This window comes from Thunnus maccoyii, chromosome 17 (assembly GCF_910596095.1).
Source record: "Thunnus maccoyii chromosome 17, fThuMac1.1, whole genome shotgun sequence".
NCBI classification, from domain to species: domain Eukaryota; kingdom Metazoa; phylum Chordata; class Actinopteri; order Scombriformes; family Scombridae; genus Thunnus; species Thunnus maccoyii.
In genome coordinates this window covers 19,448,547-19,592,725 of record NC_056549.1, presented here as the reverse complement: position 1 = coordinate 19,592,725, position 144,179 = coordinate 19,448,547, and the positions used below count along the sequence as shown (strand labels likewise).

At 40.1% G+C, this 144,179-nt stretch overlaps 3 protein-coding genes and 1 long non-coding RNA gene across 10 annotated transcripts in view; 2 read left to right on the top strand and 2 right to left on the bottom strand.

Moving 5' to 3' along the window:
• The first annotated feature begins 34,523 nt into the window (after positions 1 to 34,523).
• On the top strand, positions 34,524 to 38,766 carry LOC121882652 (mucin-5AC-like). 3 transcript variants are annotated; one of them, XM_042391049.1, is made up of 12 exons: positions 34,524 to 34,870; positions 35,192 to 35,262; positions 35,390 to 35,511; positions 35,777 to 35,808; positions 35,958 to 35,991; positions 36,117 to 36,173; positions 36,433 to 36,471; positions 36,585 to 36,614; positions 36,755 to 36,926; positions 37,379 to 37,488; positions 37,644 to 37,818; positions 38,233 to 38,766. In XM_042391049.1, the coding sequence occupies exons 4-12, from the start codon at positions 35,797 to 35,799 to the stop codon at positions 38,330 to 38,332; spliced, it is 729 nt and encodes a 242-aa protein (XP_042246983.1). In that variant the 5' UTR covers positions 34,524 to 34,870; positions 35,192 to 35,262; positions 35,390 to 35,511; positions 35,777 to 35,796; the 3' UTR covers positions 38,333 to 38,766. The 3 variants fall into 3 exon arrangements, with proteins under 3 accessions (XP_042246983.1, XP_042246984.1, XP_042246982.1); XM_042391050.1 differs by lacking the exon at positions 35,192 to 35,262; XM_042391048.1 differs by having other exon boundaries at positions 35,192 to 35,511.
• A 3,513-nt stretch (positions 38,767 to 42,279) lies between these two features.
• On the bottom strand, positions 42,280 to 44,068 carry LOC121882108. Its single transcript, XR_006092015.1, has 3 exons — positions 43,920 to 44,068; positions 43,232 to 43,283; positions 42,280 to 42,771 (listed from the first exon to the last, which is right to left on the bottom strand). It is a non-coding gene; the product is annotated as an uncharacterized LOC121882108 (long non-coding RNA).
• A 313-nt stretch (positions 44,069 to 44,381) lies between these two features.
• On the top strand, positions 44,382 to 119,589 carry LOC121882106 (glutamate receptor ionotropic, kainate 2-like). Of its 5 annotated transcripts, XM_042390116.1 has the most exons (19): positions 44,537 to 44,540; positions 44,701 to 44,815; positions 46,128 to 46,167; positions 49,635 to 49,711; positions 70,434 to 70,601; positions 72,116 to 72,379; positions 75,168 to 75,349; positions 76,646 to 76,699; positions 78,754 to 78,927; positions 99,318 to 99,461; positions 100,322 to 100,429; positions 100,578 to 100,691; positions 100,871 to 101,077; positions 102,162 to 102,385; positions 106,258 to 106,376; positions 107,280 to 107,497; positions 108,236 to 108,461; positions 112,345 to 112,595; positions 115,741 to 119,589. In XM_042390116.1, exons 4-19 carry the CDS (start codon positions 49,690 to 49,692, stop codon positions 115,903 to 115,905), a joined length of 2,640 nt encoding a protein of 879 aa, XP_042246050.1. In that variant the 5' UTR covers positions 44,537 to 44,540; positions 44,701 to 44,815; positions 46,128 to 46,167; positions 49,635 to 49,689; the 3' UTR covers positions 115,906 to 119,589. The 5 variants fall into 5 exon arrangements, with proteins under 5 accessions (XP_042246048.1, XP_042246050.1, XP_042246047.1 ...); XM_042390114.1 differs by lacking the exons at positions 44,701 to 44,815; positions 46,128 to 46,167 and having other exon boundaries at positions 44,382 to 44,540; positions 49,634 to 49,711; positions 115,741 to 119,587; XM_042390113.1 differs by lacking the exons at positions 44,537 to 44,540; positions 46,128 to 46,167 and having other exon boundaries at positions 44,765 to 44,815; positions 115,741 to 119,587.
• Positions 119,590 to 125,700: 6,111 nt separating this feature from the next.
• The window catches only part of lin28b (lin-28 homolog B (C. elegans)), a 21,360-nt gene continuing 2,881 nt past the window's right edge, over positions 125,701 to 144,179 (bottom strand). Inside the window, exons 3-4 of the mRNA XM_042389627.1 lie at positions 134,368 to 134,555; positions 125,701 to 131,417 (exon numbers count right to left, since the gene is read on the bottom strand). Of these exons, the coding sequence (XP_042245561.1) occupies positions 131,105 to 131,417; positions 134,368 to 134,555 (501 nt within the window). The 3' untranslated portion in view covers positions 125,701 to 131,104. The remainder of the gene's footprint in view (positions 131,418 to 134,367; positions 134,556 to 144,179) is intronic.

The following is a 144,179-nucleotide window of genomic DNA, read 5'->3' as shown; positions in this document are numbered from 1 at the left end:
GTCACATGATCCTTTGTTAATAGACCATTATTTATTATAGCTGCATGCGATAACCAAACCCAGAAGTGTACATCATTCAGCACAGAGTAAATTATAAGTTGTTGAAATGAACTGTTTGCAGCATGTCACAGGTCCAGCAACCAGAAGAGGCAGAGCAGAGTGGCGTGTGCCTCCCCCAACAGTGCTGCCCTGGTGTATTATTCAGCCTGGCATTCACCCTGACTGTGCGGAGCCACAGATGTCAGACATGGCTAACCAGCTATTGTAGAGAGCAGGCACGGACATCAGACCTGCCAAGACTGGTCAGATTTGATAGTGAACTACATATTCTAATATTGACATTAAGAACGAACGAAAGAGATACCAAGAGAATGAAAGCCAATGATTGACAGCCAGGTAAAATAGCACTTGTAAATATTTCTTAAAAGTTTGTATTGCGTTTGGTAAAATTTACAATATGCTGGTCATTGTATATTCTGTGGCGGTAAACCCCACTCATGGTTCTCATGGCTAGTAAAACAAAAAGACTCATTCTGCAGCCAGAAGACACTGTAATTAAAATCCAGTAAACAAGATGGAATGTGAGAATTTACCGGCAAATTACAAGACTAAGGATTTATGTGTTCTTTTAGCCTATCCTCAATGTGCTTATAAAACATCCCCCATGCAACAATTAGGGTGGCATAGATCACATTCTTGCCTTCGCAAAGGCCAGATAACACCATAAGGCTTTGGGACATCTCATTCGCATTGGGAACGGTCTGGTAGATGCTTTACTAGATGGATTTATATGTGGCCTGTGCTGCTTTCCAGTGATTGAATGTCTGTGTGCATGTGTTGAGCTGACTCTGTGTGGATCTGTCAGGGGACTCATAAGGCAGGTTTGAAGTAGGCATGAGATAGGAGGAGGATGTGTGTGCGTTTCCTTGTGTGCTTGTGTGACTCAGAGTGCTTTATGGTGAAAGAGCGTGTAAATAGTGACCGGAGACAGATGTGGTCTCATCCCTGAAAGACTAAGGATAAAAAATTATTGGGACAAGACCTCAGAACAAGGCAGACATTTCTCAAGATAACATACTTACAGCATGTTATAAGTGAAAAGTCAAAACATGTGAATGTGGCATATAATCAAATACACATAGCTTTCTTTCTCTTTTTGATGACATCACTGACTGATAATATCCAGTTGCACAAAGTGAAATCAAATCTGTGAAAAGTTCACACAATCTTTTTCATCTGTGCATTTCACAGCTTCACCTAAGAGGTTAGCTGTAGCTCTTAACACCACACAGACTATAAAACATGAGCTGGAGAGTTGTGAGAAACATAAAAGCAGTTCCTTTTAATGTAATATTGATTTACAAACCGCATGTTAAAACACCTCCTGGTCACGGGTCATTACTTTCAGCCCCTAACGAATTACGCTGGGTGCTGAATTGGAGCCAGTGCACATGAGGCAGTGAAAGTTTTTAGATCCACATGCACAGGTTTTGGGTATCCTTATGTCTAGACAGTAGCACGCCGAGAGCATGAGCTTGAACTAAAGAAAGACTTTACACAGCAGTGAAGTAAAGCAAGAATATATTGATAAGTGTACTCAAACTACCTATAATACCTGTAGGTACAAATATAATCATGCAGTCGTGTATTTAAAATTATATTTCATTTTGTTTTGACATGACATTTTTAGATAGATAACAGGCTGTGGGAAGATTATTGGATTAGCTGTCAAGATCTTGTTGATCTGCACTTTCACTGATGCCATCCGAGCATTTTTACATGCCCATATAGATTAGTACAATTACACCAATTAGGTAAAATTGCTTTCTATGGTTTGACCTCACAACATAATGTTGTGACAACAGGGACAACAGGGGAAAATTACACTAATTAATTTGTTTCATTCAGTTAATGTTTTGGTGGTGTTAGTGGCAAAAGAAAAGCAAAATGTTGTGAGAAATGGCATAATTGTTTTATTAGGACAATGTACTCTTTGGTCCTCTAAAGATGTAATTCAACTGCAGCAGTTCAAACAATGTTTAGGTGAATCCTGCAATGTGATAGTTTCTTAGAGATGAAAGTACTGCGTTTGTAGTAGAACCAGTATCTTAGTTCCAGTCCGAGTTTCAGATTCGGATATGACAAATATGTTTTCTTATATTTACATACATTTTTAATCAAGTATTTTAAATGCAGAAATTTTGAAAAATTGTTTTAAGTAGTCTTATTTAATCAAAACCTTTTTTCTTCATTATTATTATTATTATTATTATTATTATTATTATTATTATTATTATTATTATTATTATTATCATCATTATTATTATTATTATTATTATTTATATAAGTAGCAGTTGTAAAAGTCAGTATTGAGGACACTGAGGTCATGACCTTGCTCCTTTTTCTGGGAATTTGGGATTTACATTGTACATCTAAAAGGCCACATTCAGCAGGTATATAATTGGATGATTCCAGTGGTTTTAGACTACATAAATCTCTAAAATAAATAAAGGTTTCTGTATTTTTCCACTAGCATTGTATTACTCCCAGTTTGGAATGCTTTGAAATAGCATGTCAGCTTTCTTGTTAGGAAATAAAATGTGTACAAAATGTAACAGTTAACATGAAATAAGTCAAAATAATTTACTCAATTTACTTTACGTCAATGGATTATTATTATTATTATTATTATTATTATTATTATTATTATTATTATTATTATTATTATTATTATTACCTTGAATCATTTGAAAAATGAATACCCTGAAAATATGAGACCCTTCACAGTATTTCATAACGCTCACCAGACTCACTAAACATGCAGCGTGTATTCAAGCATGCAAGATGCTACAGCAAATGGCTTCCATTTACATTTTAATTCACCTACTGGTAAATGTTTCCACATGAGCCTTTACTCTTGGCGGGAAGTTATGCTCCTCATCGTCAACAATTGATCTATTTAGGGGCTTATACAGTACAGACAAATGTAAATACATTGTTTTTCAGACTTTATTTATAGGCAGTAACCAACTAACAACAACAAAACACTGTTTCCATAGCTCATGCAAATCTGTGGAGCAGAACACCCCCTTTGCACTTTGTTTTTCTATGGTAACATGGCATTTACATTTCATGAGCTCGCTAACCCTTTTTCGTCCCTTAGCACTGACTTGTCACTGGGCTGATTTAGTGGACCAGTCATTTCCATGCAGGCCAGCGGCTGCAACGCTCTCCCTGCTGCAGATGAATATTTACATGGCAGTTAACAGGTGGTGAGTAGTTTAATGGTGGTAATTGCTCCATGGCACGTGTAGCAGGAGAGGAGGTGTGTTGCTTGGGGCTGTCCCACCCCTGTGATGGTGCATCCCAGGGGATATACGTGCATATGTGGATGTGTGTGTGCACCATATTTTAAGTTGTAAAAAACAGCATTGTGCACTGTGACATAATGCGTTTCAGTGTCAACAGTCACTGATGATGATGGTTAACTTCACCACCACTCTACATTTACATTACATTTTGAATGCAATTTAGTGTTCATGCTGATAAATACTGTTTTCATTTATTGTTTTGGAAAGAAAAAAGATCCCTGCAAACCACTTTTGAAACATGATCATTTAGGTGCTTTAGACAGTTTGGAAAAAGCATGTACAACCTTTAGAAATATCCTTATATTTTTATACTGTAATGGCCTTCTAATCTCCTGGCTCATGGACAAGTAACTACATTTCTACAAATTCAAGGTTATTAAAGTGTGCAAATTTGCAAAAGTAACCTATTATAAGCAGGAGATCAAGACATATATTCTGTTTCCCTGATTTAATAGGATAGAGATACGGTATACATTTTAGGGATTTGTTATTTAGCACCAGCTTCATTTTTTTTTCTATTCAGTGGATAGAGATTAGGTTTTATTGTCCGTCTGACAGCCATGCAAATGTTAAAGCACTGGAATGTTCCAAAAACTGCAGCAGATGGACACGACAAGCCCCTCCCTTTCACTCTCAAGGAACATGACATCACCACATATGGTCGCAGTGATTGATCTGTCGTTAGAGAGTGATGGCTGGCTGAGTGGAGAGAATGGGGAAGGGATATGTGCAGAGCAGAGGCAAAGTACGGGTAATGTTTTCCATGGCAAAACTCATACAGTCAAAGGGATGAATGTGTCAATGGCCAGACCATTTTTAAATTGATTGCCTCTGTGTGTGTGTGTGTGTGTGTGTGTGTGTGTGTGTGTTTGTGTGTTTTTTCGTGTGGAGAAAGAAAGAGATCTACACTGTATGGATGTCCCACTTCTTTTTTGCATATTTCAGTTTAGCCTTCATACTTGTTTATATTCTACTCACTAGAAAGGCTTTAAAGAATTTACATGCATTTGTGTTTGTATTTTTAAGTTCTTTGAGAAAAAATGTCATCCCAACCCTAATGTCCTTCTGCATAACTTTATTTTTAAAAGCAAAAATAAATCAAATTTTGTGGAGTTCTTGACCACTATTAGCGCTATGGAGCAATTTTTTTTATGATTAGGTGCCTTTGTTTGTTTGTATTATTATGCACACAAGGTTCAATGCGACAATCAGTGTATAATGTAAAACACAGAATAGATGCTGTCAGTCTTCCTGTGTGATTACATTTACAGATTTACTATTAATTTACTGTAATTTACTAAAAATGATATATAAGTAGTACCTTTAGACCCAATGGATCAACTTGTTTAAGGTGATTTATCTCTGTTCATAAAGTGAAACATTGCAACTTTGTAGCCTGGAGCTAAAACAGATGCAAATGCTGAATCAAGGAGAGCGAGTAAGCAAGAGAGAGTGAGAGAGATGATGTTGGAGAGAAAAGCAGTAGGATGGATATGCAGTTCCAGACACAGAACAGAAGCTGGGAGCTTGTCTTGTCCTGCTGTGTGTCTGGCAGATTGCTATGGAGCCTGTCATTGCGACCGGCAGGGTGTCCAGCCACTACATGGCATTCAGCAGGGGAGCTGAATAAATCACTGGAACACACACAGTCCAGTTTACAATTCGCCTGACAAAGCCAAGAGTGTCCTCTGTTCACACCTTTACTTTGTACAGCTATAGAAACTGCATTATTCTGACAGCTAAAGTAACACTGTTTATGTAATTGATTTTACACAGAGGGGAGAAACAGAAAGTTTTGACAACCAGAAACAACTACCATATAAAACGTAAAGGCTAATCAATTTAGGTAATAGAACTAGTGTAGATTGCCACAGTTTTCCCATGAAAAAATAAACAAAAGAATATTCAAACACATGTGCATTCAGCAAGAGATTTATACAACAAATAGTGTTGCATGTTCAGGTTTCACCCAGGCATGATGAACAGCATAGAGGGCATAGTGATTTGGAGGCCAAGGGGAAGTGCCATGTGAGGGCCCCTGAATCCCAACTCCGACCCTTTTCAATTAACCTTTCCTTTAAATAACCTTCAAGACACAGCAAAGAAAAAAAACACACAAAGACAGGCTGACAACAACATTTTAAGCCGGGCTCAGACTACGAGAGTTTTGGGCCAATATATCCCCGCTTCACCCTCCCGACAATCGGAGGAGAAATCTGGTCTTGGAACTTGGTCAGTACTGATGTTCAGCCTAGATTATCTGGTAATGTGAGGGGTTAATAGATCCGATCTTAAACCTCCAGAACTGCTCGCAGACTCATCAGGGCCACCTTGATAATTTTAAAAATGTTTGATATTAAGGATTTAAAATCTGGATGATTACGTCACTATTTTCTCAGTGGGACCACAATAGCCAATGAGAGTGAGTCTACAAGGAGACGGAAGTGAATGAGAGGACTTTTGAAAGGGTGACTGAAGAAACAACAACAAGCTGTTGTTCGGGTGTGTTAGACAGCGGAGATGGAGGAAAGGTTTGTTGCTATGTAGCAAGAACATAACTGTCTTCCAAGACATATAATAGACATCCCCATTTTGTTTACATCTGCTTCCCCATGAGATCATGTGAGGTCATGTGAGGTGGTGCATTACATGTTAATAATATACTGTAGTGTGTGATGTGTCATTATTTTCAAATCTCATAGTGCGTGCATGTTTGAGATTAGAGAGAAGAACATCTGTGACGTTTCTCCTTATATGCATGATGCAACCCAATTTCATGATGGGTTAGGATTTTAAAACTCCTGTAGTCTGAGGCTTGCTTTAGCTGATCCTTACTGAATGAGAAGATGTATCAGTGGACATACCTGTATACACCTACTTGCCACCGTTGTACTGCACATCCTAATAAATGCTCACTCCAAACATTAAATAGTGATAAGCAGTGACAATAATAATATGCAAACAGAGTTGTGATGAACAAAAAAAGACTTTAGGCAAACCACTTTTCAATTTTAGAGAAAATGAATCACTTAATTTACACTCTAATCAAGTATTTTAGCATTTATAATTCATACATTACACGCATTGCAAGACAAATTATTGCTCTCGAGCTTTTCTTTATGTTCAGTAGGTTTATAGTCTGTATTAACAACCATATCGCAATGGGTCATTAACTATAAAACTAAGCTATACAAACTCAACATCCAATTTAGATAATAGATACATGTACAAAATAGTTTTTTGAAGGAAACCAGAGATGTGTGGTCTCAAATTCACATGCCCTATTCATTAGACATACTTAAAGGGCATTAGGATGTCAGTGTCACCTCTTTTTATCCTGGTATGCATCAAGGAAATGCATGGAAACCCTGCAATTGGGCTGGAAAATAATAGGCTCTGTTCCTGGTAAGAGTGGCTCATTGGTTTGGGTTGAGAAATGGCTGTGATGAGGAAGAAGACAAGCTTATATTTACACGAGACACCCACACAGGCCTCCATAATCAATCTTCCAATCTCTCAGGGTGCAGACTGAGCCAAGAATCAGTGTGTGGGATGTCGTGGTAAACAGCATGAATCTTTGCCATGAGTCTGTTTAAAACCTTTATTTATCCACGGACAGATTTAACTGAGAATCCTTTCCTGCAATGTCAGACTCAACACGACAGTCATGCATATGTCGGCATTTTGGGAGATATGTTTACCATATTTCCCACAGTCAGATAACAAGATGTCCATGTCATCTCTGTGTCCACAAAAATGTGCTTCGCCCATAGCTAAGTCAGAAGCAGAAAGAAACAGACAAAAGTTTTAAAAAACTGACAACTGATTTACATGTATCTTTAGTTAGCATTATGGTCACCAATACATCCAAAAGGGTTTCCGCCCAGGACATGTGAGGAAGACTTCAACTGTTGTTGGTGAGGGAATAGCTGCAGTGCAAAGACGAATTGCTCTTAAAACCACATTTTCCATTTTTACACGTTTAATGTGAAAATAAGGCAAGTTTGGAGTTGTTGGAAGGCACTGTGGATGGAGCAAGGCTTAAGGGTGGAAATGAACTGGTTTGCAAGACATGTTATCCAAGCCATAGACTTTCTATAAAGATGGACGTAGCGATGTGTGACCCACCAATTGGTTTGCACTGGAGACGGTTTGAAGCCTAGAGACCTTCTGAATAAGGAGGGTGGGGTGTTGCTTTTCACGGTCCGGAAACACATCCTACTACCTCGGACTGAAGCTAACGTTAGCTTACTGGGAACACCAAGCGGTGCACACTTGGGATAATGTTAGCTACTTCAGCTAAACTGTGCTAACAGGGCATGTATCACAATCAAGTAACATTAAACTTACCGAAATATTCCGACAATAGTCAAAATAGTCCAACTGAGTGTGCGTCCCAGAGCCAGGGAGAGCAGCAGGTGATTGAACTGTCAATCATAGCTGTCAATCAATGCCCACATGGCAGACATTGAAGCTACTATAAGTCTTCAAATCTATGAGAGGGCCTGAATTTAGCAATTGAGACCACAAAGACTTGTTGAAAAAAATGAATGACTTAGTATTTCTAGAGAGAAGTTGACACTTTTTGAATGGGAGTCAATTGGAGCCAGGGACTTTTTGGAGCCAGCATCTAGTGGCCATCAGTGGCATTGCACTTTAAGGTACTTCCACATTTGCTTCAGCCTCAAGCCATGGTAGTTGCCACTTGATTTGACCACATCTGCTGTAAAGGCAAATTATACCTGTTCCAAATGTTCAGACTTGATGGCAAAAAGCAAAAAGCTTGCTGTGGCAAAACTCATACAAACTCATACAGGAATAATGGCATTTAGGTTTTGTGACTCACGTAAAAGAGACAAAGGTTGAATACCTACAGCAAGATATAAAGCTTTTCTTCCTGTTACAAACTTGAACAAGACAAATGACATATTCTATCATTTCATTAAACCCTTTTAAATTGTCTGTGTAAAAATATTAGCTTGCTGCTGAGGATGTGCCTACAGATTCACATCTTGAAATAACCCGAGTGTATATTGAGAGATATAACTGGGGTAAAAAAAAAAAACAACAGCCTCCCTCATCACTCATCTCCATTTCTCTGAAAGGCTAATGTAGACATCTCTATAAATATCACAACCATTTGAAAAATAACTGGAATTCACATGTCGCTGTGATGACACACTGTCAGATACCAGCTAACTAGAATGCAATTTTCAATATTTTCCAAGATAGACCTTCCAATACCACAGCGCATATTTTACTCTGAACATGGGCATCTGTCTGAGACAGTGAAGTTAAGAGAGGTGGAAAATGGCAACAACACAATAACAAACTGATCACCAAGTGAAGACCTGAGAGAGAGAAAGACAGATTAAAGGATGGAGGGAATGTATGAGAAGCGGTCATTTAAAATGAACAGTCATGAACACTTTAGGGTGAATGGGTTCTCTGGTGCAGTTACCAAGTAGATCTCAGTGTGACTCACTGGAGCTTAGCTTTGCCTAAGCAATAATTGGCAACATGAGGGAACCATGAGTGTTCATGTGTAAAAAGTGAGCGTTTTCCATTTGCATAAGACATAGATGGCTGAGAAAGTGGAACAGTGTCACTCTGTGGTCTTTATGTTCTCTAATTTTCTTTTAAGCTTCATTTTCTGTGTCTCTGTTGTCACCCCTCCTTCTTGATGTCTTTTTTTTTACTCTCTCTCCATGCTAGCTTCCTCCTCTCTCTAACTTTAGCGATTGGCAGCTCAGCAGAGCAGAGTGAGTGCAGAGACTGTGCATGTTTTTAAATTATCTCAAAGCCTAAGCAAAAGATCTCCCGCTTGATACGAGTAGCTGCATGCCAAACAGTTCCACCTAGATTTATGACTTGGCGCTATGAGCAGAGCTGGCAATCTAATACCTGTTGCCCAATGCATCCAGCGTCCCAATCCTTCCTTTCACAGTACTACATCAGGCCAAACAGCATTTGCAAACACATTTACAGTTTGTTTTGGCCTGTAGGTGGCGGATAATCAACATACTGTGAGCTCCAATGAATTTAAATAATCTATATGGAAGTATGTAGAAGAAGATTTGGATTGTACTGATTTGGTAACTCACACTCCATTCCAAATTGAACTACTAATCAGTGTGGTGGCAAAGTAAACTTAGATCAGAGGATCCAGACGCTCTGAGGGTCATGGCAGCAACAAAATAAATCTTGAGTTTGCAGTTCGGATTCAGGAGTTTGAGTCAATGCAAGAGAGAAGAATTGGTCAAACTGTTGAGAATAATTTTCTGCTAATACTGGACATTTGGAAGTTTGCAGGGCAGACCAGATATTAAGCACTTATCATTATACATATAATATATTTGAGAACAGTGATGCTGGAATTAAGGCTGGATATAGAAGCTGAGTACCTTTTTGGTACCAAACAAAATGTGAATGCCTTGAAAATGTCAAGTAACAAAATATTTGTTACTTGACATTTTGCAATGCTTGTTCAGATTTTTAGTCTTACTTACTTTATGGCTAATTAGATATTTTGTGAATTTAATTATAATTTAGCTTATTTTGGACTGTTTTCATTTACAAAATGTAACACTGGTGCATTTGTTTTACGTATTTTGTTGAATACAAAAAAAGGGTTTGTTTTTATATTTCTCAAAGTAAAGTATCTAACACACACTTGTACTCACATTGAGTTTGAGTTTTTATATTGATGCATCTGTCTGTGAGACTTTCTGGTGCATAAGAACTTTGTAGTGATTGTTACTTAAAGTAAAGTATTGAAAAAGTGTTGTTTGATATTGCCACTGAAACTCAGTATTAGCACTGGTATCAAAAAATATAAAATTATAGCCATCCCTCCAGGAATAACAGTTTGGATCCACTCGTGTAAATTAGAACACTTTGTAAACCCAAACATTCATGCTCTGGGTGATGAATGCAAAGTCATATCGAAAGATCAAACAACTGACAACTTAAATCTACATTTTCTTGACTTCCTGCAACCATTTTTATGTTGTAAATAAATAAAAGGTTCTTTTTTGTGTGAGCTTGAGAAGTCATCTTGTATTTTCTCTCTGTGCTTTGGCAGTTTTACACAAGGAAGTGATTATTGCTCAATAGCTGAAACAGGGAAGGCAAGCTCATGAATATAAATACACTAAAATTCAACCCACTGGCTCAACTTTTCCAACCATTATAAACTTATTTTCATTATGTTTTCTGAAAAAAGTTTTTTTCTCTGTTTATGAGTCATTGTAGCATTGTGAGATGAGTGAGCATTTGGCTTTTCTCAAAGACTCTAATGTTCTATGTTTATGGAGAATTAACCCCATCCCCTTTTCTAAATGCTCATACATTTTTGATGTTGCTGGATTTTGCTTCCCTTCTAGTCACGAAAGGAAAAGCTAAACTATTGAACCCAGTTTTTGAAGTTTGTTTCCTGTCTTATTTATAAAATTTCAGTGCCTCCTCACATAAAAAAATCACAATATTTTCTCAATTTGTCAAAGACTCATTTGCGTATGTCTACTTCATTTTTATCACCACAAACATCAACCCCCCTATTCTAGTTCCAGATGGAGTGCTGCCAGCCAAGAAAGGTGTTCGCTACAAACCCAGCTGTGTAAATTGTTAATTTTGAATCAGTAAACAAAAACCTGAGTCGTCCGCTGAGGCAAATATGATAATTGTTTGCGGATTATGGAGATCTGGCTGGCAACTCGGCAGAGGCTGTGAGTAAACGGGAAGAAAGCTCAGCTCAAACAAATGCAGTTACTCAGCCAATGGAGCAGTAAGACTGATGGCACACACACTGGCGTGATCCTCGGGGGAATATCCAGCCTGGGGGCCCAGGAGGGTCTTTGCAGAACAGGTTGGTCCAATCATTAAGACACACATGAACATCTATAAAAATGGATTCTGCACAGACCGTTAAAAGGCAGAATCAATCCATGTCAGGCGGTTTTACCTCAGATACTGACAGGATTAATCAAAGGAGGACTAAAATTGCTGTTGGAGTCGGTATGGTAAAAAAAAATGTAGCTTTTTTGTAAAAAATTTCAGTTGCCTTCATGTAGGAAAAAAATAGTAAACAACATATGGTACAAATTTTGTGGAAATTGAAACCTCACCTCAAGTGCCATACTGCAATTAAGTTTAACACACACAGTATAGAGGAGGAACATTTATGTTTATATTCAGTGTTAATCAAAGAAACTCCTTTAGGTTTAATAAATGTCTTGCTTTCCTGGATCATAAAATATTTGCAAAGTTGATTTAAAAATATTCTAAATCCAGCATTTTTAGATTAATGTTAATTAGCCTAGCTATCAGGTACTTGCATGATAAAAACAAAACGGGGACCCACCCCTAAATACAATGCTCCATAGCACCACTAGTGGTCAAAATCTCCAATTTAATATAAATGAAGTAATTTTTAATATTTCTGGCAATCTGCCTGTATTTGGTAGTATGACAGTATAGAGAGACAACAAAAACAAGGGCGGGGGGGTTTACAATGTATGCATTTTTAACCACCAAACCACCTTTACTTTTCCTATTTTAGTCACAAAATGCAGAGAAAGCTATGGAGGAATTGTTTTCTGTGATCAATTACAATAAATTAACTGTTTGTACATCCTGAAGCCTCCATTGGAAAGATGAATTGGAAGATAATGTTTCTTAAATAAAATGTCAATTTTGTTTCAACCACTTTGCTATTGTAAAAGTTCAGGCAGTGCTGTTTGTAGCCTAATTCATTATGATCAGATCACAGCTGGCTAGTCAGCAGAGACCAGAGCAGGGATGGCAGTTTCCCTATGACATCATCCTGTAAAAAAAAACATGCAACAGGGAAATTTGAATCACCACAGAAAGCAAAAGTCTGTGATGGTTTGCAAAATGCAAACTTAGTCGTTTTAAGGAGGACTGACATCTTCCAATACAGCATCCATTGACCTTTAAAGTGGATGCTGTGAGCTGTTGCTCTTTAAAGAAGAATTGCTTCTCTGATGCTTTTCTTCTTCAAGAATGGTGATAATTCTGGTCAGTGGTGAGATAATCTAATCTCTCCACAACTGAGACCACATATCCCAGCAAACCTTGAGATCAAAGCCTGTCAGGGACTCCTCAACATGGTGTCTCATAAATACCTTTTCTACTACAAAAACAAAATGCCCACAAAGAGTGTGTGAACTGCCCACTCTGGGAAAATGGAAAAGAGATTTTAATGTCTGGAACGACGTAAGTAGAATTGCACGACACTCTTGTCATTAATACACAGCCACTGTTGCTGTCTCCCTTCTCTGTGTGAGGCAATGGTCTTCAAGGATGGGTGGTCCGTCTGGGGCTGAAATCGGACGTGTGTGTAGGGGTGTGTGAGCTTCCTTTGTGTCAGGGGAGAGGGGCCTTTGTTCTCTTAACCAGGGAGGTGGGACCAACAGATTAAGCCTTTAGAAGTGCAACCGACCACCATGAGGGCATGCCGCAAGGGAGAATGTGTTTGCATGTTTGTATGTGTGTGTGATTATATGTCTTTCTGTGTATGTATGTCTCTGTGCGTATGCAGAGTATTTGATGCGCAAGATGAGTCAAAGCAGAGTAAAAAAAGAAGAAAAAGAGAAAGAAACCACCACAGAGAAAAGGGAGAAAAAGTCAGAGTGGGCATTTGTACCTATTTGCATGCGAATTAGCATGAGTTAGTGAGAATCTGATGCAGGTCAGCAGGTCAATAGTTCTTATCCATCTGTCCTTCTGATGGCATGCCTCCCAGGTCAGTTTGATTTCTCTGTGAGGGAGCTAATCTCACCCCAGTGCTCAGTGAGCCTCTACAGCGTCCTCTGATCTGCTCCTTCAAACCCCTCTGCTCCCCACACACACACAACAAAATAGGCCTGAGCTGAGGGGATGGGAGGGGGGGGGAATCACACACACACACACACACACACACACACACACGCACAAATGTGTATAGATGCAAAGACACACAGACAAACCAAAGGATAGTTGCTTTAAGATATTAGTTTTTATCCACTTTATATTCACTTTAGAGAATGAAATATGTTAACTAAAGGGGGCCTCTTAAACCCTTTTCAATTTGGTGCAGGCAATTTGTAGACTATTAAAAAAAATGTTTCTTTTCAAGACTTCTTTGAGCATCATGGAGATGAAAGTACTGAGATAAGAATCCTTACAATAGTGTTATAAAGTTATAAGTGACAGTGAAGCATCCCTACACTTCCCTGCAAAATTTCCACTCGCTCTTGTTGTCCTGTGTGGTGCATTCTGTCTTTTTAAGACACTGAGCAGGTTACAACATATGCTAAGAATTATTTTTAAATAATGTTTGACCCACGTCTGCAGAGAGCAAAGCTTCTGGGAATAGGACAAGCACACCATCTGTGATGTAGTCCTTCATCAGTCCTCTATCTCATGATTCAGCCCCACCTCCTCCTCCTCCTCCTCCTCCTTCTCCTCTCCAACTCTTGTTCCCTCTCACTTGTTCCACAGTTTTCCCAATGTTCCTCCGTCTGTCATGGCGGCTGTCTGAACAAACAAACACACGAGGGTCCATGGCGAGCCAGACGGCGTGATGTTGGATTGTTTGCTTTGGTTGCTCCCGTGCGGGAGAAAGTTTTCTTAAGAGGCACACAGAGGTCTGGAGCTCAACAGAGAGACCACAAAACAAATATTTACACTCCTGCCTCCAGCGCCTGGGCCCTTTCCTCTCTTCTGTGGATGTGGAACAAGAGGATGGACCCACTTTTGGTTCTGAAGAGAAGGAGTGATGTGGTCCAGAGATGAAGAGAGGCTTGACTTTCAACTTATGGGTGTAATGATGGCTGTAATTGTCATGTCATCTAGGTTATAAATTGACACAGTCAGTGCTGAACTCAACATGTAATAATCCCATAGCCAGTCTTGTTATTCCACATGAATCTGAGGTCCAACTTCAGGTCCTGAAAGACAGAACAACAAAGCTGCATTACCTTTTATCACTGTCTGTAACCCCTCTCACCCAGTGACTCAACAACCTTTCCAGTCCTGCCATGCTCTTATTCCCCTACTTATAATCTCTTGTCTCTCTATGCCTTCCTGATGCGATCAAACACAAATCAACAGATATCACTGTCCCTCCAATGCAGCCATTAAGCTCAGCCTCTATCTGAATTTAAAGTGTCTCTCCCATCGCTCCCCTGCCTGTAAATATGCACATGTTTGACTGTGGGGTCAGCGAGGAAGACAGGAACTGGGCAGAAATGCCTACTTCCTGGAGGAGACAGCACAGCAGGGGGGTGGGGTGGGGGGGTGGTGTGTGTGTGTGTGGGGGGGGGGGGGGGGGGGGGGGGGGGGCGCTCTACCAATCATGCGTCAGCACAGAGACATTCTCTGATGCACACTGTCACACATCAGAGATGAACAATAAAGCAGAAAGGTGAGAGAGGGGGCGCTCACAGGAAGTGGATGATTTCACTTGCTGAGGTGTGAGGCCTGTGATGGATAGATATGCAGGTGTTAATATCCTGCAGAAAGGAAATAGTTGCACGCTTTACTGACCTCCACTGAGCACGGGGCTGTCCTCAGGTTGGCCACAGAATTCTTAATGCCTGGTTCTACTTTACTCACACTACATAGTAAGACCGAACAAAATGCTGGAGCAGAGATAACACATTTTTTTGTGGAACTAAAATAGTATATTTAAAGCTGGCTACATTTAAAGAATGCCAACAGAAAAGCTGGCGAAACAGTCCTTTGTTTTTGTTCAACAACATGGAGCACATGAGCTGCAGAAATATAACAAGATCACCAGTAGACCTATATCGCCCTCTTGTGTTACATATGAATCTGTGTTTTCAGCAACAATTTGTGAGCAGCCTGAGCACACTGTAGGAGACAGACAGATTAAATTTTACTTTTTTTTTTTAGGTTTTTCTTTGGGTTTCATCATTCTTTCATGATTCTCATTAACAAGTCTTTCACTTTATCTCACATTAATCAGCAGACACTTCTTTGTAGACTCTGCAGCTCTTGGTGTCTGTGTTTTTGTTGTTGTTACACAATCAAGTGTCAATCAAATTCTGAATCTGAATCTGAATACAAGAAACTATGATGGTAATTTACATGTCATAGTCCACCTGCTACCACTGAGTATATTCATCTGTTTGTCCATCTTCTACATGCTTTTCCTCCTTTTTTGAGGTTCAAAGGTGGCTAAAGTCTATCCCAGCATGCTGTGCACCACAGACAGACCAATCTTACATCTAAACCTAGGGGCAATAAACTGTTTCCAGTTCACCTAACCTGCATGTCTTTGGACTGTGACAGAAAACATGGGGAGTATATGCAACTCCACACAGAAAAGATCATAGGCATGGTTGCCCTTGTGGTAGTTTGAGGCATAACTTGTAATCGCAAATTTATGGTTTGGATTTCGGATGGGGACCTTTGTTGCCAGTCATTCCCCTCACTCTGTCCCCACATTTCCTATAATCCTTAAAAACCAGGCAGACTTGACGCATGACTTTTTCCTTGCAACTTATTCTTGAGTAATACAAATAGATCCATGGACATACCTCCTTATTCTAAGGTTTGTAAAACTGGGTGCTGTGTTACATTATATCAGCTATGTAATGAAGAAGAAGACCTGCCATAGAAACAATTGTATAATAATGTGACAAAAAAAAAAACTCTATGTCAAGCATTGATACATGTTACAGAGCAAACAATAACTACCCTACATCGAATGACCTGAAAGAAACCGTGCTGGATGCCACCAGGGGGGTGTTGTGTGTAGTGGGTTTGTCCTTCAACCACAGAATCGGGGTTCAAATCTTTGCGTCATCAAGCACCTGTCCTGCTGATGTGTCCTTCAACAACATGCTGAATCCCTTTCACTGCAGGGAGGCTGTTCTGTAATTATTTCTGACCTCTGATCACTCAGGAGGGTGGCAAACAATAGGAGAACCTTCCCACTGGGATCAATAGAAGTGACTAAATACTGCACAGTAGCTGGTCACTATTTCCACCACTAGGTGTCAGCTCAGTGTTACTGTAAAACTACAGAGATACTAGAACGAGTACAGAAGACATACTGTAGCTCTACTTGAGTGCTGATAAACTAATCATTTCTTTCTCTTTGTGTGTCTCATATTACATGTTGAATCATCTGTAAAGTATTAGTATGACATACCTAAGTAAGTTTATTTCTTGAGAATTTGCACAGAGCTTCTAAATGTTAGATTACTGACACTGATGTGACATTAAATCAGCCTAATAAGGCAAAAATCATGTACACTATGATTTTCTCCGAAAGACAGGGACATTTGTATGAATAAACATGTTTATATTTACATATCAAACTCAGTCAGTAACTTAAAGTATTGCAGGTAACAATCAGAAGCTGGACAACTTGTTTCTTGTAATCAGTTACCATTTTCATTTAGTTGACAGATAATCGCTACAGATAGCAGACATCTGATGAACACAATCTACCAACCAGCAGTTTCACAATCATCACTCTCACATGAATAACAGGGTCAACATTGTTGTAAAAATATTGCACAATCGATATTATTAGGTTTGATGGCAGCAAGACGGAGAGAGACATAGATTATTATAAACAGGATGATATTCATCAAGGTGGGACTTTGTGTCTAATAAATTAACAGGTGGTGTAATAATTTTTTATCACTCATATGTTCCTGTCATCATAAAGACTCTAAGCATGACCGCGATAATGTAATGTAAGATGACATATGATTTAGATTATGTAGGATGACAGTGCACAAAGTAAGTGAGAATTGAACTTCTAACTCTAATACTTTATTCTTTTGAGTACAACATGGAGTTTTTTTAAACTGCCACAATCGCATTTTCATTCATAATCAAAGAAAAATAAAAAAATGACCTAATTCACTCCATGTTTCCTGTTGTCGGGTACAAGGCGTCTTTGTGTTCTGTCGTAGACTTCCCTCATCTCCCGGGGAGTCAGTGCCCGTCAGACTGTTTTTAGGCAAAGAGGCCGCTAAGGAAGGGCTGTCAGCGGATATGGATGCTTCCAGAGCTCATTAAAGGGCTGTCTGCGGCATGCCAGGCTCTGGGAGACAGAGCCGGAGATAGAAAGCTACATCATAAAGGAATTCCATCCATCATGTTCCTCCGTGACATTAATATCTGTCACACACCTCTGACAATGCTATACTGCACCCCTGGAGTGAGACATCTCCCTATCATAGAGTTGCAACGCAAGCCAAGAGGGATACTCAAGTGTGTGTGCATGTGTGTGTGTGTGTGTGTGTTCATGTTCATGTGTCCCTGTGTACTTACACATTTTGTTTGAAGGAGAGAGGGAGGGTTTACGGATGTGTTTTTTCTTCTGCCTTGTTCCTATTACAAAACACTGACTGTGATATTGCTGCAAGTGTATGTGCTTTTTCCAAACCAGAACAGCTTCAGTAGTACACTGCACAAAAGCAACGCTTTCAACACACAAACCACTTCAGGCTGTTGAACCAAAATCTGGAATTTGGACCACTACTGCAGGATGTTTACAATGAAGTGATTCATAATGCGCAATATGAGGGTGGAACAGCAATATTAAGGTGAACGCGCTGTACTCAGCACATCATGGAGTTAACTGTGAGTCCTTGCTGTAGGACGTTCCATCTCCCTGTCCGGTCTCTTCACTGAGCTCTATGTGATGAAGCAGAAACGTCCCCAAAAATTATTTTGTGATTTTTTTTTCTCACTGACACTCTCTTGATTCCCAGAGGAGACATTTACTTCTGCATGACTTTGCAACTCTGCCTCTGCATCGCAGGCTTTCTATGTCTTGCTCAAGGACACATCAGCAACGGAGCCTTGATGAAAGACAGTTCTGCGGTTTTGTTGGTTGAGGTGGAGCTGATATTAACTACTTTATATAATGTAGTGGTAGTTTAAGCTATATAACATATCCTCATACTGTAGAAGCTTTGAAAAATCTTAATCTGCAAAATAAATGTCAAATAAATCTCATGAGGTAAAATGTATTTTCCCTTTAGACTGTAATGTAGTTTAAGTATAAAGTAGAACGTGAAGTAAGTTAAGTATAATACTTGAGTAAATGCACTTTGCTACATTCCATCATTGCATTTTAGTGTGTAATCATCTGACATATCAATCAACTTCTTATCAAACAAACAATTACTGATTAATGAAATAAAACAGTGATGGTGGGTGAAGAAATTGCCTGTGAAAGATATATTTCTTCTTGGCATCTACTGTATCTGACCCCTGTTTCTTTTCTTCTTCTGGGAATATTTGCCAGATTGAAACCAACTCTAATCGCTCTCTCACTCTCACTCTGTCTCTCTCTGGATCATAACCAGACTCAGCAGTTTTGACCTGAATAATCAGCCAATAAAGCTGTAAATCAAGCAAGTGTGGATGGCTTTTCAATTACACACTGGTGGGTAACCCCCAAGCGGATCCATTTACATTACAGATAGCTTACACTGAGGCCAAAGTGTAAAACACCACGAGTTGTCATCATCACTGAGCATACTGTATCTTTGCATCTTGGTGTAGTGCCGCATGTCGATTGTGGAGGAATTTTTAAATCAGTATATGTATTACAGACTTTTTTGCAAATCCGTGTGAGACATAAAATTATGTAGTGCCTTTTTAAGAACTTTTTGTCTGTCTTTATCTTCTCTTTCTGGGTTTTACTGTCCTCCCATCCATATCTCCTCAGATTGCATCAGCGAAGCACTGACTGCCTCTGACAGGACTCTCCTTGGACCTCTCCTGCGGGCCATTTGTCAGCAGGCAAGCCCGCACAACGGAGTACAGATTGGCAGTTGGCTGTAACGTCGTTCAACGTGGACGAGCATAGGCACCGCAGGGGCTGTGAATGAGAAATAATACAGAGCTGAGATGAGTAAACATGATCCTCCAGCGTAATGAATCAGTTCACTTCCTTGACAACAGAAGCCTGTCGGGTATAAATGAAAACACATGCATAAATATTCTCCCTGGTTAATATTTCATCAGTTACACCCGCCTTGCATCCACATGAAACACCAAAATGTGACGAACCAGCATCCATCCGAACGGTGACCATATGTTATCCCACATTTGTTGTTCACTGTTTGTGAGTTCAGTGCAAGGCATGGCTTATTTTCTCTCTTCTTCTGAGGTGATTAATCATAATTTCAGACATAAATCTGAAGTAAAAAACACCTTAATCCTCCCGAGTGTTGTTTTGTTTGCTGTTCAGCACCAGTGAAACTCCTGCAGCAATGGGGTTTCATCAAACACCCATTCTGCAGCGGGATACTTAAATCACAGCTGGTGTAAAAGCATATAGGTGACTAGTGTTTTTATGGAGGAGTATGGAGATATGTAGTTCTAATTAGACCACTGGCTATCTCTGAAGACCTCCTGTCACTCCCTTTTCCCAAACTGTCTCTTTAATTACTCACTGAGAAAAGAGGATGTCAAGTGAAAATAGCAAGTAGGCTCCATGTAAGACATGCTGGATGATTTCTGCTGTGGGGCAGCAGAGAATCAGCCTACAGCACTGTGAAGGATTCTCTAGACATGCAATCCATCACAGAAAGCTGATAGCAACTTTGAAAGAATAATTATGGTAATGCCATAAAAAGATTCTCAGTAACACATTTACAATAAGGTACACAAAATTTTGAGTAGATACCAGGGAACAAATGAGGAGCTAATGAGGAACTAACTGCTAGCAAAACATTAGTTAACAGGCAGTTCTTGAGTAACTCCTAATCAAATTTTTTAGAATAGCTAATGATTAGTTAATGATTAGTTTATTGAGAAAGGTCTGTTAGATAATTCGTTAATGAAATAATATGTAAATGATTGCTCATGGGTATAACCCTAACCCTAATTAATGCATAGTTCTTGATTACTTCTGAATAACTTAACCAATTACAAATAATCACTTCATTATTACCTAGCAATTAGTTTCTATTTTTGTGTCTCCTCAAGTGAAATGGTGTACCACATGGTGTTGTTATTGCACACTGAATGATTACCTGTTCATACTTACCAAGTTTGTGTCCACGAGTGTGGTGCATCATACTGAGTTGTTACTGAGTACTGAATCATGACTTCATGATAACATGTACATTAGTTACCGGTTTCGTGACTGCCATTAAGTAAAGCGGTCCACGCTGAGTTGTTATTGAGTACTGAATCACTACTTTATGAATACCTGTCCATTAGTTACCAAGCTTGTGTTTGTGCCCATAAGAGGTGCATCACCCTTACTGACAAATACCTATTATAATTAATTATTAATTCATGATTGATCTTTCCAGTAGTTACCATTTCACCCTTATGGAAACTGTTATTACTGGTAATCCATCATTACCTCATGATTAGCTTACCAAAACATCTAATTTGAGTCCACCCCTTAAGTTAATTGGTGCATAACCTTATAAAATAAAAAGGAACTTCCCTGTCCTTGTTAACAATACAATTAGATTCTGTTAAATGTGAGCTGGCTATATTTGGGACTAACTGGTTACTAAGTAATTACTATACAACAGTAATTGTGATGTGTAACTGTGAACACACAAAGACACAAGTAATCCAACATATAGGTATCATTTGAGACACGTCACATCAATATGACTGAAAAGAAAAACAAGACTCTAAAAGAAGATAATAAATAAAGAAATAATAGAGGGTTCCTTCAGAACACAAGGAGGGTCTGCTTGGATGTTTGCTGCATGATATATGCCACCAGTATAAAGTATAGAAATAACACAACAATCTGTAAATACATAGAATTATTAACATTTAATTTGCTAAGTTTTTATAATACATTTTTTTTCAGGGGGGTGGGAGGCCCCCCAAAGCTACTAGTTTTGTCGCGGGATATGCAGGTACAGGTACGTGGTGTTGACAGTGTCATCATAGACATGTGCAGTAAGGCAGTGGTCCAAATCACTGTATTTCTATACGCTGAGCTGAAATTAAATGAATGCACATAAACTGTAACACATAAATAAACGTAGGCCTCATTGAATGATATATGGACCAATGAGTCAAATTGATCATTGGTCCAAATCTTGATTCTCACACCGTCTATGTGGTCTAGGGATGTGCAGTATTTGTATTTGTATCTGTATTTGTTGAGGCAGCAAAATTATTTGTATTTGAATAAAAGTGGAAAGAGGTTGTTTTTATTACACTTTTAATTTAAGAAAATTAAAGTTTTACAATAAGTGTTCATGAATAAACTACCTTACGAAGGAAGTCCTCACACCAGGTCTCGGACTGGTCTCCCAGATCATAGATGACTGCGCTGACCACTGAGTTAAAACTTTACTCAGCACCTCATTGCAGACAGACCTCTACCTATTTATACACCTATAAAACAGAGATAGCACACCGTGTAACGTGTAGGGAAGAACTTCAAAGCCGATTATTGCTTTGCACCTTTCATTTATTGTTTATCTTTTACAACCTAACTTTGTGGAAAGGAGAAGGGGAACAGGTTATGAAGAGTCCCTTGAGAGCACTTCACGTGTGTCAGTAGCTCAGCTTTATCTCTGGCGAACACCTCCAACTCCGGGAGTGATGTCCAAATTAGGAAATGTGCATCATGTAGCAGGTGGATGTGACTCCCTTCATTGAGACCTGCTGATAGACGTAACAGCAGAGCAGAGGAGAGAGACTGAGATAGCGATGTAACTGACCTGTCCGCTGGTATTTGACATGGGTTTTTTTCTTCCCGAAAACAAATAATTTTTAAAATATTCATATGAAACAAACATTTGTAAAAAACCCACTATTTGTGCTTCGCCGAATAACGTATTTGTATTCAGGCACACCCCTGGTCCTGAATATAGATCAGTGTTTGTAATATAAAAAAATAACAAAACTGACTCATGGGGAATTAATTTGCTCAAACTTAAAGCCAAATCAACATATTCTCCCTGGTTAATATTTCATCAGTTACACCCGCCTTGCATCCACATGAAACACCAAAATGTGACGAACCAGCATCCATCCGAACGGTGACCATATGTTATCCCACATTTGTTGTTCACAGTTGTTCACATTTATTGACAACAGTTTGACTTACAGATGAATCAGTCAGATGAATGATGAATCAACATTTTGTTTCCTAATAACTGAAACTGTTTGTCAATCTTAGTGCTGTGTTTACAACAGTTACTGAGGTCAAAAATCTTTTAACAGCTTAAGAAAACTTGTTAATAGAGTTGTTGTGTAGTGTTAGTGCCTGTATTCAAAGATCTGTAAATCCTTCTATAGCAGGTTTTAATCTTGTGCTTTGACTTTTGTTTGTTAGGACGTGCCTTTAAAAATATGTACAGATCAGTTATTCATCTAGATACAGCTGTAAGTCAGACCTTACCAGTTTTTTCTGCCTCCTGTTTTGAATGTGTGCATGTCTCTCCATCACCTGACGCCTGGGCTGCCTCTATGTATTTCTCTTTCCTGTTTCTTTAAATCTTGAATCAGTTGCATCTTCTTCTTTTTGAATCAGTTCTTTACTTTCTCCTTGCTTTTCTGTCAACACCATTACATCCTGCGGTTATTCCTCACTTCTGTCTACTCTCTCCTGATTCCTTCATTCACTCTGGAAATGTAAAAAGCCTTCCTTTTAAAGTTATTTGAAGTTACTGTTGCTTTGCTGCGTGCATAAACGCGCACAGCGTCTTTCTCTGTTTGGAGACGCACTTATCGTTTCAGCTGCTGTGTGATGCTGCAGCCAGCTGTGACACACAGCCAGCTGCGGGCAACAAACAGAACATCAGTACTGATGTTTCTCAGTCGTAGTGGCTTCAGACTCAGTACGGAAACCAAGACATCCTTCACCTCAGCAATGCTCGCCAGCTCAGGCCAAAAGAAATATGTAGTCCCTCCAGCAGGTCTGGGTCTGCCCCAGGGTCTCCTACCAGTTGGACATGTCTGGAACACGTCTAGAAAGAGGCATCCTAACCAGGTGCCCAAACCACCTCAGCTGGCTGGATCTACTCCGAGCCCCACCTTGATGTCTGAGCGCTTCACCCTATTTGTAAGGCTGAGTCCAGACACCCTCTGGAGGAAAGTCATTTTGGCTACTTGTATCTGAGATCTAATTCTCTAAGTCACTACCCAAAGCTCGTGACCATAGGTGAGGGTGGGACGTAGACGACCGGTAAATTGAGAGCTTTGCCCTCTGGCTCAGCTCTTTCTTCATCACAACAGTCTGGTACAACGCCTGGATTACAGTATCCCTGTAAGGGTGAAGAGCTGGTCCACTGTTCCAAGGCCAGGACAGAATCCACATTGTTCCTCCTGCATCCGAGGTTCAACAATCGGCCCGAGCCTCCTCTCCAGCACCCTGGCATAAGCTTTCCATGGGAGGCTGAGTAGTGTGATCTCCCGAGAGTTGGAGCACACACTCCAGTCCCCTTTTTTTTAAAATGGGAACCACCACCCCAGTCTGCTAGTCCAAGCACTGTCCCCAGTCTCTGTATGACACTGAAGAGGCGTGCCAGCCATGACAGCCCAACAATGTCCAGAGCCCTCAGAATCTCAGGGTGAATCTCATCCACACCTGGCACCTAGCTTTTTGAGTGAGTGAGACTTCCCCCAAGTTGTCCAACTCTGCCTCCTCCACAGAAGGCATGTCGGTTAGGTTTAGGAGATCCTCAAAGTGTTCTTTCCACCACCCAACAATGTCCCCAATCAATGTCAGCAGTTCCTCACCCCTGCGGAAAACAGCCTGGGCTAAGCCCTGCTTCCCCTTCCTGAGATGCCTGACGGTTTGCCAGAACTTCTTTGAGGCCAACCGAAAGTCCTTCTCCATGGCTTGCCCCAACTCCTCCCACACCTGGGTTTTTGCTTCAGCAACCACTTGAGCTGCCGCCCTTTTGGCCCTTTGGTACACATCTGCTGCTTCAGGAGATCCCTGGGCCAGCCAGACCTGAAAGGCCTCCTTCTTCAGCTTGACAGCCTCTTTTTTTTTTTTTCTTCTTGGGTTGCTGCCCTGACAGGCACTGATGGCCTTCTGGCTACAACTCTCAGCAGCCGCCTCCACAACTGAGGTTCTGAACATGGCCCACTAGAATTCCATGTCCCCAACTTCCCCTGCGATGCAAGAGAAATTCCTCCAGAGGTGGGAGTTGAAGAACTCACAGACAGGGGCTTCCACCAGATATTCCCAGTCCACCCTCACTACTTGTTTGGGTCTCCCAGGTCTGGGGCAGCCTCCCCACCACCTGATCCAACCCACCACCAAGTGGTGATCAGTTGACAGCTTTGCTCCTCTCTTTACCTGAGTGTCCAAGACATGCAGCCACAGATCTGGTGACAGAACTACAAAAATGATCATTGATCTTTGGCCTAAGGTGTTCTGGAACCAGGTAGACTTATGAACAGAACAACCTTATGCTTGAACGTGGTGTTCGTTATGGCCGATCCATGGCTAGCACAGAAGTCCAATAACAATGCACCACTCAGGTTCAGATCAGGCAAGTCGTTCCTCCCAATCACCCCCCTCCAGGTTTCTCCATCATTGCCTATGTGAGCTTTGAAATCTCCCAGCAGAACTATGGACTAGCCGGGCGGCGCCCCCTCCAGGCCACCACCCAGAGACTCCAAGAAGGCTGGATACTTTGAACTGCTGTTCAGCACGTACACACAAACACACACAGTCAGAGTCTTCCCCCCACCAACACTTAGCTGCAAAGAGGTGACCCTCTCATTCCGTAGGGAGTATCCCCATGCCTGCCCGGTGCCTTTCACCCTGGGCAACTCTGGAAAAGAAGAAAGTCCAGCCCCTCTCCAGGAATTCGGTTCCAGAGCTGGTGCTGTTCATAGTGGTGAGCACAACCAGCTGTTGGCCCACAGGATGGTGACTCCATGTTATTTCTTCAGGCTGTGCCCAACCAGGCCCCACGGGTCAAGGCCCAGCCACAAGATGCTCCCCTCCCAGGCCTGGCTCCAGGAGGGTGCCCCGGTCTCCCTCTTCCAGACGAGGTTCCCACACACCAGAAATGCTGCCTCATTGAGGTCTATGAATCATTCTTAGTCTGGGACTAATTTGCCTTGAGAGACCCTACCAAGGGCTATTGCTCCCGACAACACAGCTCCCAGGGTCACAGGGACACTCAAACCCCTCCACCACAATAAGGTCTCGGAAGAGACAGTAAGATTCAGACATTAATCTAACACGTTTTAGACCTGCCTGAGCCACATTAATAGCTGTATTTTGACATTCGACATTTCAGTAGATTATGTTATAGATGTGAAATACTAGAGAAGTAAAAGAAGCAAAATACATGAAAAGTTGGTTGTGACTGTAGAGAGCTCTGTGTGTGCGCAGCTCTGCAAATTAAAGACATACAATTTGAGGCTTTTGTGCTGTCTGCAGTTTCATCATGGACCAATCTGTGTGCTGAAATGTGGAGAAAAGCCTAAAACACTGAAAACCGCTCCACTCACTCAATCAGATGCAAAACAAGGGGAAATTACTCTCAGTTACAGAACTTTATGGGCATGTTTGTGCTGTCATATCATTTGCGCAATATCTTTTATGAATTGGACCTTGAGACGGGGGAAATAGTGCTTGCAAATGATGCACGATCCATGGTGCTATCAGTGTGGGGCAGCTGTGGCTCAGGAGGTAGAGTGGGTCATCTACTAATTGGGAGATTGGCGGTTCGATTCCCGGCTCCTTCAGTCCTTGGGCAAGATACTTAACCCCAAATTGCTCGTGATGGCTGTGCCATCAATGTGTGAATGATTTGATTTCCTGTGATGGGCAGGTTGGGACCTTGCAGCCCCCTTGGTAGCCCCTGTACCCACTCAGTGTGTGAATGTGATTTGTAGTGTAAAAAGCGCTTTGAGTGGTCAGAAGACTAGAAAGGCGCTATGCAAGTACACATTTATCAGTGGCCATCTTTCAATCCATTCTTTGTGAACTTGCTCCAGCATGATGAACCACTCTAGTGGACACAAACTTGCTAACTAATGAAAAGGTAATGATTCAGTGCACAATAACAACACCAGGTAACATTTTACAACGAGGTACACAAAACTTTTATTAATTACAGACTTTAGGCAAGTAATTTTATTTTAACATTTTTTTAACCCTTTCATGCATGAATTATGATAACCTCAGTCAGGATTTTTTTTTCTAAGTGTTTTTATTCCCCTTTAGGCATGAAAAAAAATATTTGAACTTCATTTGTTTTAAACTTATATTTTTCAAGGAGTTTTTCACATGTCCACTCAGGTGGACAGCAGGCGTTTGAGTTTTCAACTTTAGGAATATGTATTTAACAAACCAATTAATAAAATTGTATATTATTTGAAAACTATAAAATAATATATATTTTCAAAGCTGTTAAACTAATGTTTTAACATATTTTAACATATTCTAATACTGTCCAATGCAATGCAAAAACACTGAACCTTGTTCGTGACTCCCCAGCCTCTTCCCTCTGTCTTACTGCATTTATTAGCACATGAGCTACAGATGACTTAAAATGCAGAAGATCTATCTTTTCTAATCCAGACATTCTTTTGAGGTGCCAGGCATTTCCTCAGCATCCTCAGCCCCCTCAGCATCCTCAGCATCATCAGCATCCTCAGGATCCTCAACCCCCTCAGCTCCCTCAGTATCTTTAGCCCCCTAAAACTGCAAGTTACATTCTAATAAGATAAAATCAATGATTTATAGCCAAAAAAGTTACTGCAGATTAAGTATTTTCAAGAACAACAAAGTTGCAGTAATAGTATAATTGTAGTTGAAATATAGCCAGCGATGCATGATGTCCAACTTAGTGGACAGATGATTAATCGTCATTTTCTACCAACATAAAATCAATACTTGGAAATTTTAACAATTGTATTACTCCTTAGTTGTTACTTGATGTTACAAAATTTTATTTACCTGCAAAGGTCTACTATCATAGAAGGATTGGCGAGATATTCCTGAGCTGCTGAGTGTTTCCGGCCGGCCGGCGGCCATCTTTGTTTTGAGAAATTTGTGTTGCACTTACAAAGGCTGGCCAATGGATGGCAGTGTATGGGATGACACACTAGAGCCCACTGTGGTGGGTAATGTGCAACTATACCATCAAAACCCATGTATATCTAAGAAAATGGCTTTTGAATAGCTGTCCACTGTAGTGACCACTATGCATGAAAGGGTTAACTTAGCATCTAACAACAAATATTGTTTCAGACTTAATGCACTCTTATTAGAGCATTTTACTCATTAACAATTATATTACCGTATGTATTTTTTCTAAATCATTTAAACTCTAATCATCACATCCAGTGCAGACTTTTATCTGGTACAAGGCTGCACATGGTTCTGCAGCCTGTATTGGAAAACTAGAGTAGAGATTTTCCAGGCTGACAATTGATGGGTAAAACCTTGTACTCTGACACACCTGTGGCACATCGTTACCCACAAGCCCCCAGTATTGTAAGTGAGAGCAAAAGGGAAAAATACACTCCTCCACATGAGGAAAACCAGAGAGAAAGAAACAGGGAGAGACATAAACTAACACGAAGTTGATGTTTTCCCAGGGAAAAAAACAAGGCAAAATTGCATTCCCAGGCTTGTTGATGGGTCGTACACCTCCACAGTTACCATGGTAACAGCCATCCCTGTGGAGAAGGGTTCCGGCTCAATCCTGGAGGCCAGTGTTTGATTGAATGCTTGTCAGGATGCAAGACGAATGATGACGTATAAGAGCTCTACTGACAGACACACTTCACACAGAGGCACAGTTAAGACCAATAAAAGGTTGGCGTGTGTACACACAAGTGCAGGCGTGTGTGTATACAGCATGTATTAAAGAGTGGGTCAACGGGGGGTCTAGAAGGATTTTGCTGGCCTGATAAAAATATCAATGAGTCCTCACACTCTCACTCACTCCTCGAAAATACACACATGCATATTTTATGGCATGAATTCTCCAGGAATTAATGCATGCATCAATAAAATAACCCACCACTGCATTTACATGTATTAGATTTTTCCTGTAGTCCCAATTTGCATGTGCAGCAGACATAATAATACCCTTTAACAATAATGTGCAAAGGTTCACAAACAACATTTTCCAAATTGGAAAAGGATTGCTGTCATTTCTGAAGCCTGAATCATTCTCCTATTTCTTGCCAACTTCTTGCTTGCAGACACTAATACGTAACACCAATAAATAAGCAACAACATATCAGTAGATGAACATTTTGTGCACCCTAAAGATGTGCCAGACACAGGGAGACGCATTTAAACAGTAGATTATAAGAATCTGTGCCTCATAAGTGCTCTATGTCTTCCTTGCCTTCATGCAATGTGAAGTTCATTTCCAGTGATAATTAAACCCTTACCACATTTTCATTTTCTTACCTCTACTTTACATAATTATCCTCAGGCCACTTTCTATTGCAAAGGAATTTTAACAGTTGGATACTGAGGACAAAGCTACTCTCAGAGGATATGATGAATATACAAAGAAAATCGACTTTTTGGTGCATGTCTATCATCACTAGCATATGACATTCATTATGGCACTGACCGCTTCAGATGTAACAGTATTTTAACCTTCAAGCCAACATAATGTTGTAAATATTCTTTTTTTTTTTTAAAAAAAAACAGCAGTCAGCTGTTATTAGGTCACAATGACACTGGCTAACATCTGGGAACATTGTGTCAGAAAATAAGATAAGATAAAATAAGATAACCCTTCATTAATACCACAGCAGGGAAATTTGCAGTGTTACAGCAGCAAAGGGGACAGCGCAATAGCAAGAAGCATCAGTAACAGATAAATAAGTAAACAGGCTCAACAGCTGAATTCACAGTATTGCACATAGGAAATATTGATATCGAAAAAATTTTGTATATATTGATATTGCGTAAGAGTGAATTTGTCAGTTTTGGTGTGTGTGGTCTACTGGGAGCAGTGTTGTCTGTCTTGTCTGACGGCAGCAAGAAGGAAGGACCCGCAGTGTCTCTCCTGCACATACCGCGGGTGAAGCAGCCTGTCACTGTAGGAGCTGTCCAGTGCTGTCAGAGTGTCCTGTACGGGGTGGGACATGTTCTCCATCAGGGATGATAGCATAGCCATCATTCTCCTTTCTCCCACCATCTCCACTGGGTCAAGGGGGCATCCAAGGAAAGAGTTGGCCTTCTTAAGCAGTCTGTTAAGTTTCTTCCTGTCAGTAGTTGAGATGCTGCTGCCCCAGCAGACCTCTCCATAGAAGATGGCTGACGCCAACACAGAGTCAAAAAAGGTCCTCAGGAGGGCCCCCTGCCCTTCTTATAAAGTGCATTTGTATTGTCAGCCCAGTCCATTTTATTATTCGGGTGAACACCCAGGTACTTGTCAGTGTCCATTCCCTGGATGTTCACTGGTACAGGAGGAGAGTGTTTGCACCTGTGGAAGTCCACCACCAGCTCTTTGGTTTTACCTGCATTGATGTGGAGGTGGTTCCGCTGGCACCAGTCCACAAAGCCCTGGGTCAGTTCTCTGTATTCTGTGTTGTCCCCATCTGTGATGGGGAAGACAGCGGTGGAGCCTTCAGAGAACTTTTGCAGGTGGAAGTTAGCTAAGTCATGCATGAAGTCTGCAGCATAGAGGGTGAAGAGGAAGGGAGCCAGAACTGTTCCTTGGGGGCCCCCGTGCTGGAGACAACCATGTCTGACTAACAGTCCTGTATCCTTGCATACTGTCATCGGTTGATGAGGTAGTCCAGGATCCATGCTGTGAGGTGGCAGTCCACCCCTGTGCGCTCCAACTTGTCCCTCAGAAGTGTGGGCTTCATGGTACTGAAGGCACTGGAGAAATCAAAAAACATGATTCTCACAGTGCTCCCAGCCTTTTCCAGGTGAGAGAGGGATCTATGTAGGAGGCAGATGATGCTGTCATCCACCCAAATGCAAGGTTCATAGGCAAACTATAGCGGGTCCTTTGATGGGCTCACCAAGGGGCGGAGATGGACAAGCACCAGCCTCTCCAGTAGGGGTGAAACGATCACAAAACTCATGGTTCGGATCATATAACGGATTTGAGTCATGGATTGGATCATTTTCAGATCAGCAAAAAAAGAAAAAAGGAGAGACAAATAAAACTTTGCTTTCCATATATTCTGTAAAATACTTAGAGCAAGGAACTCCTGCCCATGGTCTTAAATGAAAACAACATTCAAGATGTCCAATGTTTAAATAAAATCTTAAAATATATAAAATATTCAGTGATCAATTGTTAAATTAAATTGCAATATGAGGTATGATACCTTCCTCCTTTAAACATGGTAGTGAATGAACCAATAGCCTGTGTCCACATCATCAAATCTTGATTATAACTCACAAACATGAACAAAAATCTTGTCCTGCAGCTTAGCTTGCTGAACGAGCCACCAAACAAACATTCAATGGGGAAAAGTGCAACACTAACATCAGTTAGCAGCTAGATAACTAATTAGCTACTCAGCTGCAGCACATTAAACAGCATGTGAACATACCTGCAGATGTCACTTCGGGCCATTAGATGCTGGTTTGGTCGTTGCTCTTCAAAATCCCTGTTAGTGACACGGTGTCTGTCCATGATCTCTACTTACAGCAGTTTGGTTACTTTGTCTTAAATGAGACACTGAATTTTGCAGTTAATCTGTCGTTCACATGCGTGCTGAACCATGGGGGCAATCCGTACAGATCATGGATTAACTACGTTCTGTTACATGACTACTCTCCAGGGTCTTCATGAGGTGGGATGTCAGTGCCATCGGCCTATAGCTGTTGAGGTCCTTGGGGTGTAGGGTCTTTGGCAGTGGTACCACGCAGGATGTTTTCCACAGCTGTGGCGCTCTCTCCAGTTTCAGACTCAGGATGAAAATATGCTCAACTATCCCACACAGCTGGTCTGCAGGACTTGACAAGCCCTGAGCTGTTGTCATCCTGACCCACAGCTTTTCTCACCTTGATCCTTTTGAGTTCTTTCCTCACCTGGTTTGTTGTGAGGGCAAGCAAAACTATTCATGGGTAAACAAAAAAGAAAATGACAAGCAAAATTATTCATGGGTAAACAAAAGAGACCAAATCAACAGATATTACTGCCTCAGATAAAACATTTGTAATATCAGTAAGTGACTAAGAGAGCCAGTTGCAGAAGTGGCTCACTAATGTAACTGTTACAGTACTGTTTATGACTCCCTGCTTCATTAGAGGTGGGTGGAGAGCATTGGAAGGTCACAGATTTGTGTCATAGACATACAGCCATCTTTGTGTATCGAGTGTGTGAGCAACATTTCAGCTGCAAGCCATTACAAATGGCCTTGTGCCTTCCTGCTGCTTTTAGCACTGACAGAGCTGAGATATTCAGTAACAGATATATAAATACAAAGGTATGATTTGTGTGTTTGTGTGTGCTTTCAGGTTTATTCAAATGGGAGCCTGAGTTTTAGTGAAGAAATGTGTCAGTGTAGTTAAGAACTGCACTTTTCTAGGGTTAGGAATTGTGTTAAAGATTAAGATAAGAATAAAGATTTGGTAGATAAAATGAACAAAGAAGAATACTTCACTTTACATTGCACACTGCATTCTCCAAGATCACAAAGAAACATGTTTTCTCATATGCCCCCATCTGGTCATGCAGATAGTTTTTGTCCAGTTTTATTTGTCCAAGTTTAGAGATATCTGTCGCAGAGATTTCTGCCTCTACCCAAATATAAAACAAGTGAATGGTATTTGGTTTATAATGGTTTATCTGTGGTGCACACATCATTGAGAAATTACATTAAAACATTCAACAGTAACTTGTCATCCCAGAAAAGATGTCCTGTTACTCCAAAGTTTTCATTGGAAATACTTTCTACCACAGAAATAGCTCATATGAAAACTGTTGAGTGTGTGTTCTGTGGATTATACATAGTGTAATTTGCGCAAACCATCCCATAAATATCTACTTGTTTTTCTTTTTTATCAAAACATGCCTTGTGTGCTGCCTGAAAATACTCCCTGACTGCAGCTGTGACAATAATATTTGTGAAGTGAGATCATTTTCTGGAGACTTTTGTTTTTTTCATGAGGGTGTCAGATGACCAGTGAGTACAGTGTAACATAACACATATACTCATGCAGGGACACATTTGCCACAAAGAAATAACAAAACAAAGTAAGATTATTAGATTTTTTTCCTTCTGTCACATGATTCGAGTAATCAAGATTGTCAGAACACTTGTGCAAATTAGTGTTGACTGCTGCAGTGTGCTCTCATCCATCATCCAACCTCCGCATGCTAACTGATCACTGCATTACATGACCATCACACTACTTGCTGCTTTAATTGGCATCGAGAGTTGCTGATGGACATAAACTGCTAATGTAGGTTAGTTTCATGTGAACATAATTTGAGGGGAGCTGTATAGTGATAGTGGTGGGCATTATTTATATGCCTCTTTGATGTTATGAGATTAATGTAGTCAATGGGTCAGTGGAGGGCTTTCAAAAAGATAGATGAACCTGAAAGTGTGTGTGCATGTGTGTTAGATACCACCTATAAATTGTGTTTTCTCAGAACTCCATCTGTGTAAATGGTGCCGATGGTCAACAGAAAGTCTGCAGTCAGCTCCTTCACCACAGGAGGATGGAGACACCAATGATTTCCATGGAGACAGGGAAAGAGAGAGAGAGAGAGAGACTGGTAGTGTGTAGGGGTACAGAGATAGAGGGAGGTGTGTGTATGTTGGAGGGGGGTAGGGGGTGCGGGTGATAAATGAGTCTACACCATGCTGTCATTTGTACTTTGGCATCCAGTCCAAAGCACAATTTAGTGTAAAATATTACGCTGGCCCCTTCAGATGACAAAGTTTAATGCTGATGTATGAATAGACAGAGACTATCCCCAGCTTCTATTGAACAGAGGGAGGTAGCTATTCTTCTCAAAGGGCAATTAATTAGTGTACACACAACCGCTGCACAGAGTGGACACTGAAAAAGGGCAGCCATAGTCTGATCTTGTATGTGTGACAAAATGCTGGCAAGTCAATGTAGTAATCAGCGATGCTGGATGATTAGAAAAACTAAGAGAGGAGGCGGGAACCCAGAGAGTTTGTCAAAACACTTGCAGATAAAAAATAGCATTTTGACATGATGCATCATATACCGTATCTCTGACATTAACATAATAAGAGGATGTAGATAAAGAAGAAATCCCTGGACCTGTGCTGCACACATTTCCTGAGAAAATGTTACTTCTCATTTCCAAGAGAGATTACCTATGCAAGTTGTTTTCAGTTATTTTACTTGTAAAGGGATTGGCTGTATAATTAATTTAAAAAGCACTGCCCATAAACTTTTTCAGTTAATACAATGTATAGCAAGAGATGCATTTTTTCAATTTTTCTCATTATTATTTCACAGTTTTTTTTAAATTCTTTTCTAATGTTTTAAAAATGCACATAAAGGAAAAGTTGTGTGCTTTTGCATTAATTGCTACAGTAAGTAATGGTTCATCAAATTACTAATGTGAAAGAGGTTGCTTGTAGTAATGAACCCACAAGAAATTATCACCTGACTGCAGTTCTTCTCAGTTCTACATGGAGCTTTTTAGCATCTTTTAACTCAGTTTTGGTTCACTCTCACTGTTCTCATCAGCATTGCTTCAAGCTACAGCAGGCAGCTGGTTTCAGTGAAAAAGCTCTAAAAACCCAGTGTATGCTTTACACTATATGGCAGACAGACTTTTCAATGTTAGCGACTAGCTAGTTAACATACTGTAGTGGAGATGCAGATATCTCCCGGGAGGTGGTGGAGACCAAAACAAAGCTATAAGGAAAGTGATTATCTGACTTACATTCATCAAATGACCAGAAACACAACAACAAATGAATGCTTATCTTGCTCAAAGTCAGCAAAGCCACTGTTTGCTAACGTACATGTCAGTGTAACGTAGGTGATAATATATCAGTTTTGTGTTTACAGCTTATTACACTGCCTCCCAAGTGTCCAAAAAATCTATTAATGCAGGTTTAAATGATATAATGATTTAAATTTGAAAGATTTTTTTTTTCATATTGCCTCACAATTACAACTTGTCTAGTCTCCTTGTTCTAAATGCTGGACAGTCATGTTGGAAATTCCCCTGGGACAGTGGAGTGAACATAGAGGTCATTGTCACCCTTTGTAAGTAGAAAGATCTTACCAAACCAGTTTACTTTGACCTCTCAAACTGAATGAGACTTCATGTGCACAGGTGTGAGGATGTTCTGTTAGTGTGAGACATATTTTCCACTTTATATAACCAAAACATTTAAACAGTTTCTAAAATTACTACATTGCTGCTACTAACTCAGGTGCTGTGCACCAATTCCTATCAGCCACTTGCACTTGAATCATCTTTTTAAAAGTGCAGAGAAAGCATGACAGCTGTCTTTAACTGCAAGAGGCAGCCAAATTCCTGTCTGGATTGGCATTCGCTGCAGCTGTGCAACTTCAGCTGTCACCCACCAAGAAGGTAAGCACTCCAGTTGTAAATGTTCATTATCGTCATAGTTTCAGATAAGCAGTCTAATGATGTGTTCTGTTCTCTCTCTCTCTCTCTCTCTCTCTCTCTCTCTCTCTCTCTATCTATCTATCTATCTATCTATCTATCTATCTATCTATCTATCTATCTAGTAACCAGTATATAATAGGGTATATGACCTGGTCGACAACCCAATACATTTTCTGTGTTCTATTGAACCTCTCAGCTCTTTTTATGGTAAAGGAGCTGAAATGCCGCAGTCAGGGAATTTTGAAACAGGATATGAAACCTATTGTGTACCTACATTTTAAGGTTCTGCAGAAGAATGGTGAGGCTGTAAACCTTATCTCCAGCTATTATTTTCTCATTCAACCTGTAGGAATGTAAGTACAATTGTTTTCTAACATATCTTGTTCTAGGATTGCAAGTTTTTTGAATGGGGAATTGTTTTCTCTGGGTGTGTTCAGAAACACATAATCCCAGTTAGTGTAACTGTTTATTTGGTGTCAGGTAATGGATATCTTCCAGATTGTGATAAAGCAGTATATTTAGGTGGAGAGAGACCGAAGAGAGGTTCATTAAGCCAGCCAGAAGTTCAGAGTAACATTCAAATCTACTGAGAGGTCCTGTGGGTGAGGTGACTCTATTTTGTTTTTGTATAGAAATTTCATGTAATCTCTGATTCAGCCAGAATGCTTCTTGCTTCACTTATATTTACCATGACACACTTAAAAACTGTTTATAAGTGAGGTCTAACAATATTGTCTATAATTTATATTTTACTTCAGGTAAAATGGTTTAACTTAATATTCAGATTGTGTATGTACATCTCAATGAATGTTGCAAACATATTTCTTGTTTATTAAGATTCATTAATGCAAATTACTCTCCCAACAGGTGTCTCACTATTTGCAGCCATGATCAAATTGGTAATGTGTAACCTTTTGTATTATAAGTCCAAATTTTTCAATGTAAATCTGTGTTTTTGACATTTTCTATATACATTTACAAGTTCTATATACACAGTATGTTCTATTCTGTGATCCTGACCTTTTCCATTTTCTAATCTCTCTAATAGTTAAGTGTTGCCATTGTTGCAGGATTGCTTATTGGTAGGTCCATCTCAATAACAACAATAATCATCAATAAACAACGATCATATGTTCAATTCTTACTACTCTACAATATCTATCAGAAATATATACAATATACAACATCCTATGATTATCTTTATCAGAAAGCCACCAGCAGGCTGTTGATGGGTCAAACTCAGTGACATCAACGGATGAAAAACGTAAGACCCTTCACTGTAGTTTGGTAAAATTCCTACCTTTCCATCCATCTAATCATGAAGCTTTTAAGACAAGCAGAGCAAACCTCTTTTTGTTACATGAGAAAACTTTAATTAAGAGAATTTTAATTTAATATTAAATCAGGCATTTTTAACACCTGCACCACTGTGTTTTTGATGTTTTTGTTTCTGTTTTTCCATCAGGTTCTTGTAACGTAGTTGTAAAGTAAAACTGTTAAAAATATCTTCTTTTTTCATACAGGAGCAGGTCTTTCACACCTCCTCCCTCCTGTTAAGCTAGGTTAGAGATTCCTTCAAGTAGTTATCTTGACATTCAAAGCACAGACTAAACCATTCTGTGGATCATTTTGTATGGAAAGGTCTAATACCCATTGTTTTTTAAACTCCATTCAGGGTGGCCCTGCTACTATCCCACCCACATTCGTAAGTTGATTACACCTTTTGTTTTTACAATTACGTTGCATCTGTCTTTGTATTTGACGCTCATCTAGACCAAACCACAATATGTGCAATTAGAACGATTTCAAATGTCTATTGCTGACAATTTGAATACCTTTGTCCAGAATGCTGGACAGACTGGTTTGACAGAGATAATCCCAGTGGAACTGGAGACTGGGAGACCCTCTACAATCTTCGTAAGGAGAACCCAGGAAAGATCTGCCCTAAACCAGTGGATATCGAGGCCCAAACTCTTTCTGGTCTCAGTGTGACTACAGCAGGTGATCTCAACACTCAGTAAGTACGGTACCAGGATGAATAATTTGAATGTGTTTCATGCAGTGATTCATATTTTTCGTATTGATCTACTGAATGTGTTGCATTAATGTTGTTTGTTTGTACTTTTCATATTCTATTCTACTGTATTTTATTTTGTACTTGGTAACCACTGAGCATCAGGATAACACAGCGTACACAGCAACACATTTTATGCAACTGAACAATTATTAAAAGGATGCAATATACACATTTATGTTAATTGTTAATTGGGTCTAATTTTCTCCTATTTAGAGAGTGTCCTCTCATTTGTCAGTCACAATATTGCATGTGTAATATCCAAAATGTCTTAAAACAATCAGAAAAATGTTTAAGTATTCATTGTGTTTTATTCCACATGCATCTGGCAGTCCATGCAAATAAAATGCAAGCAGTTTATTTCAGTAAGTATCACTCTGTGTTTCCTCTTTCAGATCAGACCCATCTGTAGGATTCATCTGCAAAAACAAGGACCAACCCACAAAGATGTGTAATGATTATCGTGTTCGTTTCAGCTGTCATCCCCCTTTCTGCGGTGGAGGAGGTACTGTATGAGCACGTTCTTTATGTTGCTAATGCAAAGTGGATTTCTCCTTCTCTTTCATTGTTTGTGTGCGTAAGCATTCATTTACGTTGGCACTTCGGCTCGGCAGTTTCCCACTAGTCACCCTCTTTCTCTTGATTTATTGCTCCTTGCAGTATGCTGGACCAAGTGGTATGACCGTGACGATCCCAGTGGAACTGGGGACTGGGAGACTTTGAGTGCTCTGAAGAAACAGTACCCAGGACAAATTTGTGACTTCCCTCTGTACATAGAGGCTGTTACCACCGATACACTGACCCCAGCCATCTCTACAGGGGAGATCTTCCATCTGTAAGTTGCCTTATAGGGAAAGAATGTAAAAGTTTACATGAAGTATTTTTTAAAAATTCACAACTTCTCAACATTGACAATTCTTTACCAAATCTTTGTCAATGGAACTATTCCTTAAACAGTAAATGGAAACTTTGTTGATGAATATTTACATTACATTTGTTGAAACTTTAATGAGCCCATAGTATCTGAAACTTTTAAAGCTAGCTGAAATGTTACTTCATTCTTGTTCTAACAGCTTTAAATGACAATATTTTTACAAAATAGATCATGTTGTTGTCATATTCAATATTTATGGTTTTAGCAAAGTACCTCGTTAAAAAGAAATTCTTGTTTGAAATTTTTCGAACAAATAAAAAACATTTTGCTTTGAATAGCATACTGACTCACTAATCTCTTTGAATCATTTTTCAGTTACAACCCAACTCAGGGATTTGTTTGCCGCAAAAAGGACCAGAAATCTGGCACGTGCCGCGACTACAAAGTTCGGTTTGGGTGCCCATGCAAATATTAAGCCCTGCCTGATAACGATGGGGAGAGAAGACATTCAGATTCTTATTACTTTAATTTTCATCAGATGTTTTTTTTCTTTTCTAATGTTGTTTTTTACTTGTTTTTAATGGGCCTTTTTCACAGTGGACATTTTGACTTATAGCAAAAGCACAGGTGTTACAAATAACATTAATGATGGCTCCGTTGTATTCGAGCTTCCCGTTATGATGTCATGATGATGTGACAGTGCGCCAGCATGCACAATACCAGGACCCTGAATCCAAAGCAGTCAAATGGAATTCAGCAATAATTCATTTTTTTGTTTGCATCTGTGCTTTTCCTACCTGGACACTTCACAATGTCTTCCATGCTTTATCAGTCTATCTTTTCTTTTTAGTGATTATGGAATCATTATCTTATATGATTACTGTAAGGATCAAATCAGCAGCAATAAAATTACTAATAAACAGCAAATCTCTTTTGTCATTATGTTCCACCCATAACAACTCTACCCAGCTGAAGGTTTTACTAACAAACTCATAGGCTTACATGAAGTTATGGTTTTCTATGAGACTTATATGTTTTTAACAGATGGTGAGAATTAATATGGTATATTGACGGTAGGAGGTGCTTAACAGTAGTGCAGTGCAACAGCAGTATGGGAATGTGGGAAAGCATAAGTCACTGGATCTGAGTTCTATATCTGAGTTGACATGCAAGCATAATTATAAAAGGTGCATTTGGTTTTAGTCTTTTCTTCTTCAACCTATAGCTTCCTTTCTATTACGGTAATAGCACTTTGTCTTTCTAGTGTTTTCTGGTTTAGTGTCCTTACAAGTTCACTCTCTGCCCTAAATCACACCTCTGCCATGTTTCCGTCAACATCAAATGCTCCCAATGTGAGCCTGCACCCACACAAGCTTCTGCAAACCCTTACAGTCTACTGTATGTACACACATATGCACAGAGACACATAAATACACACACACACACCCACTGAGGAGAGCAAGGAGATACAAGATGATTCCTGCTACCTTGACACCGTCAACATTTCCACAGAAGATGAGCACTTGAGACAGGTGCTGCTGAAAAGAAACTCTGCAGTGCACCATACAGAATGTAAAATGAGAGGAGAAAAACTTTTTCAACTGCCTGCTGTGGGGAAAAGCTTGCAGTCTTTCTGTATTTTGCTAATACTTGCATGCTTGCACTGCATCCATATTTCTGCCCTTCGTTGCCATTTAGCTTGTGAGTATGCATGTGTGTCCTTCTGTACTGTAACACGGTGTTAAAGGAGAAAAAATATGAAAGGGACAGAGAAGAGGAGAGGAAGGATGGCATAAACTGGATGTAATCTGATAAACTTCCCCACTCCACTTTTTTGTGATAAAACTGAAGAGGAGAAGTTCTGCCATTGGTGGTGAAGTGAAATGAAATCTGCGCTATTGAAGTGCAACAGAAGTGTTGAAGCTTTAGAGCATTATGGCGTTCCATTCTCTTCCATTAATCTCCCAATATTCCATTGCTGTGAAGGCCTATTTATAGACCAGGGGATGATTAAGTGGTGAAGCACTGTGCCACAAAGGGAACCAAGCTCATTTTCTTTTTCCTGTCCTCCCTCTTCCTTACATATTCTCTGCCTTCTTCTCTCTTTCTCTTTCCCTCCCTCTGTGTCTTTGTCTTTATATTATTTCTCAAGTCATATACAAGCCTATACAGTATACTGTACACCCAACCTTTTCTCACATAGTTTAGTTGTCAGTGAAATTATTACTCAAGGGGTAAGGATAAGTCCTTCAATTACATTTTTTTCTCTATTAATCATTTGACAAAAGGGTTTATGGAAATGTTAATTGTTATCAGAAGAGTGACAGCAAAGAGGCAGCCATAACAAGAGAGGATGAAGCCCCATCTAGCATGTTTTCAAGCTGGAGGGTGTCCATTAGTTGGAAACGGAGGAGGAAAATATGCGCATGCAGGGAGATCCTACTTATACGTTCTATTGCAAGGTGTCCTTGAGTGGAAGTAGAACACTGCACAGGAAAAAGAGTTAAGCTCATTTTCATGTGTACAGACGTGATTAATGGGGGAGAGGAGAGGAGAGGAGAGGAGAGGAGAGGAGACGAGAGGAGAGGAGAGGAGAGGAGAGGAGAGGAGAGGAGAGGAGAGGAGAGGAGAGGAGAGGAGAGGAGAGGAGAGGACTGACCTCACCAGGCTCAAGACCGGCCTCATTTCGTCACCTCCAGAACAGCGAGGGCATAAATGAGATCAAACCCCTTCTTTATGTTTCCACACTGATGCTCTCTATCTGCTGGTCCACATCCAGATTTTCCCCGGGTTTTAACAGAGGCTTAGGTGGCAACATTTTCCTGCAGGGTGGATTTTACACAGGGCTTTACTGTAGATGCTGAGGACCTTTGTAACAAGTATTTGTCTATTAAAACCACTCTGGGGATTTGTGCAAGGGAGAGAAACCTCTGAAAGTAACTCAGAAGACTAGAGACTTGAATATGTTAAAATGACCATTTTGTCAGACTGAAAAAGCAGAACACACTCACATGTGCTTGTGAAGGGAATTCTATATTGAGAATTAATGCAGCAATTAATCTTTTATGCAATGAAGTTTATTGTTTGCATGAGCAAAAGAGATGTAATAGTTTGGAATTGAAAGTAGCTAAATTTATTGCAATTGAACACATCTCATATGTCCATAAATCTGTTGCAGTTTTTTTGCAACCACCCTGTGCATGTATTTTAAGACAAATCTGTCACACTATTTACCATTTCTGTTTATCTGTCCAATATATTTTGGTAGTGCTGCAGTCTTGGCAACCCATGAAAACACTTGAGCTGTAGAAGGCATAGTCCATGTACCTTGAGTTATTTTTAATAAATCCCTAACCAGGCAATTTAATAATTCTCAAATCCAATACGTCAAATGCCATTTAATCTAAAGACACAAATTTATCACATTTACGATGGCATAAATTTGATTCATGCTGAATTATGTGTAAATGAAAAGCTCAGCCTCCATCACTACCCTTTCTGGGTAGCAAAACACCAACTTTAAATCCCTCTTACCAAGGCAATATGAGCCTGAAAAGCTATTAGAGCATGACTCCTGAGAGATGAACAAGACAAAGGCGTCATGCCTGTACCTTTCCGGAAGGTGAGAACAATACCAGGCTATTTTCACTCTGACAAGCCATATTAGTCGTGCCAGCTTTTGCCTGACGGCAACTCCTGCATGATAGCTGTCTGGGACATTTTGTTTCCAGTCACAGTAGCTGATCCCTTGATTGAAAACATTAAATGCTGAGAGTGTTATCCCTGTTTGGAGTTTCTGTCTGATGTCTGAGGCAAGTGCTGGGTCCTCTCATCCTCAGTTGCAACAGCTGATCCTGGGATCTTTGTGAAAAAATAGTGGATTTTATTACTGAGGTGGAAGCTCAAAAGGTCAGAGACGTGAGCCTGCTATAACCTTTCCCTTAGAAGAAGACTTACAAATGTATGTGATGCAGGATTCTAATGAAAAACACGAGGCACACTTTCAATGCCCTCCTTATCTTTGGACCTGTGAACCCAACAGTCTGTTGAGTGCTCTGACATGCCTGAGAGGATGCCCTGTTTATTTCTGCATCACTTCCTGTGTGGCGGCACAGGTCTGGCTTTATGTTGCATGTTGAAGTGTGATTATAATGATGGTATTCACATTTACAGGTTGTTTCCATGTCTCTTGTCAATGGTCTGTAAAATGGTGAGAATTAGATCAGACACTAATGAGTTGCTAATAGGCACCAAGAGAGCTCATCAGCAAAACCCCAGATGTACACAAATCGCCCATGTGTGTCTGCTCTTTATTCATGCTTCCATGTCTGACTTTAAAAGCCCCCCCTGTTACTTTCATTGATGGACACCAAAGATGGAGATGTCTTTGCAGAAAGAAAAGTTTATTGGAGGCTTTCCTGTAACAGAATGTAAAGCCTTGTGAGTTCCTCTCTTATTCTCCGGTCTCTTTCTCTGCAGGCGAGCCTTTGGCACCGAATAGTCCAATGGGGAAAGTCACTTTTTGCAAGCATTGCCAGGATTTCTGTTTGTGGGCCAAAATATGTAGGCAGACAGATGCATCTGTCCACAGTCTGTCTATTCCTCTCTTTCAAACTTTCTCTCTGGCTCTGGCTCAGTCTCTCTCTATCACTCTCTCGCTCTCACACACACTTACGAACACACACACAGGGGGCTGTTTCCTCATCGTTCATACTGAGAAATGCCCTGTAAGGACATCCTTATCCTGCAAACCAGACTCTGCTGGATGCTCTGTAATAACAACTCCAGCCATCCACCATCCAATCAGCCTGGCTCTCTGATGTGTGTGTGTGTGTGTGTGTGTGTGTGTGTGTGTGTGTGTGTGTGTGTGTGTGTGTTTGTGCCTGTGAATATGCATGATTTCTTTCCTAAGATCTGAAACACAAAGCACAAAAAGCATTTATTTTCCTGACAAGAACAAAGATATAAATTCATACAAAATAAACAAAGAAAAATATTTATTTATTTAGACTTATTTATGTTTGATTATGTTTAGGGGTTATTTCTTTTAGAAAATCTCCTTATATATAACTTATACATTTAAATGTGTACATTATTATGCTGAGAACCATAACTAAAATGAAAATTTATTTTAAATTATATTTATAATAAATGAATGCTTCAGGCATATTGAGCATACAGACATATTATGCTGCAGGGCAAGTTTGAGAAGTTTCTATGGACATTTTTTCTACAAAAGTGGGTCAACTTTGCCATCCACAGAAACTGTTATGAATCCAAGCCGACTACAACAATTGTCCTTTGTGAAGGTGCAAGGGAAAGACTTCTCAGACCCACCTTTCAAACCTACAAACAGGGAGTATTTGATACTCACATAGAGTAGGTTGAAAAAAGGATTTTGGTGGCATCTTCCTTTAAAATGGAATCTAAAACAAGGGCCAGACATGCCATAATAATGACACAAAGGGTCAACATTTGAAAATGTGGATATACAGACTGATTGCTTTCATTTTGAGCTTTTGTGCAAAACGATTTGGGCTATCAAGGAATATATTGGGAGCCTCAGAGTAAATTTTCTTTCTGTCTATTCTGAAATAATGTTTTTATTTCAAAGGACAGATTATTTAAAATTATGGACCCAGAAAACAAAAACAGATATAAAGTTAAAGTTAAGTTAAATCTTAAGTTAAAACAGTTTTAACGTCGTATCATTACAAATCCAGGCTACAAGTGCACTGCCCTGTCAAAACACACAGTATAGAATTTATAAATTATATGTGGCACTATACAGTTGTAGGGCTACCAATTGATACATATAGGGGGCAAATTAATGATGGACCTTTGTATAACAGCTGTCTAAAGATGCCTATCTGTAGTTGTAATTGAATTATTTGTATACGCCCATCGCCGGTCTACGAGGAACCTGATTGGACAAGCACTCCTCAATAACCTATCCCTGAACAGTATCTGTCTTCCTACTCAAACTGTTCAAAACACAGACTGGACTGCAATTCCATGATGATCTTGGGAAGCAATTGTGATATACTACTTTTACTACTTACCGTTGCTACCATGACGACTGGTTCATTCATACTTTGATAGGAACGTTTGTCATAAAACATTGACACTGTGATTTATCACATCATAACATGTAGTATGACGTGTTAACGGATTTGGAACAAGCGGTGAAGCCAATGAAGCCGATGCGGAAGTGCCCTAAACCTGCATTTTTTCTAATGGCCATCAGGGGGCGACTCCACTGGTTGCAAAAAGAAGTCCGTTTACAAGTCTATGAGAGAATGACCCCACTTCTCACTTGATTTATTACCTCAGTAAACACTGTCCTAATTAGTTCATGGTCTCAATCGCTAGTTTCAAGTCTTCTTTAATACAGCATGATGTTCATCTTGTAAATGATGGTCCCATTTAAAGTAAAATAGATGATAAAGCAGCGTATGCTTTAGGGCGTGGCTACCTTGTGATTGACAAGTCGTCTCCACGTTGACGTTGATTACGTAAAATACCCATGATTACGTGTCATACCCAGAGTACAGGTTTAGCTGCCGGTATGTTAGTGTGTTTTCAGTTCACGAAAGTTAATTGTAACAGTTTGGTCGCCAAAAAAAGTCTTGTTTAGCGTTGTTTGTACTGATCCTCTAAAGAGTCGGCTGTTCCGTTTTTCCGTAAGTACGTTTAGTTTTAATGTTTTAGGCCTGTTTTTCGCTTGCGAAAATTAGCATTAGCAATATCACAGTTAACCATTGACTGTAAACGCACCTTGACAACCACGCTAGCAGCTGACGCTATGGTCGTATTTACGCTATACAAAGTGTTTATATACAGTCAATAGGTCAGCTCCACCCTCTCGTCCAAATATGGTCACTTCTGGCTCCAAAAATCAAAGATGGCGACGGTCCAATCGCTAAACTCGAGGTTTCAAAACAGCAGTCAACAAACGGTAACTACGTCAATATTTTTCTTACAGTCTATGATTTGGGACGGTGTCTAAAAAAACGTTATCTCAAATGTAGCTAGTAGCTAGTTGCCTACCATGTTTTAGCATAAATACCAACATATAATTATAAATATATAACTTCATGGCTATCAAATACAAGTACATTTGTTAGTCAGTGTCAGCTAAGCTAGCTACATTTACTAAACAAAGGAACTTTATTTATTCAAGTTTTTTTTAATGTTTATGTATGTTTTGATGCTTTTATAACTGCAGAAAGTAAGTTGATTGGAGCCATTTGAACTCCCTACAACTTAATCATGTTAGTATTTAGGTGTATAAATTTCATGTTAAATCGAATAGTAGTACAAGTTATATTAGTCATTCTAAAAATGTTACTGCATGGTAATACAGTGCCCTAGTCCTTCATAATGCTACAATAGTGGGACTTTTTAACAATTGTACTGTAGCATGACAATTCGGTCATTAGCCTACAGAAATGACAAAATACTGCACCATAACAGAAGTACAGTGCCAATGATAATTTGTTCAGTCATGGTGGTACATGATCATAAAACCAGTAGAATTAACCATCAAACTTAATCATCATGGTACTGACCAAATTACCATACTATTTTTTGATAGGCTAGTATTACCATGGTAGATAGAAGTTACAGATGCCTGTCACATTATAAAGTCAGAATATAGCTCCAGAAGAAAGTGTGCCTGACTGCATTGCTGGAGGGGGGGGATTTGCGGGCATCCGTCAACACTAACTGGAAGTGACAGTGTGCAGAGAGGTCCTAATTACTGTCTCACTTGACTAATTGTCGTTTCTGAAGAATGTATTCCCACTGAGGTCCCAGGGATCTCATTAACAGCACCGCTCAAGACATATAGGCCAGTGCTGACTTCGGCATGCTGCTATTTTCAATGCTGAAGCAAAGCCACAAGTTGGAACTGTAATTATATTATACTCAAAACTGCCATGATTACAAGTGAGGCAGATATGGTATGGTACATTTACAGGGATGGACAATGTGATACTGTTGCTGAGAAAAATAACAAGTTTATATTTTTTGTGTGTATGCAAAGAGAGAAAGTGTGCGTGTTTATGTAAGGGCCCTTCTTCAACTTGCCAAAATGTTAAGCCATCCTTAGCTACAGTCATCCTGACATAATGAGTTGATGAAGTGAGATCATTGTTAGCTTTCTAGAGCCAACCGTGTTAAAATAAACTTGTAGCATTCAGAATAATGCAGTTGAGATGAGCCTTTAGTACAGGGCGACTGAACTGAATGAATGTCTTCTCTTTCAGGGTCTTACCATTCAAAGTGCATCAGCTTCTCGTTTCCATGGTATCCCTCCCTGTGCCAATACTATCTTTCCACCAGTCTGCCTGTGCGAGAGAGTGCGAGAGAGTGCGAGAGAGAGAGAGAGAGAGAGAGACAGAGAGAGAGAGAGAGACAAAATGACAGAAGGCTTTTAGCAGTGGTTATCTCTCCTTTGCATAAAGTCCCCTTTGCATTACCCAGTGCATGGTGTCTGAATAAACACACCAGCCAGCTCATATGGAAGCCTCCCTGGGTTACAAGCGAGTGGGTGTGTATAAACTCATCTAATTTGTGGTCTCCTTCAAAAATGACACGGTTTGATCATGGATGAAAAAAAAGGAGTACATCTCCCAAATGGCACTGGGATATTTTCCTATTAGTCACAAAGAGATGAAGGAGCAGGAATCATTTTAACATCATAATGAGGCAATTCGCCATTCCTGTCACCTCCTCTTTTGTAACTGGTTTACACACACAGTTTTCTCATCTGGTTGGCTTACTTGGAAGTGTAAAGTTTGGTAAATGATGTCTTCTAATCAGTAATCAAGATATCAACATGCAAAAAATGATCCAGGCCTACTTTTAGAGAAGCACAACTGATTGTTTTGACCTTAAATGCTCATGTATGTGCTCATGCGCAGACATATAGTACTATTTAGATATAAGAAAATTAAGTCAGAATCATTTGTGGCACCTCTTAATTATATTCTGTAAATTACATTTTAGGTGCAATTAGTGTAGGGGCACCTGAGTGCTTATCAGACTTAGTGCAATTCCTCCGTTTTGGGCCAGAGGGCGCTGTGACTTTAAGAGGAAACCAGCTTATCCTGTCAATTGATGTCTCCTCCCTGAGCTCAATGAGCATTCCTTTCATGCTGTGTGAAGCTCTGCTGACTTATACGGAACCTCTGAATTTCTCCATAATTATGCTAATGGTCCAGATGGTAGCATGATGAGTGCCATTCTCTTTGATATTCTCACACTGCAGAGTGCTGGTGTGCAGACCCACGCAAACTGACACACGTTCAAAGTCAACGTTCACACCACCTACTTGATCCCATGTAATTACTTCGTGTTTCCTTAGCTGATACAAGCGCCCTCTTCTCCATTAAATGCATTTGCTTTTTATTAGAGGATTTGACAGATCCGGTAATAGAGTAGCACTTCAGCAAAAAGCGAGGGTAGGTGTCAGTATGCTTTGCTTATCTACACTTTTACTTATCATTTTACTTGTATGCAGTCTAATAAACAGATACAGCACATAGGCAATAAACAGCAATGTCACACTTCAAGAATATCTTAATGATATCAGAGGAGATTAAAAAAATACCAAGGTCACCCAAGAGATCTATTATAAATGCACTAAAATCCCACACAGGAATATTGTAGTGACTTGATTTTGGAGTAGGTCTACTCAACACACACTCATACACACACAGGCAAGCCATTCACACTTGAGTCACACAATGACGGTGTTCATCTAGGCTTTGGACGCTGGTGGCGCCGGTCAAAGAGCTCCTTTCACATCTCTGTTGGGGTAAAATGGCCCTCCTCCCTTTTGGGGCGGGGGCCCACCGCTATACCTATAGCTCCAGCTGATCCACCGGCCCATGAAGAGCTCACTGGGGGCGGACGCTGATAAGGCGCATGTAGTGTTAAATCAATAGCATGTAGGCCCATTCAAAGAGCTGCAGATATCCATCTTCTCGGTGCAACGCTTCCTATAGGATACTGCCTCGTTTGAACTCGCTAATCAGATCAGAAATGCGATAGGTGTACTTACAATCTTGGGAGATATTGCATGTCTTTCCCCGTGAAATTTAACCTACCATTGGAGCCTTTATGTGTGTATGCCACACACACACACCTTCACATCGGTGGATGGCTCACACTCGAGAATAGTCTGTTGCTGGAAGGCTTTCAAGTCTAAAGTGGAGTTATTTGCATAGGTTAAATATTCGTGCCTTTCAGCAGCTTCTGTCGATATTACGGATTTGCTGTTCTGCCAATTTTAATTCCTTTCATCCCACTCCTCCCACATTTCTGGAATGATGGGGGGAATTGTTGAAAGGTTGTTGCTTGAAATCCCGTAAAAGAAGTTTAGAAAAGGAAGTTGTGAATGACAACAAACAAATGAACAAACACAAAATGGTTCTACATATCCTACTCAGGTGTACGGAGGAAAAATCGGGTCAGTTATATCCTGCAAGCACGAAATTATATCGCTTGTGTGCAGAGGTTTGCCAGTTATTGTGTGCAGAGTTATGTCTTTATGTGCCAAGTACAGAAAAATGTCTGTAGAATTAGCCAATAATCCTAAACATCCCCCAGTGCGAACCCTGTGGAAGATTAAACTCGACTCTCGTTGCTTTTAGCGGTTAATATGCAGGTTTGCTGTGTCTCTGTCCATGGTGCTGAATCAAGATCCTGCGCTAAGTGAAACGCGTGAATAAATGAAACGTAAAATAGAGGCTACAGATGCGTTTTAACTTATGTCGCTTCAGTATAGGATAATCACGTTTGATTAGAAATAGAAAAAACTTTATTTTGATCATATGGAATAACTAATTCCTCGGCGTGATTGTATCCATATTGTATGGACAAGTGCTTTGCTTTATGAATGGAAGCGAATCTGATGGCAATGTGGACGGATTTTAATTAAAGGTTCACCTTGTAGTTACTGTTGTGTGTGAGCACTGAAAAGATTGCATAGACTATTTACCGACACATCTTCAAACGCATGCGATCCTGGCGCCAAGTTGTGGGAGAAACACAAAATATACAGCCTAAGAAAGGTCTAATGAAATAAATGTTCACTCCTTCCCCACATTATTTCTCTCTCTCACACACACTCTCCCCTGCCATCCACACATGCCTCTTTACCTCCCCTTTTTCCATTTCTCCCTTTTTCTATCTTTTTCTCTATCTCCGCTCTCTCCCTCTCCCTCACTCTCTCTCTGTCTCTCTGTGGTGCGCGTTCACAACACTAACCTTGGCTCGACGTCAGAGCCTGTGCAGCAGTGCAGTATAATGGGAGCGCAAGCAACCCAGAGCGCCTCATAGGGGGCTGCATATCGCTGCTGTATCCTCTGCTTGGCGCTCTCTAACCCCTCTCCAACCATCTCCAGTACTTCACCTATAGCCCATGCTTGGGCTCCCCCCTCCCCACTGGATCCGTACCCTTCGACATGGATGTCCCACCGTCCCTCGACCCGGAGGATTGTTGTTTCTTGGCGCAGTGAAGGAGGAGAAGGAGAAGGGGAAGGGGAAGGAATCATGCCGGGACTGCTAATGGATTTAGGGAAAGCGCAAGTGACCATGCCGTGATCTTGCGCATCCAGGGCCGCCGTCACCCTGCCTTGCCCAACGACCGTACAAGAATTACGGGGGAATCGAACCCGCGCACCGGGGGGATTAAACCACTGTGCATTTTTTAAAAACAACATGAAGATTACCTCCCATCATCTGATGATAACCAGTCTCGTTTTCAGGTCCAACCTCAGGCTGATCCCGCTTCTGCTGCTGTTTCTTGGTTACTCTCGCGGGATGCCACACGTTTTAAGATTTGGTAAGATTCTCCTTGTTTATGATACGATATAATCTGTAACGATGTTCACTCACACAAACTGCCTGTACTGCCCACAGTGAAATGGCATTCACGGGATGCCAAAACAGATGTATTTAGACGTGTTTTGTCCCACTCCTGCCTTGTTTTGTAATTAAGATTGTAGACTGCACTCTAAAGAGTGATTTTTGATCAATAGTTTACAGCAGTATTTTATTAATTTCAGAATATTTAGTAGCACTATTTCGGGAGGGATTTTATCGTGAGTATCGCACCATCAAGGGGGGATGGTGTTTTCCACGAACCTTTAAACCAGTATTACAGTAACTTTGAAAGAAAATCAACTGTAGTTAGCCCGCAAAGGAGCACTCCTATATGCAACACGTCACGGCTATGAACAGCTGATGAAACTCAAGAAAAGCATCACCAGACTCATTCTCACTCCTCCTCGCTAATATCCGCACGGAGACTTGTTTCTCCACGGCCTTTTAAACTGCTGACACCCCAACATGTCCTCTGCAGTAAATGTTTACATGTACTAAACATTGGCCCCGGAGTGCGGATCAATCATTCTGATCTGTCACGAGGGTCAATCAATGCGCCCGGCAGCACTTTTTATCCTTAATCCCACTGAACTTCAATCCAGCGGGAATTTCCGTGGTTTTGCGGATTTACACCCACCGTCATTGACATTTATAAAACTGATAGTTCCGGTTTTCAGTGCTGATCGGCTGAGTCACGTTGGAAGCCGTTGTCTAAATACCACAGAAGCACACAAATGTAACTGCACGATTGTTAAATAGACCAGCCGAAAATCATCTCATACTGGCAACTGTGTCGCCCAGACGCCTGGAAGTTGATTAGCCACATCCCCATGCAAGAATTATGTACTTCATGTTGATTATAAAAGTAATTCCTCAACAGTTGCTACTACAGTGCATTGTTGCTGATTCATAACTTTAAAATGGTGCTATTAACGGTTCTACTTATGTTCTAAAATTATTAAATCACGGCCTCTTGTGTTTTTTGGTGCTGAATTAGATCCGTCTCAGGGTGGCTGCGTTTTGCCGCTTTCTGTTGCATGTACAAGGAACATCTTAAAGTGACAGGGGGGCTGCAGATGTCATCAAGTGTTGACAACAAATCCTTACAATCCCCAATTCTCCCGAGGGTCCTGTTTAAAAGTCAGGCCGCGTCCGCAAGAGCCGGCGCTATGGCAACGGGATGTGCTTGTCTTCCTGCTGCATCCTCAGCTCGATGAGCGATTTCCCGTCTCACACGTTGTCTGTCAGACGCCGGGCGTCTGTTCAGTAATCCCTGCGGGACGGCAAAGTCCCTGTGTAACAGCATTTGACACCAAAGTTTCCAAGCCAGCAAATAACGACTCAATTCCCGGGAGACAAAGTGGAGTAATAATTGATAACATATTTGTGAAGTATTCTTTAGAGTATCCTCATATAGGGAACTCTGGCCATGGATGCCACATTGTTGTATGTATATTTTTCTGTGAATATAATGACAATAGATTGTGTCTCACTTTTGTTGCCTGTGCATCGCCATACCAATATGTCGTCTATGCTAACACGCTGGATCTGCAAGGCATCTGGCATCAGTGGCACGACAGACATGCATACTGTGCGATCTAAGAGGTGATTCATTCAGAGATCTTTTGCTTTGAGCTAAACTTCACTCTTGATTTTGTCCGTCTTGTGGTGGCAGTGATGCGGCCGGGTCTCTGTCCGTGGTCCTGAACAAGCCGCTGAACCTCCTCTCCAGCACCGCGGATAGCGACTCGGCTTTTTGACAGTGCAGCCTGCGCCTGTTGCTGAACAAAAAGCATCGTACATACGTTTTGTAATAGACTGAGATACTGTGTTTGATAGCTTTAGTCTCTTGGTTTTGCAGTATTATCTCTGTCAGCCAAGTAGCATCCCCCTCAAGTCTTTCTGTTGTAAGATGGCTCCATTTCGTGTAGTGTAATTCATTCTCTTTGGTGAAAGATGATATATGCTTATCTGTCTGTGTTTGCATGTAAAGGAGCCGAGTTTCCAAAAGAAAAAGCTAGATGGTGATGGTTATGCGATTTTATCAGAAAAAAGAAAATATATGTCAATATGCATAAGTGCATGTGCTGTGAGATGTGCTGTGAGAGAGACAGAAGAAATACAAAATTGCCTTGAGAGACATTGGAACCCACTGGTCCTTTCCCAGTGCATTTCCTGTCCTGCAGGATGTGCTTGCTCAGCAGATAATCCCAGCTGCTCCTGCAGGAGGCTGGCTAAATGAGGAGGTCAGCTCCCCTGGGTCTGTCTGTTCCCTTCCTGCCCCAAGTTCCCTTTCTGCCCAGACAGGCAGCTCACATTGTACAACTACTGTTCTCCTGTCAGGCTGAGACCTTTACACACACACATACACACACACACTGTAACACCAAGTATAGTCAGCCCTTTGTATTCATATCTACAGTCTCACCATGTGGAGCGACAAGTGTCAGAGAAAAATGAAATAAGAAGTGTTCTGGTTACCAGCTGCAGGAAAATATGATGAGCTAATTTCTACACAGGATTGAATTATTGTGTTCAGTGTTCCTCGTTTATAATTCTTACAGGTAATTCATTTACTTAGATACTGAAATGGACCCAAAGCAGCCCCTACAAGGTATAATAAAATATCCCCGGGAGATGGTTATCTTTTTAGTTCACACTTGTCTTTTGAGAGCACTCAATGAGTGCTCTCAGTTTCAGTTGCTACTTTTATTTAAAATTCCTTCCTACAGTGTAGGTTAAGAAAGGAGCATCAAAATGCTCACTTTAAACGTGAAATTTAATAAAATCCAACTGTAAAAACAAAACATGCTATTGGATTTGCAAGCTAAACTAGGGTTTGTCCAATCAAATAATTTTCCTACCACTTTAAAATGTTCATATTCTGATATTGATGTCTGTCAGAAGACACTTTACAAACATCTGCTGACCTTTTTTACTGAAATAATTCAATGCAGTTGTATTTTTAGATCCTGCTATTGCAAAAGTTCAGTTTGCTCAGCTGTCATTTTTGTCTTCTTAGAATTCAGTGAGGTGGAAATCCAGGGCAACACTAAGACTGTAGCATCATGTGACAGCTAACTGGTGGGCTAAAATTAAAGGAGCTCATTTGACTTCGTTCCATGGAAAGAGCTCTATATGTACACAATAGTATTTAGCTGTCCCCATAACAAATGTTCATTCACACAAGTAGTGAGTCATCACATCTGCCATTCCATCAGTTGATTGAGTTTTACATACAGACATGCTTCTTATTCATTAAATGCCTTACGAAGAAATTAAACAGAAGAGAAATCAACACAGATTGAGATGGTTTTTTAATTCTGAAGACCGTAGTTGGTCTGCAGCTGTGAGGATGAGTGATAACATTATCACGGCCATCTTCAAACAGCGTTTGCAGAAGCAGTATGTCCCTGGGCTGTCAAATGCTGCTGAAAGCATTGTTGACTCAGAGATGCTCATTTTGTTAGTTTATTTCCTGCTTATTTTTATATTTTCCCTGTACAGCTGTGTCTGGGAATATTTATTGCTAAAACGCAACATTGTTTTTCATTTTGGAAAGGAAATCAAGTCATTTTTTTCTGTCCTTTGGCAACAGACACAATCCCCTCTCGTGAAAGCTCAGTTTATCTAACGACTTCCATTATGCTGCGCCAGGATCAAGGTCCTTTTCTTGCGTTTCTAATACTTAACACTCTTTTCATCCCCTCAGCTGTGTTATGGTGGTGAAATTACAAGGTTGTCGAGAACAAGCAAGGGTAGGAGGAACAAATTCAAGGGGAGTTTGTAGTTAATTGACTTTATTTGCTTTTGCTTTCCGCCAGCCTGAATTATCATCATGCCGGAGTTTAGTTTGGGATTGCAGGAATTACGGATAACACCATGCGCCCTGGCCCACTGCCAGCGCATTCGCAGCAAACATTTAAATAGGCACAAAGCTGCTTAAAATATTCATGTGTCACTTGGCCCTGCCATAGCTTATAGAAATATGAAACTATCTCCTCTCTGCTGGCAAATGATTTCCATGGTTTAAAAATACCCACCGTGGGTTTCAAGAACAAAGAGGAGATCTGTCTTACATTAGCATGCAGCACCACACATGGGCTTGAAGCGGGGAACTATCTAGATGGATTTCTAAAACATGTTTACAGTCCTGAGTCTTTGAAGGTCTTGCTGTCATGCCTCAGTTACAAAAGGCTCAATGGTGATTAATTCAGGCTACAGATTTCTTGCCATTTTAAAATGGAAAATATCTGTTAGGTAAATTAGATCCCTTGTTTCATCATTTAGTCGATTTACTAGCTACATTCAAAAAGATTACTTGCATTGAAGGTGAAGTAACCGGTTTTAGCATAAGTGCCTCTTTTGACATATTGTCTGTTTTTGCAAATCCAACCGAATACATCGAGTCCAGCATACTTCTACTGCCTCGTGGAAGGCTTGACATCTGTATTGGCTTTCATTATTCACAGCCTATCAATCTCTGTCATTGTCACTCAGGGATTTCCCTGGGTATCCGCAGGGTTAGGGGTTATATGTGCAATTGTTCTGTGAAACTGTCCCTTGAGTAGAGCCCTGCAGCATGTCTTGCTGCCTGGTTGTCTGGCTCAGGGCTGACTGAAGGTCAGAGCTGAAAACGTTCACAAGGAATGATTTTTTTGCTTTGTTTTTGCATCTTTTAAGACATGCGGAGCTGTCCTGCTCACAGTCTTACCAAGCGAGATGGAGGAAAATTTGAAGCCACTGAGAGGTGTACGAAAGAGTGTTTGTTAAAGAGAGAGAGAGAAGGAGAGAGAGAGAGAGTCTGTATAAAGTGTGAGAAGAAAAACATTGAGTGTTGAGGCCAGCAGATACAGAGTAAAGATAGATTAGTTTGCCTCAGAGCAGTCCACTCTCAGCCCACTCTCAGTTGTGGTCTTTTATTACTGTTTTGTGATGGCTTCTGTGAAGAGAGACAGAAAGGAAAGTGGAGTATGCTGTGGAAATATAGTGGGAGGCCAGGAGTCGTGCACTGCAGCGCTGAATAAATGTCAGCTGTATCGTATTAGCAAGCTGAAAATTTGCCCGGGACTACAGATATGCAAGAAATAGCTTTTAGAGGAAATAAAAAATGTAAAAACAAATATACTTGTGGATCCCAATTTGAACCAATTTTTAAATCTAAACCCAAGTTTGTATTTTTATTAGCATCTCTTGTAATAATGCAACTACACTGACTCATTACATATTTGGCTGTCTCCACTTACACTAGACTGTAAGATGGTAGGAATCAATAAAAATCGATATGTTTGTATTGCTAAGAGGAATAACAGAAAAAAGAAAGAAATTGGCAGCATAGCAAGTAACCAGTGCCAAGTCCCGGATGGCCCCTTCCTGTGTGTATCAATCGCAGGTTACCATCTGTGAGAATGCAAACACAAAAAACAAACAAACAAACAAATGAAAAAAAAAAGTATTATAAGGAGGATGTGTGTGAGATTGGATGAATAATGCATGCCGCTGTGAATTAATAACGACTTTAAACAGACACAAGCTGCAGGGACTTCAGTGGGCCTATATGGTTTTGATCTAGACATCAGTTCTTTCCTCGCAATTCTACTATAGATCTGTCTCGTTCAATTACACCTAATGTGATGTGATAGCTGTATATATCCTGAACTGTCTGTGCTTTAAGTGAAAAAAAGTTAAAAAAAAAAAAAAAAAAAAAATCTTGCACTTGCTGCAATATCGCACCATTCTTTACATCATATGTAGGAGAGAACATGCAAGACCTTTTAACTTCATAGGAGCTCAACTGTGGTAATAACCTGTCGGAGGTGATTGCTTAAGAGAGGGAAACAAACAAGAGTTTATTGTGGAAGTTGATGTTAGTGCTAATTGGGAGCCAGACTAAATGTTTGCAGTATATTTGCTCTGTGATTAATACATGTAGGAGGGACATTGATTGCCTTTTGTTGGATGTGTTTGTTTCAATAGGGCTTGGTGGTGAATATGCATGTATAATTCCATCCATGTAGTCAAACATCATTTAAAACTGTGTCTTAACTTGCCTTGTCAGCAGAAGCAATGGCATGTGAATTTCAAGCACACGGAACCAAGTAAACATATTTGAAGGCACATATAACATAAATGAAAGCAATGATGTCCATACTACATGGGATTCAGAAGTCAATCGATTACAGAAAGCCCTCCGGCTATGCTGGCTATGATGTGAGGCACCGGTCAGGTTAGGATGTGGTGATTCACCTTCATCTCCAGCCAGCTGAATAAAGGAGTAAGAGGAGGAGGGGAGTGGCTGACTGAAAGAGAGAAAGCAAAATTCGGGCTCCCATTGACAGTACAGCCGGTTGGATGCGTGAACATTTCTCTGTGTGAACCAAGGACACAGGGGGAAAATGGTCTCTGTGGGAGAACGTATTAAGGCAAGCTTACTTAAAGTCATGTTCTTTGAATCAGCATGACACTCTATTGTCCACGATCCACCGGGGCTATGCAAAACGTCTCCTCCTGCAATGTTGAATTTCATTTTTCTGTCTGTCCTCTTTTTTTTTTTTTTTTTTTTTCCTTTTCGCTCAGAGGATTTTTTTTTAAGTGTTTCTGTGGCTTTCTTCAAACCAGCCGTTCAATCTTTTCATTTTGAAGGTATTTGTGAAAGGAAAGGAAGAGAAATATGCACAGAAAAGAAGCTGTGCATTTGTGTCGGTCGCTGCCCAGAGATAAACACGAAAGTCAGCTAGTCAGTGTCTTTAGTTGAAGACATCAAAATTATCTAGTCTTAACGAAGGTTTAATGAAAATTAAATTAAAAACCTACATCTTCTGGCTGCAGTATCCCTCCTCAGGGTTCGGTCGTTAGTCAGTCACAGTCAAAACAACACACTTTCCCTATTTGTTTAATATGACCCACCAATCCCACCCTTATACCCACACACAAAGCATCATGGCGGGCTGGAACAGACTTGGATTGATTTCCCATCTTGCACAATCTGTTTGAGGATTTTGAGGCGACATAATGAAGCCAATCGTCTCTGTTTCCTCCGCACAGCTACCGATGAGATATACCCACATTGCTTTTTAAACATGACAAAAGACACTGAATTTCCTACACAGCGGGGTGTGAATAAATGTAAGAAATGCTGGAATAAACAGTAGACTGCAGATCAGGAGAAGTATTAAAACAGGGCTCTTGATTTTCCACCAATTTCACCTCAATTGTCTTTTTACATTTATCCTCAATAGATCTTTTCTTATTTATTGAGAAAAAATGAGCACGCATATTAGAGGGACTTTATTATGCAGTATTTTTTTTTTTGTATCAGCAAGCCTCTGGCTCTTTCCCTCTCTAAAGTCAATGTGCAGGTCTCTTTCATTCCTTTCTCTCTCTACCACTGAAAATCTTTGCAATTGCCTGTGTGTGTGTTTGTGGAACAAGCAAGAAAAATAGACACAGCTTTGCAGTAAAGTGTAGCATATTGACTTGTACCTGTGGCTCTGATTATCAGGTAGCTTGTGTACGGCAGTGGCTGATGAACCCAAAGCAAGAGCTGACATTTTCCTGCCCTGTGGCTGAGGGAGCGGGGGGAGGATGCAGGTGTCCGTTCAGGTCTAATGGGCCATCCATTCAGTCGTTTAATTGAGTGTCTTTTATCTGCCTCCAGTGACCTCTTTTATTCTCCATTTCTCCCTCTTCATTTCTCCTCTCTCATCTATTTTTTTTCATGCCCCACCCCTCTTCCTCCTCCCTCCGCTCGGTCTCCAAAACTCTCCTCATTTTGGTTGTCTGACAGCACACCCATCTGCCATCTGCGTATTTTCCTACAGCTTACTCCGACTTTAGACACCATGGCCATCACCTGTTGTTTTCTAAACACATCTGACAGGCTGTGAGGAGACGGTGTGACAGCGAGGTGCACTTCAACATCAACTCAATATCCAGAATCCAGACAATAGAGTTTGCTGTCCATTTCCTGCCCCCCCCCCCCCTTTTTTTTGGTCCCATTTCTCCTTTGTCCTTCGCTGTCCTCTCCGCACCGTCTTTGTACCCCTTTGGCTCTCAGCTTGTCTCCTGGCCCTTCCCCTCTACTTTGTTCTCTCTCACTGTCATCACGCCTTATTTCCCCTCTTCCCCTGGTCTCAGTGTCCTTGCACACAAAGGCATGGATCCTTATTTGACATACACATTCCAAACCTCCATCTCTTATTGTACTTTTGAATTTCAAAGCAAAGAATACCTTCTCAGTCTCAGATTCCATTGAACTTCGCCAATCCTGCAGAGCACTGTGGCTTTTATCATCGTGACTTACTCTACAATGTGTTAAACATACTCTATATGAGACACGGGGCAGACGCTTGTGGAAAATACTCATTTGTCTAAAGGCTTAAAATGTCTTTATTTCATCTCCTTTACTCCATGTTCTTTTATGACAAAAATTTCTTTGATGAGACAATATAGATCAGTGATATAGAATTCTAGTTTGAATGCATTGCAAACCACTAGCAGCGACTCTCCTAGTGATTTATAATTGTTTAATTGTTTTCCATAAAGTCTCTATTAATTGCCCAATCTATATATTTATAATCTTCAGTATTTTATTTAGCTTCAGTATCATCATCAAAAATGATCACCTTATGTGCAAGAATCTCTAAATTTATAAAGATTTCAGATTACTGAAATCCTGTAAATTATCCTGCGTAATAATCCTGCCCCCACCCCCTACAGAAACCCAGCTGTGAGAATTAAAAAGAGCTGCCTCCTGAATTAATTCTTGACCTTTGTCTCTGACGGGAGATAGCATCTGCCCTTCTACAAGAAAGAAAGTCTAATTTTACAGCCATTTGGTTAAAATTACAATGGAAAGAGTGTAATACAGGACTGTTTTTGATGAGCGGAAGAACAGCAAGAATTAGAATGAGAGCGAAGGGAGCAAAGAGGATGATAGTCTCATATAATTTGCTGTGACCTAATTGCAACATAAATGGAACTTCTTTTCAGCTCTGCACCGAGGTCGGATGCGTATATGTTAAATGCACGTTAGAGATATTGTAATGTAAGTTTATTCTGCTATCGCCTTCTTTTCAGATAAGAGTGGTGGTTTCACGACTAAAATGTAAGTGCTCAAAAATGACGTGAGAGCCTTTTTAGAAGATGGTATTCACTTATCTTCCCACTTTCTGGCATGTATGCTGAGAGACAGTTGGAAATCCCACTGCTTAACTTATTTTGGTGAGTGATACTGCTTGAGGAATGGAGTATCCAGGGACGCTGGAGACACCCAGTCCATTATGCTTCATACTTGTCAGCGGCAGCACCATAAATGGATAATAATGCCCTAATGGTTTTTATCACAATGGGGGAAGTGATTATAAACCAGAGACACACATGCTCATGTAAAGTCACAATGTTCCCGAGACTGAACTCCTGCTTCTCTTGGCCTGCAGTGGATAATTAGCATCTCTCACACGTGCTTAGGCTTGATTAAAACTCAGTTTACAGTGAGCAGTGCTGTGAGGTCGCCATCTGTCACCTGCCGAGGCCACCGTGAGATGTACTCTAGTCAGAGGGAGTGAGAAAGGTGGTGTGTTTATGTGTGTGTGTGGTCGTTTGATAAAGGAGAGAAAAAAGATGGGGCATAGAAAGAGAAATGGCAAAGACGGGTGAGGCATGAAGCATTAGGAAGCGTTCTTTTAATAAACGGTTCCTCTTGCTCCTTATGACCCAAATCACATATTTTCTGTATTGGCAGAAAAACCTCCTGACTGCAGTTTTGGGATTTGTATTATTTACTCGAACTTTATAACCTTGTGACGGCAGTATTGGGAATACTCATTTTTTATACTTCAGTCAGATAGGAAGAGTGAGGCTCATAAAACCTACAGTAGGTGAAATGCAAAATGCATCAATCAAATACTAATATTTTCTTTACTGAAAAGACGATGCCTTTATGCCACAGCTTCAATATACAGTACACATCAAGTGCATGGTTTGTCTTTGTTATAAATGACACTGCATTGTTACTTCTCCTGAAAACACAATATTTATTGAATGCATTTGAATGTCATGCACCATTATAATCCAGACAAACTACGACTGTGGCAAGTAGTTATATGCTAAAAGGCACGTTTGCCCCCAATTAACAGAATTTGTTATTTGTGTGACTCTTGTTTCCTTGGTAATATCTTGAATATTGCACAATACATCCTGGGATATTTGGGCAGGTTGGGAAGATGCATTTAAATATAAGAATGGTATTCTCAGCTTTGGTATCTGTCAGATACAGTACAGGGGAAAGTAATTTCCAAAGTGGCCCACAGAGAAGCAACATAAAGACAACTGCAAAGTCTTTGCTTGCAAAGAGTGAAAATATTTGTTGAAGCTTGACTGCTCTTCCTCAGGCAGCACCGAATGATGCCGGGGGAAGAGCACTGAGCTCAAAGCGTGTTGCCACCTTTCTGCATGTTATATTACCACCACTATAATGTCTGTCTGCTGCTCTGTGTGTCGCTGTTGATTTGTGTGCATCAGAAGCTTCATAAATAGTTTTACTCTTTGCGAGCAGGAAGCCTAAAAATGTCCTCATGTTGTTCCTCTGAGCTTGGAAAATGGTTGTCAGCAACAAGTACATGCTATTTGTGTGGAATGGCAACCCAGTCTCACATCAAAATGTGTAATAGTTACGTTGGATCACAGCACAAAACGTATTAGTTTCACAATAAAATGTGTTTTTGTGTTGAGAAATGTTAGATATCATTAAAAGAAAACCTTAACACGGTGACAGTGAGGAAAATAAATCCAGGCGGGTCCTCCAGTCAGCCAATCACAAAGCTTCAAATTCTGGATTTCAAATTCAACTCATCCCTGAGGCGCTCTAAAATCTACATTTTTTATTGAAAGAACATCATCAAGCAGTTACATAAAATAACACCTATAACATAACAGTTCAGATAACTACACAATGCAAAGACAATGATTCAAACAACATGCAACTATATGGTTTCAGTGATAGCAGTGTCCATAGCAACCACCATAGCAACGATAGAAAGCCTGAAAAAAATCTTCATAATAACTGACAAACTAAACATCAATAACGCTCACTGAATGAAGATTAAGATTATAAATAAAATGCACATTTCTCACTAGAAATGTTATCACAAAGCATTTTAATGGAAAAACTATCTTAAAATATTGCATTTTCCACTGAAAGTAAAAGGAATGTCAACTTTTCTTTTTTCAGAAACTTGACAGTCATATGACATGGACACTAGGCCAAAAAAAACCCAAAAAACAACGTAGGCATCTTACAATTTTAGAGCCATTATTGTGAAACTAATACATTTTACCCTGTGGACCAATGTAGCTTTTACACATTTTGATGTGAGACTGGGTTGTGAATTGGCTCTAGCATGCATGTTTCACTTGCACTCTTTATAGTTTAATGACAATTCAATACATTTTCTATTTTTCCTCTAATTTACACAAACTAAAAATATCTCCACTTGCATGGAAGATAAGTAATTGATAAATTGCATTTTTGAAAAAGTAATTAACCTATATGCCATGCATCAGTACGTTCTGAAACATTACCACATGATGTTCTGGTAATAAAATGCTATACATGTCAAATTTGAGGAAATAAAAAAAAAAAAGTGTGTGAATGTGTGCACGTTCTGACACTATGAAACATGCACTCACCTCTCACTGCGTTTCTATGTTTGTCTAAGCAGGGTAGTCGAAACTCAGACACAGGATTGTATCCCTCTAGTTTATACACATGTTGACGTGTTTATGTGTGAGCGGTTACTGCAGGATGGGAAGATGGTAATAATGTGAAATACAACACAACACAATAATAAACTCTAGTTGTGCACTAATGTTTCTGTAAGTAGCTTTTTTTTTTATCACAGGAACAGGCTATTCTGTATCAGGTGTCAAGATATGTGTTTAATGATACACAACAACCATAGCATTCGAGCTCGTCTAATCCGAAGAGCAGGCGTACATTTCTGTGAAACACGTGTGTATGCATCTGTGTACATATCTGTGTGTGCAGACAAGCATGCACACTTATACATCTTATTTTCACAGTAGTTGGTATTTCTTTCCAGTGGCATTCTCAACACGAGAGCAGTGGAGAGGTTGGAAACTGCGAGCAGTCAGAAGTCATTTGGGACTTCAGCAATTCAAGGCCTGTGGAAGTGTACTCACAGTTTGGCACAATTAGTACCAAAAGGGGTCCCTGCTTGACAAATTAGCACACAAAATGTCAGCCGGTAGTTTAGCACATCCACAATGAGCCCTTGCAAATTAGCACATATTTTGAGGAGGGAGTTGGCACATTATTATGAATAGAGAGAGCCTGGTAAATTAGCACATCTGTTGCCAGTGCTCAGAATTAATACATGTTATATGATCACTGGTTTCCCACTTGGAGCTGGGTCAGAGACGAGGTTTGTGGCACACGTTTCTAATTGAAGACCGTGTGTGTATGTGTGCTCATTATAGGAGATTGATGAGATTGATCTTCGGTAGAGCTAATTATTACCCCGAGTTTAACTAAACTTAGGTATGTTTGAAAGCCGCAGGCGTGGGCTTTAAATTCTCACATCAGTCACCTTTTTCCCCCGGACTCAGTTGTTTCTTACCTGACAGGTTTGTTTAGGCTCAATCCTTGGGAGTGCGTGATTGTGTGTGTTTGCACGTGTATGTTCAAGTGTGTGAGTCAGCTCGAGGCTTAGTGTCCAGCAGTGGCAGGTGACAGTCCAGTCCAGTGTCAAGAGGCTTTAGAGTGACAGGAGTGATTGTATTCTGGAGAAAAACAACAACAAACTTGGTCGGATAACAACGGCTAAACCATTGTTCACATAAGCTGCTTTCCAATGGTTTCATGTTCAGTTTCCATAATCAAACAGAGTGATTGATTAAGTGATTGATTAATTGCCGACTCGCTGGATTGAGGGACTTTTTAATGTGCTTATTTGATCTTGTTTTTTGAGTGATTTTCTCAAGTTTTTAATCCTTTTTTAAGTTTTTATTGCTTGGTCTTTCATGCTATAGAACATCTCAGGGTTCAGGGTTTTTTATTCTATTCTATGATAATTCAGGATTTATAAATGGAACCCTTGTTAAAATTTGCCTGACAAATACTAGTAGCCTATACAATTTATTTGACTCTTATCTCTCTTACTCTTATCTTTCTAATTTGATATAAGCCAATATTAGTAAATGAGTTTATTAGACTCAACATAGATCTCCTTCAAGTATCTTTTTAGAAAATGCACCTCTATTAACCATGTTTATTGCTTTCCTTATCTTGCTCTTACAAAAGCAAGACTCTGAGAGATATTATCTCTGAGCCAAGGCCAGAGAAGATGCAGCTGGTCAAACAATGCACTGGTAGTAATACTGCATATTCCTCCCATATATGTAAAGTAGAAAAGAATAAAAAAAGAAATGTAACCCCTCAGCAAACAAAAATGTTTGAAAGAAATAAGTACGACAGATTAACACATACCTTCAGGCATTTGGACAGGACCTGATTTCCTTTAAAAAAAAAAAACTTGAATTGAAAAAAACTGGATGTTATAATGGTTTATTTGTGTAATATCATAATACTGGCGATGTCCTGCACAGTTGATATATGCCATGCCCTGGTCAAATTTCTGGGGATCTTCAGGGAGAGAGAGAATTGGCCCTTGTGCAGCGTAGGAAGGTCAATCTACCGCAAGGGGAGCTTCAGATTAATGACCAGGGGCGGCGACTCTCTGCAGGCCTTCATGCATCATGTCCCATTCACCGCCAAACATGTCAGGGAGCGCTCCCATCGGGAATTTCAGGGATATAGAGCATTTCTATCACTTTTGCCTCTCGCCGATTGGCTCCGAGCACTGATCCTCACTGGCTGAAAGAAAGATGGAGGGAGACATAAACAGGCCAGGGGGTTGGGGTGCAGTGGGTGGTTTGAGGCCTTATAGCCAAATTGAGTGACTGCATGTGCATACCTGGGCCACTTGCCCTAACAACAGGGTTGCTCACCGGTTGCCATGGCACCCACCCCACAGCCCACCGCCATCCTGCAGCTGCGCTGCTGGTCATTAGTCACAGAGACAGGCCGTCCGCACTATCACAACGCCCTTCCTCCACCAATCAGCTGCTCAGATTCCAAAACTGCCCGGACCTCTCAGCCATAGCATAGATGCATGAGTCGCCATGGCAACATATCTGATTCCCATCTCCCATTGTACAAGAGCATCCTTGAGTAGAGAGAGCTAATTGTATCTTCATTCATAGTTTAGTAAGTAACCCTTGTCTTTTAGAAGCACATACGTTCTCCCTGCTAGTTGTTACAGTATACTGAAGTCACAGAAATATCATGTTTAGTTTTAATCTTTGTTTGGAGCTGCGTCTGAGCAGTAGAATATATTTTACCAAAAGTGATAAACATTTTGATTACATCTACATGAATTTCACGGCTCATTCATTTCTATTGTTTGTGATGTGTGTCCTTTAGAGGTGAATGATTTCTATTTACAGGAATTAATTTTAAATTATCTTTATTTCTGTCAGAAATTAGCCAATGACCAAGTTACCTTCTAATGTTCAATCCCAAAATGCACTTCATTAACTGTGACATTAAAAGGGAGTAGAATTTACATAAAGGAGACGCCCTCCAATACTGCACTTTCATTTCCACTTTCTGTTCAGTCTCTCTCTCTCTCAAACACACACACACACACACACACACACACACACACATGCACACACAGATTCAGACACTCAGATCAGCAGACCTGTTTTCTCGTCAGGGTGATTATCCAGCTCATAACTCACTCAGAGCTTTCATTTGCACCATAATTCACACCAGTCCCAATCATGGTGGCTCTATAATTCACACACACACACTGATTATCTCAGCTGTAACTCACACACCTGCAGTCAGAAGGACCACAGCAGCAAGAAGTGCGAGGAGGACAGAAAAGAAGGATGATACAGGACAGATCATTGACTTTAAGTGACCTAAATTTACATTACACCCCAAACAAGACACAGTTTTCCCAAAATCCAGTTTTGAAAAAATGTCATGTCGGATTCGTCACTCAGCATAAACAATAAGAAATATGTAAACTAAGGAATCACATAACATGTTACCTCCCAAACCATTAAAGCAAAAGATAACAGTTTCGGTTTCTGTGTGCTACTGTATCATATTCCAATGTAATTTAATGTTTGACATCTCCCTTGAAATATTTAATTCAGTGTTTCTGCCCCTCCGTGATCTCAAAAGTATATGATTTCTTTTCAGCCAGCATGTCCAAGCCATGCAGAGTGCCAAAGAAATCTGATGAGCATAACTTAATACACTTCTGCTCATTTTCAGATTCGTTGAACAGGCCAGCAGAGCTCAGTCTGCTCCCTCAGGGCAATAGTGTAATAATTATCTATTAGGTCGGACTGACATGATTCTTATCATCTTTAATGGTGATTCTCGGGTATTCGTTCTTTTGAAGATTAATGTGCCATTTCAGTGAAATGAAATGCCATGAATAGCAACATGTTCACATCACAGTGCTGTATAGCAGGCGGACCAACGCATGAAAACCTCATTTCTATAGCTCACTCAATGACATAGTGAACACTGTGACATTCTTCTCTCTTTTCTGCTCAAATTCACCTACTTCAGGTCTCTACCGGTGAAAGAAAACACCATAAAATAAAGCAAGATTAAAAGTAAAGTAAGCACAACATATGGCTGTACAACGGTGACAGTGATAAAGCTTACTTCCCTAAGTTAATGACATCTTCTTTGCCCTCCTGCCTTTTCTATCACTCCCTGCCACGGCCAGTCACTATTTATAGCTGCTATGTCTATTATTGTACAGCTCTCTCTCTCTCTTTCACCACTCTTTTAAAAAAAAATCCCTCACTCTCTTTCCCTCTTTTTCCTCTTTCAGTCTCACTTTCCCTCGCTCTCTGTAATTGAATCGATAAACAGGCTTTAAACTTTTTTCAGTTTGGATTTCGTCAAACCGGCTCGGTTCTCTTGAGAGGACGGGAGCCGTGGATGGACTCCTGAACTCTACTCTCGTCTCCGAGAGTGGTTCTCAGAGCTGCTCTCAGCTACGACTTTCATCTTTTCCCCCCTCATCCATTCTCTTTTAAGTTTGATTTCTGTAAAGCTTTCTCAGGATTTAGTCCATCCTCAAAGGTGTTCTATAGCTTTTGGAACGTGCGTTTGCTTTTTTTTTTTGTAATATGTTTATATTTTGAAAGTTGAAAGCAGTTGCTCAACTCTATAGTTGTTTTAGCTGTTTGACATACAAATATTCTTTGTGAAACTTTAATGTGGAGCAGACTCCGGCATATTGCACCACTCACGACATGGCTTTACCTCATCCTAATGATGTGTGAAAATACTATCATCATTCTCACTGACCCCATTTACACCTGAATTTTAAAATGTCCTGGGTGATGGGCTTGTAGGTTATACATTTTGTAAATGTTCCCAAATCAGATTAAAAAAAAACAGCAGACACACTGTACTTATTTTCACTGTAATATTTCTCTAGCATCCATGCAAGTTGGAGTCAGATTTACTGACATGCATTTTTTGGTGATTGTCATGAATAATGTTAACCTCTCTCTTATCATAATCCTGAAATTAATCACATTGTAGTGTGCCGGTTCAAACATTGCCTTTCTTTGTTTGGGATTCTGAACTGCATTTATGGACCTTCTGGAGCTTTAATCATTTTTTGTGCAGCTCAAAATAATTGACAAGTCTGAAGGGAGCTTTTTTAAGTTAACAACACCTTACTTTGCAGCGGTTATTATTCTGTTTGGCTCATGCGGCGTGGTGAAACAGCGCGCATTGTTTGTTTTTGTGTCAAGGCTTTTGCTTTGTCGATAAATGAGTATCGCGTGGTGTGATTGTCATATAACCAAAAGGTAACAAGATTTTTTTAGGCAGGCACAGCATGGTACTCTCATCAGGATGCTCCCCCATTAAACATCAACAAAAGAAACTGCTGTTTGTCATGATTGTAATGAATAATTTATTAATTTACTAACAAATAATTTACTAATTTTGGATTGATACTCAAATTTAATCCCATAAATTTTAAATTCTGTTTTGACTGACCTTCTGTCTTTTTCACCCTCTTTCTATACTTTTTATGTATGTTTTTTGATTTCTCCCTCATTTCTGTTAACCTACGCTCTTGTTTTTCTTTGCTGTCCTCTCATTCGAGAATCATTCAAATCAATGGAACAAAATGGAAGCGTTAACCTTTCCGAATGAGGGAGTTAAAGAAGGGCACCCACCCCTGAACTCACCTCCCTACGGCAGCACAGTGGCTCATTGGTTCGCACTGTTGCCTCACAGCAAGAAGGTCCTGGTAGGGATCATGCACCACTTTTGTGAGGCATTTTTAGCTATCAGAAATAATTAATAATCATCAGAAATAATAATTATATTAAGTAATTTAATTGACAGAAAATCCACCTTGGGGCACCATCCTTAAAAAGGGAAACGATGGCCAATTCATTGATTCAGTCTAATTAAATATACTAAACTATCAATTTTGAACTCTGATTAATAAAAATTTCATAACTGCAACCAAAATTACCATATCAATAGCTAGTAAAGGTTGAAGGATTTTGGAGTTCTACAGCGAAGAGGCTGGCAATATTCACTCTTGTGCAACATTAAACAGACCAGCAGGTATATCCAAAAGCATTTATTTAAAAGGATAAAAGAGAGAAAAAAAGACACAATATGTAATCTAACTAAATGTACCTATATACAGGTGTGTGCGTGTGTGTGTGTGCTTGTGTGTGTGTGTGTGTGTGTGTGTGTGTGTGTGTGTGTGTGTGTGGAAAACAGACAAAACAAAAAATGGATGACTCAAAATGGCGACTGGGACCGCATGGTGGTAAACAAAGGAAAACTATGATGTCTGTGAAGATTCTCAGTCATCCAGGTCATGATTATCTAAGGAGGGTTGAATTGAGGGCAAATGGACTTGGTTGTAGACATTAGAAGACATTTTGACTTTCATCCAAGGGTCTTCTTCAATTCTAACTGACCGGTTGGGAATCCCAGGTATTTAACCTCTTTGGGGTCGTCATCAAGGTCATTGATGCCACTTGGTTCTAGGGTTGCAATGGTATGAGATTTTCATGGTATGATAACCGTCTCAGAAAATATCACAGTATACGGTATTTCATAATTATTATTATCAGTTACAATGACCCTTAAATGAATGAAAACAGATGCCTGTTTTTTTTGTTTTTTTTGGTTGAACAAACACTTTATTATAATTGAAACTTGAAAGATTTTTTTTAATGTTAGTGAGTGTAAAAACTTGGTTTGCATGTTAGCACCAGTGATGGAGGACGTATTCACATCCTTAACTTAAGTACTAGTACCACACTGTAAAAGTACTCTGTTACAAGTAAAAGTCCTGCTTTGGAAAAGTTTAAGAAAAGTATTTAAGTATTATCACGGAAATGTACTTAACCATTACACCTTAAGTATTAAAAGTAAAAGTACTCCATGCAGAGAAATGTCCCCTGTGTGGCTGTTTGCACAAAGGTCCAGTCAGGGTATCCACAAGCTTTAATGTCATCCTTCAGGTGTTTGTGCTCCTTCTCTTGGGCCTGGGCACTTGTTGGTACATTATGTTCCACTGTGTGGTGAGAGTCAAAGAGTATTGGTCTGTGTATGTAGGCTTCTTGTATTCTCCAGTGTGGAGGCTTCTGTATATGGCAGTGTATATGGCACAGTCCATAAAGGCCAAGCTGTTGTTCCTCTCATGTGAACATGATGTTACTGTCTGCTGAGTTAATGTGTTCTGTGAAGGTTTACACTTCCTGGGTTTTAATTGTGACCCATGTGTCATCCACATATCTAAACCAGTGGCTTGGTGCTGTTCAGAACAGGAGCTAGTAGTACGCTGTGTTTAGGACCACTGTGCATCTTCCTGTATCAGCTGGTAGGATGGTGATGTTTTGGTCCTTGCTCAGTGACGTCACGGTCTTCCTTTCCTGAATGATGAGGTTGGAAGGGGGTGTCTTCACATTGGGAAGGGTTGCCGATACCTACTCTTGGTAAATGCTGTGGTGTGATGGCAAAGTTTAATCCTTTGGCTAGGACATCTTGCTCTAATTGGGTGAGTTCCGCATCTGACAGGCACCCATCTGTCGTTTGTTTTGTCCAGTGTGGAATTATCTCTCTTTTGCCTCCAGGTATGTTCTTCTGCTTTCCTAGTGTTGCTGGCTCACGATTGTAGGTTTTGGAATTTCCATGTCTGTCTTTCCTTGCTTTTGGCATGTTGAGACAGTTGTTCCCTCTCAATAAAATCAGTGACCTTTTCTGAGACTGCGCTGGGCAATGTGATTTCAATATCTGGAGTAAAAGCTTCAGTGGTGAAATGGACCTGTCTCACTCTCTCACTCAGTAGCTGGTTCTGCGCCTTCTCTAGGATCATTCCAGCTCTGTGGCCTTTTACTGTAAAATCTAGATGTAGGCTATTGATATGAGTCTGTGTTGTCAGCATCTCAAGATAAATCGTAGGTGGTTTCTGTAGTCTGCAATTTTCCTGGCTGTCCTTTCACACTCTCGTACCATTCTGAGGGTGTTCATCCCGAAATGCTCAGTATGATGTTTGTAAAGATTCTCAGTCATCCAGGTCATGGTTATCCAAAGAGGGTTGAATCAAAAGCAATTGGACTTTGTTGTAGATATTTGAAGACGTCTTCCATGTGCCATTGCTATGCTAATGCCATGCTATGCTAGGCTAGGCTCAGTTTGTTACCAGTCTTTGGAGAGAGAGAGAGAGATGCTTTGGCTTGTTGCTTTCTTGAGTCCAGTGAGCTGCAGGCCTGTGCGTGGTACAGGCTGGAGTTGCTGCCGGTTGTGGATGAGCCAAGCTTGGAAGAGTTGTTTCCGGTGCTGAAGTGCGGTTTGTCAGTGATCCAACCGTGCAGGTTGGAGGAACTGGTTGCTCCTTTGTTCTCATTAAAGAGTTAGCAGCGAGCTCAGCGCTAACTTGGCTTTGTGGCTGAGGAGGTCAGTTGTGCTGGCCGTGCGGCTCCTATGGTGTAGCTGCTGGCACTAAATAAACTTGAATCAGGCAGGCCTTTGTGTCATTTCCGTGAAGAAGGGAGCTTGGTGTGTCTGTTTTGTGCAGGCCTCACGGGGGTCAGAGAGCCACAGTCTGCAGCAGCAGCTCCTGCATGTAAGTGCGTGGGCAGAGCAGAGAGTTGCTGCTGCCCCTGCAGCAGCAGTGAGGAGAAAGAGAAAGAAACAGAGGCCAGCTGACCCTTTTAATGACCTGGTGACGTCATGATCGGTCATAGGTCACACTGACCAACGGTGATGACCGACGACTACCACAGAACTCAAATGAGCTGAGAACCAAACGCTTAATCCACAGTGTAAATCTGTTTCATGTCAGCATGTGACTGAGCTGTATAAAGCTGTAAACTCAATAGCATCATTAATATGGGAGTACAAATACTGAAGTGAGTGTTAAAATGATAGCACCACTTGGGTTGTAATTGCCTGCATCACATTGATCATTTACTTGTGTGTCACTTGTGTTAAGGAATCTATTGCAATTAGATGAGAAGGAAGTGGCTATTCACACCTCTCATTCTCTTCTGATTTTTTTTTTCTCAATCCCCAGGAGGAATATTTGAATCCATTGAGAGCGGCCCCTCCGGAGCAGAGGAACTAGCCTTTAAATTTGCTTTGAACACAATCAACAGGAACCGCACCTTGCTCCCTAACACCACACTGACCTATGACATCCAGAGAATAAACATCTTCGACAGCTTTGAGGCCTCCAGGAAAGGTGAGTCAGGATGTATGGAGGAACTTTCATCCACACCTTGTTAATCTGTAGTTAATCACAATTAGGTGAAATTGTATTGAACTGTCTAGATCAAATCTGTATAGTTAAAACAAACCATGTTTTTTCAGAAATGAAGAAAAGTGGTTTTCTCATATGACTCCCATGAAATTACCAAGAAATTAGTTTTGCCCAACTGCATAAGTGTCTTTTCTGAAAGGCTGTGGCAGTTCTCAAAATGCTAAGAGCAATCACCTCATCATTTTATACTGAGAAGTACAACACTTAATTTGTCCAGCAAAAGGCTGTCACTTACTCGAAATATTTAATGCTTATGTCAAAAGTAAATAACTTCTTTAACGAGTCCATCACTGCTACCAAAATGACCCTTTTATCACTGCTTAAGTCAAGACAGCCAAATGTCTAAGGAGCAGACAGAAGACACTAAAATGATATTTCTTTATGTAATTTCTCATTGAGACTTACACACGATGACACCCAATACTAAAGTCAAATATACAGCCAAATAATAAACTCATGGTAGTTTCAACAATTTATACAGGTTCCTCACAGGTTTTCCCCCTGGCAACAGTAAGACTGAAAAATAAAACTGAAAATACAAAAAAAATGAAAGTACAGTAAAAACAAATGTCTCAATACAAGAAGTGCATGTATATAAAGAGATATTTAGAAATAAAAGAACAAAATTTAAGTCCTTTGTAGCACCTCAGCAGCTATCCAAATGCTCTTGTCTACTGTATCTGGTCACACCGTTTCATCAGATATTTTTACTTTATACCCATACTTTACAATACATAATTTTTTTTGCATTGTACAATCTGATATATTCTCACAGCAACAATGATGCTCTATTTTTACATCTTTCGCTCTGCATGAAAGGGCCATTGTCTCTCTGTGATGTCTGCCTGGTCCATATCACAGTAATCATCAGTCATGAAAATGACTCGACTTATGAAAGAGTACATACGCATTCAGGGGAAAAAAAATGCATCCAGAAGAAATAAAAGATTAACACATCCAAAACTTTCATGTTACAGTATGTTTCCACAAATAATTTGAAATGCTTGCTTTTGAATGTTTGGTGTAATAGCTCAAAGGTAATATGAACTGTACCAAAGATTTCAGACAATCCTAGAAAATCCATTTAGACAATCATGAAATCAATTTAGTCTTCTTTTCAAGGTCAGGATGAAGGTAGAATTTATTGTCATTCTCTCCAGAAACAGTACTCAGAACAAAGGGGAATGGAATTGCAGTGTATGCAATAAAGAAACTTTTTATTTTTCTTAAAGAAAAAGGTACAAAAGACAAAATAAAGAGTAAGGAGTCCAAACCTCCACAAAGGTTTAAATAACATGAAATTCAATTGTTAAAATTCATTTTAAATGATTAATGATGAAATGATTTTTACAGGGTCCATGCAATGATTTTGAAACAATAACTCTGTTAGAAACAATAAACTGACTTATCACTTCCTCCGCTTGCTACCCCACCAGCATGTGATCAGCTTTCCCTCGGGGTGGCGGCCATTTTTGGCCCCTCACACAGCTCGTCGGCCAACGCGGTCCAGTCCATCTGCAATGCTTTGGGAGTGCCCCACATCCAGACCAAGTGGAAGCATCAAGTGTCAGACAACAGGGACTCGTACTATGTCAGCCTGTACCCCGACTTCTCCTCCCTCAGTAGAGCCATCCTCGACCTGGTGCACTTCTTCAAGTGGAGAACAGTCACTGTGGTCTATGACGACAGCACAGGTACAGGTACAGTTGGTGTCTGTCTTTTTCTTACAGTACAGTGGTACGTTTTTGTCGTATGAGGATGACTGTGATGATGTTTAAAAGCTGCAGCCTTTACACCCTGAAATGTCCAGGAAAAAAATGGTACCAGGTGAACTACAAAAAGCCACACTGCTGCTCAGAGTTCAGTGAGTGCTTTGTAACCTGTCAAGTTAATTCAGAAATCAATAGCTTACTGTTCTGCCTCAGTCCTCCAGGTGCTGCCCGTGTCAGTCTTTCAGGAGAGTGAGCAGCAGTATAGAAAAAAAGAGAACCACATTACCCAGAATGACCCAATGTCTCTTCAGATTAATGCAATGCACAATTGTAGTATGTGGGGGCTGACAACAGCCATTAATAACACACAGAGACACTTGATCTCTGAGGGTGGCTATCAAATGTGTCTGTGAGCCATTTTGTCTATCCTGTGACTTTGCGAAGTGGCTCATAATATGCATTTTAAAAGACGAGTCGTATTTTAGCTGGAGTGCAGTGATATTTTTATGAGGTAAAGTGTGAACGCTCCAGAGAAGATAACAATATTCAAATGCATATTCACAATTTATGAGCTATTTGGCATGATGTGCTTGACAACTTAATGTAAGTAAATTAGACAGAGTTGAGAGGAGGTTTCAAGTTTAGACAGGTTGCATAATGAATTCACTCCCAATTCTGAACAAACGAATATTGTCTTGTAGCTGACATCTTAAATGATGTCTCTTACTAGAGATCTAAACCCTTTTCTGTTCCTTTTTATCATATAACAGCGTTTTTAAACCATTAGTTTTTTTTTAATTAATATTTTTATTAAGAAGTATGGCACATGAGAAGAGGAAACTGTCAGTTTAACAATGAGAATCACAGTTAGAGCGTAGGAACATAATAATAAAGTGCTGTGCATCTCAATGGATCAAAGAAAAAACAAGCCATGCTTTCTGCCTTTTTAAGGGTGTTTTCGCACTATTAAAAGATCAAGCCCCACAAAAACCAAACCAAACAGAATGAGAGACTACCATCTCCCCACTAAAACTGGCTCTAGAAAGGGAGATAAGTAACCAACCCACTTGTATGGGAATAATAAGAATGAAAGAACCATTAGTTTTATAGCTATTTTGTTTCCTCCAGATATCCTCCAGTCCTTTCACATCTGTTGCCTACATTTTAGTAAACAGCCAATCCTGCTGCATGCAAGCACCCGTACGTTAACCTCGAATGATATCGCAATGACTCGTCCCACTTGCCACATTATTCTGACTCATCTCCTTGACTTCTCTACACTTCCTGCCTTGGAGCTCAGTACGTTAACGCTCTCGTTCTTCAGCAAGCTGCCCCAGTGGGATGCCAAAAGGTGACCTCTCGCCTCCCCCACTGTCAGATAGGAGCGGCCCGGGCCTCCTCTATGGAGCATGTAACACACCTGACGCCCTGAAAAGTGTGACAGCTGCATAGCTGCGTAACTCTCCCCCCACTGCTTCCACCTGGTCCCAGGCTGTAATCACACAGCTTCATGCTCCAGGGCCCTGAGCTACTGATTGGAGCCTATCTGACGGCTGGCAGGAAAAACTATCGGAGGGGATAAAATATTCACACACAGCCGTTAGAAGATCCAGGGGGAAAGTCTGAAGGCATTAGCCAGAGCCCACAAACATCTACACTGACGGTTTTTCTCAAACGTTGAGCTCCCTTGACAGATTTTTTTTTTCTTGCTTAACACCTCCCAGAGTGTCAGTATGAACAAAAACAGGGAGACAGAGACATGCCCTAGAGTAGGGATCTATTGGGATTGCCTGAGGAAAGCTCTAGGAGGTTCAGTATTCCTCCCTACAATGGTACTTTTCACAACAAGACCTGCATGTTCCTATTTCACACCAATCTTTCTATAGGCCTGGGGGAGACCCAGCTCCACTCACAGTAAGACCATTAAACTGCTCACACAGCACTTCATTTCAAAATAAAAAATAGGCTGAGCTATCTTAAAGTGGTTCCACGAAACAGAAAAAAAATCCTATCTCTCTCCAGTTCCCTCTTGAACTACCCTCGCTGCTCCATCCATTTTTATATCCATGACAAGTAATCATCTCTCCCATCAATCCAGCCTCTTTCATCCTTGGACTCTGAGGTTCTTTACTGAGGTAGAAACTCATTGTAATCTCATCGCAGTATCTCCCGGAGAGCTTTCTACCTGAGCGTGTGGTCGAGAAATGAAAGGTGAAGACTGTAGCTCAATATGTGACGGCAGTGTTAGGCTCCCCAGGGGCAAGTACATGCTGGGCAAACGGAGCCTCTCTCATCAGAACACATCTGAAGTGTGTGTGTGAGAGAGAGACAGGAGAGGCAGGGTTGACTGCGACTTTCCATCAGGATAAAATTGAACCTATTCCATGCTACTGTATGGTATCATGGAAGACGAGAGCGAATCAACATTTGGGAGGCTTCTGTGGGATTGGAAGTTTCTGTAGGAGGGTGCAGATTGAGGTTCTTTCTATTTTGTGCTTTTGGTATAAAAGAGTGCAATGTGCTGGGTTGGTGTTAAATTCTCTTGATAGATCTGTAGCAGTCTGTTTGCTTGCCAAGTATGAGTAGGAGGATCAATAGACTGTGGATTAGGAAGGCATGTATATGAGCCTTTTTCTGCTGAGAAAACCTGAATACAGTTGGTTTTATGGCCTCCTCAGAACCAGAGATAGTTCAAAATGGCAGCAGATCAAACACATCATGTCGCTGCATCTTTAAAATTCCTTTTTCACGCTATATGTATCGCCTTTGTCTGCAGGTCTCATTCGACTGCAGGAGCTGATCAAGGCACCGTCACGATACAACATTCGTTTGAAGATTCGACAGCTGCCCACAGAGACCAAGGATGCCAAGCCACTTCTGAAAGAGATGAAGAAGGCAAAGGAGTTCCATGTCATTTTTGATTGTGGGCACGAGATGGCTGCCTGGATACTGAAACAGGTATGAAACCAGCTTAATGAGCCATGATAGTTTATTAGTTTCAAAAACCAAACTTGGGGAACTATTCACTTTTAAGTTTGATATGTAAACAATTACAGCAGTAAAGCTGATGCAGCTGAACATTTGTGAATAAGATGAGTCAATTTATCATAGTTCTGTGTGAATTTAATTAAAAGTAAATTAACTACAGTCCCCAAATTTACATAATTTACATTCAGTGCTAACAGTTCATTCCATGTGTATATGTACCAAAACAAAAAGCTCATATGTGTGCCCTTTATTACTCTTTCTCTCTTTTAGCACTGATGCAAATGATTCAGATACAGTCTTGCCCCGTGCATCTTTAATCTCTTAGTAGAATATTAGATCTCTACTACTGAGCCGTCAAAATGGATGCTCTCCATTGCACAATAAAGGTTTTTTAATTAGAAAGTCTAATTCCGCTCACAGCCATGTTAAATTCATTTAACAGAGGCACATTATTCATGAGAACTGCGGGGGTCTTATTGAACTGAAGTCTTCTCACAAGCATATTGCACTGTTTTCAATTTTCTATACAGCTGTGTGTCTATGGGAAACAACAAGAATGATTATTTATTGATGGCGAATACTTGGTAGGCTCAACGAAAACATATACTGTATGTCAACAGCTCAATTCAGTGCTACTTTCAGCACACTCATGAAGACTACCGGCTTAAATTCTGTGTGTTAATTGTTCTCCGGTAATTGCAACACTTCTACGTATTCATTGTGATCACACATGGTCTTTTCTTGACAGTAAAGACCCCTAATAGTGTGCCCAAAGGAGATAACAAGGAAAGTTTTTATATATTTCTTTCTGCATATTCACATAGAGAGGCAGCACAAACAACACAGTTTGTGTGAAAATTACCTAACACTTAAATATTTTGTAAGAAGATACTCCACTGCTTTTATTCTAGATTTTATTTATTAATTCGCTTTTTAAACATAAATTTCTCTTTCATTTTTTGGTCAGACTGTGGAGTGGAAGATTAAAACAGTACTTCTTGTGTGATAATGACATCTCATTCTAAATTTGATAATAATTCGATGAATCTATTAATGATTTCAAAGTGTTGGAGACATGCTTATGGTATCTTTTAGTGGGAAACCTTTTCTCTCTCAGCTGCTTTCCTGGTCAGGAGAGAGATTTCAGGTTGACTATACAGGTTAAATAACAGCTAAATGAAAGGTGAGGTTGAATAGAGTAATAAGCTCATTAAGCTATTAATCTTTGATTTTTAGTTACTGCCTGCTGTTCTTTTCTCCCCGCAGGCCCTGGCCATGGGTATGATGACAGAGTACTACCATTATATTTTTACTACCCTGGTGAGTAAACTAGCATTTCTTTTTTATGTTGACAATTCACAATTGACGCAATTCAACTATGTACTTTATTGTGTATTAGATTTTTTGGCACTGCACTATCCACTTGATGAGGTGTGAAGTTTTCTTTTTCTGGGATTATAGCAATGCAAACATTCACCTGTTTTTGCTTGTTGCAAGGCAAAATTCATCCATCTGTCTGGGTGTCTGATAGCAGGTTTTGCTTCTTCTCTGAGAATTAAATCAAATATGACTCAACCAGGAGCCAGCCTATTATTTTCGTTTTTCTGAAGCATTTTTAGTGCCTGAACTACAACCTGACTTGAGCAGATAGACACCGTTGGCCTTGAAAAGCTGAGTCATTGCCATATAGATCATTAGAAATATACTCTTCGCGTTTTGAGCTATCAGTTGAGAATTTTTTATTTCAGTTTGTTTTCTAAATTCTGCACTGACCTTTTTACCCCAACTGGTCATCCATAACCCTGAGTGCAGGAAACAAAAGCAGTTGGATATATTTTACTCTGACTCTGGCAGCATTTGAAGTTCTCCAAAGTTCTTTGATCTAGCCACTACAAAGATTGCTTGCTACGCTCCAGATGAAAAGCAGCATATCTTCGCTTAGCCCAGAGAACAGAAGACTCAGACTAGCTCAGATAATAGCCCTGAGTAGATGAGACTGTCACCCATTTGGTCCATTATAGCCCTAACAAACAAATGGCATGCTGTGTTGTTTGGAGCACAATTGGAAAGGCTGAGAGAAAGGTTGGAGAAAACTGACCTGAAAAAGACATTTACCAGTGCACAGGACATGTAACTATCCCTGGTGCATCCACATAAAAACCTGGCTAGATGAAAGGGGAGGGTGTGAGTGACAGCAGGTATGTCATTGGGAAAGGAAAGAGAAAGGTAATAGACCTGTTTCAGCAGCATGCTGCTGCTTGTCGGGGTGGAAACGTGCCTACTTTAACATCAGCCAGTGTTTGGCAGGTTGGATGCCTCTGTGCTGGCCAGAGCTACTGCTGTATACTGGTACTAAGCCATCCGTGCTGCTTTCAGAATACGACAGCAAACATTGACCATGGCACCCCCATTCTGTGTCCATCACCTGCTGTTGCTCCGTCAACTGTGCTGTTGCGTCCCAGAGACATCTGCCTGGTGAGATGCCAGACATGCTGTATGCAGGACAATCGGATTGTCCTTTCACTTCCACATGATAGATGGCAGTCCACCAAAATCCTGCCTGTAACCTTGAAAGACTTGCCTTAATCAAGGCTACTGCCTCAGCATGAGATGAAATAACTCCTGAAATACCTTCACCAGCACTCTTCTGCTCTTATGCCTTTTGCTTAAAGGATATAGCCGGTGATTTTCTGTGGCTTTCTTATTGTGAACCAATTTCATGTGCAGAGCCAAATCAACGTGTTCCTCCTTAGAAGTTTTGTGTGGTTATGCAAAGCCTGATATATCTTATTCTTCTTTGATGTAGAGTTCCGTTGCTGACCAAAAACTATGAAAAACACATCAATGAGCCACACCGTTGCACAAGGTGACATGTTCCTTCATCACAGAGTTTGGGTATGGTAGTTTGCTTAGAGACTAGCTTATTGTGCTACATATCACAGCCTCTTGACTTTATACTGAAGTTCTTTACAATATACAATGTAGTACAAAGTCAAGGGGTTGTGATATGTAATGGCACCATGTTCTTGCATATGCGCAGTGGCCTTACCGGGAACTGCTCTCCAGAGACTGAAAGTGTGATCGCTGTCTTTGGAGCCATTTCTAAACAAACTAACCAAACTGGCCAAACTCTTTGTGGTGAAGGAACATGTCATACAGTGCAACAGTGTGGTAAGTAGATCAATTAATTGTTGGTTTGGTTCTGCACATGAGATTAGTTGACAATAAGAAAAATATAGAAAAAACACCAGCCATATCCTTTAACCTGCCCTTCAAATGACAACTTCAGATTATTAAAGACAGATTAGACATGTTACAAACTGAGCAGTGTGCAACCAAAGATTCTAACTAGACTTTCATGTTTATGCTTTCAGGACCTTTTCGCCCTGGACATGGAGCCGTATCGTTACAGTGGAGTCAACATGACCGGGTTCCGCATCCTCAACACAGAAAACTCTCAGGTGTCGTCAATCATTGAGAAGTGGTCAATGGAGCGGCTACAAGCCCCACCCAAACCGGACTCAGGCCTGCTGGATGGATTCATGACAGTAGGCTTAAACCTTTTACGCTGCTTACATAATGCGTATGTTATGCTGTTCATGCAAAAACATGCTTATAGCTGTACTTCATTCCTGTATATCCAAGTGACCAAATCAATTGAAAGCCATACATAATGTAACAGCACCGTTGGGGATTTTATGCTGCAGGCACTTGAGTGCATAAACAATGATCTTTATGAAGCTATGTGACAGTAGATTAAACAAATCAATGTTGTGATGTATTTAGAGAAGAATGAGTGAGCACCAGTTGTCAATCACAAGTTCCGTGGTGCAGGGCTTCTGGGGTGGGCATGGGAACAGCATGAACGTCCTCTGTGTGGAGCTTTTGGGATGGTGCTCCTGGGTCTAAATGCTCAGTAATGAGCTGGTGTGAATGGTAATAGCCGTTTATCTGCCCTCCTGCCTCTCACAACTCTCCTCTGGGAGCGGGGCCAAAATATGACAATCTGTCAGTGTTCATGCAGAGAGAGGGAGCAAATTGGATGGAAATTATGGCCTTGGTTTTTTAGGATGCCATCCAAAAAAGCGTGGGATAAGGTGATTTGAAAGTGAAAAAGCGAATGGAGCTCGTCATGGACATTCAAGGTCCCTCTCTGGGTCTGCTGTTGTAAACAGTCAATTTACTCCACCTCCCTCACAACACCTTCCTTGCAGACAAACACCTTTTTTTCCCCCTTCTTTCAGCTGGTCTTTCTTTTCTCTTGGAAGATTTGGCAGGAGACCTAGGATAAGAAAACTGAGATATCTAATGAAATAAGTGTCTTTACATCAAAGACTTAAAGGGAATGGAGTTTGAAAATAGCAATTTCCAGGCCTGGAGAAGCTTTGGAAAAAAATAAATAAACCCAGAAAATTTTTGAAGTCATGGAAATTTGCTTCACAAATACCCGTACAAAAGAGTATATGTGGTTCAGTTAAGATTGAAAGAGAAAAATCTATATTGGTTAAACAATACTTTAATGGTTGGGGAGATCTGTTACGTACGTCACTTGACATTATGTTGTTCTCTGTGTGGGTAATGTCAGACTCAGACCTGAGTTGCAGCTTGTACTTTGACGAGATGTAAATTTGTACGAGCCAGGAAAATGCTGATTTAATAATGTCTGATTTCACATGGACAAGTATAAAGCATGGCTTGAGAAAGACCAGGAACCGGGATGTGCAAAATGTGTACTGTTGTTGTAAAGCGTTCAACATTTCAAACATGGGAGAGGCAGCGCTAGCTAGCCATCCTAAAGGAGCTAAGCACCAGGCTGCTGCTGCTGCGCATTAATTAACTCTCAACCCCATCACTGGCTTCTTCACCCCGGTGACAAACCTGACACTCACTTCCAGCTGCAGTGATTCCCTCTCATCCACCATCAAACAAGCAACCATTTTGGGTGTTGTGTCCAGAAACGAAGCCCTTACTGCAGAGGTACTGTGGCCGCTAAAGGTGGCTAATTCTCACTATTCCTACAAGTCTTGTGAAGACAAATGCCAGGTTCTTCAGGTACTTTTGGACTGGCTCTTTATTTTAGGAAACTGTCTTTGTCCAAAGTATCAAAGCAAAGATTGTATAATGCCATGTTATTTGATGAAAGCCTGAACCACTATTTACAGGCTAAACATGCATGTCTGGCTATGAGACGAGCCTGAGATGAAGACTAAATACATCGGCTCAGAGTTTATGGGCCATTCATCAGCTGATATTGCTGAGAAAATCAAGGACGTGCTCTCAGAGATCAGAATCATGAATCTCGTCCAAATCTCAATGGGTGGGCCGAACATGAATTGGAAGGTGTTCGAAATACTCCAGAAGCAAGTGCAGAATGATGTGGGGAAGTGACTAATCAATATCGGTTCGTTCGGGTTGCACATACTGCACAATGCATTCAGAGATGGAGGTAAATCAACCAGATGGGAAGTTGGACACAGACTTTCAAGCTCGTACTGGCTGTTCTAGTATTGTCCTGCCTGTCATGTAGCACACCCAGGCTTAAGTTTTGCAAGCACCGGTGGATTGAGAATGTCAATGTGTCAGAAAGAGGATTGCTGCTCTGGACGCATACCAAACACTACATCGAGATCAGGGTTTTCCCTACCATTATAAGATTTAGGAGCAGCGTCTAAGTGTTTTTTCACAGCACCTTAGCCGAATTAACAGAAAAAAAACTATGCTGAGAGTTCTCTACCACGTTTTGGTGTCATTTATGGTTGCGCTAGCTTTTCTGTCCTCTCATCTACTCTCTGTGTCAGAGTTTGACCGAGGGCAGGGTTCAACTCTTCTACACACACACACACAGGCAGCAGCAGAGAGGCTGCAGTGGAGAAAGTGAACCAGGGAAAGATAACATTTTACTCAAGTTGATGACAATGCAACACTTGTTACTGCAAGTGCAATAAAACCTTGCAGTCTCATCCACTGCTAATAGGCTATGTTTTACACAACCACAGCGCACTGGTTAGGCTGTTAGACAGCTAATTGTTATGAACAAGCTACGATGAAAGCTGTCCGTATTTAGCCTAAATGTCTAGCTTAGTTTGTAACATAGCGTTACATTAAAGCTAGTCAAATTCTTGTAAACTTAGTTACTGGCTAAGAAAGCTACTCCTTCTCTCTACCAATGGTGCCTGTGGCAAGCCGTTCTAACATTTAATTGAACCACACTCCTATCTGTAATTACATTTTAGATATCCATAATAGCATTTCTCCTAGTCAAAATTTTATTCTCACTAGCCATAATGGTAATTAAAGATACCCACTTTAACATTCTTACTGGTAGAAATTGTATTTCAAGATATCTACAACTTTGATTGTACTAGAAACTGGATTCTCACTAGGAAAAACTCTCATTTCAGATATCTTCAATCCAATTGTTACCAATCATAATTTTAATTTCAGATATCCAAAATGAAAAACCATTCCGGATATCCATAATGTAATTTTGAATATCAAAAAATACATTTTGACTAATAAAAATGTCATCTTGGATATGTACAACTGCAATTTGACAGTTAATTGTTAACTTAATTGTGGACATCTATATAAATATTGTGAATATTCATAGTTGTAATTCTTCCTATCCAGAATGCAGTTTTAGATATCTGAAATTGTAACTGATGTAGAATCAACGTAGTGGGTGACTTACTGTGAGTTGGGCAGTGCTTGGATTTGGCTCATCTGTTTTCAAAATGGCGGCTATGTCAAAAACTTTCATATATTACAGCTAAACAGAATAGGCAATGCAGTCACAGAATCTTGATTCAAATTTGATCAGCACTGCCTAGTTTGACAATTTGATCTGAGATCATCACTCAGTCATGTGCACGCAGCATTCGCCTGGGCCTGCTGCGGTCCCGCCAAAAATCATCTCTTGACTTCAGGACATGTGTAGTGTGATATCTAGTGACCACACTTGGCGGGCTTTTTATTTCTTCACTGACAGCAAATGCTGACTTCACTTATGACTAGTAACAATTGGATTGTAGATATCTGAAATGAGACTTTTTCCTAGTAAGAATTCTATTGCAGATATCCAGAATGTTCATTCTAGATATCAAAAATGTAACTGTGGATATCTGAAATTAAAAGCCCAATACACATGAATGGCAAAGTGACGTCATTTGTCCTAGGAAGAATGACGTTGCAGATATCTGAAATGACAATTGTGGATAGGAAGAATGTCATTGTGGATATCTGAAATGCTCATTTTGACTTGGAGGAATTGAATTACGGGTATCTGCAATATATATCCAGTCTAGCTATTAAATGTTAAAACGGCTTGCCATAGGTACCTGCAGGCAGTGAATCACATCAGCAGAAGAGGACAGGAGGACTGACTGATACTGACTGATGTCTGTGTTCTTCATTCTTTCTAAACTTCACTCAGTATTTTGATGTCAGGAATATTATTTATTTTACTGACATTTTAGATTTGTTTCCAGTGAGATATCATTGAGTGTATATAGTGATTTTGCTGTGGTAAACATTACTGTTGATGCTCTAGAAACAATATTTAGTTATATTTAAAATATAAATCAATTCTAATCCTGTTCTAGATTTATTCTTTTTTTTTTAATAATTTAAAAAACCTAATTCTTTAGTAATGAAAAAGAACCAGTAAGAGTATTGGTAAAGAAGCAGACTGATAAGAGTGTGGAACAGATAAAGATACAATCCTAATGATACCCATCCCTACAGCTGGATAATAGCTACACCCTGACTATAAATGTAGCTATTAGCCAACCTGTGTTTTTTTATAAATATTGTAATGATAATAGTCCAAAATTGAAAATGAAAATTGAAAATGCATTGTTTTTAGTCAAATTTTCATTGGGGAGGACACCCAGACCTCCCAAACAAATGACCTCTCACACCTCACCGTAATCACGGCACCTAAGCCCACCAGAAACCTAGGGAAAACCCTGGAGATGGTTGGGAGAGGTGAACTACCCAATCCAAAAGTGAAGTCATTTGAGAAGGTGAAGATCCGCTGTGCTGATGCTCTCTTCACAGTGAAAGTGAGGATACAGCAGTGCAAGAGAAATCAATCCTGGTGAGGGTATTGGCTTTGCAGCAGAAGCCAAACTGAACCAACTCAGGTCTTCCAAAAACATTTCAGAGAGGCTGAAGATGGACTACAAGAAACTCTTGATCACATACTCTTGATCACACTCCTTGAGAAGTTGCTGACGAAGGCTCCAGCGCATCATACATAAGTGAGAAGCATGCAGTGCCTCGACCCAAGACGCATGGCTGGATCTAAGGAGCTGTGCGTAAGTCAAATGAAAAGAATGTTGCACATACTTGTTGAAGCTAAACACATAGATGAGGCACTGTGTGATATATCCTCAGAGAGTTTAGGGAGTTTTGTGATTCGGCTACTCTTCAGGCTAAATTCAGGGAATTTCACCCCAAAACAGATCAAGTGGACACCCTGCTGTATGAGACAATGTGGACAAAACCATAATTTTCCAGAGTGTGGGATGTGGTGAAGATTCTACTTGTCTTGTCTCATGGACACGCCAGTGTGGAGAGAGGATTTTCCATTAACAAAGAATTGACTGTGAAGAATCAAAAGGAGAGGTCTCTGGTGGTTCAGAGGCTCATTGTTGACCATGTCAGATCTGTTGGGGGCATAACCAAGAGACCAAGAGATCACAGAAGAGCTGCTCCTTTCAGCTGCAGGAGCCAGGCTACTTGGATGAAGAGGAGAGAAAGAAACAACAGCAAGCTGTTGACTTGAAGAGGAAGGCCCTCACATATGAGCTAGATGATGAAAAAGAAGACGGCTAGGATGGAGGCTGGTATTTGTGCCCTTGAGAAATGAACAGATGAATACACTGAGAAAGCAGATCTACAAGCAAACTGACCTTCATCACCAAATCCAACAGCTTCTGCTGAACCACAAAAGAAAAGAAAGCCTCTCTGCTGAAGATTGAAAAGCATATTGATGAAAAGCTTGCAGAAATGAAAAAATGAACTGTGAGTGGATTGTTTTTGGGGGATTCAAACAGGGAAGGTTATCTTCTGTTAATGCTCAATTAGGTTATTAATGAAAAGGAGGCATAGTTGGTTTAAAATCTTCTTAGTTACAAAATCTTATATTCCCAAAGACAGTTTATCTCCAACACTGCTGCCCTCTGAAGTTAATGTCAGTGTTACTGGACACTTTTATTTACTTATTTATTTTTCAAACAACGTTGCCTCTCTGTCATTTATCTTAATTAGGGCTATACAATGAGGTTATCAGGGTTTGACACATTTTATTCTATAAACATCTCACCGGTGTGTCAGTGTTACTTAAATAAATGTATATTTTGTATCAAACCACATAGCTTGTCATTAATTTTAATTCGGATATACTGTGGTAAATCTTGATGTGGATTTTTATTCTTATTTTTCATGTATACACAGATGTTTCAGAGAATGTATGGTCATGAAAATTTGCCTCAAAGACATAGAAAAGTCATGGAAATGTAGTGGTAAAGATGTATATGAACCTTCAGTCACAACCTTAATTCACTCTTCAAAAAGATCAAAAATGAAAACACATCAAATCAGGTATAGAAATCCTTTTGTTTATTATTTTCCTAAATAAAGCCACATACATATATCACTTCACTGCAACGTCTGGTCAGAAATACACAGCAAATACTGCTGTAAATATAGAAATATCATATTTCATTTCCCTCAAGAAACAGTATGTGTGTCATTGTGTGTAACACTTGTGTGTGCAAAAACAAGCAAAACTGTTATGTATGCAAAAAAGATTAATGCAATGCACAAAGAGGTTAAATCACTTGATTTTTTCCCCCCTCCACCGGAAATGAATGGATATTAGTAGAGAATGTTGAATTGATTAATTAGCATTGCATGAATCATTTTGTCAGATCCTATACTACATATTGACGTATCTCAGTGGACTAGAACCAGTGTTAAATAATAAATAATACGTCCAAAGGCTCAAGCAAGCTTGGCAAAGTACTTCATTAGAGTGCACTATTTATAAATCTCGGCTCTGATGTATTTTATTCTTTAAAGTGTTCCACCCTTAGAGGATTTCTTATAATGAGTGAATGAAGAGATAGGAGCATGAATATAAAAATATTGTCATTTTAATGGTATAATAAAGGCGTTGTGGAAAAACTGTTTTGCTGGTGATTAAAAAATAGCCTGTATCTACATTTAGACATATAAGAATTCAAATAATATTTGGTTTTTCTGCAACTCAAATGTGTTTATTTATTTGTCAGACATTTATGCTACAGCGCTCTGGGCTGAGGAGCCACCTTGTAGGGTATCATTAAATTAAAGCGAGAGAGGGATGCAGCAGCCTGCGTGTGACTTTCCACCCCTGACCCTCCCTCCAGCCCTTTATTTCCTCTCTCTCATACCTTGTTCTTATTCTCTGCAACACAGAAGCCTTGCTATGCTCCGGGCTTGTTTGTGCTTGGTGACCAGGCAACAGTTGAGTAGCGATGGTTACCAGGACAACGCTGTCCATGTCACCTTGCTATTTCATGAAGGATTGATTGACTGAGATGGGAGGAGGAGGAGGAGGGAGGGAGGGGAAGGTGACATGGCGGCGGCAGGAGGGGGGTTGATGAGGAGCAAGAGGAAAAAGAGAACGGGCAGGAAAGATGGGGGTGGGGATGTTACAAGCGTCGAGAGGAACATGCAGTGTTTTCTCACGCCACTAGGCTCGCATTAATGCAGGGTGGTGTATAATCACGGTGACATTCGGTGCCTTGGGTGAGGCCAAGTGTTGTCTCAGGGAAGGATGCATAATGAGAAGTCACTCCTCGGCCCAGGCAGGCTCGCAGCCACAAACCCACTCAGCCTCTGCCTCTTAACTCTGTTTGTCAGAGGTATCTCTGACACAAAGGGATGCATAATAAGAGCAGGGATTCAAATTAGTCCAGTTCATTTGAGTGTTGCCGTGCAAGTGCGGGTAATTTCGTCTGTTTGTGTCGACTCTTTAACCAAACCCCAAGAGAAACAGAAATTGTTGTCACCCTCCATCCTCAGGTGAATTAACAGTTAAAGACCTACAAGCTATAGATAGACAGTAAGGTAGACAGGCAGACAGATAGATGTTGTATCTAATCTAATTATTTTATTGTCACATCTCTGTATAATTATTGCCTACAGCTAATAAGATATTTGGTTTTAATGCTTTGTTGCAATTTGGATTCTTTAAAATCCCCATTCACTGAGCTAAGTATAAACTTGGCTTTAATTGAGAGGGAAAATAACAGCTTCCCAGTTGTATACCTCACTTACGCTTTAGGCCTAGATATTTTTTACATCTGCATCATTTCATTTATGTCTACATTTCATTGAGCTATAATTATAACAACAGAGGGCTGGGTGTTCTCCAGTGTCATTGACGCAATTGGAAATTCTGGTGTAATAGTTCATAATAATGACTCTTTCATTAATACAGAAAAGTTGTTTAAATAATATGTATGACATGATGAGGCTGCTCCTTTAGTTCACATGGGACACTGTAAAAAGCATGTTAGAGTAACACAGGGTAAATACATTGGAAATACAATAAGTACACAAAGATACTTAAGATACTTCCAAGCTACTTCAAATGTGACAATTGTTTTTTCCTTTCCAACAGCAGCTATTGTTAATATATCCTTGAGCAAGACACTTACCTTTGAATCAGCAAGAGAACATGCATGTTCAGCAAACTGCCCCAGGATATTGCAAATAATTGCTAATGACAGTGATTTAAAAAAAAAAACATTAGTCCCTAACATAGAACTGTAAATTGCTTTTTGTCCTCCCCCTAAAAGGCTCTATAGTCATAAAAACAATGTGTTCAGCTGCACATAGTACACAAGGAAAGCTAGTTTTGGTGATATACAGATGATAAAGGAAGTAAAAGTTGAGTTTCTTTTCCTCAAGGTTTTCAGTATGGTATATTAATGATATTAATGGTCTGCATGTATTTTCATTCTGTAACTGCCTCCCTATGTATTTAAAGTTCATTTGTATAGGGACAAGAATATAGTATGAACTAGTTTGCGATGCCAGTCCCTAGATGGGCCTTTAAAATATATACTCAACTCAACAATAAAAAACATATGGAAATGCACAAAACTTAACAATACATATATATACAGTACATAAAAGCACAAAACTCAACAATACAATACATACAAAACAGCACAAGACACAAACAATGCTCAAATACAAACAATTTACAAATAATAATACAATAAAACTATTATAAAATGACAAGCATCACTCATGGCTACATGACTGATCCCTCTTTAAAAACTCTTTCAATTTGAGTTTAAACTGATATCAGTCATGATCCGTACAGAAGTTATTAATTGCAGGGTCCGCCTTTCCCCCACGAGATACAAATTGCGTACACATGCAGAAGGGATTCACAGGAAATGATTAATGCACATACCGTGCACCATTTCACCAAATTTGCGATCAATTTCCTCTCCTGTTAATTATGACATATTTCACTAATCAAAACAAAGCCCATACCTGCAATCTGTGCCTGAGCATGTGAAAAACCTGTAGGACTCGCAGATTTATCTGCAATTTGTAAGTGACCATTATTTGTGCAACGCTGCCACCATTTGCAGTCGGTGTGTGAGAGGTGCTTGCAAATTGCTTTTGTGAAACGGGCACCTGAGTGTTATTCTGGGGATAAAATTGGAAGTGTGCATTTTACATCATGTGAATGACAATTTAGTTGGCTTCATCATTATACTTCTATATTAAAACAACACGACACAATGAATCCTCTCAGCCCTAGTTCTTTGGTTGCACTGTAAACACATACATGAATTACTCTTCTTTCATTTTTCTGACAGAATAGCCACTCCAAGTGTGCTTGCTGCCCCAGTGTGGTTGTTACATGTGTCCTTTCAAACTGATACCTGTATTATTAAAACATACTTGTTGTTACCATCAGTAACTGCAGGTATTCCCTTGTCATCAGGACTGAAATCTTAGCAGAAGGGTTGACTTTTATTTCATTTAATTTTTTTTTAAACAAAGCGCACTATTAGTTGAATATACTTTTTTCAGTGTTAGCAACAATAAGAGATACTGTGTTGAGAGAGGGAGAGCAGGCTTGCAAAGAAATGTTCAGTACTGGGATGCAGAGACAGGAAGATGCAGAGAGAGGGGGAGAAAACCTGGAGAAAACAGATACCTCGCTGCATTAACGAGCATTGCTGGGAGCAGAGCGGGAGCCGCCCACACAGTAAGAGCAGGGCGGAGGAACCTGCAAGGTAACACTCTGGTTAGAAGGTGTTTAACCAGGCATGTTTACATACAAGTATGTGTTTGTACTGTACTGTATGTAAGTGTGAAACACACTGAGCACATACTGTAAGGTGTCTGATTCAATTCCCCACATTTGGTGGCGCCTCTGTAGGGGAGGACTTGGCTCTGGTTTGGCCTCTCGGGTTTGTGGTTGGGTAGCACATGGCTGCCTGGAATGTGACAATGGGAAGAGAATACAACACATGAATCCTTCTCCCTGTGAGGTTCATTCATACAATATTTCAACCAAATGAGGGTCCTCAGTCTGTTCCCCAGCCAGCATGATATTGAATAGAGGACATACGTTATACTGTAATTTTGCCTGATATGAGTCATAGCACAAATAGAATTTACTGGAAATTAGTTTCAGCATTTGGGGATACCATTTATTTGCTCAAAACTAACTTGAGTTTTTACCCTGCAGCTTAAATAAGTTCTACACTGCACTGGATGTGCTCACAAGAAATATCCAAAGATAGTAATATTCTGCAGCCATAGCTGCATCGCCTGGCTGATACATCAGCACAGCCAATATTATCAGCCACTGTTCACTTATCATGTTTTACCAGCATATACGTCATGATAACTAACAACAAATTGCATTACAGAAATGCTAAAGATATGTTTGAGGTCATTTAGAAACAGAGTCACCATTACTGCCCCAGAGAGCGCAGACATAAAATGCCCCGCTTATTACATATCCTGGTCATAATGCTTTAATGACCAAATTAGATCATCCAAAAATGTGTAAAAGAATATTGATAGCAGATATACTTTATATACAAGAGATTTTCATCAGTACTGGACTCAAAAATCAATTATCCTCAAATCAGGTGTCATCGCAACCTCTCCAGTGCTTTGATAACACCTATTTTTTTTTGTAGCTACACAGAATACCATGTTGCTTGGATGTTATATTTGGTTAAAGGATGGACAGAGCTAACAGAATATCTCCTCACAGGTTCACAGGTTGGTTGCGTCCATTACAGCAATGTGATCTCCCTCCCTGTGATCACAGTTGGCAGAGGAGAGAGCCTTTTAAAGACAGCAACTGTGGAGAGCAGACACTCGGTGCCCTGTGCCGGGCACCACCAGCTGGGCTTGGCACAGCATCAACATTATTAGCACCAATGCTCCCTTGGTCCATAGAAGCCTTTTGTGAGTGAGAACAGGCAGAGGAAGAGAGAGATGGGGAGGTGGGATTTAAAAGAAAGATTTAGCTTTTTTTTTTCCATGATTTTGCTTCCTCTAAAATATGTTACTTTAATGTCTCATTTATCAATTTACATGCTAATGAGCTAAGCTAAAAGACAAATTTAGACAGAGGAAAAGACAAACAATAGAATATGTTAAAAAGTCAAAACACTACCAAACAGATTCCCTAACAATATCCACCTACAAGTCACACAACATCCACATGTGCACATGCACACTAGACATTCCTCGACAGTAATGCAAGCAGGCGCCTTCTGATGTTATATAGGACCATAAAAGCCTGTGCAATCAGCAACTACAACCATCATTAGATCACTATCACACAATCAGTCCCTGGAGGCCAGTGCAGGCAGCAGGAGCTGTATGTGTCATGGTCACAATTGTGCTCAGGGATATTGGTTGGCCTTGAGATCTCTTGGCAAGCTATCATCCTTTTAGAGGCTGGCACACCCACCTACCTGCACACACATACACACATGAGTACTGCGTAGTATGCATATATAATGAACATGCAGTATGTCAGCAATTAAGTGCAAACATACACGCATAAGCATAGAGTACATATAGTACTGTACACAGACAGAGAGGCATACAGTACATTCACACAGGCATGTGGACAAAAAGGCAGATAGGCACTCATATACTAGCAGAATATGTAAAGCACAAATAGACCTGCATTCCACAGGATTTTCATTCCACTACATGTATTTGGCAGTTATAGTTACTTTGCAGATTAAGATTTTAAAAACAGCAACATTGAGCATATAATGAAAGTAAACGTTTAAATACATTTTTGCACAGATGGAGGACTGTGGATTTTTGGCCCCCATAACTTACATTGTAAGTGCATTATGTAAGTGCATCTTTAAATTTTTTATGAACAGGACGAAGTATTACAGCGAGAAAAACACGGCTGTTCATTTGGGCACCGGACTCTTATTTTAGCACAGACTTGAAAAATTGTGAATCTAGACTTTAATGCATTACACAACTGTTTTCACACACTCCGATCTTCATGTGTAAAAATAGTACCTTACTTTTGATACTTGGGCACATTTTGTTGTTAATATTTAATAGTCATGCACATAAAAAATGACAAATATAACGGAACATATGCAAGAAAACATATCTCTTGAATGCACATGTGAGGATAAAAGGAGGAATCCATGCTGTGTTGTACTGTAGCACCCTCCTTACAGCTTAAAAATAACACTTGTGCACATTCTCATGCAGTATCAGCACAAAATAAACAAAAGGTGTTGGTAGTACCCATTTTTGGAATTTATTGTATCATCCTACCCAGGTATTCTAGGGAGACCCTTGCAAAATGCCCACTGTTTAGCAGCAACCCAGATGTAATTAACACTGCCTGTGTTGTTTACACTATGAATCAAGCATGGACTCCCTCCATCCTGCTTGTATCCTCGAGTCCTCTCTGTCTCTCTCTCTTTCTCTGTGAAGGGCTATTTAGCCCTTCTCCTCCTCCACTCTTGAGTCCAGCTCTGACTTGTAGTTTTCTCAGATGACACCTAATTCTTGGGAGACTGACCATTGAATTGCAACCCATGTCTTCTCCTTGTTTTCAAGAGGTTTAGATAGTAAGAGCTTTGTTACTCTAGAAAAATTTTGGAAAGTGCAGCCAATGAACTGAGGGGAGGAAAAACCTGTGGAGTGGGCACCTACTAGCCTTTTTAGTTAAACCTGGCTGGAGGCTGATCAAATATAAGAAAAGGCCATCATGTTAAATAGTCACTTAATCAGATGTAGGTTAGGCAGCATGATGTTAATTAGGGTGAACTCAGAGTGGACAGTGCTGCCAACAGCATGCTGTTGCCTGAATTGTCTGGTGGGACACGAATGCTCTGAGGATTGTATTCCTCTTTTGTCAGACTTAATAAAATAATTATCATATTTGATTTTCCTCATGTAAAGACATTTACAGTAATATTTTTATACATTAAATAAATGCTTTCTGCTTATTGCGTTTGCCCAAAATTAGAAAAATCTTTATAAGCATAAATCTGCTAGTGTGTCAGAAATAGTTTCAGGCAGCAGCACCAGTGGTTTGCTTTGAACAAACAGAAGAGGGACTAGGTAGTTAGCATGAGCAGCCTGTGCATGTTTGAACTGCTTCTGCTGTTAAAGTTATGTAAACTATTTTTTTATGTTCATTGTCTCAGCAGGTCAATAACTCCCCTCCTCTTTGTCCAAATTAAAATGTGCTTTTTGTTGGCATTAAGAGGGGAAAAAAACAATGAAGAGAATTTATTCATTCACTCATTCATTCAAGTGTAGTAATTGAAATTCAAGCATATGTCAAGGTTGGTAATTTGATAAGAATACGACAATGTAAAATAAGTATGTATAGACATACATCAAACAGAGTCCTACTTACTCTCACCACTCCCTCAGGACTCTCTCTTTTAAACCAGCTCTGCAGTGTAGGCTTTCATCCCTCTTTTAAGTGCGCTTAAATCTACAATAAAACCATGAATGTGCTTTAACATAAATCCAACTCCATCAATGGATCCGTTACCCAGGGCTCCTCGTAGGAAGAAGCCAGTCTTACTTTCCTGTGACAAAAACCTCATTTAAAAAAAAAAAAAAAAAAAAATGCAACAAGGCCGCTGTGTTGCCTCAGCATGTGGAAATGCAATGTGAGAAAGGGATTAAACCTCCAACGCACAGAGAAAGAGAAAAATGACAGTGACGGCAGTGGCAAAGCCCCCTATATACCCACACTCTGAGCAACGCTCACGCACAGCTCAGTCAAATACTGTAGAGAGCAACCAGGGAGGGTGGAGGGAAGACACTGAAAGGAAGACAAAGAGGATAAGGGGAGAAAGCGATAGATGTGAAGGGAGGAGGGACTGGGGCAGAACTTAGGCGGTCATAAAGAAAGAGACGAAGAGAGATAGAGTGGAAAACTTACGGACAGAGAGAGAGAGATGGCACATCGAGCTGCAGTCACCCAAGGGCTTTTTCCCACCAAAATGATCTGACACTGCCTCTTCTCCCTTCTCTGCTAGGAAAGCCCGAAACAGCCATAATATGCCCCATAAATCACATATGTCACATTTCAGTGTTTTTCAACTCTCATCTTTTCATTTCCCGTATTACAAATGAAAGTTTGCACAAATCTCAATGCACTAACTCAGTTTCGTGGCTCAGGGTCTCATGTAACACATCAATGTCACCAATGCATCTAACAATTTACAGTTTTATCACTACAATTGGAAAGACTCATTCTTACATGGCTAAATAAATAAACACAAAGGAGGAACAAGTACACAGCTAAACCAGAATAACTAATAAGTAGTAGAAACTTCGCAAAATTGAGACAAGGCATCAGAAATCACACATAACACAACAACTGTAACCTGTATGCTCCTTCAACTTAGAATAGAGAATAGTTCAAGATTTTGGGAAATACAATTTATTTGCTTTTCTTGACAAGAGTTCGATGAGAAGATAGGTACCACTCTCATGTCTGTCTATTCAATATAAAGCTGGAGGCAGCAGATGCTTAGCTTGGCATAAAGACTGGAAACAGAGGGAAAGAGCTAACCTGACAAAATCTGCCTACCAGCACCTCTAAAGCTCAATATGTAAGTGTTTTTTTGCACTTTACTTTTTGTGCAGATATAACAAGTTAATTATTGAGCTTTTGAGGTGTTTTGTTATCTTAATATATATTCCTTTAATTGTCATTTTAACTTTTTTTTGACAATGTTATTTAAGGTTTACATCCAATGAATTATTATGTAGATCATCCCACCTACCTCACCCACAGACAGAAAGCAAAATACAACAACCAAAATAAAGCGAGAGAAAAAAGACAAACAAAAAGCCAGATAGTAGTCAATTTAACACAGTTGCCCATGATATTTAAAATCTTTACAGAATAAGGTGAGAGACAGTGATCTATCTTTGTTAGGATTTAGAGTCCATGTCCTTGTCCAGACCACTCCCAAGCTAGTTCTGTTGTACCAAATTTTCTCCAGGTGTTTCATCCAGCCTCTGTTTAAAGACAGGAGGGCAGGTAAAATTCCGATTTTCAAAGTCTTTTAGCTGTGACCATTCTGAACATAAGAGTTTTCTGTACATGAATCGGTGGCAGCATAGCATCTTTAGAAGAACCAGTTCATGATCCACCTCTATCTTTCTCCTATAAATTGTAATTGATATGACTTGAAGTCTTAAGGAGCCTCATTCATTAGCAAGGAGGGTTCACTTATGTCTATGCAGGAAGCTCACTAGCTGCTCTTTTGGAGCTTTTGATGTTTTTCGATGAAGTTGAAATTCGTCACTAATTATGTACAGACATTTCTGACAAGTCCCTCATGGAAGTTTCATCTGTGCAGATGAAGTAAATGCACACAGTCAGAATGACACTCTAATAAAGTGGAAATTCTAAATCGTGGTGTTTTTTTGTTTTTTTTACAGAAAACACAACTTGACTAGTGAAGATTTAATTGCTGATAATCATGAATTTTAAAATGCATCTGACAAGCAGCGCTTGTGACTAAAATACTTGCACCGACTGTGCAGCGAAGCGACACAAACACATATAAACTATGGAATGAAATGAATAATTACCCCACTCTTCTATCAAATCATCAAACCCCATGGGTCTGTCTGTGATGTGAGGGCAGAGTGACTCCGGCTCCAAGAAAACAATGAGCCTCCTTCTCTCCCGCTGACATTGTGACTCTGCTGCTGATGGCAATGCTGCCGGTGTGTGTGTCTGTGTGTGTCTGAGTGCATGTGTGTACATATTTTTGTGTGCGCGTTGTTGCTCTGTGGCTGGCAGCTGCAACCCAGTGATGCATGGTGAATAACAGGTCAGTGCTAATCTCATTAGGGCTAATCAGATGTATATGATATGTATAAACAGAGGAGTTCCACTGTACACAAGAAGCCGCAGTACACGTCCATCACCAGACTGATAGTGATGTGGATGTGTGTGTTTAGAATAATACTGGGAAGAGGGCGACTGATTGAGAAGAGGTGAAAAGAGAAAGAGAGATGTCGTTTTTCAGGGTGCTACATTATCCTAGGAATTATGGAATTATGCACAGGTAGAGCGCTGATGTGAATACTGATGCAGTGAAAAGGAATACATTTGTGTAAACACACACGCGGACATACACACGGCAGCTAGCTCAGAGTTTGCAGCTCACCTGTTCTAAACGAGGAAACTACTGTACATGCACCTACGACAAATGAGGCGTGCCTCTGGGAAGCATGCAAGTTGAGTTTTGTTGCCGTGTTTGTGTTTGTGGCGTACACACATCTTGCTAATTGATTCGTGCATACGTGTTTTAATATTTGTTTGCTCCTCATGTATCATGTTTATGAGAAAATGCACAGATGAACTAAGACATCAAGGGCTGGAAAGGAAAGATGTAAGGTGTGAAAAAATGTGTGTCATTAAATATAGGGAAAAGTGTCTGGACTGGTACTTTTATGGAAGCAGAGGGGATTGCACAATTTCAGATGGTGATGTGTTTTGAGTGAGAGAGAGAGAAAGACAGAGAGAGGTGGGAAAGAGAAGGCAACAAAGGTTTTGGACATCTTGTTTGAAACTCTCTCCCCTCTCTTGTCTGAGTGTCCCAGGGGTTCAAGATTGGTTTCACTTAAAGCACTTAAAACACCCCACAGGACCCGTTCTTGGCCCTGAAATAAATATCAAGATCACTCTTGGATTGTTTTTAAATTGAATGCAATCTGCCAGAGCTGTAAGCCATCACTTCACATTTTTTTCCCCTTGATCTTTCCTTCTTCCACTTGATGCCAACTTCTTTTCTATCACAAAGGGATTTCAGGAATTGCTCTGCTCCAAAGGCAAGAGATCTTTGCCATATAAATAATTTGAGCCAGACAATGTCTGATATATTATGGCAATCGAAAGTTAAAAGATGGAGGAAATATTTCTAAGAATGGTTGTTAAGTCGGAGGAAAAGCTAATAAAATTACATAAATCATTCAAACAAAGAGGCTTATGGGGGATTGAGTGGAGTATTTTGGTCACACACATGGCAGCACACACAACTGTTCATAATGTAAAACATCTAATAAACTCCTTTTCTGAAATAAACTGAATCTCTTGCAGCCAAATCGATCTTTATGATATAATAAACAAATTAGATTTTCAAAAAGAAAAACTCTCTTCACTGCTGCTTGTAAGCATCTACGTATATATTGTTATCCCTCTACAAAACTATTATTGTTGCATGTTGTAAGACATTTTCAAAATTTTAAGACAGGGAACTGTAGTTTCCTGCCAAAACTGGCCAGCTTTGAGATAAATATGGAATGAACCTGAACTACTGGATATTTTCTACAATTGTAAGTTTGCAATTATAAATTCATTGTACAAGAAAATGCACGCTGAAAGTCTGACAGGTACTCTTAAAATCCTTTTCTCCTCAAAGCATGTGAAATATCTGGCACAGGGTGACATAATCCTACCCTTTCCCAGTGCACATTTTCGGTCAATTTTCTGTCAAGTTTTAATACCTTGACGCAAATGGAAATGGGAAATATTTTCATGACAAACTATTTGGAAATTTCTTATCTCACTGGCGGACTTTTACTCTTTGTGCTGCATATTAAATAGAAACGAAAAAGTTAGACACTTTCACTTCAAGCATTTCTTGAAGTGAAGGATACAAGTTAACGAGTAACTCTGATGGTTTCTTATTATCAACGAAAAGATCAAACCCAAAAATGAAATGAAGCTACTAACAAATATTTGCCAAAGCCTGATATATTGTAAACTATGCCAGAGACCTCATTTGTTGTCCAAAACCTATTAAATACACATCAATAAACCACACTGTTACACTGGGTCACACTGGGTCTTTCATTACAATCCACATGGGCGCTGAAGTTTATTCTGAGTCAGTCACACATACACCGTCCTGCTGCTATAAACGCTCACTAGTGCACGAAATGTAGATTAATGTGCTGCTGAAAATAACCCCCAACAAATGCACTATTTACGCCTGTTTGAATAACCTTTGCTAAAAACTGCAGTGCTTATTTGTTTAGGTAATTAACCAGCCTTTAAAAAATAGACTATATATTGCTTACAGACAGGCTGGGGAAGTTGGAAAAGAGTGAGGCAGATAAACACCAATAGCTTTGGTGTCTTCAGAGGATTTGTTAACAATAAGAAGAATATAGAATAACATTAGCCGTATCCTTTAACAGTTGTTAAGCTTTGATGAAATACCATCAATTATCAGTCACACATCAAGGTTGTGCTAAAATATCCAGTAGGAGTTCATACCAAACCATAATCCAGTATGAAAAGTAAAATAAAAATAAACTTCAAAGTACAACTTTCACATTGTATCTGTTTTTTAGCAAACATCTTGTCAACTGTTTTTAGAAAACCTGTCATCAGATATTTTTTTTCCAAACATGTTTTTCTTAGAATATATTTATAATGATTTATTGGAAGATTGGAAGATGCTGGATCTGTAGATGGAAAAACAGTGATGTGATATTGATCGATTTTAGGCAGAGAATGTCAGAGTTGTGGGAGGAAAGTTAAAAAGTCATAAGCAAAGCTGAGGTGAAGTTAGTATTTGTTAAAAAAAAAAAAGACAGAAAGAAAGAAACAGGGATTTTATTTGAATTACATGAATTCAACCATGTCACGGTCAAACTAAAATCAATCCAGGAGTGAATTTGTTGAATAAATGAATTCAAAATGAACCATGTTCTTTTGAAATGGAATGCAGCGGAGTGAAACTGAATGTGATTATTACAACTTTTCTCAATTCAGAGTGAGCTGCATCCAGAGAAAAAAGCAAACAAGCCTTCAATCCAACTGCATGTCTCCGTATTTAGTTGGCAGCACAATAATTGGATGATTGGACATGATGAACTTTCCCTTTAGTGGAGAAAATAGTGTTTGGATATTGACTGTGTGTAGAAGTCCTCTCCTCTTCTCACGAAATTGACTACCAAAATGACAGCCTCTCTCCTAATCAACATTTGCCATGAATACAACAGACACACACACACACACAAACACATCCACACATTGCCTGCACTGGGAGAGCAGATATGCCATGAGCTGTTCTATTTCCCAGGAAAGCAGCGGGGATGAAAGAGTGCAGAGATGGGTCTCCCATCCTCTGATCTGCAGCTGCCTTTGACACCAGCAGTCACCAACTCCAAAAGCACAGAAAAACCGAGGGACAAGCTAAAAAAACTGACAATCTGCCCACTAACACAACTGCACATAAACTCCCTTCCCTCTTCTGTATCTTGAATTTCCTCTTTCCTTTCTGTTGGAAGTACTCCTTTAATTGACCTGCCACCTTAAATAGAGGTTGAAGAAATTGTACATGTAGCATAATTTTAGCTCCACCCAGACCCTTCATCCACTCCTTTGCTCTCACATGGATGGCATGGGTGCTCCATTTGCGCATATAGAGACCACATAGGGAACTGATATGAGCTGAACAGCAGCTCATAGGTCTCCCGCTGTGCGCCTAGCTGCACTGAAGCCTGGCTCATTCTCCCTGACAGCCAGCACATCCGCAAAGACCCTATAGCCGCAGATACTTTGTGATCTCTAAGTCATTTTTCATTCCCCACCTTGCAGGTTGGTCATCCAGGACTTGTCAAATAAGATCATCACATTTTATTTCAGCCTCAGTGGGACCATGGAAAGAGGATCTGAGCTGAGCTGTAATGTGTTGACCTGGGTAAACGTAGAGTGTCTCAAACTGTGTGGACAGCCAGCATGAAAGGAATTCATGTGTGGCGGGCAGAGCGGTAAAGATAAATCTCGGCATGTCGGTGTGAGAAATTTCAGTTCAAGCATTTACTCCCTTTGAGGACTTATTACTAGGGTTATATGGATGGCTATCGTGCACTTTTCAACGCGATTCCCCATGAATCCCAGCTATGTGTTATTTATTTAGCATGTTACACCAAGTCTGCCAGCCTGAGTTGTCCCGACTGTACTGGTGCCTGTTTTGCGTTCCCTCTCTCTCTGGGGAACAGGCACACCCATCAGGAATCATTAGTCTTTACAGTGACAGGCCTGCCTTCCACTGAGAGACTCTCCCTGGCGGAGCTTTCTCATTGCCTCAGACAGTGTTTGGGTATTTTTACTAACAGGCTGAGACACTGTGCCATTTGTGCGGGGCATTTCTTGCTAACATTACTCTTAATTTATGTTCTCTTGTCCTGAGTAAAGAGTAAGGCAAGTCACCTGAGACTCGCACACAATTTCTTATGTTCCTACGCAGGTGAGTGAACAAATGGATGAATGAAAGGTCATGTGGACAGATGTCTTAGCAGGTGTTATAAAAAGGTCTAATAATATTACCTCCCTGTTCCACAGACGGACGCGGCGCTGATGTATGACGCCGTGCATGTGGTGGCGGTGGCGGTGCAGCAGTCACAGCAAATCACGGTCAGCTCTCTGCAGTGTAATCGCCACAAGCCGTGGCGCTTCGGTGGACGTTTCATCAGCCTCATCAAAGAGGTACAAGGCCACCGTGGCTATCGCTGTGCACCATATCCTGACTTCAGATCCTGGTATCTGCTGAACACTGTAGCTTTGTTGTGTTACATTGATTAGTGCAATCACCTCTGTTTGCAAGAATTTCCTTTGTAAATCACTGTAATGCTTTTATGAGTGTAGGTTTTTAGAGCAACTATCTTTTCATCATTGTCTCTCTCTTTTAGAAAACTCTGATCATTATAAAACCCATATAAACATCTGAAACAACTTTATTGCTTAATCTTAACAATCTCAATAATCTTCATGAATTTTTAATGTAAATAATCACTGTATTATCCGCAGTAACTACATGCTTTTTGTGATGTTTCATTCCCTTTCTCGTACGTCCCCTCCGTGCGTATCTCTGTCCGTGTTTATATCAAAGCCCCTGTGTGTCTCCTTAACTCTAGTCAGGGTCAGCCATTTGCTTTGTTCTACAAAGCTCTTTCATTCTGTGGATGGTATCATTGCAGGTAATTTTCAGAATGAGCCATTGTAGTAGCTGGCGTTTCCTCCCCCTCCTGTGTCTGCTATCGCTCTCCATGCCCGTCTGTTCCTCCAATGGCTTTGAAGTGAAACTTCAAGCACAATGAACCACATGCATAATGAACTCTTACCTGTCAAACCTGCTTCTATTCTCTCTGCTTTACCGTTTCGTGTTATGTTGTTGCGATAGACAGTGAGGGGAGAGCCAGACGGAATTCATAATTGGGAAAGAAAAAGTTTGGCGGTTAGAGGTTGGATGGATATTGTTGAGAAAGACGATACCTTAAGGTTAATGGAATGACTGTGCAGAGAGCTGAGGATTTTAGTTATTATTATTATTGTATTTATGTCTGCAGGCTCACTGGGATGGTTTGACGGGACGAGTACTCTTCAATAAGAGCAATGGACTGAGAACAGATTTCGACCTGGATGTCATCAGTCTGAAGGAGGAGGGACTGGAAAAGGTACGTCATTGATTCAAACCCGGTGAACTTGATTTCTGTCATTGGAGTCCTAATGGAAAAAAGAAAATGCGGCCCTGATTTGCCACATATTTTCATCAGTAGACAAGAAAAGGAAAAATACAAACTTTACCCTGAAATGTTTCCACAGATTGGAACATGGGATCCTCCCAGCGGTCTGAATATGACAGAGTCTCACAAAAGCAAGACATCCAACATCACCGACTCTTTGGCCAACAAATCCCTTCGTGTATCCACCATACTGGTACCATAGCCAAATAAAAGCACAAGCAACACACACACATACACATACAGTCACTGAGATTAATGATACACATGAACAGTATATACAAACACATAAAAAGAGCTAAATATCTCATAATTCATACAAAACACATACATTGGCACAAACTTGTTTTGCTCACACACTTTCTCCCCATACAGGAGGAGCCATATGTGATGTTTAAGAAGTCGGACAAGCCTCTGTATGGGAACGACCGTTTTGAGGGCTACTGTATCGACCTGTTGAGGGAGCTCTCCGGCATCCTGGGCTTCCGCTACGAGGTGCGATTAGTGGAAGATGGGAAGTACGGCGCACTGGATGAGGGTACAGGCCAGTGGAACGGCATGGTGCGAGAGCTCATGGACCATGTGAGTCAACAGTCAGCAGGGTTCCATACAATAAGATGAAAAAAATAAAATTAAAACATGCAGATTTCTTCTTAAAGCAAGGTAATACTTAACACTTCCTGTATTTTTTAGGAGCAATATCTTTTTTTTTAACTTGTGATTGCTGTTTTTGTTCTGTATGCAGTGGCTCAATCATGGTTTTGACATGTAGTCTATAATTTTCAATATGTGTCTAAATATGTCTAGTTTACGGAAAATACAGTAAAAATCTCCTTATCAACTAATGAAAAATCTGCCCACACAGTAAAAATATTTCAACTTCTTTCCAGAGCAAATCAACTGGATTCCAGTATTTGCTAAAGATTTCATTTTTCTTGATTCCAGTGCAGCAACCTGCCTTATTCTTTCTTGTTTGAAGGTACTGACTTCCATTTTTAGAAAATTCTTGAAAGTTTCAATTGAAAACAGATTGAAATATTCATATTGCATTGTTATCTTTTTCACATATTTTAAGATATTAAGGATTTCCATAAAAAGCCTGAAAGACACCGTGAATTAGTTGTTTATACTATTTATACTATTTACTACACAATGATAGTTTATAAGTTAGCAAAAGCACCAATAGCCCTCAGACAAAGATTAGAGCGCCACCTACAGAATCCCAAGATTTTCATCAGAAAAAGGTAAAAAAAGACTGTAATGCTGACACTGTTTGATGAATAACTTATTTCTTGGAGAAGCACCAAAGAAGGCTTATCTTACATTCAGCTAGGACACGGGGTTAATTCGTCACAGATTAATCTAATCCCAAGATTGTTGCCTTAGTGACTCACCTTTGACACCACATAAGAAGGATCAGACATATAACCTGCGATTTCCATAAAAACTCAGCTGCCTAGCTACTAATCTAGCTGAACTAATGACCCTGGTTATTTTCTCTCCTCTGTCATGGCTCTTCCTCCTGCACATATAGACCAGGCTGGCTGTCGACAGAAATCAGATGTTAATTCGATTTGTTGTTAGTGTGGTACCTCAGCTTTTTTTATTGATGGACTCAAACACCTAACCCCCACTTCTCCGCTCTGTGCCTATTATCAAATTGCAGAAAGCAGACCTGGCAGTAGCTCCTCTGGCCATCACCTACGTCAGAGAGAAGGTCATTGACTTCTCCAAGCCCTTCATGACGCTGGGGATAAGTATCCTGTACCGCAAGCCCAATGGCACCAACCCAGGGGTCTTCTCCTTCCTCAACCCCCTCTCGCCCGATATCTGGATGTATATTCTGCTGGCTTGCTTGGGTGTCAGTTGTGTGCTGTTTGTCATAGCCAGGTAACATGTCAACCCTCCCTTTTGCTTCCTCCATCCTTTCTTCCCTACATCCTCCACTTCCTTCCTCCCCTACCTGTTTGTCTGCTTCCACTAACACGCAGCAGTTGCTCTCTCTGGGCCTGAAGAGGGTAATTTATTCACTGAAAACCATCAAACTGTGACTGGTGGAAAAAGCACTCCTGTAAGAGGCAGCGCATGCCTCTTTATTCTTAGATGACCTCAGTGATGTAGATATGGTCTACGACAAAAGAATATCAAATCGAAATACATTACCTCAGAGGACCATACCAGTGTTTTTGCATGTTATCTTATCCTTTACAACCCTGTTGATGATTTCCCAAAGTATACAAGCTTTTTAGATACCCTGTTATTGTCAAAGTTGGATTTTCATTACTTAAAAATACAAGTTAAATGTAGTCTTGAGGGAGAAGCATTCAACAGTTTTTTTTCCAATCAGCAAATCTCAGATTTCACAGCCTCCCACTAGCTCTTGAACTAACCACATAGAAAAGTTTTCAAAACAATCTGTGGTTTTAGCTTAATTATCATCCAATGTCAAAAAGATAGTTTAAAGAAAAGAAGAGGAATAAATGTTTACTCTGATCTCATTACAGTAAATGATGATGATGAAAGTAAGTAAAAACACTGGTATGGTCTTTAAAAATGAGCTGATTCCTCACCCTGTCCCATGTATATTTGAGCATGCATCAGCAACTGTAAAATCAGCTACCCGGCACATATCTCTTAATCAGCTGTAAGAAATGTACAAGCGCAATGCTGACATTGTGCAAGTACAGTTCTTACAATATCTAGATGAACCCCCCACCGCCTCCCCAAAAAAAACCCTGATGCATGACCGATGTAGAAAGACGTGTGTTAACCCCAGGGCTCCTCTTCTTCTGCTTTGATCCTGAGAGGTTTGGGTTTAATGCACATTTCATCAAATGTTACCGGCAAAATGATCACATGAGAGGAAAGCAGCAACTGTCACCTAAGTTAGTTCAGAATATGCAAATTGTACCCATAGCCCTTTGTTTCACGGTTGGTCAGGGTAAGTGATTAGCATGCAATTATATTGATATTCATCTGGCTGTAATGAAATAGCCTCAGTACTTTTATTAAATTATACTGCTCTTGTCTGTGTGCATGCATTGTACCTTTTTTTTTTGCACACCATGGCAATAAATAGTGCTTGTCCTCACACTATGTGACCAAAAATATTCAGGAAAGTTTAAATCTGACTTACAGTGTTCTCTGCAGTTTGCTGAGCTCGTTCTCTCATAATTGTAGTATTGATTGCACAGCCACCGATTGATTGGTCAATCCCCTAAATGCAGAGTATATTATTTTCTTTAATCCTCTCCAAATAGAGTGTGGAGTGAGCTTATGAAGTCCCAGTTTTGCGCAATAAAACACTAAACACCTCAATCTCACCAGGGATTCAGAATGTCTTTGAACAGCTTCCCACACACATACACTTTTTTTTTTCCTGACGAAATAAGCTATCTCACTTAAAGCTCCAGAGAAATACATTCCACTCAGTGGCTTGTTCCAACCCTGTCTGTGGTTGAGTTGATTTCTCTCTTTAGTAACAAAACAAATGCTATTCTCTCATATCGTAAACCTTTTTTTAGCGTAGAAAATGTCCACCTGCAAAGAAGAACGGCTGATTGAAATCGCATTATAACATGTTTACATGTAATTACAGGCTATTGCAGTTTTGCAGTTCATGTACCGGACGCCACTCATTTTAACACCTTCAATACAACATCTGCACTTGGCCCAGGAGAACAAAGGCAACAGATCTATAAAGCCAAGCCAAAGTAATTGAATCCAACAGACAGTTAATGGAGGGAGCGGGTCGTGTTATTGTGGATGGGGACTGGCGACGGGGGAGAGGAACAGGAGAGGGGGGGAGAGAGAGAGAGAGAGAGGAAGAATCCTTTTATAATTCTGTGTGCAATTCGACATGTCCCTCATGCTTGGTGTGAGGAGGTGACCTTACGTCCGCATGTTCCACATCCCCTTCTTCCTGGTGATCGGTGTGCAGAACATGGCCCGCAGGAATATGGGCCGGCTGCAGGCAAAGGTCATACAGAGGAGCCATCGGTCCCGACGCGTACAGAATACACATGTAGACACTGAGAGGGACAAACACAATCCAATCAAGTGTGTGTTGCGTAGAATTACACCCACTGCCTCATGCACAGTACATACTGTAAGGTCACTCACAATCAGATGTTCACCCACAATAAGCCTCAGGCTGCAGCTCAACATTATATGTAACATCTGTGAACAACAACCTAAATATATCATCACAGACAATATTTGACTTCGAGATAGATTTGATTGAGCCAATGTAAACACAGTTGCCACCACAGACAAATGCACACCCACACAGCCATAAAGGCACATGCGCAAACATTCATGCACCGGGGGGGGGGGGGGGGGGGGGGGGGTTGACACACACACACACACAGGCATAAAAACATACACGCATTCCAGCGCGCGCACACACTGCGTTCCGCACAGCACCACAAGGCCATTGTGCAGTTTCAGTTGCCTGTGGATCCAAGGAGACAGAGCTCATTGACATTCTAGCAATCAGGGATCCTGATGGGGTTGACAGGAAGAATTATAGTGTGTCATCACAGCCACGTCCACGTAGATGAATCTCAAGGGGACAGCATAGAAAATAACTGTAAAGGAAGAGCAATATGACAAAAATGTTGCCACATTCACGGTGCTTGTAAAATAAGACCCTTAATTAGGCTGCTGTGGCAACAAAGAAAGATCAAATGGCATATCTTTATGTACAACTACAGCAATCATGTAGTCTCTCTAGCAAATAGTGCTACCATAAAACAGCCGTCATATAAAATTTGGGTTGGTAATGTGAAATGCTGCTCAGTGTCTTGTAAATATAGTATATATATCCCTGTGCGTCTCTAGAAGGCGCAGCTGACAAACGGCATCACATTGCTGCATAGTTTCAATCCATAAGACTCGGCCCACAGGCTTATTAGCATGCAGTATGTTGGGGAGAAAACTCCTAAACAGCCTTACCTGATGGGCCCCTCAACTCTGCATAAGCAATGTTCCCTCTATCAACCACTTCAGCACAAACTCAATCAGCTACTGATGCTTAACGCTAACCCAATCACCCTGCGCTAATGCCATGCCACTTTTGCTCAGGATAATAAATGAGAAATGTCCACAACTGACCTGAAGACACTGACAGTCAGCCGAGGCAGGCAGCAGGAGGCAAGGGGGTAAAAGGGGTAGGTTCATAGGGGGAGCAAGGCAATAGGGTTAAAATTAGGTGTTGGTTTTTGTGGTGGGAATTGTTAGGGATAGTGATATAAATGAAGGTGTGAAAGGATTGTGAGAAAAGAGGAAAATCAACTAAGGAGGGGAAGAACATAGCCCAGAAGAAAAAAATGAAAGCGCTAGTCCCGTGTTGAGGGTGTGAGAAGGATCCGCAGAGGAACAGTGATTGGAGTTGCTGCGGAAAACACATAAAGGCTCCTGAGTCAGTGAATCCAAATGAGCTCCAAAGATCATCACGCACTGGGACATTATCACCAGTGACAGTGTTATTCCAGCCTATTGATCTGTTCTCACAATAAACTGATGGCATTTGAATATGCCAATAAGTTGATCTCGGCGAAAGCCTGAATGATTCGCTTTGGTCTCTGCAGAAGCTCTGACCCTGAGGCCACAACACAGGATTCCTACACATTTACATTCTCTTTGTCCATGCTCACAGTCTTTTAAAATTTATGTTTTATCTGCCATTTAATCTGCACCAGGGAACACACTGTTCTGTGCTTTGTGCTGACATAACTCTCTCTCTGCTCTCTCCTTTATAGGTTTAGCCCCTATGAGTGGTACAACCCGCACCCATGCAACCCAGACTCGGATGTAGTGGAAAACAATTTTACGCTGCTCAATAGTTTCTGGTTTGGAGTTGGGGCTCTCATGCAGCAAGGTAGTTGCCTCAGCCTGTGGCTGCTGTTGCTCTGTGGAGCTGGAGCTCTCTATATCCCACTGTCTCTGAGGGTTGGGTTGTTTTATCCAAGCCAGCAGCAACAAAGAGAGACCTCTGGGGGTCCACTGCTAGGAAGACAGAACTTAGAGTAAATGTGCATGTAATGTTTTGGTTTTTTTTTAAACTTCAATCAGCGTAGCTCATAGGAATATAGATAAACCTATATGTGTATATGAGTAATACAGTATAAAAGAGTCTAAATAGCCCTTATAACACTTGAGTAAAATCAGCAACAGTGATATAACCTTCCTTTTAAATCCCTGAGTCATAATACATTATGTTTCTATCAACAGTAGCTCAAATATCAAGATTAAAGAAATGTATTCAAACAGTATACTGTATATAAATAAGCTGTATATGATAGTAATGATAGCACTTATACCCAGTGTCCTCTCTTCTTGCCTTTGGCCCATCAGCACCCAGAGATCAGTGGGGTCTAGAGTCAGGATGTGAGGTTACCTTGGGTACATGACTCTCTGGCCCAAACAGCCTGTCACTTCTCCACTCAGTTGATAATCAATATTGAATGTGTTCGGTGTTATGTGATTGATTCATGCAAACACCTTCTTCGCAGGAGACATTCTCAATGGCACTTTTCTGTGTGTCCTGCGTTATTTAAAGCACTCGTGTCTGGGACGAAAAAATTTAGCTTGTTTGAAATCCAACAATCATCTTGTTTCGAGAGCTTTCTCAAGTGATTTTCATCTTGAAGCAAGTGGCGCAACTGCCTCAACTGAAATCTTCAAGAAAGCTCTCGAAACAAGTTTGACTGTTTTTAAAGGAATTAATCTTGTTGTTTTTACATGGTTAAAAGGAAACCACTAACCACCTCTATCACCTCAGGCTCAGAGCTCATGCCCAAGGCGCTGTCAACTCGAATAGTGGGAGGCATCTGGTGGTTCTTCACCCTCATCATAATTTCCTCCTATACGGCCAACCTGGCTGCCTTCCTCACTGTGGAGAGGATGGAGTCCCCCATAGACTCAGCCGATGACCTGGCCAAGCAAACTAAAATCCTGTATGGTGTGGTGGAGGACGGTGCCACCATGACCTTTTTCAAGGTAGCTGGGTCTGCCATAGGTCTTATAGAGTGGTCTTCTTTCACTGATTAACTTCCTTTCTTTTTCATATAAATATTAGTACACACAGGCTTTTGTTTATCAAAAAAGTTTCGTAATTGCATTAGGAAACAACCAAATATCCTGAGTAATAAAAAGTTCTGTGGTGGAGGACATATTCACATCTTTTACATAAGTAAAAGTAGCAATACTGCAGAATAAAAATACTCTCTCACAAGTAAAATGCATTGAAAATGTCAATTAAGTATGTTAGTATTTTTTGCAAAATTAATTTATCAAAAGTAAAAAAAAGCTCATAATGCAGAAAAATGGCTTCTGTCAGAGTTACACTTTTATTGCAGTATAATATTATATTATTATTTCTGATGCATTAATATGTAAGCATTTTACAGGACTAGCTGGTCATGGTGGAGCTAATTTTAACTGTTTTATGCTGTTGTGTAGTTTAATCTACAACAGTCAATCCTATTAGCTAATCATCTGTCATGTGTGTAAAATCTTATTCTGTAAAGTAACTAAAGCTGTCAAATAAATGAAGCAGAGTAAAAGTATAAAGAAGGATGGAATGGAAATACTCAAGTACAAATCTAAAGTACTTGTACTTTACTTGTGTATAGTTCTTGAGTTACGCACTGAAATTTATCCTAACAACAGCAGAATGTAGAGTTGACTAGTACTGCTACCAATCTCATTCCACTTCTGTTCTCTGGTTTCTTGCAGAAGACAAAGATCTCCACCTATGATAAGATGTGGGAATTCATGAACAGCAGGAGGCAATCTGTGATGGTCAAGAACGTGGAGGAGGGCATCCAGCGCGTTTTGACCTCGGACTACGCCTTCCTCATGGAGTCCACCACTATCGAGTTTGTGACCCAGCGCAACTGCAACCTCACACAGATCGGAGGCCTCATAGATTCCAAAGCCTACGGAGTGGGAACACCTATGGGTAAAATACTTCAAACCTCTATACACCTCTGTGTCGCCTGCTGTGTTATGAAACGTTTGAATAGCTTTAGGTTATAGAGAGATACTCCAGGTACTGTCACAGATAAAAGGTATATAGTGAAGATGACGAATATGCTTTGAGAACGGTGAGGTTGACCTTTATTGATGGGGTCGCGGGTATAATGGTTCAACAGAGTAAGGTGTAAAAGGTTCAGCTTAATGAAAAACGAATGGCTGAAGAGGTTGAATTTATGGATAAGGTTAAAATGTGCCTAGAGCTAAAGAAAAAGGTGCTCTTTGAGCTCTGCTTTAGCGAGTGTGGTTTTTCTTTTTTGAGCTAAAATGATTTTCTCACTAGATTATTTACACAGTAGAGAAGCAAAGCGGGGTTAAATGTTCACAAATACCTTTAATGGTGTGTTTTAGCTTACTGTGGTATCACACAAGACAAGATCGTGAGAGGAAGACTATGAAAAAAATCACAGAAAGCAACCTAGTTACTTCAGTGCACTTCTCTCTGACTTACTTGACAATGTCTGAACTGTATCTGAGCGTTAAACCACAACAACAAAGCACTTTGGTGAGTATAAAACCATAGACTATATATAAAGATGGACGCTGCAAGGTGTGACGATACCTATGGTTTGCACTTGAAGCTTGGAGTTGCGGTTTAGGGTACAGCACAATCTTTTTCCGACCTTCCAAATGAGGAGTGAGGGTGTAACCTTTCATGTTCTGGAAACACGCCCCGCTACCTTGGACCGAAGTGAATGTTAAGGCCAATTCATGCTTTCCGTAAATCTTATTAATGGAGCAATAATTTCCAAAATGGCCACCAGCACACTTATTAGAGGGTCCGAATTTAGTGATTTAGATTATAATGAGACATTGAAAAAAATGATTGACAGAGAAGTTGATGCTTTTTGAGTGGTAGTCAACCGGAGCCAGCACCTGGTGGCCCTCAGTGGCATTGCACTTTAAGGTGCTTCCGCATTGTGGTAGCTCAAGCTGTAGTAGCTGCTGCTTGTATAAAACAAGCAGTGAGAATAGTTTCAATTGCTTATTTGACCCAGATCCTGTCAGAAACGAGTATGGTGACATTTTAAAAGGAGCATTATCTGATGACAAGGCAGAGGAGCTGTGTTTTCCTTGAATTTGGCATTTCAGCAAATTATATTATATATTTTCCACTTCCAAGTAGCAGTTTTTGTTGCATATAAAACAGTCTGTGTCAGGGGTAATAAATTTGTCAGCTCACAACCCTGACACTCCACGGGACCCTGGCTGAAAGCTGGTGACGGTTTCAATCCCGGTGTCGTCGAGGTTAGAGTGGTCGTGACGAGGCCACGGAGAGCACTGCAGCCAGCTGTAATGGCCACATCTATCATCAGTGATATGAAGGCCATCAAAATACGGAGGATTAATTCCGGCCATCCACATCTGGACCCAGCTACTAGTGATGAGTATGGGGCAGTTATGGATCTGCAGAGATGCTATGATTGCCGTGGCTGTAACAAAGCTGAGGTGGTGCTGTGAAATATAGTCCCACTGTGGCGCACTAAGTGCAGGAGTACTTACACTGATGCCCTTGGGATGTACACATACACCTAGAACATGGGTGAGTTCTTTTTTACTCACAATATATTACTCCAAAACATATCTCAAATATCTCATATCTCAAATCCTTTAATTCAGTGATAAGTGGCTCAATATTTAAATGCATAAAAAAATATCTGCTCTCAAAGTTATTACTGCCCACTAACTCATTTTAATCTCTAATGCTGATGTTCATAGCTCAATATTTCAGAAATAAAGCTGATTACAGCCTCTAAAATCTTTCTTCTGTAATAGAAATGGTCTCGAGATGCTTTCTTCATTAGTTCAAAGTGAGTTCTGTTTTCATGCCAGCAGTCCTCTTGGAAGAATAGGAATATTTTCTTTCTTTTTTCTTCTGTCAGACTTTCATGTGTCCTTGTCCCAAACATTATGAAGACCTCAGTCTTCATGTCAGCCTTTCGCCTGTAACCTTTGGCCCTTCTGAACGCTGTTTAGCAGCTCATTCCCTGTTGGGCTGTTACAGCAATAAACCAGCGCAAGCTGAATAATATGTCTTAACCTTTAAGTGCTTGTCGGTTTTCACACATCCTGTTCCCAAAACGCAAATGCGTCATCTGCAGCTATCGACTTAAACTGTGATCACATTAATACTTGAGGCCAGACAGTGCAAGAGTGATGGATGTCTTCTGGTGTTGAACATCTGTCAGGTAGTTGTGTATGCACAGTGTGTCAAGCACAGCGCTTTTCCATTCGCCCGAGCCCCGCTCTCCATATCCTCCTCTCTAAGGACCTATCCTATTAGCATTTATCCAAGGCCTGCTTTGTTAAGCTATCATTAATCATTTGAAATATGAGGGGAGCCAGAATCAGGGGACTCAGATACTTGATAGATCTCTCATCTTCAAATGAAGCAAGCATATGCTTCTCACATGCGCGCTCACATGCATATATATGACTCTGTATTCAGAACAGTACATGTCTACTGTACATGCACACAATGCATAGATTTATACATGTACTTAACATCACCATCTCACAAACACAGGCAAGCACACTAAGTGTACAGGTGGGTACACTTAACAACAATACTCGTCTATTAATGAATAAAGAAGTAAACATATGAAGACATGCTTTCCAAAATGAGTGGCACTCTGTGTAATTTTCCACTTATGCATTAATGTCCCCTTTATCAGTCTAAATACGGCAAGACTTTGAGATGAAAGCATGATGGATGGCAGTAGATAAATGATAGATGAGACAGAAAGGGAATCACCTAAAGGGGCTGACAGGCAAAACTGTATGAGAACAGCACATGCAATGATGCTACCTGCTGCTACCTGCAGCTAGATTCACTTCATTTCCCCCCCGAGTTTTAGCACAAAATGTTCCCATGTTTGTAAATGATTTATATTATGTTGCCATTATGGACATTTTACTACATTTTCAACTCTGAATAAGTGCATTAACCGAATGCCTGAAATGGAAAAGTATAACCAGGCTTCATTACGTATGAGTTCTGTAATCACATAAATACACTAACAAGCTTTTAAAGCAGTTTATAAATGAAACATGAACGCTCACAGTGAGTATTAATCTTTCTTGGCCCGGTTGGGGCAGAGCGTGTGTGCTGCGCCACGATCGGCCGTGTGTTGTGTCAAACACGCTGTGGATGGGAGAAGAACACGACCCCACTCCGATTACTCCTCCTTTGATCACACCAACACCCGCTGCGTCTTAATGCCTCGCCGCTAATTCTGGCGTCCTCCCACTGTCTGTGGATTTGGGCTCTTTTACTCATCATGGCATTAACATGCATAAAAACACACTGATAGCGCAACCCTATCTCAGATATACACATAGTATAATCCCTCACACACATGCACCCATGTAATATACACCCCACTGGGCCTCTCTGTTTTCCTTCTTTATACACACCATTTATGCTGTATGAAAGTGTGTGCAAACAGCAGCTAATTCATCAGAATTAACAGCAGCTCTGCTTTTACAAAGCCAAGTCTTTGTTGCCAACTCCCTGTGCATTATAATTCACACACTGCAGAGAGGAGTGAGAATTTTGGAATCACTCTGTGAATATAGGGATTAGTGGGATTTGAGGAAGGACTTACAAAAAACTCCCTCTAAGAAGCCAACAATAACATGACAGGTTATATGATCACATGTGAGCCAGAATGTGTTTCATACACCCACCACTGGTTTTATACTGTGTATATCCACTTTACAATGACTATGCTAGGCGTAATCATATTTTTTCATATTTAGCTATTATCCTTGTTCACTAGTCTCATGTTGTGTTTTGGTCCACGCAGGCTCTCCGTACAGAGACAAGATCACGATAGCCATCCTGCAGCTGCAGGAGGAAGGGAAGCTGCACATGATGAAGGAGAAGTGGTGGAGAGGGAACGGCTGTCCCGAGGAGGAAAGCAAAGAAGCCAGCGCTCTGGGGGTGCAGAACATTGGCGGGATCTTCATCGTGTTGGCTGCGGGACTGGTGCTGTCAGTGTTCGTGGCTGTAGGGGAGGTCCTTTACAAGTCGAAACAGAACGCCCAGCTGGAGAAGGTACAGGAGTCAGGAGAGTTAAAGATTGTTTTCATCCAGAATTTCATCATTTTACTTAAACTGGGTTTCATTTAGGGTTTGACATCTCTCAATTTCCCATCATTTTTTAAAGGTTAATTCAATTGTAAATGTAAAAAATGAAACCAAATGAAAATTGATTTAAGCACAGCAAACGTATTGTACACTTGCAGTGTGGTTGTAGTTTGCATTTTTGCTCTTTTTTTCAGGTGCAGGGCGAGTTCACATTTTTCAAGTCTGTCTTAAGACAACTGATTGCTGTAATCGTTCCTCCTGTTCACACTGGCCATGAAGTAATCCGCAGTCCTTCTGCTTTGCAAAAATGCACTCTAAAGTTGAGCTGAAGTTAGTCTGTGTTAGCCAAACCAAGTGGGTATTTTACAAGTTAGTCTTTTCAGCTTGAAATTCCTGTGCCCTTGCTGAGCCGCAGTGGAGGGATAGTAACAAAAAGATGTAAAGTTGTACTAAAATGACTGTAACTTTGGTAGATACCAATTTGATTTCTCTAACTCTACCTGCTGAAAACTAGCTTCTGCTGAAATGTATGATGCATTTCTGCATGGACGGAGGATTGTGGACTCTGACCCCAATCTCTTAATATGAAATCATTTCAGGAAGGGATCTCTTCACAGCCTGTATGGACAGACGGAACAAACAGACACCAAAAAACGCTTTCAATGTACATATAGGCATGCGAGTGTTCCCTTAAAACAGACGTTAAAGAATGTAAATCCACCCTTTAATCTTGTGATTTGTCTGAAAAATGAAAGCATGCCTGCAGTGCAGCATGTTTGCAGCTTTTTTATTCTCCCCCCTCTGGTTATGTTTCTTTCTAGCAAGAGACTGAATATATTTCAGACTGTCCTATCTGTGCTCTATTTTAGCACTGAGTGCACATGATTCATCACGCAGCAAGGGGTGTGTATTTTAGTACACTTTAACTTGTGCAATGAGGTAATTGTGAAAGTCCTTTTTGATAGCATGTTTTAATTATTTATATATACAGAATTAGCACAACACGGCAGCATGTTACTTTATTGCAATAGTAATTAGTTTCTGGCTTTTTTTTACAGACCGCATATGTTTCGGAGCACATCTTAGCTATCATTAATCAAGAGCCGCAAGACTGGGTCACAGTATTCAGATAATTTGCAAATGCCACAATCTCCAGGCTGCCAAGGTGCTAGTAATTTACATGCTGACAACAAGCCTCTCCTTCCCTCCTCCACCCTAACATCTCCAGCTTTTTTACCCCCCTCATTTTCCTTCCTTTCTCCATCACCTTAATCCATACCCCTTCTCATTGTTTTTCACCCTGTCTTTTTCCTCTCATCCATCCTGACCCTCTCTTCTTTCATAATCTCAGAGTTCTCCTTTTCCCCGAGTGTACAAAATATCTCATTCATACACCAGACAAATGTATGTAAAAATGGAGAGAAAAAAAACAAAAAGACGATATCCATCTCACACACCTACGCACAAACACAAACAAAAATAATAGCTTCATAGTTTACTGCTCTCCCCCCTCTCTTATATCTTCTCTCCTCCTACACCCACTAAGAATTTGAATTAGATTTAGCATAATCAGAAAGTGAATTTATGGGAATTTGTCTTGGCAGCATTGGCGCACAAGCATATTGACATTTTATAGGATTTCACACCACATGCATAATGCGGGGACAAAGGAACCTCATATTACAGAAGTTACATAACGTGTGTCATTCTATAAGGGGGTGATTGATGTTTTAAAAGAAAATATCAATTGTTGTGGATTTAATCTGCTAAAGTGGATGTTTTGTCCTTTATTCTGTATCTTTACATTTCTGCTTGCACGCCAAAAAATTACAAGTGTTGATTGTTTCCGGATTTAGTTCTTGGCAGGTTATAAAAGCCTCTGAAACAGCGTTCAAACCTTTGAGTGAAAAAGGCAACATCAGACCTTTAAGTGAAAGTCTATTTTTTAAAGAAAATATTGTTTAGGAATTAAATGAAAAGGTTTGACCTTATTTTGCCTGTGCAATGTTGAAACTTTTTTTTTGTCTTGAGATTTTTGCATTATGGAAAGTTGCATTACGAAAATTGTAGGATCCTGTCTCCTTAAAGTCTCCAACTTTTTAGAAGTCCAGTACCAAGTCTTTGGAATACCCCTTTAATACTTTGGTTTAGGGTCAGCAGTAGTAATGCTGTTATGGTTATGCTGACTAAATTCAACCTTTATTCAACTCGGAAGTGTCTAAATTACTGAACAGTAAGTAGTAACTAGTAACATCACTAGTTAAATAGTACCGTGTATCTAGTGATGGTCAGTTGCTGAATATAAACGGTACACATTTTTGATATTTTAATATTAACAAGATAACACTAAACAAGTTTTTCACCTTTAATTTGCAACAATGAAAAGATGGGCTCTTGAGATCAAAATAATTTTTTCCTGATCAAAATGGAAGCAGGATAATCATGATATGCTGTATGTAACAGACACAAAACCATTACTCACAAAAGCATGAAGAAGAAGGAAAAAAACACAGTTTCCTGAGCAAAATATAAAATATAAAAACAAAAGCATTTGCCCAGTAAAGCATTCACATAATCTGAAAGTTAACAGATTTTTCAAGTATTCAAGCCCCGGAGTGTAGAATTTTGAACATTTCTAACACTGGGGTTCCCTAGTGGTAAAGAAAAAAAAAAGTCCCCCACTACCCCCTGCATTCCCAATCCCCGAGATCACTGAGATGAAAATGAATACCCTGAAAACTCACAGATGGCACCAATTTTCACTGAAAATTGACTCATTTTCCTACAAACAAAAAACTATGCCATCAGAATAATTTGAAAAATGCTAGAAATATGTTGAAAATGCACACATAGTTGCTTTAATAATGGACAGTGTTACCACTAAATGCTTACAATATGCAATCAAGTGAATTGTCATCGCGTGTTTGTAGACAGCCTAGGAGGAACTTCTGTCTGATTGGCAACGGAGCTCATGTCTTGCCAACATTCAGTATTGAATAAAACGCCAATATTGTCTTTCTTCTACAAATTAGAGTTGTGTAGGTTTGAGCAGTGTGACAGACGGCACGGTGCCAGCTGTAACTTTTCCTTCTTTCTCGTTTGCCATCTGCAGCGATCATTCTGTAGTGCCATGATGGACGAGCTGCGGGTGTCTCTGAAGTGCCAGCGCCGTCTCAAACAGAAGCCTCAGCCGCCCGTCATTGTTAAGACAGAGGAGGTCATCAACATGCACACGTTCAACGACAGGAGACTCCCAGGAAAGGAAACCATGGCATAAAGGCTGAAGGCACCCTGAAAAACACCCCTCAGTAAAAACCATGAAGGGGAGAAGGGGTCAAATTAATGCTGACTTAACCCCTGAGTGAGGTTAACAGTCAAAACAGGATTCCTTTTGAACCCACTTGCTTATGTAGACAGATGTTTCCTGTGGAAATATAGATACCTGAGCAGTGTCACCTCACTGTGACGTTCACTTTTTGAAGGGAGCTGGAAAGGAAAGACTTGATAAATTGATAAATGTAAGTTGATAGAGGATCCAAGCAGGTTTGGGACAAAACATAAATCTGGTCCACACTAGAAGTGGACCTAAACACACAAACACACACACACATACATCTAACACATATATTCACACACACACACTCTCTCATCTGACACCTGTGCAGAAGGGAAACTCTATTGTGACAGTAACACCAGATGTAGTTTTTCTGTTGATGTCAATGCCCTTTTGTCTTACCTCCATGTGTGTGACCCCCATCGGTCCCTCCCCTCAGTGGCTTGAGTTTCTTGCAAATGATTTGAACAAACACTAATCTCACAACAACAAAGGGAACGGTAGTCAGTGACAAATGGTTTACTATGAACTGATGTGTAAAAGTGATTATCTAGTTTGGAAACATTTATGCTGACCTTGTCGAATACTCATTGTTTTCTTCTGTAACGCCTTTCTCGTGCCAAAGTTCTGCCATTGTAAAGAACTTTCTACCATGCCTGTTATGTTCAAAGCCTCTACAAGCAATGTATACTGTCAAAGTTCTCATTCATGTCCGTCCTTACACGCGGTCTGCAGTTTTCACTCTGTATCAGTTGTTGTTTAAATGCAGGATTTCTACAAAAATGTTTGTTTTTGTACAAGAACAAGAAGTTTTGTAGTACTTTGTATCATGGTAGCCCCTCGTGTGGACAAAAATATGTAGCAGATACCACCTCAACCCTCGAACTCTGACAAGTGGCGGCTACGGGGCTTCAAACTCTGCTGTGTAGGGCTCATCTCTCTCATCATTCAGAGATACAGTCTTTTTGTCTGTTAGTCTTGTGAGGCCAGTTGTATATACAGAGGGATATATATGTCTGGAGACAATGTGGTGGATTTTTGGCTTAACAATGAAACTCCAAAGTAAATTTGAAATTTCTAAACCAGTCCTGCTCCTCCAAGGCAATGCTCTAAGTAGGAAAGCTGGTGACTCATTTGAGAAATTGGAAGGTTGCTCTTGTAGCTAACTGTAGCAATGATGAGTCACCATGAAGATGTAGTGAAAAATGCACATGTTGCTTGTGGTAAAGATAAACATAATGTTCTTAAAGGGATGAGCTTGTTAAGCTAGTGGAGTGCAAACAATTATTGGATTTTTGACTGGAATGAAATCTTGAAAGTCTTTCTAAACTAATGAACACAATCTGCCAGTGCAGTAAATGCTTCAGGAGGCCGTCATATTTCCAATACAAATCAGCTACTCTCAATTTATTAGAAATGAATGTCTCTATAATAAGGCAGATTACTGCATTAGAAGAAGAGTAAAGTCACTTTATTTGAAACAAATTGAAATAATCTCATTGTAAGAACACTGGAAGATATTAGTCACCATTTCAGAAAATATTGCTTTTAGGACATAATAATGGGCAAATAACAAGATGTAGAGTTTGCATCTCACCACAGGTTTAGCAGCTGTTCTGGAGCTTTCAATCACATCGCATGATCTCCATCAGCAGATGGAGTTTGCTCAGTTGTCATGTCAACTTTAAAGACACAAAGACTCCTTAAAGTGCTCATTAACAAGACTAGGTCCAAACCTAGTATATGACTGGACCGTGTATGGGTGTGTCAAACTGGGGCCAGTTTGTTACAGGGATAGTCAGTCAGTGGTGGTATCTATAATGTGAATTCCTGGAAATTAAATGTTCATCTGGAGGCTGTGGTGGAAATTATAAATGAAAGTTTTGACAGGCTCATCTCCTCCCAGTCACTGCAGTTACAGCAAGCACACCTACACTAAACTGATGTAACAGCTACATGAGTCTCATGTTTTACCTGCAAGACTCGTATTTTAATGCTGTTGTTCATCGTTTGTGATGTGAGGATGTCAAGAGAAATAAAAAATTTGCATCCCAATATTAATTCAGTTACAGAATCCAAACTCACCGTGCAGCGCCTCTCCTGTCGGCTGCTGACAGTGCTGCCAGCCGGAGAGTTGATCACAATGGACAGTAAAGGAGGAGACGCAGAGAAACCGGTACGCGTCTGTTTAAATAGGAGTTTAGCCAACTTCTCAGAGTTCTGAGCAGGAAACACCATCACTCTGCATTGCGCTGCTGTCCTCTGTTTCCATCAGTTATGTATTTAGGTCATTTAGAGACAAGACTGTAACAGTTGCAGTGCAACAGTGCAGTCTGTCATGTTGTCACACATATCCAGTGGGATCATGTCAGTAAATTTGAGTAAAATACAGACTTCGCTCATCCTGTGCCAACGTGGAAGGTAATTTCTAAATCACATAAGGTCCACAGGTGATACTACTCCTGTGCAGATAGAGTTATGAGTGGAAGCGCTGTAAACACCCCCTGATGATGTAAATAAAGTCATTTTGATAGCATGACGGCCAATAGGGAAACGCCAATACTAGGCCGGCTGACCAATGGTGTAATTTACTCACTCACTCTTTCACTCACTCAGTCATGGATAACCACGTGTAGGACTGGCCCTGCAGTTGCGGTCCAGACAAAAATGGAAATTTGAACATCTCCAGTTCCAACTGGACAGTTCCATCTGCTGATGTACATCATGTGATATGATAAAAAGCTCCAGAACAGCTACTAAATGGACATTTTGGTGAGATTGTTTCCTTAACTCCAGTTTCTACTTTGGACCTCAATTATGGGCCACATGGGAATGTAAATGTGTAAAGCTTTGAGGAACTTACTATATGTTACCATCGCAAAATGTCTCCTGCCAAGTGATGCTTCTTCCTTGTTGCCTCAAGTGGACTTGAGCAACTCAGGAGCATGTTGTCAATGATAGCCTGTTGGCGGAGCAGCCGATTTATCAACTAATTTTCTCCAGACGTGTATTCTCTCCACAAAGTGACAAGATCACATCAGGTCCCACGACACCACTCGTCTGTTTAACTCTGTTTCATGTTGTGAAATGACAAGCATCCTTGGTAGGTTGCTTCATAACTACCCCCTGACTTCCCACTATACCCAGTTTAGTCATTTGATCTGTTATTCCGGGGCTGTTATTCCCGACAAAGAAACATACACACCCAAGGGCCAGCCAATGCTCGTGATGACATCTCTGCTGTACATGAAAGGATATACTAAAACGATCACATATAGACATAATGAAAATTGACGGGGGAAGGCATAATCCTGAAACTCGTTGGCGTTCTACCAGTGTTGCTTGTCATTTTCCACGCAGCTAGATCTAGTGGTGCAAGCTGAAGTGATTGAATACCTGGACATGTTCATTAGAAACGACTCCAAAGGCTTAGCTGTCCTGTTGAAAACAAATATGAGCTCATGGAATTTGACATTGATGCAAGGTTTTACAAATAATGCCATTAAAAATGTAATAATTGTAACTTCCGTACATCATTTTTGTATTCTTCTGATATCAAACGAAGAAAGACAGGCGGATGTGTGTTGGTAACTAATTTTGGAATGCATCAGCTGACGCCATCATGCATAATGATGAGCTTTATGTCTTGCATTATCCTAAAATGTCAGGCTCTTTTAATTGATTAAATGGCCAAAGATTTGATTTGTATCATCTAAATGAATACATTAGGTAATTGCTAAATTGTTAATCAAATCAGGATTGTGGGCAGCTATTTTTCTGATTGTTTTACTGGTACGCCTATGCACCTGCCTGAGCTTTGTGCCACAGAGTTTCTGACATACCCCGCTGGGAGTACAGAAATTCAGATGACCGTAAGTATGTAGAATTCACAATGATACACAGGAGACTGCACAGCCTGACACAAAGGGCCCAAGAAATGTTATACGCCTCCTGACTCTCTGATTTTTCATTGTTTATTGCTATTTCCCTCCCACAGGCGGCAGGCGGTCAGACAGCTCTGGGTTTCTGACAAGGTTTTGTGGGAGTAATGATGAAAACAGTTTCCGCAGCCCGAGCTCTACCACCACAACATAAATGGCCACCCTGTCTGCCCTCCAGATTGACAGGGAAGGTCAGAGCATGCGTCAGTGCGTTCAGTGGGGACCGTTTAGTCTGTCACACTTATTTCCATCATATTAAGTCCTCTTCCTCCTTTTCCTAAGTGGTCATTGGAAAGGTATCCTTGGATAACATCTTGTTCATTAGGCAATTAATGGCTGAGATTGCGTTGTGGACAGAAAATTGCTTTCTGAATGTGACTTTGGTTTGTCATACAGATATTATAGGCTAATAGCACCTGCCAGGGAAGGTTTTGTGAGGGAGGAAATGTATTTCTCTGCTCATTTCCCTATGACTTTAATAATTCAGGATCCCAGATTAAGAACCATGTAAGTCCACTTTGAAGTAGTCGTTTCATACAGTATAATAGAATTTGTCACATCACACAAGTGCAACATGCAGTTCAGTACAAACATGCAAATAACTGCAACTGCAGAAGATAATTTTTTGTCCTTTGAAAACCATGTTTTTCAAAAAAAAAATTTTTTAAAGAGAACAGTCCTGTTTTCAATTTTGTAACTGCATTTTTTCAGATAATCCAATAGCTTTTTAAGTGATTCTTTAAAAAAATAAGATAATTTTCTCAACCCATAAAGGAACACTTCAAAGGACAGGTTTACAATTTTTCCTAAAACAACAGTCAGGTGCCCAAATGAACATTCCTCCAGTTCATACTGGCCATTCAGAGATCCCTTCATAATGCACTTACAATGTAAGTGATGGAGGCCAAAATCCACAAGCTTCCTTCTGTGCAAAAATGTATTTAAAAGTTAAAAATGAAACAGACTATAACTGTGGAAGATATCCACTTTATTTGATTAACTCAGATGCCTGAAGCCTCATATTATCTTCAGATAAACTTTTAAATACATTTTTGCTCAAAACGAGGACTGTGGATTTTGTCTCCCATCACTTACTTACATTGTAAGCACATTTGGAGAAGATCTTCTGATGGTCAGTATGAACAGCAGGAATGATTACAGCAAGCAAAACCTTTTTCAGTGTTCATATGGGCACCTAACTGTTGTTTTAAGACAGACTTGAAAATTTTAATCCTTTAATCCTTCGGTTTATCTGAAAAATACAAAATTAGCATTGAGATACGTGGTTTTCATTAGTCAACTATGATTTGCAAACAAAAATTCACAGTTGACATAACTCTCAAATAGTTGAGCAAATGATTTGAAAACTGATTAAAATTTAACAGCACAGACGATTTTACTCACACTATGTTAATTACAACAAAAAATATGAAATCATAACTAATAATAAAAACTAAATAAGAATTTGCCACTTGTTGCCTAAAATAATCATTGTCTCCATATTTATCCACAAGGAAATTAGTTGGTTATTAAAAAGAGTATTTGTTGCTCTAAAACAAAATGTGGGAAAATACTGTGTAAATAATTGAGTGATTTGTTGCCATGTGGCTCATATCAACAAAGCTAGTGGCAATTTTTGGTGCAATATTCATACTGATTCCCCTTCTGGACACATTTCAGGTCTAGAAATGAGCTTTGACTCCTCTCTGTGGAGTTTAGCATGTATAATATTAAAATCCTGGGGAAATACAATAAAAGGGGAATTGTAGTAGCATCGTTGGTTGAAAAGTGATGATTTGGTATGAATTAGGATTACAGGGGCATATTAGAGGAACCATTGGCCCCACACAATGAAATCTAACAGACATACTAGAACTAAGTGTGTCTTGTGCATGTGAGTGTGTATCTCCACCGTTTTGCCCACCTGTATGAGGGTTTCCACAGTGCACCCAGGGGGACGAACCCCGTTTCGACTGCAAATGAATTTCAATTTGAAGAAGTGATCTTTTGTGTCATGTAGCAATTCGTTTGGATGCGGTTTTCTATCTGAGTGTTTTTTTCCCAGTGGCAGATGTGTTGTGGTGGGTGGCAGCTGCAGAATGGAAGAGCACAGCTTGCTAAGTGATTCACCCTGCTCCTGGCGTCTCCGTTACCCCATGAGTCTTTTGCTGACAATGTTTTCATTTCTATTTGCTTCATGTGTAACTAGGATGGTGGGCTAGATTCTTTGACAGCTCTGTCAGAAAAATGACAGTGCTGGTTATCTGTTAAAGGAAGGGTTAGAGAAACTAATGGAAAGTTTTGAGGCTATTTCATTTCCATGACCTATTCCGCAGTCTTGTCCTGAGAAAAATAAGGTTGTGCCTGAAAATGACACATTTTAAGATCTTGATGGTGCTCAGTCAGATAAAATCCTCAGATTGATACAGCAAATGAGGTCACTCTCTGATTACATCTGCAGCATTTCTCTCTTTTTAATGCACATACAGGAAATAAAAGTGTTGAATGTCGAACCAGTCACATCTCCTGACGAGGGAATCGCTGTTTTGTTCGCTGCTGTCAAATAGCACTCTCACCAAAATCTCCCATTAGGTTCTCTCAAACAAATGCTCTCTTTCTCCCCCCTCTCTCTTCCTTTGAGTCACTCATACTGTTGATGACGCCTCTGGAGGAATACATCAGGCATAACGCCTTTTCTTTCATCAATCAGCAGCTTTAAAGTAATTTTCCTCCTCTCACAGGGAGCCAAATGGAGACGAGAAGATGTCGATTCTCTCATCTCTTTGTCTGTCCCCTTTGATCTCTTTCTACATGAATTCCCAATGCATAGAAAGTAAATGGGGTATTTTTTTTTTTGCTTTTGCTTTTTTGTCTTTCTCTGGAGCATGGTTGATCATACAAAATTGACCAGAAATGACTCCTAATGACCCCTGTGTTTTACTCTAAAAAAGAATACCCAAAAACACACTCCTGGCTATCATTACTCACAGCCTACTGCATTTTAATGAAGGATGAATAATTCAGGGGTGCACTTGTAGATATATTAGCCCAGTGCGATGGTGTTGTGAACATGATGTGTCTTTATGGAGGCATGGCCATCTGTGTGTGTGCACACGTGTGTTTTTGGGTACGAGGGGGTTTTTGCGAGAAAGGACAAAGGTTTCAACGGTGCCCGCATGCCAGTGTGTGTTGTCGTCTGTCGCATTAACGGACAGCAGTTGTGATTTATCTTGTATTCCCAGTGCAGGGGCCCCCTCTATCTCACTGGAAAGGTTAAAGCATACAGCCTGGAGGCGGTACAACAAAGGTCAACGTGCAGTTTAGGAATGAGGAATAGGACGATAGAGAGAAAGACGTGGAAGAAATGTACTCTCTTCGGCCTCCATATTGTCTCTGACATCCTGAAAACACACACTGTACTGTTTGCAGCAAAGGCCCTGCTGTATTATCCTCTGGTTCTCTCTCCTTATCTATCCCCGCGATACCTCCAATATCTCATGCCGTAAAAATAGCTGACCTTGAAGAAGCCATCTCCAGAGATGGTATATGAAAAAAGGCGAGCCGTATGAAAATGATGGTGGGTAACAAAGGGAAAGTGTAAACAAAGAGCGTTCATTTAATGGACCCCCTCAAGCCTTCATGTGCTTAGGAGAGAGACAGCTGGTTATAAAAAGCAAGGCGCTGGGCCATTAAAGAGGAGCAGGAGAACAGAGAGGGCTGAAAAGAAACACCAGCGTCTTTGGTGAGTCAGATGTGTTGAGGTGATTAATCTGCTTTGGCTGTGTCCTTCACAGGCCTGAGGGGGAACAATGATACAGCGGCGTCAGGTTCCCCCCTAGTGGACAGAAAGTAGACCCCAAAGAAACCCATTTTCCATCGCTTCAAGTCAAGTTAATTTTATGTCTATAGCCCAATATCACAAATTTGCCTCAGGGAGCTGTACAGCAATAAAACATCCTCTGTCCTTAGACCCTCGATTGGAATAATAACTTCACACTCAGTCTGTACTCACTTATTCAGAGTTTCATTGACATGTAGGCGCTGCGAGTGATGTATCTTTCTGTTTCTGTTATCAGCAACTGAAGGACCATAAAGACAGGATGTTTCTCAAGGTTGAAAAATACAAGGTGGCCAGGAATTTAATGAGTAGAAGTGGTTTCAAACAGCTCTTAAAGGAAAACAACAGCAGGTCGTTGGTTGATGTGAAAAACTGCATTTTAATGGGTTTTTGCAAGGCTGCATTTAATCACCATTCTATCTATTCATTATTTTGTAAGTTCACTGTTTTATTTATATAAAAAAAAGTATAATTCTGAAAAATCCTCTACAATTTGTCAGAGCACAAGGTGACAAACTCTATTATCTCATAAGATATTAATTGACAATAATATGAAATAGAGAAAAACAACAAGAAACAAAAAATGTTTGGCTTTTTTCATTGATAAATATCCTAAACAATTATTATTATTATTATTATTATCAATTATTTTTTTAAAAATGATGGTGATTAATTGTATGTCAGTCAACCAGTCAATTGACTAATCATTTCAGCACTACATGTTTTTTATAATCATGAGCTTGGAATATTTAGATGTAAACTGATTTTGGAGAACAAATAAAGGTTACATTGATATTTATCTTGATGTTTATCTTTAATATGTCTGTAATTCTAATTTTAGTGCTAATTTGCCTTTGATTTTCTTGTAATGTCATAATCCTTAAGTATAGATTTAAGGAAAAGTAATCATAAGGACAATATCTAACGGGAATCCTCACTGACAAACAAGAGAGCATCCAATTCAAAACATTTCTTCTCTATAGGTTGCCTTGAAAATCAATGGAACTACCTGTGTAACTAGTTTCTTGGTGGTTGTGAGTTAGGGATAGTATAAGTACAGTTAGGTCAGGGAATGATATTAAAGTCCCCCTCCACTCAAAAATGTGTTTGTCTTCTTGTTCCTTCAGTTGGTTGTTTGAGCTTCGCTGTGTAGAATGATGTATGCGCAGAGTTTCACACTAAAAGACTGTTTTCACATCCAGCTACTGAAGAAGGAAAGTTTCTCTGTGCTCACTGAACATCTGAGTTTGAAGGTGCAGTGTGTAGGATTTGGTGACATCTAGTGGTGATGTTTCAGATTGCAACCAACTGAACCAACTTTTCAGAGAGGTAGGAGACAGCTTGCATCCAACAGTTTTTGAATTTAACATTTTGCATTTAGTTTCTGGAATTTTCAATGAGGGAGAAGGATTTTAACAAGATGATTGAACCTTTTTTGTTGAAAAACAATACTAGACACAAATTATTATTTAAAGTAAAGTATATATATCTTAAAAAAATGTCTGGAGGGGGTCTTTAGGCATAAACCTTGAGCCTGAACTTTGAGCCTAAATATGCCTTATTTGCTTCAAAAATGCCGGACACTTCCCATAATGCAGCTAGACGGCATCTTTCATTAAACTCTACCTTCCTGGTAAATGCTCATGTCTGCTAAACTCAACAAGTCTCACTTTGTAACGGAGGCATTTTGATATAAATTTATAGTCTCTAAACCCACGACAGAAGAGATTAACAATTATTTTCACTTCCTACGATTAGTTAACTGATCTTGATGTGTAAAATCACTGGAGTACCACTTTAAAATATACTTTTAGCATAAAAAAGTGAAGCAAATGTCTGTGAGAGGAAGCTTTGCCATCTGAAGGACACAGAAGTGAATATCCAAGCAAGCATTAAACAACTTCAGTGTCTAGTAGGAAATTATACATACTTTAATGCCCATATAATATGTTTATTTTCCAATCAAGTAAAACATTTAAGACATATTTAAAAATCCAATCCAAGATTCACAGAAATAAAAAAGGCAGTACACTTATATTGGGGCTAAAATAATGAGTGATATGCACATAGAAGAACATTTTTCCCCATTCAAAAGCAATCAGTGCTTGGCTCTTGACATACTCCAGAAAAAGAGAGCACAGAAGACTCCCTCTGGCCACAATGTAGAGAGTAAAAACATAAACATGAGAAATGTGAGGTTTATTAGTCAATACAAGGAGGTATCTGCACTTAACTGCCTTGGTTGGATTTCTAGGTCCTCAAAGGTCCAATTTCCAGAATGATTTCATGTACATAACCATAATATGAATCCAGCATGATACAGTTCAGTTTAAAAAAAAAAAAAAAAACATCATAAATGATCATCTCCTAGAATACATTGTTTTATCCAGTCAAGGCAAAGAACAGAGCAGCCAACAAAGGCAGCAGTTGAGGTATGTGAACTTCAGTCCGTCTGCAGTCATCTCCTCAACAGCCACATGAGGGAGCAGTGAGATTGACTGCTGAGGTTTCCCCATCAGGGATCATGGCATAGTACATCCTGTCTGTCTCCTTTGTTATTAAGGATAATTCAGGGTTTTTTTGTCTTCATTATATGAATGTAACATTCACGTGACTCTTGGGTTTTTGAGTAGTCTTTGAGCCAGGCGTTTTAGCAGTTATCTTCTTGTAAGTATCTGAAAATGTAGACACTGCTAACACACTTGATGAAATCCAAATTTAGTGATTTTGAACCCTTCAGATAAACTGAATGGCAACAATGTAACAGTTGGGACTGGTATCAGTCTTCTTATCTAACTCTCAGCCAGAAATGAATAAGCTATTTCCCAAAATGTCTTAACTATTCCTTTAAAACAAGGCTGTTTTTCTTAACATATGGAGATTCATGGTTTTCAACTGATAGTGACAAAATCAGCCCATTTTTAAGTATAGTTGTATAAAAGTTTCCACAGAGCTAAACCATGCAAATGCAGTTTCAGGTTCTTCTCTTAAAGTGAGGTAAAAGAGACCAAAAGCATGAATTATCCTTTCAATACAGCTCTACACAAGTCCATATTTTATGAAATAAAAAGATTAAAACAACAGGTTATTCTGATTTATCCTGGTTTCTCCATAAATATCACAATCATGAGGTCATGTGACATGATACAATCTTCTCTACAAAGCCTTTGAACAATGCATAATGCCACATGGCAGGTAAATGCCTCTTTATCAGATATTTCATTTCTCCTTTACCGCCACTGTGGGGCAGAAATGCACCAGTGTCAATTCTCAGATTGGTTTAAATTTCTAATGAAGGAGCCACAGTGTAGATCTTTCTTTATTTCTTGGTGTATTCTGTGGCAGCACATTGCATCTGAGAATATCATGTTCCCTTTTCTAGGCCTGAGCCTTCTGCTGAGATACAACTGGTACATTCAGGATCACAAATGTTCAGGTCTTGGTCTTAAAACCTTATTCAGCATTTTTCATGATTGCTTCTGTTGTCTCATGTTTGCATGATTTAAAACTCATGACAAGTGAGAAACTAACTTACTTAACTATACCATCCTATAATTTGTAAATCCTACAATAACCATTTGATTATTACTCCCTCTCTCTTTTACAGTCACTTGTGCTGTACGTGAGGGTTTCTTGGCTCTGTCGAATACTGAACAGGACAATAAACAAGAGATCAATCAGTAGTTACATTGATTGGAAGAAAATATAAAGCTACTAATAAACAATAATATCACTATATTTTACCGTGATCGTTTATTTTGTTCATAACTGGCATAAACAAGCATTCAGTTCCACATGTAGGCCCACTGCAACGTAGTAATTCTCTCAGCTGAGTGTGAACTGTAACACTGTGGTCATATGCAAAATCAATCTTTAATCTCATGAGTTAGTTTTAGTTTTTTTTTTTAAAAAAAAGGTACTGATAACAATATTCATCTTCATAAAAAAAAATTAAAAGACGTCTATTCAATGTCACCATTAGTACAAAATCTACTGATTTCATGTTAACTGATCACAATGCCACTCTAAACTGCAAATGCAGTCTGCAACAAAAGGGACATCATCTCCAAACCACACGACTTTTGATTATCTGAGGCTGTAAAAATGGCTGACAAAGGCCGTTAACATGGAGCCCAAAAAGAGGAAAATATCTATTTGGTAATAGGGTCAGACAAACAAAACAGAGAGATAGGCACTCCTTGTGCGAAGTACAATCCTATTTTTTTTCCACCATAAGCCCATCATATCAAGTGGTTACAAAAATGGTTATGATAAAATACTTACAAACTAAAAACAACATTCCATGTCTGTTCAAAATGTGTTCACACGGAAATGTAAAATATTTCATATTTAACATGTCTATATTAGCTTGCCCAACAAACTGAGGTAAACTCACTGGCTGTCTGCAGCTACGTGGTGAGTGTATACTGACAAACACAGAGCTGGCAAAAAAAAAAATTCACCCTGGATGTGTGAGACAAATACGCCTGTTCTGAAAAAAACCTGCGTAAAAACCTTGAAAAGGGCTTTGATTGTAAGATATATTTGGAGTCACGAGTGACGAGCCGTTTCAGGGCTGATTCGTTGAAAATGCCATGTGACTCTAGTGCGACGACGAGTGGCAATTGAATCAACAAACAACTGCATGGAGGAGGTAGAGGGGGCCTGGGAGGAGGTAAGGAGTTTGTGGAGGAACAGCGCATATGAGGTAGGCTTTTGCTGTAAACAAAAAAAGAGAATTTTTGCAGTAAAAAGGAAAAAAAAGTAACTCATCAAATCTGGGAAGGAAGACCAGGAAGTCTGTGGCAACACTAGGGAACTTCTCACACAACACCTCAGTACAACAGAGACCTACAGTTAATCATACAAGCTCATCAAAAAATATACAAAACAAAAAGAAATGCACAACTATGTATAACTCAAGAGGTAGTTGCTAATATCAGTACATGAATCGGTTACATACTGTATGTCTCTTCACCATTGCTTAACAGAGTTTGTTCAGTCAGTCAGTGGATGATTCCCAAAAGAATAAAATACACTTTTTTGGTTAATTCCCTGAGAACAGTTCATCATCCTGAGAGGAATTGTGTGTAAAAATGTAAAAATACATCATACAAAAAGATGTTGTTTCCATAGAGATTTGAGCATGGGCTGTGCTCCTTGTGTGGTTTGGTCATTCACTTTTTTTTTTTTCTTTTTTTTTTCTTCTTTTTTGTACTCTGTCATGCTGCATTGTTGAGATTTGATTTTTAACGCACGCACACATTCAAAAAGCTGTACATAAAAAAACAACCGCAGTGTTGCGCTTTCAGCAATAAGTCCCTCTTACTATGAAAGCAAGCACTTCAGCAAACTTTTAAATGCCTTCAAAAAAATAAAGCCAAACTCTTCGGTATAGAAATATACCAAAAAAAGTTGGTTGTCTACTTTAGAGCTTTAAAAACACACGAGCTAGTTTGATATCAACATACAAAGTTATTTGATTTGTCAGAACATTAAGATACAACTCCAAAGCGACCCGACGTGAACTTTGTGAGGAGTCAACTTCAGATAAGCTCTTTTCACATTCAATATGGTCAGAGAAGAGTTGTTAGGTCACAAATAAGTGCCACTAAAGCCATGCTTGGGATTCAAGTTATACCAAAAGCAGCACTCTTTCTCTCTCTCTCTCTCTCTCCCTCTCTCTCTCTCTCTCTTTCTCTCTCTCTCTCTCTCTCTTCAGTGAGTCTGAAGCAGCAGCAGCAGCAGTGACGGCGTCTCATTCCCAAAGAGGAGTGAGCGTTACCTGGCTGGTGCTAACTAACAAATGGTAGGCACAGATGGAAGAGGAACAGGTGGTCGGATCTTACTGTAACACAGCTGGGAGAGCAAACAGCTTGATGTTCTGCGACATTCATTTCCAAGAGGAAGAATTGGTGAGGTATTAAGTAGAGCAGCTGTGATGACACTGTAATGGTCTGATACTACACCTATAATTAAAAAAAAAAAAAAAGGTGACTCTTTGTGCTGTGTCAGAGGTGACGGCTGACTGTTTGAATTAGTGAATAAAGAAGAAGGTGTGGAAGAAAATGACAAAATCAGTTTGATTTGTCATGGATGAACAGTTAAATAGAGAGAGAGCTATAATTTTCTTTTTCACACAAGTATCCCATGCTATATACAGGGCTATTCACCTATGTCAGAGCTAATTCCTTATATATGCATTACTTAAAGTTAATAGAATTTCAATTATATCTTGTGACTTTACATATATATTAATGACTTATACTATGATTTATAAACTGTAATGTTATTTTCAACTAATTATGCAACCACCAAAAGTGGAAGTCTCTAATGCTAATAGTCCACTGAAGTAACGACTCATTACCTTGAATCTAAACTATGACCTAGCTGGATAATACGATGTGTTATCTAAGGCGTGTCTATCTATGATAATAGGAAACTGAGAGGGTAATAGTGTTGACTCGCACCCCCGAAGGAGAGGTGCTCCAGTCTTTTGCTTTCTTTCCGAGCGTGTGCAACACACACACATACAAACACACACTTTCTTTCTCTCTCTCAGTCTTGCACGTGCATGCACAAACACACATGCTCGCTCTCTGAAGCGACAATCACTTGGTCCGGTCTATTTCATGTATGAGAGAGGTATGTAGTGGACTTGAGTGTTTCAAGATAATAGAGAATGTATTTAGCAGCTCGTCGTCTGGCTTTATGGATTCCAGAGGGAATCAATAGTTTCCCTACAGATCTTTAGAAGCCGAGCTGACAATCCTTACGGGTCTGGATTATCGCTTAGAGGGTGTTGAGCTTTTAAAAGTCTTTGTCTAATCCTTCTTAAAATGAGCTACCGTGTGTGCTAAAAGGATGCATCATGATTTTTTTTGGAATGATTAGGCCTACAGGAGATACATTTGTGGCGACAACATCTGTAAGGAAAAAAAAGCATTCAAAACGGCCAACACTTAGGTCCAGGGGGAAAAAAAACAGAAGGAAGAAAAAAAAAAAATCAAGCCAAGATTCATACCATGTTGTTTCACTCTTGAGCTGCACTGATTTGAAACAAGAAAAACAGTCATTCCCTGCAGTCACCATTCCTGCTGTGGCTGCCATAGCTGCACCAGATGACTGCAAGTCAGTCACACACATTCACGCACGTCCGTACCCCATTGATCGTTGCCATAGCTGCGCTGGTTAGACAAAAAAAAACAAAAAAACAAATAAAATAAAAGTAAAGAAATTAAGACCTCCCATTTTTTTCACAGGTGTGAGGTAGATGAGGGGGGGGGGGCTTCAGGAATCCTTGATTGAGGGGAGACATGAGGGTCAGGGGTTAGCGGTGAAAGCTTCACCTCTATGGGCTGTTTCAGGATTTCCTCCACCTCTGGGTACGGGGGCCGCGGTGTGTGTGGGGCTCCTCGGGGGAGGAGGAGGAGCCTTCCAGGGGAGATGAGCTAGAGCGCTCCTCCTCCTCTGGGGGACAGAGGTAGGGCCCGGTCCCTGGGCTGGAGGCCGAGGTAGACGCATGTTGGTCCTGAGAGCCTGTGGCAGGCGCCAGCGCCTTGTGGGGACACTGAGCCACCATGTGCGTGATGCTCTGGCAGTAGTGGCATTTCTTTGGCTGGGGGGGCAGGCCACACTCCTTGGCATGGTGATCCAGACCTCCACAGTTATAACAGCTGCAGAAGATGGAAGAGACATTGAACAAAACAGAGAATACATTAGATGATGAGAGAAATATACAAAATCAAATGTACTCCTTTCACATTACTCCTTTGCTTCATGCACCAAAGGACATACATTCAAAGTTTGAAGACAGTTTTTAGTTTTACAATTTACCTGCTATATTCATTGAATACGATACATAACTCTATTAAGAAAAAAAGACCACATTGTGTGGTATTCCAACCACTGCAGAGCTGCTCTAACTAGGACTCACCACTAGATGGGAGTATGACACACGATATTGCTCTGGATCAAACATGAGTGTCAGTCTGTGCAACCTGAATTATGTTATTACATTTGAGAAGAATCAAGAAGGGTGCTGAAAGAGTAATAATGAAAAAAGTGAAGGCAAAGCAACCCAAAATTTCTTCCTGCCAGGATGTCACCAACTGTTCTGGCACAATATCCAAACATGTGGACATTTTCTTCTATTTTATTTGACGCTCACTGTCCTAAACAAGTTCAGGGTTCAGTGTCTAATTTCATTGTTGGTCTGCTGTGCAATGCTTAACACACCTCAGTTTAGAACAGGTGACACATCACAGTATAAGACATTGCAGCATCACATGCTGCATGTAATTGAAGGATGTGGCTTGACAACTTTTTTGACAAGACACGGTTCAACAGCGGCGGTATCACGTTATCATGAAATGATGGTTCACCACTTAGGTAACTGTTATTCTAAAATGAGATCGATCTGACAGAAGGGTAACACAAAAGAATGACCGCAGTGAACTGCTTATCTGTCAAATGTCAATGCTGTCACTAAGAAGACAAATCACAGGCTTTTCTAAGGAAAGCTGAGCAGAGAGTCTGTTTCAGTTCTCAGCAACAGGAGCTGAATTATCTCCACATTCTCATACAATTGAAAAGAACATCCTTGGGGATTGAATTAAACAGAGAAATACACTGGACCCAGGTTCATGTTTCTTATGAATCATGAACATTTTTTTATGCTTTTCTTACAGTGTTACCTGGGTAAAATCTATTAAATGTACTGAAGGCAGATTTTACAGTACTATGCTATTAGCAAGTTCATAGAACTAAAAGTAGATACATATCATATATTAAAAACATTTCAATGGTGTAATTTTAATGAATTTATGCTGCTTTTCAAAAGAGTCATAACCATATAACAATATCTATTGAAAAAATGGTGTGACATAAGTCTACTGTAGACTTAAAGGTATATTTGACCTGTTTGTTACATTAGAAATTCATTCACAATTTCTAAATTCAATTCCTCTTAACTTCTTTGTATGTTTTACATCATGCGTTGGTTCAATGGTTTAATCTCAGCTAAACTGATTCAAAGGTTTTAAAATATGGAGATTTCAACATTTACAGAAAACTATTCAGAGTCATAAATGCAATTAAATTCTTCTTAGCAACAAGAATTTAATGTGTGATCAAGAATCATCAACAAAAGGACTATTCTTAGGCACTTGTGCTCTTCAGCAGTGCCAAAGAAGTTGTCGTGTCAATCACTTTTAACTTTGTTTTAGAATAATTTGCTTTGTCTTTTAGAAAGCAGTGTTTTTGGCAACAAAGCGATGACAGGTGAGTGCTAGAGAAATAAATCATATTTCTTCAAACATTCTTCAACAGCCAGTGATGGAGACCTGGCTCATCTGCTCGTTAGTGCACTGCCTTCATAATTAATGTCTGTAGTTATAATTTCCATAACAGCTGAATTATCTTCTTACAGCGAACACCTTCAGAGAGATGTGATGAGAGAATGTAAAGGATAGACTGAACAATCCTTGGTTGCATAGCAGAGTAACCAACAGGGGTCAGAGCAGCGTAACTGCCACAGGGGCTGCTCACACTGAGCTCTCACAGAGATCTACCTGCCATCTCTGAATCCAATACTGCCAACTTGCTACCACCTTAGTAGAAGGTAGAGACACTTGACCTAAAACTGGATCAATTATCCCAAATAAACTGAATTATTCAGCCGTGTAAAACTATCAGGGAGCTTCCTCACACAGATACGGTTTCCTCCTTTCTTAGAAAAGCTTTTCTTTTCATACCGGAAAAAAACTGGATGGCAGCAGGTTGTTCTACTAAGGAAGCTGTGATGCAGCTTGTTTGTGAAGGAGGAAGCAACATAAAGAGTGGTGGAGCTACACGCTAATGTAAATGCAATCTTGTAGTCATGCGGATATTGTGTATATTTTTGACTGTTATGCACCACAACGCCAAAGCAAATTCCTCGTTTGTGCAAACCTACTTGGCAAAAAACCTGATTCTGATTGCGACATGATGCCTTCCTACAACAGATACCGTATACACTCGGCTCAGCCTCGCAGGGTTCGCTATACATCAAATGAAGGCAATCTTTGTCAGCAGGAGGAGAGGGAATGCAACCTCCTCTGCTTAAACCACCAGGCGTTTTCAAGGAGCTCCATATGGCTCCCTCTGACAGATTTTTTAGCAAAGCACCCTTCAGGATTTTACTGAGGACAAAACAATTGATTGAGCTACAGCCGCATTGAAATGCATATAAGCCCAATACATCCCTGCGCTAATGCCGTTTCTAATGTAAAAGCTGGCAAATTGATTTAAAATAGCGGCAATGGCAGGCAAAGTGCCCTATTCAGTTCCTTAGTATGGTTCACAATAACCATAGCAACAGGCATGTACTCGGGCAGATTGAATAGATTTAATCTATAATTTCAGCCCACCACTGCGGCGAGATGACCATATAACATATGTCTGCTTCTACTATAGTGCAGAGCTGCTTTCTGGATGCAAGCCACCAACACCCACACACATTCAGGTTTTGTTAAATGAAACCTGGACTAATGAGATATGCATGAATTATTACATTCCTGCAAACACAAAGAACACAAAATAATCCTTTTTTAAAATTCTCATCTATCTCGATTTCAGTGTATTTACCGGTCTCCCTTTGGTTTGCGTTTCTGGAGTGGGACCTTCCCTTTTGGTCTCCTCTCGCTGCCTGCACAGGGTCCCCCACCAGGTCCGGTCACCCGCAGGGACTCCAGGCCCTTAGAGGACTTCTTATAGGTGAACTCCACCTGCTCACCCTCCTTTAAGCTGCGGAAGCCCTCCATCACCAGTTTGCTCTGTTGGGAGAAAAAAAAAAGCAATAATCCATTTAACAGTGGAAGATGCTTAATGCGCACAACACACATGGATCTATACATACTGTCAGGTGAAAAAAAAGATTTAAGTTAACGCCAATGTTACTTGAATTTGCTCTCATTATAACTAATTTCATTTGATTGATGAGAAGATACAATCTATATAACAAGAATTCTGATGGGGTATGTATGTGTGACTTTTATAGGAGCACAATTAAGTGTAACACAGCAGTAAGACAATTCATATCCAAGTCATTTAAATTATTTTAGACATCCAAATGTCCTTGAATTATGTTGAATCATTGGGATCCAACTGAAAGCAATTCAAATATCTCCAATGTGTCATTTTTAAACGCTTTAAATACACAACTATGGAGTTGTGCTTTATCTTTACCTGTTCTACAGCGCAGTAAATAGATAAAGACTGTGTGTGCATAAATGACAGGCTTCACCAGGCAAGTGAAAGGTAAGAGACTGTCTGTCTTGAGCAATTAAGGTAATCTTTCAAAGACTCAATTTAAACTCTCACTTCTACTTTCTGTCCGCACAGCAGAAAGCTTAGCATTAATGTTATGTAAGTCCACACCCATCAGAGTAGATTTAACACTTAAATATTGAACAGTTGCCCAAGAGCATTATTGTGTCTGTGAGTGAACAAACAGCTTTCCAATCAACACTTTTCATCTCCAATATGACTGTTAGAGAAAAATCAACCCTTATTATCAGTGGGAAGTTTACTGAGGGGGGGCCTGCACACACTGCTGCATGCGGCAAACACAACGTCCAGTAGCACATCAAGACATCATTTCAAACATGGTGGATTGACTGTATGTGATTTGCACCAACTGCCGTGACAGTCTGTGCACAGAGGGACTTATCTCACACAGAGCATCCATGCTGTACTCCCTTTATCTACTTTTTGCAGAGGCACCACTTCCTATTCGTTCTGTGTGTGTATGTGAGGGGGGGGGGGGGGGGAGCATGTCGCACCCATGCAATCATTCTCTCTCAGCACATCCTCCATCCATCTTATCTACATGATCAGAATTATTGATGTCGTTACTACATAACCACTGGACAATGATTTATGTCTTGTTGATCACGCAGAGCAGACAGCTGATAGGCTGTATCTGTGACCTTCATGAATTGCAGCGAGCCCCGCAGAACTCGGCATAGGTAAACACACACACCCACATGAGCATGCAGTGTGCAGAGCCTACTACCTACTATACATCGAGGCCTATAAATAACACACAGGCTATCTGTAAATGCAGTGCATGCTGTAAAGACAGATCTGTAGGAGACAGAGGAGGAGAAAGGAACGAATGATGGGAGGGAATCAAATGTGAAACTATAGAGGAAGGAGAGAAAATGTGCTCAGCAGCCTTTTTCTATAACATCCGTGTCAACAACTGCTGCAGTTACAGGAAGCAAAGGATGCTGTATAGCTGATCTATTTGTAGATATAAATGAATGTGTAGGAGAAAGAAAAAAAAAAGAGAAGAGAGAATATATAAAACTCCAAGAAGAGGAGGGAGAGAAAAGTGACAAGAGACGTGTGGATTAATTACAAACTAAGAATAGAGTTTGAACACATTTGAATACATTAAAAGTAGTTTATGATTTCTTATATGTTTCAGTAAAAATATGTGAAGAAGTCTCAGATTATGTGTGAGGTTTTAAACTTTGTTTGATGCAGTTTTTAAAGTGTAATTTGTGATAAAAATCGATACAAGAATTTACAGTGTAAAATAAAATAACTACTTTCCTCCATTAGTTCACATTTTAAAATTCAATTGAGAATACCACAACACTGAACGAGGTGCTTCAACACTCACTTGGTTATCAATTTATTTTATTTATAGATATATTTGTTTTATTCATATTTAGAACGTAAAAATGTAGAATAGGCCAAGACCTTTCTGACACAAAAAATCTTTTGTGAATACAAAAAACATAAGTTTGTGTTAAATAAACCGGTTTTCGTTTTGTTTTTATCATTTCCTACGATACAATTTCAGAAAAGTTCTTTTTGACAATTTTAAACATTTTAGACTGTTTTTAATTTAACTTTATACTTTGACTTTATACCTAAAAGTTTTTGTATGACAGCCAAACTAAAAAGATAAAAACTTTCCATTAAAAAATGTCCACAATAAGTTTAAAAGATCTTAATATAATATATTCTCGTTGCTCACATGTTATTTTGGATTTTGTAGCTAAGAATGAAATATACAGTATTCACTGATAGACTTATTTTAATTAATTTTAAAGTAATGTGTAAAATTGGAATATGTTTGGATATTTATTTCCTACAACAGTAGAATAGAATAGTTATTCCAGAGATATCACAAGATCAAATAATACAGTCACAAGGAGCACATTTTGCTGAAAACAGACTTAATTTTAAAAGTGAAATAAATTACATTTATTCACCAAAAAACCTAATATAGAACAACTTTCCCTTGTGCTCTCTCTCTCTGAAGCTACCCTTCCTCCTTATTTACACATTCTACATATTTTATGAGTAAAGCAAAAACACACATATTGAGATATTTAGTCCAAGTAATTTGCCAAACATGAATTTATTCTGTTCTCTCTCAGATGTGCTTTCTGATTCTCTCCCTCCTGCTAGTGAGGGTTACAGCCAAGGCCAACTCGCTGCTTGTCGATTGCTGATGGAGGACTGGTACATTTTGGGTAATCAGGTATCGAATATGGCTTTGAGGAAAGGACGAGGCTCAGGGAATAGAACTGAGTGAAAGCAAAGATTCTGCACAACAGATGTAAGAAGGGGGGACGATGAGGTGAGTCACAAACGGAGCGTGGGACTTTATGTAACTGATTTGGATCAATCTCCTGCGCCTGTGCTCCAATAATGACAAATTACAAGATTCAACACTCGATCGTTTTTTTAATGCATCTATCAAAACTGCCAGGACGTGCATATGCCTGACCTGGCTTTCTATTTCTTCAAAATAACCAACCAAGGAGCCTGAGGCAACTTCAACCCTGCTCATTCAAATTAAATACCAATTACGATTACCATCACTAGACCATCCAAATGACTGAAAGGCATTCCTGCAGCAGAAATCAGTAGAAAGAAAATAAAAATGAGCCCATCCCCCACAAAACAGAATGTATTCTGAATAATGATGAATAATCATCGACTGGTCTCGAGACTGTGTGGCACATGAGCCCTTCCTGTTCCTCTCCTGTCTGCAGTGCACAGGCAGCTCGTCTCTCCAGGTCAAAGTTGAGTGGTTTGTCTCAGCACCCTACCCCCCCCCCCCCCCTATCCAACCCCCTCAATGCCCACAATGCACCAGTGAGGAAACCACACAACCCCTTTTGTTCTGCAGAAATGCAGGAAAACACACACACACACACACACAAATACACGTCTCCTCCATATAGAATGTGGTGTGTAATTTTTTTTTGCTATCACACACTCGTGCCCTCCTGTCTCAGATGAGTTTCATTTCAGTTTCTGAAGCAACAGCTCAGTCTCTCCACAATTACGTAATAAAACACAGCATGTGGATATACATGTGTGTGTGTGTGTGCGCCTCTGTGCTGGTGCATGCATGTGTCAGTGTGTGTGTGAAAAAAAAAAAAAAAAGAAAACTTCACAAATCAGAACCTGTAACCCGAGTCCCCTCCTCTCAAGTGACCTGGCGGGTGTCCTGACCCGTTTCAGTTTACGCACAGAGGTCAGGAAAGGGCACGGCCGGGGAGAGGGAACGAGAGAACGTCAGAGAGAAAGAGAGAGAGGGAGAGCACAAAATGGAGGAGTGGCCTGGAGCAGGGGGGTGTGTGGGGAGGGAGGTGGGAGGTGGTGGTGGTGGTGGTGGTGGAGCAGGGAGGGTGTTTGGAGGAGGGGGGAGGTTTCATGGAAATGCCTCCAGCGCATTCTGTTCAGCTCCAATGGAGGAGCAACTCCTGATCAGTGGCTGGACTTGGGGGGAGCCCAGGAACAAAACCCCCATTTGATCAGGAGCCCCACAGGTCAGCAGCAGAAATCCGGGGGTCAGTGGTATAACCATCGCAGCACCACCCCCTGCCTGACTGGAGGACCACACCAGCACTCTACACTTTAACTGAGAGCCACCGGCAGCTACTGTCATCCTAAAAAAATGGATACCAACATATTTTAAACCGGCTATTATGCTTATGAGCTTCTTATATGTAATAAATATCTTCATATAGCTCAGCATGTGTGTAACTGCGTGTGCATGCGTGTGTGTAGGAAGGAGCCAGCGATCAATACGGACTCTAGCATCCTGGATAGAAATAGCCCTCCTTTTCATCAGCCGGGGCCCTCGTCATCACCAGGCCCAGCAATCAATACAGGAAGCTGTAACGTGAGGGGATGGGGAAGCAGAGAGGAGACCCACACCATCCTCCCTCCACCTTCCAGCCTCTCTCTCCGTGGCGACCACCAGCTATGGAATGGCTAATTACGGGATGCTTTAAATCAGAGGTGGCCCACGCGGAGTCATGCGTTGTTTTTGTGTTCGTATGAAGAGGAAGGGGGTGTGTGTGTGTGTGTGTGTGTAGGGGTGAGCGTGAAGGGAGATGGCGGTCACCATGTGGCGTGGTGCCATTAAGTAGCTTTTTACACACAGGAAATGCTAAGTGGACAAAGCTGGGCCAGATCAGCTCAGATGGACATAACCCAACAGGATGCATATAAACCAAAGAAGAAAGAGGAGAGAGAAAGAGCAAGAAAGCTAGATGAAGGAGGGAAGAAAAGAAAAAAAACACACACACGCACACGCAAACACGCTGGGCGAAAACCACCAACAGAGCCGGCCTTATGACGCTGACACCCCAGCCTTCCTCAACACGTTGTCATTAGTGGCCCTGACCCTTGAACCCTTCCCAACCCCCATCAAACACTTAAAAGCCTTCATGTTTCCCCTGCCTCAAATTAACAACATGCAACACCCGCGATTATGAGTGGGGCAAATATTTGATCTGAGGGAGGAAGCACTAGATCATCTTGCTACATTTATCAGCATGAGAGGGGAAATGAACCTCGCTGAGGTGAGTGGTGATAAAACACACAGCCTGCTAATAACAGCACCCATTCAAAACAGAACCACCGTCACAAAGGATAACTTCTTTTTTTACAAAAATGATTTAGTTAGATTTAGTTTAGTATTAACACCACATCCACTAATGGCTAATATTGGACACATATATATATATATACATATATACATATATACATATATATATATATATACATATATACATACATATATATATATATATATATATATATATATATATATATATATATATATATATATATATATATATATATATATATATAAACTGGTTGCGAAATAAAAAAGGTTGTTACTAAATTTTTAAAAAATTTGTTACATTTTTTGATACTATGCCATAGTTTCACAAAAATAGCATTGTCACACATCTTTTCATATTATTAACTGCCTTTGTCTTACTTGAAGCTGTATAAGAAATATTATAATTACACATGGTTTAAATTAAAATAATTATCTAATTGATTTTGTTCCAGTTGATTACATTTGCAAAGACCAGATCCAGCAGCTTCTGTTTTTCTCTTTTGGCTCTAAACTCAACCATCTTAGTAAATGATACTCATAATATGTCGAACATGACAGAAGTGAGATTATGGTTATTAGCTGAATTGCTTGCTTATGACATTGCTATTAGAAAAAAATTGCTTTGGACATTTTCATTGCTAATCTTTACACATTATCTTCTCATTATATGAGTCCTATATTTAGTGGCAACTGTGATCTTCTTTTAAGAAAAGTTTATTTCCCTCTTTCTCTGCCCTTTCAAACAGAATTTGACTACGGATGATCTCAGTTTCAAACATTACTGATGTATTTCAAACACTGCTTGAGACCAAAAGAATCTCTCCAAAAGTAAACTCTTAACATATTTTTATACATGTGCTTTTCCATTTCCTATTTATCTACATATTCTATTTAAATTTTAGTGTTTTTCTTTATCTTTTAGAGCTGAAACAATTAGTAAGTTTTAAGATTTTTCAAGCAAAACATGTCAAACACTTGCTGGTTCCAGCTGCAAAAATGTGAGAATTTGATTTTGATTTTCTTTACTGAATATATTTAGGTTGAAAACTGTTGGTCACATTAAAAAGAGCAATTTGAAAATCATCTTGGGCTTTAACAAGGAGCATTTTTAACCATTATCTGACATTTTATAGACCAAATGATTAATCAAGACATTAATATGAAGATAATGAAATAGTTACTATTTGCTGCACTGTTACATTTGTAACCATACATGTCTGTTAAAGATGCAAGATCAAAAAATGTCTCTATTCTGCTAAGTAACAAAACCTCTTTCAAAGACATATTTACTGAATATGTTTGCATTAGCTTTGATTCATGTATTATTTTTGCATGTTTCCATCTTTTAACATTTCATTAAATTAAATGAAATATCAGCAGCAAAGCACTGGACTCTCTTTTTTGTATTTCAGGTGAATTGCAACTTGTTATTAGCCCTGCTCTGCTTTCTACTCCACCACCTTTCCAATTACCAATCATCTCCGCTGTATGTGGCCAGCTCCTCAAAAGGAAGTCACATGACTACTCTTTCTTCTTCTTTTGCGTTTTTTGATGTGCAGAAGAGAAGGGTGGGTTGGTGGAGGGGTGTGGAGGGTTGTGGAGGGTTGAGGGTGGAGGAGGAGGGGGGGTGGGTGGTGGGGGGGGCGGGAGGGGGGATAGTGTGGCTGCAGGAGAGACAAAGCCTGATACTGGCTATCTGGAGGCAGAGATGGGTGGGGCCTGCATGCCAAACGGTGACACGGACCAGAGGTTAATCTCACTAGGGGCCCACTTTAACCTCGCTACACAAAACACACGCTCTCTAGCGCGTGCGTGCACACACACACACACACACACACACACACTCAAAACCTAAAACATCTTACAAACGGTTCACATGTAGACATCAACAACCTGAGCGTAAAGTAAGAAACACACACACACACACACACACACACACACACACACACATGGGCTCCATAAATTGAACACACACTCTGGAGGTTTCAGGAGAATAGCAGCAGCAGCAAACTGTTCAACATTTCAAACTGATTACTGACAAAGGGCAAGCAGCCCCCCACCTCGCCACCACACACCCCTTCACCCCACCCAACCCTCCTGCCTTTTTGTCTTTAAAGAAATTCCTCTTTTTAAAGAATGCACGAGGAGAGAGCACCCCCCGTGTCCCAGCAGGAACTCACACACACACACACACACACACACTCACACACATTTACACACAGAGAAACACAGGTAGAAAATGGGGTTGACAAACAGAGATAATGAAATTGTCTGTGTGTAGAATCAGTAAGAGGCACAGAAGGTGAAGAAGCTTAATTACGCTCTCACTCTCTCTCTCTCTCTCACACACACACACACACACACACCTTCCAAAAGGAAGTGATCAGATAGGAGCCCTGATGAAGAGGCCTCCCAGGAAGAGAACTCGTGGTCGGGCGGGGACCCTCTGGCTGACTCACACACACTCTCACCCTCCCTCTCTTACCTCCTGCTCCTCCACTCACTCGTCTTTTTCCAACCTCTCGCTCATGTTTTCCTCCTCGACTACCACTGGCTAACCCGCCCTCCAACACCACCACCCCTTCCCCCCCTACCCCCACCCCCCCCCCCCTCCCGCAACCCTCCGCCACCCCCACCCCACACTTATTTTTCCCACATCCCTCCTCTTTCCCTCCCCTAGGAAAACTCCTCCTCTCTCTCTCCCCCCCCCCCCCTCTCTCTCTCCAGGCTTCTCCTGTCCTCATGCTCCCTCTTCCCCTCCCCATCATTCTTACCTCTGCCTCTCTCTCTTTATCGTGCATTTAGGGTCAGTGTGCAGAAATAAATTTGCAACCTTTATACTGTGTTGTTTTTTTTTTTCTTGTATCATAAATGCTGAAAATATTGCACGACCTTTGTGTCAAGCCAAACACTTTCTCTCAACAGTAAAATCCTGCTCTTTATGCAGGTGTACTTGTTGGCGTCTCATTGATTGGAATATTTGTATCCAAAGAGAAATATTCTTACTTTCAGACTCATTACAAACGATTAGAGCTGCAATTAGTCAATTTATCGATGAGTCCATCAACTGAAAATTAACTGCCAATTATTTTGATAATTGTTTCATCGTTTTGAGTCATTTTTTAGGAAAAAATTGTCCAGATTCCAGCTTCTCAAATGTGACTATTTTATGATTTATTTAGTCCTCTATGACAGTAAACTGAATATCTTTGGGGTTGTGGACTGTTGGTCAGGATAAAAGCAGACATTTAAGGATGTCACCTTGAGCTTTGGGAAACAGTGATGGACATTTTTCACCATTTTCTGACATTTTATAGACCAAATGACTAATCTAGTAATGGAGAAAATAATCGACAGATTAATCGATAATGGATATAACTGTTACTCGCAGCCCTTCAAAATACACATTTCAAATATTGTACCCACATACAGCTATGATAACCAACCAAACTTATAATTTGACGCTGAACACCTCATAAACACCTAGAAGCAGCATCAGTATCTCATAAGTGGCTTCAGGCTGCCAGCAGAGACAGAGAGGAAGAAGCAATCGCAGAAAATGAGCGACTGATTTAATAAGAGTGTAAGATGAAGGCAAATAGTTGCAAATGAATGGGGAGTTTTGCATTCGATATGACAACGTGCTTTATGAATGCACACTGTCTGCTCTTTATGCTAAATGACACTTGCATTATTGTAAAAACATAGCTGGAAACACTGGGGGGGGGGGGGAAATGCATAAGTATAATCATATGATTCACTGTATGCTAGTCAACTGTCTATAAGGTTATTTTTATTTTAATGTGTATATTTTAAACAAGTACAAATGTGACTAGCTCTGTATAATTTAAGAAAATCATTATCCATCATTATCCACTATGCAGAGAGTGACAGTTATTAATGGCAATGATATTTTCAACACTACACTGTGTTATAACCGAAATATATAGACAGAGACTTTCAAACCACATCATGGACTTAATAAAATCTTCCCACAGATAAGCCACCAGTCTGTCCTGTCCTTTACTTACAAAATGCTGAGACAGAAAGTGTTTATTTGACTTCTGTTCAGCTCTTTCTGCTGTTTCCCAGACTAGACTTTTCCTCTAGCTGAGCTGATCCACTTCTAAACATATCTGGCCAGCAGGGAAATCAGGAGCCTGGAGTATGTACCATGCAGCGCATTCGGTCGATTGAAGCCACAATATGAGAGTATCAATCAAAAACTGATAACGCAATGCTGCAATATGCACTTTCCTGAGCTTCTCCACATTTTCAAATATTCACAGCAGCACTAGCAAAAACTGTCTCCACACACATATAAAGATAGAAGAATAAAAAGAATGTGCATTATCTAATGTATACATAATGTACATCCATGCTGTGAGTATAGAGACAGATGGAGGAAAGGTCAACATGTTGTTTAGAGCTGCAACAATTATTTCATTATTGATTCATCTGTTGGTTGTTTTCTCCATTAATCGATTAGTTGTTCGGTCTATAAAATGTC

What these genes read in the sequence shown, in the direction of transcription:
- LOC121882652 (XM_042391050.1), top strand. An exon ending in TGTTGCAGGATTGCTTATTG is followed by an intron (nt 35,992 to 36,116) that starts GTAGGTCCATCT and finishes TATCTTTATCAG; the next exon opens with AAAGCCACCAGCAGGCTGTT. An exon ending in CTACTATCCCACCCACATTC is followed by an intron (nt 36,615 to 36,754) that starts GTAAGTTGATTA and finishes ACCTTTGTCCAG; the next exon opens with AATGCTGGACAGACTGGTTT.
- LOC121882106 (XM_042390112.1), top strand. Translation starts at nt 49,588, where the DNA reads ATGAAGATTACCTCCCATCATCTGATGATAACCAGTCTCGTTTTCAGG. An exon ending in TTCGTGTATCCACCATACTG is followed by an intron (nt 100,692 to 100,870) that starts GTACCATAGCCA and finishes CTCCCCATACAG; the next exon opens with GAGGAGCCATATGTGATGTT. An exon ending in AGAACGCCCAGCTGGAGAAG is followed by an intron (nt 112,596 to 115,740) that starts GTACAGGAGTCA and finishes TGCCATCTGCAG; the next exon opens with CGATCATTCTGTAGTGCCAT.